We start from the raw sequence: 144,179 nt of genomic DNA on the forward strand, positions 1-144,179 counted from the left end.
AACCAGGTAACTTGCCCCGACCGGGATTCGAACCATCTGGTTTCGCGGCCAGACGCGCTGACCGTTACTCCACAGGTGTGGACTGTTTCTTGAGATGTTTGTAAGAGACGAGAAGGGTTGTTGTTGTTTGTTTGTTTACGTTTAATGTTCAATACCTTTTTCAGTCTAATCATCAATTGAGAATGGATGTCTACACTTTTCCCGAGTTAGCCGACATGGTAATGTGTTATGGGGAGACTCGCGGAAACGGAAGAAGAGCTCTCCACATGTACCAACAACAGTTTCAAAACAGAAATCACCCTCACCACACAATGTTTGCTCGACTTTATCAGCGCCCTCGAGACGATGGGTATCTTCGTCCCCGGAGCATTGGTGGAAGACCGCGCAGACATCCATTCTCAATTGATGATTACACTTAACTGAAAGGAAAAGGTATTGAACATTAAACGTAAACAAACAACACTTCACGTCTCTTACAAACATCTCAACAAACAAACAAACAAACAAACAAACAAACAAACAGGGTGTACACATTCGCATACATTGACGTACAGCCCGCGCAAAAACATTTTCAATGGTGACTTGGAAACGACGCGTCACAAGATATGAGTTGTTTAACAAAAAGGGTTCCTTATTGTTAGATCTATCACCCCTCAGAGTTTGTCGCAGAGGTTTTGAATCACGCTGTATAGGACAATAGTGGAAAAACAATAAAAATATATCGTAATACGAACAAAAAATGGACTGAATATAATAAATCGGCAAAAATACACTGAGACTTCAGAGTATTTTGCAAATAACGTTATAGTACAGTACAGAAAAAAATTGCAGTTGGACATGTCCCTTAACTATTCACAGAGTAAGAATTTTGTCTACAATAGCGGAATATTAAAAGGATATTAAATAGATCTAGGTTAATTTTATTGGAACAACATTATTGACCGTACTCAGTTCAGAAATCGCGAAGAATATAGGGTGACATTTCTACAACGACATCACATTCTCCAATATTGCGTTCAACTTTGAACTGAAAACAGAGTAGGCGTATATTCAGGTTATTTCGATATGAAAGAAAAATAAAAAATCGTTGCATTAGCTTCGCATTCCTTGCTTGCCACTGAAAGGTTTCAGCGGGATTTAGAGTCTGAAAGCTGTTCGTTTCTGTGAGCCGTAGCGGCTAGCACTCACTCCTCTACAAAAAATAGTTAATCTCTTTTGTATACTAGTTACGAATGCGAATTAGGGCGCTGTCCGCAGAGCGGAGGGGAAAGAGAAGTCAGAAACCTCTCCCTCACACCCGTAATACTGCATAACATATTTAAAAATCTATCTAGAGCAAAAGCGAAACAAAAAATCTTGCTGCTTTACCAATTACATTTTTTTCAATTCTATTTATTGTGATATTTTGCTATAATCCGGCATATGTAGAGCGTGAGGACATCTAAAACGTACATTTTTGTAACAGAAAATGAAGCATGTTGGCTTATTCAGGAAACATGGCTTTGAAGTAATCCTTGTAGGTCTCTTTCAAGTGTACACGACTATTCACTTTGTGATTGCGCACTGACATATTTCACGCGAACTCCACATGTTCGAGACCCGTGGACGGTTATAGACCAACTGGATTTGCATGAATTATTTGATTCGTGTACCTGTAGGATTCAGTTTGCCCCACTCGCATAACTTCTGTTTTCACATATGTTACAGGACGAGGCATTTTGGTGTGACTGAACTATTCTCAAAGATGAAATCACTGGTATCCCGTGTGGGTAAATCTTGTATTGTCACTTCAGACTGAAGAGTCCGAGAAAAAAGTTGAGAAATTAAGTCCGATATAAGTAATAATAATAATAATAATAATAATAATAATAATAATAATAATAATAATAATAATAATAATAATAATAATAATAATAAACTTCATGTTTCATAGAGCATCAGTTCATTTGAAACTCCACCTCCCCAGAGTTATTGTCCTTTGTGTTACTATAAACTAGGAACCAAAATGACTGGGTAACACCAATCATATTGACATTTCAATTAAATGCTCTGATAAGTACAAAAAGAATTTGCAATAAACCAGTTTACTTAAACTGAAGTGTTTCAAGTACTCTGAGGAATTTATAATTTTCCATATCTGATCCTATCTATTGCTGCGAACTCAGAGAATGACCCATACCATTCATTCATTGTTATGCCCAAAGACAGGTCTTTCACTGCAAACTCAGTATTTTCCAATCTTTCCTATTTTCTGCCTTCCTCTTTGTCTCCTCATATGAACCATATATCTTAATGTCGTCTATTATCTCATATCTTCTTCTGCCACTAACTATTCTCCCGTTCATCATTATATCCAGTGCAGTTTTCAATATGTAGTTTCTTCTCAGCCAGTGACCCAACCAATTCCTTTTCCTCTTCCTGATCAGTTTCTACATCATTGTTTCTTCACACACTCTTTCCAACACAGCTTCATTTCTTATTCTGTCTGTCCAATTCACACGTTCCAATCTTTTCCAAATCCACATTTCAAATCCTTCTATTCGCTTCTCTTCACTTCGTCGTAATGTTCATGTCTCTGCCTCATAAAATACCAAACTTCATACAAAGATTTCACTAGTCGCAAAACCTGTAGTGAGATTACTGCAGTCAAAAGAACATTCGCATACAATAAACGAAGTTCTTGCCGAGCTTATTTTCCGTAACTAGTGCAATAATTACAATACAGTATGGCACAGATAGAAACTGCTTATGTAGAAGTAACATCACAATTTCTGCATTTCGTGTTGAATAAATATTTACTGGAAATAGCACTATCCCAACTAACTTCATCCATATCTAATAGTTTTTCCTTACGAAATGTTTGGAACCGTGTTTTCTAAAATAAAGGACTGCTAGCCTGCACTGTACTTCTCATTGTATGTCGTTCTGCTTTGCATGCAACCATTCTTTCAGAAGAGAGGGCTAACTTCGATGAAATGGTCATTAGGATCAACTTTCGATACTCAAACAACGAAGATTTGACCGTATGAAATCGAATTTGATTCGACAATGCAGCAGTTAACGTCCCATTTATAGGTATGTTGGTGTTTTAACGGCAGTGACTTCTAGGAACTTGGGCACCGCTGCATAATAATACTACAGGGACATAATTTCATTTTTACTAACATTTCTAATATTAACCAGGCTATATCTTTGGATTTACGGCTGAGAACAGGAAACACTATGTTCTACCCCCTTCCACGACCAGAGTTTGATGATACTGGCGTAAAATACAAACAAATCACTTTACTAGGTATAGGAAGGAAGAAAAGTAGCTAATCCATTTACGTAAACTAGGAAATATCACGATTTTGAGTTTGATAATTTTCATTAGGTTTTTCTTTAATCAAAATGCAGTACATTATTAAAAAATAAGTGTTTTTACTCACGAACTGACCTATCCATGCGGACGTATTCATTATGCAGTGTACAATATACTGTCTACAGCACATTAGCGTACGATATAGAGAGTGAATTTAAATCGAAAAATAATCTTAATATGGATATTTAAACACATTTTTGAAAATGATGGCCGTTCATTTCGATACAGGCGTCAGTTCTTTTGTGCATATTATCGTAATGTAGACAAACACCTAAGATATTTGCTGCATACTATTGTACCTAATTCCAATTTCCAGTTTAGTCCTTTGTACGAGTAACTCGTGTTGAAATAAATTCTTTACCTACTCTATAACAGAGTACCTTACGTACTGTAAATTCAATCTTCACTTCTGCCCGATCCGAAAAGATAAAATTACTCAGACATGCTATCTACGGTCCGTGAAATTGGTTATGTCGCAGGATCGTAGAAAGGGGGGAAATCACATGACAGTTAATTACTTAACGAGGCCCTTTTATTTAAGTTATTTTGAACAGTTGTATAATATTATGTAGACGTCCAGTTCCTCACAGAAAATGTTTTCAGACAAAAGCTAAGAAAGCCCACCCCCTAGCCTTTACAGGGGGGGCGAGCAGAAGCAGGTGGGGGAAACTGGGATGTGACTTATGCAAACGCGAAAATATGACTCAATATTGAAAGCTCTTTCTTCACTGGAAAACGCGACCATATTTCTGGAACGTACTATACACTAAGGCAGCCGGGTAGCTCAGTTGGTAGAGCAGCTGGCTACGGACTGTGAGGTCCGGGGTTCGATCCCAGGTGGTCACAGGATTTTTTCTCGTTGCCAAACTTTCATAACGGCCCCGAGGTTCACTCAGCCTCCTATAAAATTGAGTACCGGGTCCTTTCCGGGGGTAAAAGGCGGTCAGAGCGTGGTGCCGACCACACCACCTCATTCTAGTGCCGAGGTCATGGAAAGCATGGGGCTCTACCTCCATGCCCCCCAAGTGCCTTCATGGCATGTTACGGGGATACCTTCAACTTTTACTATACTCACTAACTCATTACTGTTTACTATGACCGTAAGGCGACTTTGACTGCATATGTGGCCTTAGTTCTGTGTGGAGGATAGTTAAACTTCATTAGTAGAAGGTGTGAGAGTGAAGTACATTAAAAAACTCAGGTACAATAAAAATTGAAGTAAAAAGAAAATGATGCCTCTATATATCTATGAAGCTTTTATCTCCCGAATATACCTCACAATTTGTATTTCACTACCAGCATATCTGTTGAGTTTTGATCCAATAAACTGTATTATACCGTTATTAATGGAATCACACAAAATTTGTGTGATACTTATTCATTTTATTTAATTTTCGAGTATGTGACCAATCACATGCTGATTCAAGAGGACGTCCTGTATTCCATTTGTGAGCCGAGTCAAGCACATTTTAAGATACAGATTCACTTTAATTTTCACAATATTATCATATTTTTCCTTATACATACGAATAGATTACTTTAGTGTTCGTCTTTAATGTCTGGAACACTCCGATCAAAATAACTCTGGATATGCTGTGAATTATGACTCTGGAAAATTGTTCAGAATAACAAAGTTTATTTCCAAAGTCCTTATCTGTAAAATCCTTGGAAAATTTTAATTTTTTGAGGGCATGTTGCAATATAAATTTTACTTTCTTATGACAAGTTCCTTTGTTCAAATCCTCATAAATTGGTATAATGCTAAGAACAACAAAGCTTTTAATACGTTCTATTAAAAAAAAGTTAAACCCATGACAGGCCAGATCGGCCCAGAGGGTGGCGAGAAGTTAAGGCTCCCACCTTTACAGAATATCGGCATTTAATGGCAGTAGGGATGTCAATCCTACGAGTCCATCGCCTTAACCCCCAAAGAAATGCACTGGTATTCATTTCTGTACAGGTTGAGTATACCTCATGGCCATAGTGCGGCTAGAAGGAATAGATCAATGGGACAAATTCATGACCACATCGGGAATCGAACCAGCGACCTTCCGGCTTGCAGCTTTGAGCCTTAATCGAGGCGTTACCGTGCGTTCCGAATATGTTATAGTGCTAAAGATTGCAGAAGTTTTGTAGGTATTTAAAATAATCTAGAAACTCAAAATAGACCATTACACAGTACCGTTAGCTACACAATGATTCTTACTAGGCACATACTTTTTTATAATTGGTTTATTTTACGACGTTTCATCAACTGTTATGGTTATTAGCGCCTGAATTAGTTAAAGCTGATAATGCCAGCGAAATGAATCCAGAGTCCAGCGCTAAAGTTAACCAGCATTTGCTCTTTATGAGTCGAGGGAAAACCCCAGAAAAACCTCAACCAGGTAACTTGTTCCAACCAGGATCTGAACCGGGGTCCGTTCGTTTCACGGTCAGGCACACTAACCGTTACTCTACAGATGTGGACGTAGGCGCAAATTAGAAATAATTTACTACAATAATTTATTTGTTAGTGTGACGTTATCTGTCTATCTATACAAGTACAGTGAAAGTGCCATGGCGAAAACGGCCATGAAACAATGAATCACTTTTATTCACACACTCCAAGCCCAAGAAAACACAACACTGAATGTTGCCCTCAGTTTAGAGTTCGCATTGTGAGAGTTAACATTTCAAGAGACGGAAAATAAAAGGATATTACAGAACAAAATTCAAAATAATGAGTATGAAACACACATTATAAACACATGAAACTCATAGAGGGGTGCCGGATTAGCAAGAGTGCCGGATTACTGAGAGTGCTTAAAAATGTCATTAAATATGTTATAAGCTTCGCCAACCACTCTGCTTGCACTTCTAAATCGAAACTAGAACGTTCCACATGTGGCCGGCGCGTGTATACATACAGGCACGGACAGAAGTATAGGCCTAAGCACAGACGACCCCCAAACATTAACTTCATCTTAACGTTTATGTAGCTATACATAGGGTGGAGTCCCTTCGTTTTCCATAAATAAGGGGAATAAACTATTATCCAATCAAAGGTTATTTAATACGTTTATACGTACTGTGTACTACGTTACTGGTATGGTATGCAAAAGAACTTCTGCGGGACAAATTTCCGGCACACCGTGATGCTGATATAACTTTGGCAGTTCCGGTAGTCGTTAAATAAAACATTCTTTTTTCACACTAGAGGATCTATAAACTCAACTGCCTAACATATAAACTAAAAAGATGCTTTTAAGTAGGCCTATAATATGAGCAATGTGCAATGACCAGTCAGGTGAGGTTCCATAGCGAATAGCAGAATACAGTACTTAACAGTCTCAGAGACCGTAATGTTATCTAAATTCTAAGAAAAGGAGGACAGCAATGACAAAGGAAGCTTTTAATATAAAAAGGAGCATCTTCTGCGGACCTCTGGAAAAAGGAGTAAGGAAGATACTAGTGAAGTGCTTTGTGTGGAGTAAACTAGCGTGTGTGAACTGAAAGAATAAGAAATGAAGCTGTGTTGGAAAGAGTGGATGAAAAAGGAATGATGCTGAAGCTGATCAGAAAGAGAAAAAGGAGTTGGTTGAATCAGTGGCTGAGAAGAAACTGCCTACTGAAGGTTGTACAGGAACGAATGAGTTCGGGGCAGAAGAAGATATCAGGTGATAGACGACATTAAGATTTATGAATCGTATGTGGGGACTAAGAGGAAGGCAGAAAACAGGAACGATTGGAGAAAGCTGGGTTTGCAGTAAAAGATCTGACCTTGGGCAAAAACCTATGAGTAAATGAATGAACGAATGAACGAATGAACGAATGAACGAATGAACGAATGAATGAATGAATTAATTAATTTATTTATTTATTTTCATTAGTGAATTTATGGTAAATATCTGACGATTAAATTTTGAACACTCCCCTCTTTTCCTATTTTATTCCTATGTGGATAAGTTAGGAAACTCAATTCAAAATTCGTGGTAGGTCATGGTAGGTCATTTAAATGCGTCTGTCCAAGTTTTATAGTGCCTGTAAATGCTAATTTTAGGAATAACAGCCTATTTCAGGGAAAGGAGCGTCTTATTACCTATTTATAAAAACAATTTCTTTTGAAACATATTTCGCCATTTAGAATAATCTCTCAGTCATACATAGCTGATTTCAAGATAATTGGCGTTTATACTTAAATATTTACGATCTCAGGGTTCGACTGCTACGTTCTGATGTTCTATCTTTCGTCTCAGAACGCAGCACGAATGTGTGTAGCGCGGCGCAACGGAGGTAGCTCAAAGAGAAGACAGATATCATACTCCTGCACTGGGGGTGGTAGTTTATAAAGGGGGAGACAATGCATAGAGGCGAATTTTAGTACAGTTCATAATAGACAACACTTACATAGCGTGGGAAACAAAATACTTTCTTTTTCACGTGAATGCAGTGATCTTTAGCGTTGCCACCCTTGCCATAAATTATCGCGTTATGCGATATTTTAATCCTGATGCGATATGCGATAACACTTATTGGATAATACGATGATTTTTGTTAATTTTATAATTACTCTGAATTCATTCATTGTTATATTCTTTAAAATTTTGGCATACAAAGCTACTCTCCAATATGTTTTCTTTCTCTCGATTAAAATCCATCAGTACATAATAAAATTAACATAGATTAACAATATCTCTCAATACTTTCTATACTTTAAAGACGCGTTGCAAAGAGCAGCGTCGAACCCTTTAAAATAATAACATTGATTTACTTGTTTTTATTAACAATCTCGTTAGTTGTTAAGTGCCAACCCATTAATTTTCATAATTACATACAAAATCACGCTAATTGAGGAAACAATCTTTTTCCTCCTGTTTTCGTGCGAATTACGGCATCTGAAGGGACTTCCTGTGAAAACATACAGGGTTGCTGCTGAGTTGTTATATGCATATTATGGCTCTACCGTTTTAAATCTACGGATTTCACTGTCGACATGTTTCGGTTCGAAGATGTTGGCACTTTTTCTTGCGGACTGCTTGATTCTTATTTCTGACATCAGCCTGAATAAAAATGTACACTTGTACACTCCACGCGTATGTATTACTCTAAAAATTAAAATAAATGTCACAAACCGAGAAGTTTTAGTCCATAAAAATTGTCAAATTGAAACCTTTGTTACAGTACTAACAGAAGTGTTAGCTTAAAGGTAAAAGTTTGTTGCTTTTTTTTTTTTTTTTTTTTTAGAAAATAAATTCAACGTACACATACTCGTATCCTCTAGAAGGGAGATTTCGGAGGTTCCATAAATTTACTGTAAGCCTATTGCGCATTGTGCTGTGTGTGACAGACAGTCTACTGGTAAGATTTATAATGGTACCTGATTTATAAACACACTAATAATATTACGTATCTAATTTTGCTAACCTCATAAAAATAATTGTATTGTTTTTTACTGAATTCTGTTTCATAAACATTCTAGACAACTTGTAAAGTACACACATTAATATTATTAGCTCAGTCAGTTCACTCTATTTATGGAGTTCAATCACGGATGGTGATTCATGGTTAGCCTGGTTGCATTGTATTTGGGAACGTTAAGAAATTATTTGAGGTTAAGTCTGACAAGCGTATTGAAGTAGGCGGGATTTGTCCTCTACAGGTCTGTTGCCGAAGAACAAATATGTTTCTATGCCGGTTATTTTAAATCAATAATATAATTAAACAAATGCGATCGTCTTATTTTATTTCTTAGCAGTAACACCAATCTTATTCCACTACGGTTTTAACTTAACCGAGACTTTGTAATATGGTGCGTTGAGTTAAACTCTCGGTTACGTTTAACTTAGGTTTAACATAAGTTTTAGATTAACTCTATTTATAAAACCGGGCCTAAGTCATCTTCGGAAGACTTGATTCCGTGAGACCTTAGATTTTCACGTCAACGAATTTCTTATGCAAGAGTCCACCTTGTTTTTTCTTTGTTTTTATTTGTTGTTTTCTTTGTATGCTTTAAAGCTAAAATGTTATAAATAATATACAACACAGATATAGATATTTAAAGGGTACATTTTGTGCAAAATAATTTTTTTTTCCCTAGTCGCGTGAACCAGGCTTCGACAGAAGGTGGATTTAGACAAATTCATGCTACAGATCAGTCATTTTTTGTGTCTAAGGCTGTACATTGAATAGTCAAGTGAAGTTCCCTAGCGAAGAGCAGGGAACTTAAGATTTATTAAAGACGGTAATTTATTATGTAATAAACATTGGTCTTTTCCTTTGATTAATGAACTTCAGAAAAAAATATCTTATAATTGGATTGTATTTTGTAGCACTAGGCCCCGATTAATAATAAATAAACGAAAATTATATGGTGATTTATTCACATATGATTTACGAAATTTGACAATTACTTAAATAATTTTCTCTTGAGATTATTTTAAATATGAGTAAAATAATTAATTTGAGCACGAATTCTTCTCCCGGTAGTTGTGTGTTTTAAGAACTCTAAACTTAAGAAAATGAGTAGAGCTGGTACCACCATTTTTGACTCATAGAATTGTTTTGTTGAAAATATGATTGCGAATTTACCTACAAGTAAATTTCGCCGACATATCCAAGACCGAATGTCCCACCCGACATTATTGACAGGACCAAAGTCGTGGAAGTCTCTTCAAATTAAGCTTGGACAACATTCGCTTGTGATTTATTTTTCTTTCTTTATAAAATGTTGTGAAACACGTTCCTTTCCTTCATTTGCGTCTTTCTTTATGAAGCCATTTATATTAAGAAGTGTAAGGCAAGATAGTGATTTTTTTGCAAATAATAATTATCGATTCTTCATTAAATATTAAATTTCTTGATTCTGATCATATAACGTTTCAAAGCAACAGGGCGTATGGCTTTATAAATAACCAAATTCGCAATTAACCGATGCAGACACAGGTCTGTATGCGATTTTAACAAAGACAGTCCAGGCTTATTCGACAAATACAGTATTAAACTAAAACCAGACAGTTAGTTTGCTTCCTCAAAACTATGGAAGAGACTTTGAATGCGATATAAGGGCTAGCAAGGCTCGAACACTGCTCCAAGGTGAAAGTAAAACGTTAAAATTCGGTAGAACTCCCTGTACGCGGTAACATTCACTACAAAAGCAGGAAAGCGCCGCGCTTATGGAGAGAGACCTTAAAAAAGCTTGCGCTCCGAATTACTAGTAAGCATCGCATCCCTGCCCTACAGCCTGTAGAATTCATTTATCTTTCCACCTAGGCATCACCATGGTCTCTCAACCCGTCCCGCACCCACGAGAGAGCACACGATACATAGTACTGCCACCAGCAACCAATGACCACCTAGCACGTGGATCAAGTTCGGTGGCGGTCCGCAGCCGACTCTACATCAGTCTCAAGCCCGAAATGGGGAAGAGAAACGGGATGATGATGAATGAAGGGTAGTGTTGATAGAATGAAGATGGAAGTGGAAATACTCCAAGGAAACCCATCTACAACGCTTGCTTTGTCCACCACAAATTTCATCACGACCTGACCGGGGATCGACTCGGGCCGCCTGAATGAAAGACGAGCGGACTAGGACTTGAGACATAGATTCTCCAGCCGCATGTACTTCGCAAAGATAAAATAGCATGTAACCATCAAAGTCGGAGCCATATTCAAATAAACTTTTCATCGAAAATTCTTTAATTAGTCGGTATAATTGATAAGAGTCCTTACCATTTCACCTTTCACTATTCATATATGTTGTGATATTTTCTCGTTATTTTTATTCCTCCCCTTCAGTGATAATTCAGTCCGAAAAAGTTCAAGAGTATTAAAATAAAAAGAAAAATTTCATTCCACTCTCTTCACGTTAATCGCAGATTAACTCTTGTAATCGACAATGGAGGCACCAAAACTGTTTCTTACCAATATTTCACGAAAGAATAATCACTCTATGTAGTATATTATTATAATGGAAAATATACGCTCTTGATTAAAATGTATTATCAGTCCTGGAAAGTAATATTGCCATTGTAGCGAAGAATGATTACAAATGAGTAAACAACAGTAGGTACCGATAAATATGAATATATCACGCGTTAAATGCTAGTGTATCCACTGCACAAACCATGAAAACAATAGGCTAATCGTAACAAAAATGTCCTCAAAACTAATATTAGTAAATAATATAACTGATATATGTTGTATATATTTATTATAGTTCACAGACAAAAAAAAAAAGAAACATATCTATCTATACTAATAATAAATCTGTAGCCGAAAATTTTCTGGTAATTTTCGATTTTCCAAAAATAATTGGTCCTAACATATATAATTAACCACCCTGAAACCGAAAATCGCATTTTTGAAATTTTTGTTTGTATGTCTGTCTGTATGTTTGTTACCTTTTCACGCGATAATGGCTGAACCGATTTGTACGAAAATTGGAATAAAAATTAAGTTCGTTGTAAATTAGATTATAGGCTATATGGCATTCAAAATACTTTATTTAAAAGAGGGGTTATAAGGGGGCCTGAATTAAATAAATCGAAATATCTCGCTTATTATTGATTTTTGTGAAAAATGTTACATAACAAACGTTTCTTTCAAAATGATTTCCGATAAGTTTTATTCTTTACAAAATTTTGATAGGACTGATATTTAATGAGAAAAATGAGTTTTAAAATTAAAATAACGCCATCTAAGACGGTGCAATGAAATAACAAATGACTTCGTCTATATGGGGCCTTAGGCAACAGCAATCGAAAAAGGGGCCTTGGACAGCAACAGTCGAAAGGTATTAAACTATTCCTATGCACAGAAAATTTGATAGGCTTTTTTGTACATTCGTTTTCTGTATTTCTTAAAATAATATTTATGTACACACTCATTTTAATCTCAGAGAATTAATGAACAACGAGAGTGTATTGATTTAGTATGCAGTAATAGTACGTTAGCTTAGCAATCCATTATTTTATAATTCAAATTTTAACTATGCTCAATTGAATCGTGTTAAAATACATAAAATAGACTATATATGCAATAAATGCAATGCAAAAAAAAATTGGGTAATGAGCCAAGCAGATTATGTTGCGCTGTTGTAAAGGTTGTTGCTTCTGAGATTCAAGAGCCCCCACAACAAATTAAAAACTTTCTTATCGGAGTACATCCGTTATAAACGCACTTTTTATATAATATAATATAATATAATATAATATAATATAATATAATATAATATAATATAATATAATATAATATAATATAATATAATATAATATAATAATAAATATGTAGCCGAAAATTTTCTGGCAATTTTCCCTTTTCCAAAAATAATTGGTGTTAACATGTATAATTATTCATCCTGTGATCGAAAATCGCTTTTTTGAAATTTTTGTTTGTATGTCTGTCTGTCTGTTTGTTACCTTTTCACGCGATAATGGCTGAACGGATTTCGATGAAAATTGAAATATAAGTTAAGTTCGTTGTAATTTAGATTTTAGGCTATATGGCATTCAAAATACTTCATTTAACAGGGCCTGAATTAAATCGAAATATATCGCTTATTATTGTTTCTTTGTGAAAAATGTTACATAACAAGAGTTTCTTTAAAAATAATTTCCGATAAGTTTTATTCTGTGCAAAACTTGGTAGGTCTGATAGACTTTTAAAATAATAATAATACAATACGTTTTCACCGCCGCCTCAGATTGTAGCGTTTTGTTTCTGCAGTAATTCCCATGAGCAAAATATACAATTTTTGAGTAGGAAGAAAAAACACATTTATTCATTCCATGGCAATGGTACATAGGAGATCGTGAATTCTTACATTTTCGAAAGAAAGAAATATAATTACATATCACTGTTTATGCTGTATCACTATTTAAGTTATTTGAAGGTTTCAAAACCATAGTGGGCCAAGCGCCATTTACTGAAGACGTAGAAAACAAGGGTTAAAATTAAGTTATTATCATAATTCAATGGAACCATATAGCAAGTAATATAAAGTATACACAATAAAACTAAATGATATGTCAATCTTCATTAAACTATAGTTGCGTATAATAACAAATAAGAAACATGTTAAAGGAATTGTCATTGCACCAAATGAGTGGTCTCTGGACCAAAATGATCGCATTTTAATTATTTAAATACAATTTCAATTAAGTAACATATTAAACGATTTATCCTTCTAACAAACAGGAATGTTCCCTGGATCAAACGTCCTATTTTAATTACGTAATTACCTTATATTTATTTGTAACAGGTGCAGCGGAGCGCACGGGTACGGCTAGTACATACATATAATCATTGAAGCCTTACATTACATAATTTATAATTTACATATAGATGTACAATTGTTAATATAATTTCTAAACTTAACTATTTAATATAAGATGTTTTATCTTGTACTTGAGACTAGTTTCGTGCAAGACTCAACTCATTTTAATATGTTATTACAATTAGTTTTTGCTCACTTGGCTGAGATGTACTTCACGTTTCAATCTGCAATGTGCAGCTATCATATATAAGTCTTCCTTTATTCTAGTATATTTAAAACTTTTGAATATGTATGTTTTATTTTATTTATTGATAGTACTATTCAAAAAACTAAACCATTTTTTTTCTTATCCATTTTTTTCATTCAATTCTAGCCATTTCGTTTATTCTTTCCATTCTAATTTTTTCATTAAAAAAATATATAGATCTATTTGTCTTTGTAATTTTATGTTGTTATTATTATTATCCATGAGTTTTCTTATAGCTATTTCTTTATTCATTTGTAGGAACTTTTAATTTATGAATTTTATCCGTATTTCTTTTGTATATTGACATTCAAAAACAATATGAATGTCATCTTCCCTATGTCCACTTAATGGGCACATGCCTTGAGGTATATTACCTCTATTATTTCTTAATCTCCAAATCCCCAGTCTGAACTAGGCTAGTCCAAATCTTTCTTTCAATAATATATTATCTGTATATGTACTCCGACCCCGTATCATTTTATATTCATTAAAAATATTAGGGAGCGCATTTCATTGATACTACAAAAATCATTTTGTCTAGTAATATTTTTATATCTTGATTTAATTAAATTTAGGCTTACTGCGCAGTTTCTAATAGCCACGTTATCTCATAACCATCCTAGTCCTATATTAAAAATTTTGTTTTTAATTTTTATGATTGCCATATTTGTCGTATTTTCTATTTGATTTAATAAATGAGCCATTTAGAGCAGAAGTGATGTAGGTCAATTTTGACTTACACCACGTTTGCTCTGAATGGCTCATATAAACTAGGCTAATGATTCGGTCGTTATTACACAAATTTAAATGACATGAATATATATTTTGCTTGTAAATGTATATACGAAGAACAGAGAGATTGAGAGAGAGAAAAAACAGAGAGAAAGCAGGAATTGTATTTTGTATATTATTTATTTGAGCCGCTCAGAGCAAAAGTGGTGTAAGTCAAAATTGACTTACACCACTTCTGCTCTGAACGGCTCAAATATTGTTTAATAAACGTATTTTGGTCACTTTGAATTTTTTAAATTAAATATTTTGTGTTTCTAACTAGGATTGTGCTCATATTGTCCATTCACATTTCTATTCTAGCTGCAGTATTTGAAGAATTTAAAGTAATATTTAATACTTTTTTACAGTATGTGGCTCTTATTTCATTTATATTTATCAATGCTTTTTCTTCTAATCGCCATAACTCACATCCATATAATAATCTGGATTCAACAGTCGTCAAATAAATTTAGCATATTAACGTTGATATTGGGTAACTTATATATAAGAGTATCTATTATTTTTACTGTTTACCTACCTACATTATATATGTTATTTATCTGATTTATCCATTCTCCTTTGCAATTTATATTTATTCCGAGGTAATTTAAGTACGTCGTAGTTTTTAAGTTAAACTCGTTGATTAATACTTTTCTGACATTGATCTTTTACATCCTTCTATTTTTTTTTTACAAATTATCAGTTTTGTTATATCTTTATTTAATTTAAGGTCCCAATTTTTGCAATATTTTTCGAAAGCCTTTAACAATTGCCTCATAACCGTGACAGTTTTAGACATCAAAAAGTAAATAATATAAAGAAAGTTGTCCTTGGGCTTCACATAGTAATATATATAATACTGTTACTACTTACTTCTCCATGTTTTAACACAAATATAAGTTTTGTTATTATAATGTATCTTTTATGTAAGATGCCAGTTATGGTTGCAAAGCATAGGAAAACTAGAATGAAGAGCTAAACCATCCAGGACATTGCATAATAGGCCTAATAATATTATTACTACATGCAAATTATTTAGGTAGCCTATATTATAAAGAAATAAAATGGAATTAAACAAGTTATGATTCTATTTATGTTTCAAAGGAAATTTAAATACATTCAATGCAAAGTATCTAAAACATATTTGGTTACATCAAATTGATGTACAAATAAATTTGTGCCATTTACATCAACATAAATATCAAAGAGTATTAAAAATTAGACAGGAAAGCACAAGTTCTCTTGAAATTCCAAAATATCGTTTACACGGGGAACCGCCAATGATAATTACAACCATATTATTTTATTTCTCATATGAATTTAAAATAAATAATTTTGTGAAGTTAGGGACATTATCAATTCAGTTTTAAAACCTAATTTAGTACAGAAACATACCAGATTAAAGATGTACTGTACAACATTTTAACACGATCTGCTTTAGTCTATGGATCAGAAGACTGGACTTTGACAAAAAAGATGTTCAACGTACAACTACCAACGAAATAATATTCATGAGGAAAACGGTGTGGAACATAATTTGTGATAGAAAACGGAATACAGAAATTTTGGAAAAATTGAACGTTCAACCATAGTCACGAAGCTTGGGTTGTGAGGGTGCTAGGAACAATAGACTGTGCCGGTACTATTTCGCATTGTCTGTAATGAGGCGATATTAGCGATCCTAGTGGTTAGCAACTATCTATGGATGCATATTTGCTACGTATTGAGCTTCGTGACTGCATATACTAGACTGTGGTTCAACCTAAATTAAATGTTCTTCAAAACTACAGTCTTAATTGGAAACAGCATGTCGAGAGAATACCACAGTCAGTGCTACATTACCGCCCTTCTAGACAACGATCTGTTAGAAGACAATTGAAAACTTTAATTTCAGTCGGATTCTTCTATAATTTTATTAGTACACTTTCGCGAGAATCTTAAAAAAAAAAAAAAAAAAAAAGACGATTCCATAGATTTGACACATACTATTATTCTAATTCCTCTTTTTTGTAGTAGGAATATACTGTTACTATCTATAGAATTTCTCCAGATTATTATTTCAAAACTCATTACTGAGTATAAGTATGCAAAGTATATTGTTTTTTAAGATATTGATATTTCCTATCTCTTGCATACATCTAATAGCAAAACATGCTCATTTAGTTTGGGGGTTATTTCTTTAATGATTTTTTCCAAATTAACACATTATCGATTTGTAAGCCAAGAAATTTGGTTGTTGTTTCTATTAGGGACCTGTTGTTAATTATTGGGTTTGATATTTACGTGGTTGAATTTTGACAGGATTTAAATTGGATTATGCTAGTTTCGTTACAATTTAATACTAGTCTAGTTGCTGAGAACCAATTACATATTTTGAGGAAACATATCTCTGTTGGAGATTGGAATATGTTGGAGTTATTGGCTGTAATTACTATACTTGCGTCATCTGCATCTGCATCTGGTTTCCTTGTTCAAAAATAAGGTAACAGCTTTTCCTTCTTATATGGTAGGCTTAATGAAATTTGTGATACGCCTAGCCTTTTATGGTTCTAGCAATTTTGAATACCGTATTTAAATTGAGTCTGCCACGAACCATTGAAGCAATCAAACACAAATATAAACGTTAGACCAAATCTAAAAACTTTGCCATTGAAACATATTTCAAGTAATCTTCTTTCTTCTTCCTTCCTTCCTTTCTTTCTAATTTAAAGAATTTTATTACGATACCTCATTAAGTGCAATATTTAAGGTCCATTTCATCTAAATATCGTAACTAACGTTAAATATGCGTACAACATTTATATATTTTTCTTCTAGAAAAGCGTTCTTCTAGTATTTTCCCGCGACTTAGTTTTGACACCAAAAGCGCTTGCTACACCTGTTTAAAAACAACTCTTTCAGTATGAAAAATTGTCTGGTTTGGAGATTTATATTATATAAATATTATTATAAACAGAGAGGTAGTGGCCTCATATTAGTTATGACATGGTTAGACTTGAATATTTAATGTCCATTTAGCTCATAATGAAAGTTAAAAACAGCCATGTGCCGCATAACTTCAGTTACGAAACTAAACTAGTTTTTATAGATGTGTTAATAATACCAAATATCTCTTAAATTCTTCAATTATCTTAGTATTCATCCTTATCTTCAATCACACCTAAAATATGCATTGTTGGTATTACAGGGTTCTATTTGTAAATATGAAAATATGTAACGTGATGATAACGTAAATTCAAAGTTGACTTAATGTACTTCACGGAGATATGGAAGTTTTACACAAAATGATGTTGTTGTTATTGTTTAGTCAACTGTTTGAAGACAGGTTTGAACCTTACAAGTGATACCAAGATGGCACCACTTATAAGACAACTAGGCCAGGAGATAATGGGGTAGGATGGCCAGTTCCTTTCCCCCCTATATTGCGTACATTACCAACTAGCTACATATTACATTAGTCAGACTGCAGATGCATTCAAACAATATTGTTCTTCCTCTTACACATATCGTCAAGTGAGATGTACTGCCTGATAATAAATGTACATATCAGCAAGAATGATGGTTTTAAAATTCAGTGCTTTTATCCTTAATTTCGTGGAATGACTCAACTACTGAATGAGTGCCCAATTTTGCAATAATTGCAATTACGCTATATTTTGATCAAATTTCAGATTACATTATTAATAATAAATATTTAAAACCAATACAATCCCATTTTAGCTAGATATAGAATAGAATTCGTGGGAGTACAACAGGTTAGGTTAGATGGGAATGGCATATCACAAATAGGCGATTACTTGATGTATTATGGGGAAGGATACATTAATCATCAATTAGGAACAGGATTCTTTGTACATAAAAGAATAAAGTCAGCAGTAAAAAAGGTCTAATTTATCAGTGACAGGTTATCGTATTTAGTACTTAAGGGTAGATGGTACGATATCCTAGTTATAAATACTCACGCCCCTACAGAAGAGAAAGACGACCATATAAAGACTAGCTTCTAAGAGGAATTGGAACACACTTTTGATCAGTTACCTAGATATCACATGAAAGTTTTATTGGGGGATTTCAACGCTAAAGTAGGACGGGATGATATTTTTAAACCAACAATTGGAAAAGAGAGCCTACACATAAGTAGTAATGACAATGGAGTTAGATTAGTCAACTTTGCCACATCAAAAAATTTAATTGTCAAGAGTACATTATTTCCCCATAAGGATATACATAAATATACTTGGGCTTCTCCAGACGGAATGGCACACAACCAAATAGATCACATCTTGATAGATAAACGGAGACATACTAGTATAGTAGACATTCCAACTTCCAGGGGGGCAGGATGTAATTCTGACCATTATTTGGTAATTGGAGAATTAAGAGAAAGACTATCAGTAGCCAAGCGAGTACAGCAACAAGGTAATATTAGTGGATACAATATTCTGAAATTAAAGGACGAGGAAACTAAGCAACGTTATCAGGTTGAAATTTCAAATAGGTTTGCTGCTTTAACAACTTCCGACGAAGCTGAGGAAGAGTTAGATGTTAATAGCGTGTGGGACAATATCCGAGATAATATCAAAATTGCAGCTGAGCAGAGCATAGGTTATCATGGAACTAAGAAAAAGAAACCATGGTTTGATGAAGATTGTTCCATTGTAGTAAATAGAAGGAAACAGGCAAAATTGAAATTCTTACAGGATCCAGTTGAGGAGAATAGAGATAATTATTTGAATGAAAGACGGGAAGCAAGTCGTACACTTAGAAATAAAAAGAGAGATTACTTGAAGGAAAAACTGAATGAGGTAGAAACAAATAGTAAGAATAAAAACATTCGAGATTCATATAAGGGTATTAAGGAATTCAAAAATGGATATCAGGCAAGGGTAAACGTGACCAAGGATGAGAATGGTGACTTCTTTGCAGACTCTCATTCAATCCTGAACAGATAGAAAAACTATTTTGGGCAACTACTAAATATACATAGGCCAAATAGAAATGATCGGGACGAATTTCAAATACAAACTGCTGAGCCATTTATACCGGAAAACACACTTTCTGAAGTCGAAATTGCGATAGAAAATCTTAAAAAGTACAATTCTCCAGGTATTGATCAAATTCCAGCAGAATTAATACAAGAGGGGTGGAAGGGCATTATCTAGCGAAATTTATAAACTTGTACTTGCAGTTTGGGAAAAGGAAATTGTACCAGAACAATGGAAGGAGTCCATAATTGTACTTATTTTTAAGAAGGGGGATAAGAATAACAACTGTAGTAACTTGCGAGGAATAACATTTTGTTGACGTCGTACAAAATTTTGACGAATATCCTTTTGAGAAGATTAACTCCATATGTAGATGAAATTATTGGGGATCATCAGTGTGGTTTCAGGCGTAATAGATCGACTATTGATCAGATTTTTTGTATTCGACAGATATTGGAGAAAAGAATGGGAGTATAAGGGTACAGTACATCAGTTATTCAGAGATTTCAAAAAGGTGTATGCCTCGGTTAAGAGAGAAGTTTTATATAATATTCTCATTGAATTTGGTATCCCTAAGAAACTAGTTCGATTAATTAAAATGGGTCTTAGTGAAACTTACAGCAGAGTCCGTATAGGCCAGTTTCTATCTGATGCTTTTCCAATTCACTGCGGACAAAAGCAGGGACATGCACTATCACCTTTACTTTTTAACTTCGCTCTAGAATATGCCATTAGGAAAATTCAGGATAACACAGAGGGTTTGAAATTTAACGGGTTACATCAGCTTCTTGTCTACGCGGATGACGTGAATATGTTAGGAGAAAATCCACAAACGATTAGGGAAAACGCGGAAATTCTACTTGAAGCAAGTAAAGCGGTAGGGTTGGAAGTAAATCCGGAAAATAATAAGTATGTGAATATATGATTATGTCTCGTGATCAGAATATTGTACGGAATGGAACTATAAAAGTTGAATATTTATCCTTCGAAGAGGTGGAAACATTCTAATATCTTGGAGCAACAGTAACAAATATAAATGACACTCGGGAGGAAATTAAACGCAGAATAAATATGGGAAATGCCTGTTATTATTCGGTTGAGAAGCTTTTGTCATCTAGTCTACTGCCAAAAAATCAGAAAGTTCTAATTTATAAAACAGTTATATTACCGGTTGTTTTGTATGGCTGTGAAACTTGGACTCTCAGTTTGAGAGAGGAACAGAGATTGAGGGTGTTTGAGAATAAGGTTCTTAGGAAAATATTTGGGGCTAAGAGGGATGAAGTTACAGGAGAATGGAGAAAGTTACACAACGCAGAGGTGCACGCATTGTATCCTTCACCTGACATAATTACTTACTACTTACTTACTGGCTTTTAAGGAACCCGGAGGTTCATTGCCGCCCTCACATAAGCCCGCCATTGGTCCCTATCCTGAGCAAGATTAATCCAATCTCTATCATCATATCTCACCTCCCTCAAATCCATTTTAATATTATCTTCCCATCTACGTCTCGGCCTCCCTAAAGGTCTTCCCATGACAGTTTTAAACGTAAGTTAGCAATACAAACTAGTAAATATAAATCATTAGTGGCGTTTTACACAGTCAGAGATATCTGCAGATAACAAGTAAAGTAACACAAAATTTTAGTGGAGCTAAACAGAAAGGAAACTACGAAACTTCTAAATTATTCCTTTGAAATTAAATTCCCTGAGCTATGCAGCGCGTTGCTAAATATGAAATGTTTTAACGCTAATTTACCTGAAAACCTTTATTACTTGTTTAACGAGAATGTCGTATAGTTAAAGCCGTGTTTTAAAGGGGAAGGCATATTTTCAAGTCCCCTGCTTTTAATAACTTGTTGTTTGTTTCTTTAATATCGCACACTCTCCTTGCAACGTTACTGTCGAGAAAGAGCATGAAAAAAAAAAAAACTATGCTAGGAATCTGCAGGTTGAACAAAAAACAAGATTAATGGAAAAAACTTGCATCTACTCGTAAAAGCACTCAATTGCAGTCCTGGGCCAATCTTCCATATCGCCCAACACCACACACAGGGCTGACATCCGATTTAAATTTTTTATGGGTTAGATAGGTTAAATGAGGGTATATCTAAATGACATTTAGCTGAGGTATATGACAAGGTTAGTGAGTTAGTTGAGAGGTTTGTTTAAGCGACATGAGACCAGGAATTGTGCAGTGTGGGGAGATACCGAAGTTTCATTCAGTTCTGATCAGATTGACTACAACGAGATTATCAATACATTTAATCTCTAAAATATATCGAACTTATACGAGTTCTAAATACTGCAGAGTACCGCTGATTGAGGTTCTGACTGATATGTACATCTATTAACAGGCAGTACATCTCACTTGACGATATGCGTCAGAGAAAGAAAAATTGAAGGGCTCCCTGCAAAAAGGGAGTGGATCCACTTTCTGGTCAAATGAATGTTTAATTAGTTATTGTATTTTAATTATATCTTAAGAACTTCAAACCATGAACACTGTTGAATAGTGATCACATGCATAATTATTTCTCATAACTAGTCAGCGATATAGCTTTGGAGGGGGGAAAGGAACTGGCCACCCTACCCCATTATCTCTTGGTTAGTTGCCTGATTAGTAATGCCTTATTAGTGTCACTTGTGAGTAAGGTTCGGATAAAGTAGCTGAATTAGGATAGATTGGATACGCTGGATGCACTATCCATCTTAAGATTACTAGAATATTAAAGTATTTAGTCTAACGGTAGTAGTGTAGTGAATCGATTTAATGTACGTAAATAAGACAATTGATAGTAGATAAGTGGAGTAACGCCATCTTTTGGTTATTTATCATATTAGTTTACCGACTTGTATAATACAAGTTAATTAATTTGTAATTTATTTGCGAGGTTAAATGTAATTAAGTTAATAGCAGACTAACTTAATTCTGTTATATAATAATAATGAACATATATTTAATGCCTTTGGAGATAAAGCAGTTTGTAGAATGAAGTAGATAGAGGGTGGAATAGAGAAAAATATGCGAGGAAGAGTGAAGGAGTATAGAGTCCCCGATTTCATTCGTATTTTCAAGCATTATCGTGCGTGACGTCACATATTGCGTCATCGATCTCCAATTCGCCTGAAAGAACAGCAACTGAATCTTGGATTTTACCGATTTTTCCACACGGAAAAGTCTATAGCTCATAGCTGGATTTGACCCCACGAACTTCGGGTTCAGAGGCGAGCACGCTACCACTGTTTCACCACTGACAAGTTTAAATTGCATACCGAAATTTAAAACAAGCAGAGAAAGGACAAAAATATGCATGCAGTCAATATACTGTAAATGCAAGAAAATGACCCTTACTTGTTATTCGTATGCTTGAACCTGTAGAAAATTTCTTCTTGGCTGCAATCCACTCTCTCAGTAGAGCACTTCTTGAGAATTTATATCTAGGCATAATCCGTTTAATTAAGCAAACTGAAATATATTGTATGAACAACACACTGTTGACGTCTATATCACTAGTTCACTACTGATGTACTGAACGGTAAGGGACCAAACTTCTCACGCGTTGAGTGGAGAGACCACTGGCTATTTTTTGCCTATGCAGCGTTGCCAACCATTAAACACAGAATTATGAGATTAAGTCTAAACATTTCTTCAAAATTATCGCAAACATCAATAGTCATAATAATGTCGTACTATCAAAACTTTACACAATACTGGTAAATAAACTTTCAATCATTTTTCGTATAGACGAAGCACCAACGGCAGCTACGAACAGAATATTGTGATTAACTGATTAGAAAAGTATGATGCAAGCTTACTACTGGCTGGGGAAGAATCCGTGCTCTTTCTTGAGAATCTTCACGGAAAGCGGGACGGAATTAAAACGTTTCACCAGAGAGAATCAAAAGAACAGAATAAACTCGAATAATGTGTTTCATTAATGTGATAATTTCTTCCTACAGCAAGCAAACTGGAATGAATTCTGAGGAATGATACGATTAACGAAATAGTACATTATGTAACGAGCCTATAATGAAGGTAATTAAGAAGCGAGTATGGATATTTATGAAACGAGCGCAAGCGAGTTTCATAATTTTCATACGAGCTTCTTAATTACCATTATAGGCGAGTTTCATACGACTTTTTATGCTCGATCATATTTCTAACTTGATATTATTAATTTTCTTTGTGTCTGACCTTGACCAATGTCCCATATGTTGTGAGATGTGCGCAGACGCGAAAGTATTGATTTTTTCCGAGGAACAGATGTTCACATTGACCTTGCTAGGCCATAAGAACCTACAGAGATAACATTGAAATTAAATTAGACATTGAAAAACGAGATGACAAATTGAATTTATTTAAATATTATTTACAATTAACGCTAATTATTATAGTAACAGAACATAACCTTCTGCGACAGTATTGGATTTCCAGCCTCCGTGACTTTTCGCTAATTCTCTTTCGATTGCATATCCGAGAATAATCGATACTTGCGGTATTATAACGGTAGAAAGCTGACCTGTCATTGGCTGAACAGTTGTAACCTGAGTCGTCATTGGCTGAAAGACCTGACCTTTAATGAGTAGGTGTACTTTAATGACATGCATTAAAGGTTTGCTACCAGGTGTATAATTACTACATTTCGGCATGGTCGAGCATAAATTATATTATCGTACTATCCTATAAGCAGTGCTATCGTGGGGGTCATACGAGGCCATACGGCGTATGGGAACCTACAATTCATTTATGAATCGTGTAAGTAAATTGCGGATATCATCTCATAGTTCTCTGGCCAAGTGCAAGTCTTTCACTGCAAACCTAGCATTCTTCAATCTTTCCTATTTTCTGTCATCTTTTGCAGTTCTTCTTGGGAAATATAAAATGCTGTAGCTTCCCATTGTTTTGCCCACACTACTATCTCTTTCGCATCACAAAACTATTAATTTCTAAATATTTATTTTGTAAATAATGATGTAAACCTGCTCCAAAATATAGCCTATTTTTTTCATATTTTGGCAAAATGTTCTTCACATGCCGATCTCTAGTGATCACTCTATGACATAGGTACGTAGCCTATAAGCTATACTGATATGATAGTCAATTTTGCTTGTGTTCGATTACAGGGATAAATCAATATCCAACTTCGTTTGTTCAATATAGTTAGATTCATTGGCACGTTACTAAAATTATTGTCCGAATCTAATATAGTTCCTCCCCAACTAAGATTGTTTGTGGGCAGTTTACTTTGTTATTATTCCTATTCAATAATGTTAGATTAGTGAGCAAACCTCTGTTAACTCTAAACATTACACTAATTTTACAATTCAGGTGAATATTAAGGTTATCAAATGCTCGTTTTTCCCACTGTCAATATTGGAATATGCAATACAATACGGGTACTTCTTTATTTGTATGAATTTTAGACGGGCATTTTTTATTTTCGAAATTACGAAGTTATAGTAAACCTACACATATATATATATATATATATATATATATATATATATATAATATTTTATAATTGAAGTTCAACTGAAATAAGTCACTGAATTTTGAATATTTGATATTTTTCGTAACAAAGCTTTGTTGTATAAATTTCTCTCCAATAGCGTCTCAATTTCATTCGTATTACATTAGTAACTAGTTGTTCCTGCAATAACTCCTATGTGCAAAAATACAAAATCCTTCAGGAGGAAGGAAAAACACATTTATTCAACCTATGACGGTCGTACATAGGAGACTGTGAATTCTTACATTTTCGAAACAAAGATATGTAATTACATAGGAGATTTCATTATTTGTTGTATCACTATTTAAGTTATTTAATAGAGCAAAAATCTGAAAATCGATAAATATGTCACTAGGAGTTAATGCAGGAACAACGACGAAGTGCTATCACATGATCACTTCCCCTGTTGATCCTGTACGTACAGCAGGGGCGTATTTTGCGGACTACCCGGGCTACCGGCGGTAGCCCAAGGAAATTACAAAAGAAAAAGTTTATAATATAACATAATGTAATAATTTTGTATTATTAGTTTTACCATAGTAATTAAAATTAAAGTAATTGTTAGATATATTTTGTGTAATAATAGGGTCAGTGGTAGCCCAAACCCTTTAACCAGTATACGCCACTGACGTACAGTAGTACAGAAACAGCGTTATGCTATACACTTTTTCACCCAACAAGCGCCTAATAGTTTTGTGTATTTTGAACCGCTATAATACAAATAGCTATCTCGCGCCGTAGCGTCGTGGTCTAATCCATTATCTACGTAAAGATTAGGGCCTATTATTTCCTTGTTCCTACACAAAACATCTGTTACGGTAACAATTAATATTAGAGCATATTACTCAACTGAGTGCGCTCCTTGTATAATGGCAGTTGACTTAATATAAAATGTCAACATACATGCCCAACTGGGAGTCAGGCCACAAAGGAAAAAAACACTGGAGGACAGAGGTCCGATCCGGTGCTGGGATTAGACTTCGGCGTAGCTCAATGGTTAGAGCGCTTGGTACGTAGAACCAAGGACCCGGGTTCGATCCCCGGCGCCGGAGCGAATTTTTCTTCTCTAATATAAATTATTAATATTAACTAATCCATCATGCTTGGACTCGCGTTGCGGAATGCGCGCTGGTTCGACTCCTCATGGGGGATGAATTTTCTCGTGAAATTTCTGCCAATGTATAGGACCGGTACTCATCCAGCATCGTGATGAATTTGGGGAGGTACGATAGGTAGCGAAATTCGGTTACGAAAAGCAGCTATAACGGTTGGGGAGATCAGCGTACTAACATCACGATACTTCCGTTCTCGTTGGATGATCGTTCACATCAGCTGAGACATGTGGACATGAGGCTAGTAGCTGGCTGATAGGCCTTGGCCTTCATGGGCTCTCGTTCCACGGATTATTATAGCGAACTTACCTCCTCTTTGTTTCTCTTTGTCAATGTATGTCCAGTTTGCCTTATTTAAATTACAGAGAAATAATTGTATATACTCCTATAAATTCACCTGCTAATTTATTATGTGGCTCGTAAATATAACTTAGTATTGACATCCCACGTACTTTATGTCCGCATGTATATAATTGTATATTACATAGAAACTATTCTCATGTGACTGCCACAGTTCAGGCCACTTTATTGTGGAATTTGACAAGGTTGCAGGAAAATAAATGGATATACTCATTAAAATGGTTTTTAATACCAGAATCTGTATCACAGATTTTACAAATACGTAAATATTATTATTACTACTACTACTACTACTGTTATTATTATTATTATTATTATTATTATTATTATTATTAGTAGTAGTAGTAGTAGTAGTAGTAGTAGTAGTAGTAGTAGTAATAGTAGTAGTAGTATACGTTTATCAATTATAAAAATTTTACATCGATGACTGCAGGAATCCCGAAATATAGTAAAATGCTAAACAAACATGTCAAATAACATAATTAAATAATGGATTTCATATTCACCTTATCATTTTTTATTTTTATTTATTAAATCTCATTTAATTTTTATTGGGAAAAATGTAGGTGGTAAATCCCTAATTATGCCTAATGTAGCTTTATAAAAGTATGTCGAAAGAAAATGGTAATAAATAATTATTAAATGAAATATTAAACTTAAGCTCAGTTATTGAACACAGCAAGAAAAGTAATTTTGATGTGTATTTAACTATAATGAAACTTCGTTCGGTTATGGAAAACATGTATTTAGAACGCCCTGTATATGATCTACGAGGTCTCCGTGAGAACAAAATGATTAAATCAAACCTGGAATTGAATTATCAAATGACGTCAGCACAAAACGGTGGTGTTAGGCACGGCTGCTTCATCTGCCTTCTATGCAGTAAAGAAGAATTTATAATCTTCAACAGTGTATTCAGATGTTTATTTTCGATCTTTCTACATCAAGTTTATAATAATCGCATTTATCATGTGATAAAATGTTTTGAAATTTTGCGTAATGAATTGAAACCACCGTTTTTTGTATTACTGTGTGTTGCAGAAATTAAATTGATAATATAAAATATTTTACATATGCGCCCTTGGTTTCAGCCGATGTTGAACGCAGTTTTTCCGCATACAAGGTTATACTATCCGAAACTCGGCGGTCATTTTCATTGGAAACTTTGAAAATGAATATTGTTGTTTATTGCAGCAGGAACCGAAACTAAGCGAACAACATGCAAGAAAAGTAAGGTACGGAAGTGATGTGATAAATAAATTAATACAACAATTAAATACAGAAAAAGCTAAATTGTACGCCATATAATTACGTTTTCGGCATTCTAAAATTGTAATGCAGAACTCTAAATATATATATATATATATATATATATATATATATATATATATATATAAATCTTTACAGACTTATATTTTACCACATTTGTGACAATTTAATTTCTCAACCTCACCAGCATTTTAAACCTTTCCGATTTAACCCTTATTATACAATGACTGTATTGTCTTGATTTTATAATACGCAACAATCGTACACAAAACACGGATCGTGCTTGCTTAGGCGTGTGTCAAATTCGCTTCCGCTGCCTGTACTTGAAACAAGTCGACTACATTCTGACCGGCGTCGTATGTTCATCTCAGACTAATACAAATATACCGATGTCACGACTCTACTGATTAGTATACCGAGCAATGTCTTGATTCAAGCATAGCAGTGCTCTGTACAAGTCTCTATACCACCCGAGTTGATGTAAACTTGTATAACAAGCGACATAAGTAATTTCATAAGCCTACGTTCGGTGTACGAACTTCCATCCCTACCCATAACTAAATAAAACTGAATGATATGTATGTATATAAGTAATAAAGTACCACATTCAGTGTAAAAATAAATTATAAAAAGATCTTTTTCCTCATAGCGAAAAATTTAGTGCGATACTTAAAAAATAGTTCCTTTAGGCCAGCGGTGAGCAAAGTGGGTGTCGTAATTACATCGTGTAATCACAGACCTTCATACGGGTACGAGGAGTTTCCTATACATTGCTGTGTATTTCATCCACGTACTGAAGGCAAGCAGTGGCGGTATCATGTCGCTCTACAAACTCTGTCTCTACAAGCAGTAAGAGGTGGTTTCGTAAATAATGAGAAGGAGAACTTTTTTGTTGTTCTGTCGGGGAAAATGTAATATGTTTACTTTGCTCAACGGTTCAATTAGGAGTATCTAGAAACATTAATTGCCACGCTGAATAATGTATTATTATTATTATTATTATTATTATTATTATTATTATTATTATTATTATTACTGACCACTAAGTAACTTATGTGTTTCTATAATTCTTCTGTACGTGCATGAATATTAATATTTTTAGATCTTCTGCCTAGAAGGATAAAATTATTAGGTTTTATGTAAATGTTAATATTCTTAATCTTTAGACGAGGGTAACTATTTATTATTTATTCATTTAATAATAATATTGTAGGAAAACTGATTCAATATTATGTACCAACGAACTGTTAAACGCCAGAAATTGACATGTCTTAAATCATGGCCAGGAAGAGAAAGATAGCATAAATAAATGTAAGGAAGTCAGCTACCTAATGGGGTTTGAAATATCTCGTGCTCTAAAGCCTTCTAATAGAACAGAATTTCTCAAAGATTGATGATTAAAATAGCTTAAATAACTTGTCCATAAGAATTTTTTTAATTTTGAAAAACTACGAATTTCTCGACCAAGTATCGAGAGAATAATTTAGAAAATTCCTGATTATATTGAAGAGGAAAGTTAAAAAAATAATAAAACAAAGAAAAATCGTATATTATTCACTGGCTTTTGATGACAGCGTGACATTACTGATACAGCAAAGTTTGAGATTTTTATCCGCGGGATTGATCAAGATGTTAGTACAGGAACCACCACTGGTTGTAGTTTTCATACCAAGTACCATTCCTCCGTCTCCTTGCTTTATAGGCTGTCGCATGTAATCACTGAAGTTCGAGTTTTAGTCACCGCTGCTTTAGGCCTATATAGATTATTAGAAACTATAGATAATCCTTTACAAAAAATAACTTTTAGGTTGCAGCATGAATATTAACAGTCAACAGTTAAACTACAACAGAGCTGAGTATATGTCTTAAGTGCCATTGTTATTGTTTAAGTGAGGGAGAGTCTAGGATTTAAGGGCCAGAAGGAGGGTTGAAACACGCCTTGTCACTGCTTGTACGTACATTTACATACCAAAGCCGCGTAAATTAACTCGAAATTTATCCCGCCCAACAGTGTGTTAACAATTTTGTAGTTATTTTCTCGGACGATTTCTTTATTGCGACCGTCTGCCGTAATGCCCTGCGCCTAGCGTCCAAGTGCAAGGCTTCGTGCTTGGATTCGCGTTACGGAATGAGCTCTAGTTCGAGTATCCGTGGTGGAAGGAATTTTCACATGAAATTACGGCTGTATGAGAATCGTGATGATTTGTGGAGCTTCAGTAGATACAGAAATCTGGCTTCGCGATCCATCTAATGCGGCTGGTGTGATTGTCATGCTAACCACACGATACTCCGGTATTGCTCATATCTGCTGAGCATGTGAACACGAGTACAGCAGTCGACCTTGTTCCTCTATGGACTCTCTCGTCGAGGATTATACGAGCCATAATATTTACATACAAATGTAGGGATATTAAAAACTTCGCGGTGACCTACTGAAACTACGTTAGAAGTAGACGTTCGGAAAAATATATATATGTATTCTTTCAAATAACAACGAAGAACAAAACGCAATGCGTCCTCGTCATTGAAATTGCCTAAAAATAAATTAAACAGTTATAAAATAATTGCAACGTTAAAAGAAAAATATTTAAATTAAGCTTAGAACAAAATACGATTACAGAGCGTCCGCTTACACCAGTGATGTCAAAGCAAGCGCATTTTTCTGACCTTGACGTCGTGCGCGGACAGCAAGCGCTAAGAATGGAAAGAGGAAGGGTTGTGTATATGAATAAGCAACCTTTTGGATTAAGAAAACAGTGGTGCACAAACTTCAAACGGAACGTGAAATTTTATGTCGTTATTTTTATATGGCTTCTTTCTGATTTTGAAATTAAATCTATTGGTACAAACGACTCTATTCGCTATCTGGGAGTAAACTTCTCTGACTCAATAGTTTTCAATCCCCAGTCAACATTGAAAGATCTAAATAATAAACTTGAAACTCTTACCTCGTCACCTTTTCTTCATGCAGACCAGAAATATTGTGTTCTAAATACCTCCAGCTGTCCTTCCTTAATATATCAGTTTCAAACCATCCCTTCTGAACTTATACCAAAAAAAAGTTCTTGGATGACGCCGACAAATTAATAAAAAGTACACTGAAAGAGGTACTGAATTTGCCTACAGACATTCCTGATGCAATGATTTATAGTCCCAGGAAGTACAAAGGACTACGAATTTTTCGAACAAAATGGGACACACTACTACAACAAATTAATGCCCTCCGATGTTTACACAAATCTCAAAACCCATACATCATACAAACACGTCAGGTTCATGAGGAGAGCATTAGATGTGCCCAATCTCTAAACATTGTTCCAGAAGATGCCTTATTTAATAAGAATGAACATTTCTTAAATGTTACAAAGATTCGTAACCTTCTAAGGAACAGAGAATTTGATATTTGGTGTCGTCATCCACAGAAAGGGAAAGGCGTAGTTTTATTTAAACAATATCCTGTGCCAAAAAATGGATTTGTAAACACGAAGGACTCTCCAACAGCGAATGGCGCGATGGCATTAAAATGGTTGGAAATGTTGCTGCAGTACGTGCTGTGCCGGGAAAATCTCAGGACAACAGTTGTAGGCATTGCCACAACGAGGTTGAAACTCTTGCACACGTCCTGGGATCCTGCCCTCACGGCGAAGCTCTGCGAAACACTAGACACCACCAAGTACGATCAATTATAGCCACTGCCCTTAAAGATGCCGATTACAACACTTTTGAAGAAGTACATGGTCTCTCCGTCACTGGCAGTACACGGCGCATAGATATAATAGCTTTCAAAGAATCTACAAGCTCTTGATACATAATTGATCCCACTGTGCGTTTCGAAACGGATGAGGAACAGCCAGCAGAAGTGGACAATGAAAAAAAGAATATCTACAATCCTGCCATTCCCTATTACCTCAAAAAATACCAGCTAAAGAGCTTGAAGTAATCGGACTTCTGGTTGGAGCAAGAGGTGCCGCTACTCTCTTCATGAAAGATGTGTTTAAGAGGCTTGGAATAACTATATCTATTATTCCGATTGTAACCTTAGCTGCATTGAAAGGATCAATTGCTCTCCTGAAGAATCACCTATATTCGAAATCAAACTAAGTTCAGTAGCATTCTTTACTTTTTTGTAACACTTACCTTTCTAAAAATAGGTATATTTCCACTAATCTCTAAAAAAAATTATTTGCAGCTCTGTACTTGTAAGAATTTCATTGTTAAAACAAAATTATGGTTTTTCATGAACTTGTAAAAATTTCTATGGTTAAGTACTCTTTGTCCCTTGTGGAAGCTCACGAATGGTGAGAAGATATATATAAATATAAATTATCTATATTGTCTGTAAAACAAAAGTACTAACACTGATTTCTTAATATTACACTTGTGTTTTAAATTTTAATAACATAATAGAGATATGGTGTACCACCTCTTTCTTCTGTCTCTTTCCTTTCCGCTGTAAAGCGCTCAGGCTCTCCTGGGCTCTAAAGAGCGCGCTTGCTCCTGTGGGCATCAATTGAAATGCCTGGCTTACACCATACATAATGTGGGTTCACCTGGCGGCGCGCGACCGGCGCGAAGGCCATACAACACGCAGCAAATCATCTCCCACACACTCAGCAGTCCAGTTCAGTCTGTCTGTGTTGACATTAGATTGCGTGTTATTCTTCTGATTGTGTTAGTGAAGTGTTTGATTTAGGTGTGGTTGTGTTGACGTTAGATTGCGTGTTATTCTTCTGATTGTGTTAGATTTAGTAGTGGTTATGTTGACATTAGATTGCGTGTTATTCTTCTGATTGTGTTAGTGAAGTGTTTAGATTAGCCTGCTCATATGGTACCACAGAAGCTTATATTGAGCAAGGTGACAATGGCACAATGTCCAACGCACTATGTACAGAAGTGCATTAGTGACTAAGTGGCCGAGATCCGACGAGATGAGAGTCGTCTTGAATCACTAAATGATTACTTAAGCATATCATATTATTACTATGATGTACCGAAGTACATATGATATTTCCGGCACTGTCACATGTTCTGTGACACAGTACATGAGGATAGGCCACCAAAGGGAAAATTTAGAAGTAGAACTTAAACTGATGGGATTCGGTCCGGCATCGGAACTAGAATCCGGCATGGCTTAATGGATAAAACGTCAGCACATAAAGCTGAAAACCCGAGTTCGAGTGCAGGTGCCGGAGAGAATTTTTCTCTGGTCTATCCATCCTTAATTCTATTTTTATGAATTTCAATTAATTCTTTCTAAGATTATATAAAACTTCATACTGTGAGTACAGAAAACACTGCAACTAATATGCTTTTTATTTTTATTTTAGTAGGTTATTTTACGACGTTTTATCAACATCTTAGGTTATTTAACGTCCAAATGATATGAAGGTGATTAATGGCGGTGAAATGAGTCCGGGATCCAGTACCGAAAGTTACCCAGCATTTGCTCAAATTGGGTTGAGGGAAAACCCCGGATAAAACCTCAACCAGATAACTTGCCCCTACCGGGATTCGAACCCGGGCCACCTGGTTTCCCAGCCAGACGCGTAACCGTTACTCCACAGGTGTGGACCAATTAATATGCTTCTTCAAAATTTAATAGTTATTGTTTTATGAATTTCTCATTTGGTTACTAACTTTTAATTTATATGAAAGTCATACGTTCTTATTAAGATACAGAGTGCACACCTGTGGAGTAACGGTCAGCGCGTCTGGCCGTGAAACCAGGTGGTCCGGGTTTGAATCCCGGTCGGGGCAAGTTACCTGGTTGAGCTTTTTTCCGGGGTTTTCCCTCAACCCAATACGAGCAAATGCTGGGTAACTTTCGGTACTGGACCCCGGACTCATTTCACCGGCATTATCACCTTCATTTCATTCAGACGCTAAATAACCTAGATGTTGATAGAGCGTCGTGAAATAACCCAATAAAATAAATAAAAAAGATACAGAACCATAAATGGGTTTTCTGAGAGACTTGAAATCATTTTTGAAATGTTAGAAACCTTTAAAAATCCATTCTCGCATACCACACTGGAATATTACACTGGACGCATTCAATTTCCCCATGCTCTGGCAACTAGGCACCACTAGCCCTGGCTTATGTCTATTAAATGCAATTGTGTCATTTCAAACTGCTTAGGAAGTTAATTTACATAATATCGAGTGACTGGGCAAGTAAAATAAGCCATTTGCTTCGCTTCATTCTATATTATGCAGGTAGTAATCCCAAAATAATTCCAGTATGACTTGAAGGTAGAAAAGGAAGTTTGTTTAAACTGTCGAAAGTTGTAATAGACAGACATGTGATGTAACCATAGTAACGGTAGCACATTTTCCCCAACAGCGGACAAACACACACGCTTTTCGCGATATTCTCAACACGTACCATGTATTCCACTTCCGATGAAACTGTAATACATTTTAAGATATATAATTTTTATGGGGTGGAACAATTATAAGTCAGTTAATAATTTTATTGCTAACAAGCAAACATTCTCATGGGGGCAGATAAAAAGTTAATTTTTCCCTTCCGCCATGTTAATGATATTAAAACAAGTACTTATACAAATTTTGGCCACAAGAGCGCAATTACGAGGTCTCCGCCCAGAATGTAAGTTTCCTCGGGGCTGTTTACGGAAAGAAAACACAATGTCACGTAAAGATATATTGCAACAAATACAGCAAATGTTGAGCTATTTTTCAATGTATTGTCCACCGGAAATGAGATATGTCATATCGTGGGATCAAGTTTTGTATCTGTGTGTCGTAGAAGTGTGCCGCCTGGGCTCGGAACCAGTATGTGACAACCGTCTGCACCTCTCTGTTGACACCAAGGTATGATGTATGTCTCAATTCGAGTGGGGAAATGTTGGAAAATAGCGCAAAATTTGCCGACTCTGTTCCAATAAATCTGGTTCCAATCAAATATGTTACGTGATTGTTTATACATATACAGAGACATCATTTTATTTTTACTTCAATTTTTATTGCACCTGAGTTTTTGAATATACTTCACTCCCACCCCTTCTACTAATGAAGTTCATCCGTCTCCACACAGATCAAAGACCGCCTTACGGTCATAGTAAACAGTACGTTCAAAAAATATGTTCGCATTTTCCAGTGACGAAAGAGCTTTCAGTACTGAATCATTTTCGCACAGGTACTGTCGTCCATTTGCCTACGTCGTATTCCGGTTTCCCCACCAGCTTTTATTCGTCAGCTAGTGGCTGGGTTGTCGTCTTAGCTCTTTTGTGAGAACATTAATTTCTGTTAGGAATTGGACGTCTACGTAATATTATACAACTGTTTAAAATAACTTAAATAAAAGGGCCTCGTTAAGTAATTAACTGTCACGTGATTTCTTCCCTTTTTACGACCCTACGATATAACCAGTTGGATGGACAGTAAATAGTATGTCTGAATAATTTTATCTCTTCGGATCGGGCAGAAGTAAAGATTGAATTTACATTACGTAAGGTACTCTTTATAGAGCAGGTACATAGTTATTTCAACATGAGTTACTAGTTACGAAGGACGAAACTGGTAATTGGGATTAGGTACAATAGTCTATACTGCGATAATATGCACATTAGAATTGAAACCTGCATCGAAATGAACGGCCACCATTTTCAAAAATGTGTTTAAATATACATATTTATTTATTTTTCAATTTAACTGCATTCTCTATATTGTACGCTAATGTGCTGTAGACAGTATAATATACATTGCATAATGAATACCTCCACATGGACAGCTCAGTTCGTGATTAAAGACACTCACTGTTAATATTATACTCTATTTTGATTAAACAAAAACCTAATGAAAATTATCAAACTCAAAAGCGCGATATTTCCTAGTTTACGTAAATGGATGAACTACTTTCCTTCCCTCCTATACTTAGTAAAGTGATTTGTTTGTATATTACGCCAGTATCATCGAACTTCAGTCGTGGGAGGGGGTAGCAAACGGCGTTGATCCAAAGGTATAGCCAGGTTAATATTAAAAATGTTAGTAAAAATAAAATGATGTCCCTGTATAACAGTTGCCAAAACAGATAGAAGTTCAGTCTGGTATAAACAACTGTGGCGATTGAAGGCTGCTTGACTTTCGAGAGTTGACCACCCCCGATGTCTTGAAAGTTTGCTTAAGCAGTCAACGACGTAGATAATACTGTCGTGCGTGTTTTCGGTTTTGTGCTGTTACTCTTGCTTTCTCGATCTTTGTTCAGCTCTAATTTGCAATCACATGTGCAACAATTTTCATGTTAAGCTACATTTCTAATGCCAATAACTAGGATATGTATAAATCTCGACCACTTTTCACTAATGTTTTTATGATACTTTTGGCAACAAATCGTTTGACCATTTTGTCATTTATGAATTTAGAAAATAAATAAAAATAAAATTCCATAAACAAGTATCACAACAACAATTTTACATAGTTACGTAACCGTAAGTTTGTTTTTCCCATAATCTTAATCATGAGGAACACTGAAATGACGTCTTATAATACTTGTAATGCCGTATATAACAAAATTGAAAGGACCATAATAGGAAATTAGCTTTATTATATCCTTCAAAAACAAAATAACCGTATTCCCATTACTCACTGAAGCTCTATTTTGATACTGTCGACAGTGTCATTTCCAAACATTCTGTAAACTGCTCGCCAATGATTGTTTACGTTCTGCAGGTAACGACTGACTAAACAGAATGAAAACAGAGTCGCGGACAGGAGATGGAGGAATTAGGGATGGTAATGTTTGCGCTCTAGGGAACTCATGTTTTGCCTATACCTTGAAGTGAAAATTATGATAAAGATAGTTAATGGATTATAGGTAGGCCTAGTCAATATTCTGTAGTAATCTCTAGAATCGTTTTTATGCAAATTGTAAAGAGAAAATTATCTGATTTTGAAATTACAGGGTTGTTTCAGATCTCTGATAACGAATTTGAATAACATCATGTGCGTCAGGAGTCACACAACAGCTGAACTGTGGCGCGAGGTGACAGACCAGTAGTGAATGGTCTCATAGTCAGAGTGTACGGCGACTCACAGCAGAAATTCCCAAGAAAATCGAGCCTTTTCGGGAGGGGTACATAACAACCCGATGCCAAGTACAATTAAATGAAGATAAAAGAAGCCTGCAATAAACGCGGTTTCGTTATTTCCAAGAAAGGCATCTTCTGTGTACTCAATAAGATTGGTAAAGTTCGAATGGACTTAATTTGTATCATCTCGTGGGGTGCGGTGACTTGTGACGGGGGTGGATTTGCTTGCTTTTCCACTCTGGAATTAATCCCATCCGAGATTTTCCAGTCTTATTAGGTACACACAAGATGCCTATCTTGGAAATGACGAAACCAGGTTTTTTGCAGGTTCCTATGATTTTCACGTAACTGTACATGGCATCGGAAAGAGTTGTTATGTACCTCTACCAAAAAACTCGATTTTCTTGGCCATTGCTACTGTGATACACCGTGCACTCTAATTATGAAATCACTCACTACTGGTCTGTCACCTCTCGCAGCAATTCAACAATCGTTGTGATTCCTGACGCACATAATGTCATTCAAATTCGTTATCAGAGATCGAAAACAACCCTGTATATATGACTGAAGGAGTCCTATTTCCATTTGTGAGGAAGGAGTACTTGTAAGAGGCAATTCAATAATTTTCTCTTTTAAGGAAAGCTTCTTGTTTTGTGATGTTTGTCATCCTAAAACTTAATCTTTATCCAGCTGGTGTCAATTAGCAAGTCTCGGGTTTAAAGAGCAATCACGGTTACTACTCTAGCATCAAAGATGAAAACAAGTTCTAAAGGACGAAATAAAGTTCTTGTATGGTATTCATATTTTCAACTGATGGTTGTACTAGTCTGTGAAACACATGGTACACGCATTCTTGTTGACACAGGTATCAAACATATTCAGTATAATTTGTGAGTTTGTTTCGGTGCTAATGTTTTCAAATTTTAACATTTTTGCGTTGGGAACGAGGTGCTGAGTTGTTAATTTGAGTTACGTCATATTGAACGAGAGATAGAAAAAATTGTCATAGTAAAACACAATGAAAGTACCACGTATACCCCATCTGCGAAATTTAATTCTACGTAATGATAGGGAGGATTATGTACAATTACAGTTTGTTGTGCTCAACAGACTGAAACAAGTACCACGTCAATACTACATTTCATATTCTAACTCGCAATGACGAGAGCAATAGAAATATCTGTGTGCTGTGAAATCACGTCAAACATTGAGAGGTTTATTTTATAAAGTGATAAAATGGGCGAATCCCTACTATATCCAGTAATTCCGGAATTGAATTTTACTTAACGATTGCTAGGTTGTCATGTAGACAGAATATGGTTAAAAAAGGAGTCATGTCTAAAGGTCGGTTAAAATTAATTCATATGTCCCTTTAAAAATTTGCGTGAGAAAGACATTAATTGCATGCTACTATGTAGACCCTAGATCTTCAAACAATTTACGGACAAGCTCTACTTTTAGAATCTAAAATTGGGAGTGATCTACACTTTTTTGGATCTCTTATATTTTTTTAGATGCATTTCCTTTTTTTTCATATATCTAACACTAGGTATGTAAAATATTGAAAAACTTGTGTGTACTCGAGGAATTGTTCTTTTGAACTTAAAAGTGCCACCCCTAGACAAGTTGCAATCTGTCAGTGATTGAGGTGGGAAATCTCGGAAAAAGCCCCAAGCAGATAACTCGTCCCAACCAGAATTTGGACCGAGAACCCGCTGGTTTCATGGTCTCGTATACTAACAGTTATTCCACAGCGGTGGACCTGGAATAGAGATAAAGTTACTTTACTTTTAGTGAATAAAATCAAAGAAAATATTAATGGGCGCAAAGAAAATATTTCGCAATAATATTCTACTGCTTACTTTTTCCTAGTCGACGTTTTCGGATCATTCTTCCTACAGACAACGAAACACATCTTTCTCTGCTTACTGTGTCCTGAATATTTTATAGCCTTTAAAATAGATCGCTTATATTTGATATCCTTTCCTCTCTCAGAGATCACGTTGCATTAATTTTCTTGGCGTTCTTAAACCGAACGCAGTGTTTTCGTATTTTTCTGTATAAAATAAGCCCTAATTTAGAATATTTTCTCTATCTACAGTGGCCATCCTAAAGACAGCAGTTCAAGTTAAGAATGACTTCTGGATCCTATAGTACTGATTTCCATAGTCGCCACATATCTGTCTGGCCCAGACGGGGGACGAAATATTTGCATCATGTGCACTTTGGAAGTTGTTTCATTTTTCCCTTATAACTTGGCGCGATTCTTTGGCCCTTAAAGGAACAGTCAGCTATGTGTATTTTAATAACTGTCCTTAAAAGGAAGCTTTCCTGCAAAATTAGATACGTTTTCTGAAGTAAAAGGTTATAATGAATGGTATTCACTGTTTCGATGAAAACAAAATATTGGTCGTATAATGACAAAGGCTTATACTGCACACTGAGGATTTTAGCGGATAACGATGTTTCCATTATGATATGTAGGTGTTCACTGACCCAAACGTATATATTTCGCTTGTTGACATACCTATTCAAATGTATATGAGCCTCGTCATTGAAACACAGAATCTGAAATACCTCAAGTTTATTTTGGACAAACATCTTAAATCTATTGCAGAGATGAACTCTTCTAGTTTCATCGTCTGTATGAAGGACTTGGTGCATATGACTTCTGTATGGAAAAGGTCTCACATCGTCCCGAATCAGCCTGTATGTTTTGAATCTGACAAGTTGTGTCCTTGATCTACTCAATTTTTATGGTCTATTTGGGATTCTGTTTCAAGACTTGAGTAATACGCTAAATCAATGGCGAAGCGTGACTTTATCCTAAGTGTAAGCGGCTGGAATAGACCATAAATGCCGATTTAACATCCTTATCCTGACACTAATATTGTCCCGTTACGTATCATTATCATAACTTCTACTGCACGGATACATTCTACTCACGTTTTACTGTTTTGGAAGTGATTCCATCATTTTTCACAATTGCGTCCTCACGTTCAGAGGAAGTCAGTTAACCGCTTACGTAGGAAAATATTAAATTATATAAACCAAAAGGAACCCGAAACATAAGAAGACGATTTAGCCGGTGGACAGAACAATTTTTGTAGTCTCAGAACGGACATTGGTTACCCAGAAATGCAAAAGGAAGAAGAAGACGACAAATAATTTCCCACGGTACGTTTGACATGTTTCCAATAATTCCATAATTCTGTTATAATTCCGGTGATACTAGTCATTATAATAAAATGTATAGTGTGTAACATCACATAAATGCCATATAATAACACAATTAAATTGCGTCAAGATAAGACGATACACGTTTATATTTTGAGCTGCACAAAACATTTTCATAATCCTGTGAAGTTAGGTAATGAATTAATCTAATTTTTTAATATATTATGTCAACTATACTCTCATAGACAAACTCTTTGTAACAATTAATTCTGCAAAAATTCTTCCAAGCGTAACAGAAGAGTCTACGTAAAGATTAATTTTTTCGTCCTACAGAATACATCAATTGATACTAGAGAAGAAAAACTCACTTCGACGCCGGGAATCGAACCTGGATCCTTGGTTCTACGTACCAAGCGCTCTAACCATTGAGCTACACCGAAGTTCAATCAACAGCACCGGATCGAATCCCTCTCCTTCAGTGTCTTTCTCTTTGTGGCCTGACTCCAAGTTCGACATGTATATTGATATTAAAAATTAAGTCAACTGTCGTTCTATAAGGAGCGCACTAAGATGAGTGACTTGGTGGCCGGGAACTCTCCATTTGGAGTTAATACAATTGGGGCTGTGGTGATCAGCCGTAAGATGGCAACCCCATCATTCGTCTTACTCTGTGGAATGCCAGTAAAGTACCCAGAGGACAATTCATTATAAAAGTCTAATAAATGTCATATGATAACACAATTGATTTGCGTCAAAATAAGAAGATCCACTTTCTTATTTTGAAATGCACAAAGACATTTTTATAATTCAGTAAAGTTAGGTAATAAATTCATTTCATTTTTTAATAAATTATGTGAATTATACTCTCATAGACAAACCCTCTGTAACACTCAATTAATTCTGCAAAAGTCTATAGATTGGCAATCTTAAAAAAAAAAAACGTGACAGGAATTTGTGAAATCCCTTGGATTGCGTCAAATATCTTTACTTTTTAGATTTCAAGGCTTGGTAAGGAAGGAATTTAAGGATTAAATAAAACACTATCACATAATGAATACAATCTATCTAATAATTATATATGCTTAATGGAGTGAGACTGAACGGTTGGAAAATCATTCAATCAATCAGAGCCAGAGCGAATTGTAATGACAGACACAGAAATTTTATTATCTCATGTCTACATGTTAATTTTTAGAATCAGCGCACTCATTAGAACCAGGTAACCAGCTGCCGAAGCCGTGAACCCTGTGAAGTTGCAGTTTATTTATTTTCCCCCTATGTTTAAATTCACGTTTTTTTTTTTTTTTCAAGAGAGGCAAGTTATTTACTGGGTGCGGCTAAATTATATAAAGCAACTGCAGAGCAGTTCGCAGCCAATATCTAGAACAGTAGTTATTGTTAACTGAATCGTTGTGGTGTTTATAATTTTGAATACAGTTTGATTTTACAATGTGGACACTCACAGGAGCCTAGACACCGTAGGCCGCTCGGCAGACGTCAGTATCGATCTCTAGGCACATTAGAAATAGAGAATGGAACTAGATGAACTGCGTGGAATCCCACGAACCACGAAGTTCCTCGTACATTTCGCAGTACCACGAGTGACGTGAGAATTTACAGATAAACATACCATGTCGAAACATCAACTTTTGGTCTCCTTATAAAGTCAAATAGTAAACTTTTCAAGTCGAGATGAGAGAGGCATTATCTGTGAAGTCATTTGTCATAATGGGATGAGAGCTTAGACTAAAATATCAAGAGAAAGAGAAAACGTTCTGTGCGAAATTATAAAAAATATAACATGAAGATATCTATATCAAAAGCAAAAGTCATGGCATTCTAAGGAAAAATGCAAATACGGAATAAAATAATGGCAGATTATAAAACGATAGATAACTTTATAGTGTGGGACATAAAAGAGAATTTCTTCTTCCATTCCAAGGTTTAGGTCAGTGACACGTTCCGAGGCTAATGTGTATTTTAAAAGCTATTTGTCAGCTGTGTTGGTCTTTCCAACGTCTTCGAGGTTATCCCAAATCTCTTGTTCCCTTAGGTTTATAAAATAACTAGTGGCTTGTACAGCAAATGCTGCAAACTTATTTAATTAGAAGTCCAAATAAAAGTTTTTCTGATTTATTTTCCAGAAAAATTACCAGACGTTTTGAAAGTTATTTGCTTCCATAATAATGAAGATGTAACATTTAAAGCAACACAATAACTCCATGAAGTATAACCCTGTCAAAATATCTCGTTATACCAATATCTCCTTTAAAAAATTTCCCTCTTAATGATTTTTATGCCAAATACTTTTTCTTTAAGACATCCATCTTCAGTTCTTTGAGTTCTCCCTACAATAAAATTATATGTCTGGCAGCGATCACAGATCTAATCGATTAAACCAAAGGAATATGAAATTAATTTTGATGTAGTTTAAAGACCAACTAAAATAGATAGCAATAGATAGATTTTTCTTTACAAAGAATGTGTTTAATTTGTAATCTTAAGTCATTTTTTCTACTATTCCTTTACTGTACTGTTTACATTTGTTTTTAATTCTTTTGTATTGCCCCTACCATTGTATATTGCCCTTCAAGAATTTCGGTATTCGTTAGTTGTAAGTCATTTCTTGTGTTATATTTTAATTATTGTAATCATGTAACTTGTAACCGTAAATCATTGCTTCTAATATCCCTTTATTACTCTTAACTGTTTCAATGTTCATGAATTAAGTATTAATTTGAAAGTGAAAGTGAAACTTTGTTTTATTAATCTACTATTGATTATCTTTTTAAGATCGCGATTTACTCTGATTCGGTTAGACATTCTTGTATACCTTTTACATTGATTATTCCTCAAACATCTCATTAATCTTTAACAGGAGCCATTCTTTCACTAATGTGCATGCTTCTACATAATTCATGTAAATTGTAATTGTGACTACTATTTTATCTTATCACTTTACTACAGTTTATTGGTTATAAAATATGTATTTTGATGCCAACTATAATCCTAATATACCTCAGGGTGAAATAGGGTTTATTAATTTGGATAATAATAAAAAAAATTGATAGCATGACTCAATTACTAATGCCTCCTACATATTACTGCACTACATCCTAGGAAAATGAGAGAATCACACATATTAGTATCTGCACCACCCTGTCACTAAAGAGCTGAAAAAGACCCACACCACTTGATTAATAACTATAAAAATATATCAGTACAGGTACTTGTACAGTCGATCAGTCCTAGTGAAATGGAGGAGGACACTATAGCGGAATAAGCAGACCTGATTTTTTTTCGAATACGGATGAGCCAATGGGAACATTAGACAAACTCACAGATTGTATCCGGCAAGTATCCACGTAGGAGACATCCGGGCCATACCATTTTTCCACGACTGTTCCAAAAGTTAAGGGAAGGAGGGCACGTGGTGCTAAATTACAATTCCATTTCCACACAACTATTTTTGCTTATAACTTCCGACTCAGACATTTCCGGACCATGGTTCCTGACCTCAAATTGATACATGTGCCCTTCGCCATCATCTCTGAAAGTTTGTAACACCACTTCGGAAACACCCTGTATATATAGCCTATATTGTTTAACCGTTACTCAGTAAATTATAGAAATTAAGATCTAATTTAAGATATTCTCTACGTCTACTTGTAGACCTATAACCACAAAAGATTTCACTTTCATATCGTCAATAGCATTAATGTGTATCATTAATGACAAATACATCATGGCATAAACAGCAATAATATTTTAATTTTAACGGTAATAATGTTATCAAAACCTTCTCAAGTTTTGTAGTTTTTAAAATCCAATACACAGCTGCAGTCAGAAAATTACACACCAGAGAATCAGACCTGTAAATTATTTTTAGTAAGTCTTGAGATGTTCTAAAAAATTACATAAATGAATATCGATATATTGGCATTATGATGTCAGAGAATCCGAGTTCTAGGAATCCTACAGATCATGGCCTTCGTATAATATTGTTTGTTATAGAGTGTGTGTTTTGTTTTATTCTGAAAGTCCATCTTTGGGTGCCAAGCTTCAAAATGAGGGGTCTTTCATTAAAATCCGTTGAGCCGTTTTCCCGTAATTTCCATTACCATATCAAATTATATATAATAGATGCTGGCTTAGGTAATCTACAAGGCGGCATTATTATAACATAGTTTTTCCAGTGTTTCTCGTAGTTATGACTATATTTCATACATTCTACGTATTTACTTACCCAGCTGTGTTGGAATAACTTGATTTCTAATTCTGTCTCTTCTTGTCTTTCCAAATAAGAATCGCATAAAATGCATTTGTGCTGCCTCTAAACGTCGTTTATCTTGACTTCTTGAAGTCCATGATTCGCTTCCATACTTCATGGCTGGTTTGAATTTTACATTGTACAATCTTCGTTTTATTTCTATGCTCATATTCCTGCTAAACATATTTCTTAATACACCCGTTTTATTTATTATATAGTCTGATCCGTTTGTGTATGGCTAATATTAATTTATTATTATAATGCTATTATGATAGTAGGAAAAATTTCTTGCTAGTTATATTATAATTAAAAGATAGGAGTTTCCATATATGACAATCAACAATGTATAATCTGAAACGACAAATGAAAATCGTAGATGATTAAAATGGCTACTACAAATCAACAACGCGCACAATGTGTTCTTTGGTATACTAAATTTGAGAGTGTTAAAAAAGTTTAAAGGGAATTTCGAAGTGAGTATGCTCTGCGTAATGTACCTAAATACGATTCCATAATGTTGTGATATCGAACGTTTGTAGAAACAGGTTCTGTGTTAAAAAGAAAAAAAAACATGCGGAAGTCTAAGGCGAAACTCAGTACGAGAAGCAGCTGTCTTTTGGCTTGGTCCCCAAACTCCCTAAACCTAACTCCTTCTGACTTCTTCGTGTAGGATTTTGTTAAAGACATTGTCTATTCCCAGAAACCCAGGAACATTGATGATCTGAGAGTAAAAATTACTCAGGCTTTTCAACAAATCACCCCTCTTATATTACAACGGACATGGACTGAATTTTATCACCGTTATGAATTGTGCAAGGTGCTCAATGGAGGTCATGTTGAGCTCTGAGGGATCTTCCATCTTTCAGTGTTGTATGCACAGAGTTTCAACAAATAAAATTCAATAGTAAATGTTTTACGGTGTTTTTATTTTATCCATACCTAAACGGATCATCCTGTATATTTTCATATTTGTTTCCAGATAAATATTCACATGTTTTGTGCTAATCTTACATTCTAGGTAAATAAATTATGAGACCTGTTCAATTATTTTGTCATCTACTACTAGTTTCAGCCTTCTTTATATGAAAGAGAATTAGATAAAATAAAAGAAGAATAAGTAAATTTCAATTGTTCTGCGGAATGATAAAACGAAGAGTAATGGGGATATGATTGGAAAATTAACAATATTGAAGTTTTATAAAGTGGTGGCATGCCGATTCCAATTTATAGTTCAGAATATAGTTCATTAACATAAGGACAGGAGAGAAGACAGACACAGAGCGATGCGACTGTTGAGATCGCTAACTTGTTACAGACTGATGAACCAAAAACCGAAACGAATATCATAAAGGAAGTGCTACAAATAACAGAAATAAACGGATAAGTTCAAAAGCATCGAGAGAAATGATTTTAACACACACACAGAGAATAAAAATAACAGAGTTCCAAAACGGATATTGTACTAAAAGTCGAAGAATAAATAAAGAGAAATGTACCCCTTAAAACTATGGAGTGAGCAATACTTCGACCAATCTTGTAGCCGAAACAGGGTGTTAAAATATAAGTAGATGATTAATGATACCGTTTAATATTAATTACTTTTACGTAATAAATGATTACGTAGAAGATCGCTTTATTTCATTTGTAGTAATCGTTCTTATGTGTTACCGATTTAAAATAAAGACACATTAATCTTTTGATTGACTGACTGATTGATTGATTGCTTGATTGAGTAATTGATTGATTGACTTCACGAGGGCTGGTTCAGGGATGGAACCTTGCACTTAAGTCATCTTTGTGAGTCCTATATGCGACGATTATCCAAGTCGGGCGGATGCGCGAATCCGACACTGGTAGGTGGGTCATCCTTCCTGGGCCCTGTAGGTTAGTTCCCATCATCTCCTGACGAGCCTGAACCCAGAGACCGAAACCCCACACCATTAGAACCTATATCGGCATTGAAAAACCATACTAAAAATTTTAAATTACGGTTTATTTAACGACGCTCGCAACTGCAGAGGTTATATCAGCGTCGCCGATGTGCCGGAATTTTGTCCCCTCTAGAGTTCTTTTACATGTCAGTAAATATACTGACATGATCCTGTCGCATTTAAACACACTTAAATGCCATCGACCTGGGCCGGGATCAAACCCACAACCTCGAGTACAGAAAGCCAGAGCTATACCAGCTACGCTACCGAAGCCGACAAGTCGTACTATCCCCAGACATCACCCCAGCCTATTTTTACTAGTACAGATTATGAAATGAGATGGAAGTGGAGAGTGTTGGTGGTACGGAAGATGGAAACGGGGGTACCCCGATAAAAATCCTCTCCAATACCTATTTTTTTTCCGTTCACACCTGTGGAGTAACGGTCAGCGCTTCTGGCCGCGAAACCAGGTGCCCCGGGTTCGAATCCCGGTCGGGGCAAGTTATCTGGTTGAGGTTTTTCCGGGGTTTTCCCTCAACCCAATACGAGCAAATGCTGGATAACTTTCGGTGCTGGACCCCGGACTCATTTCACCGGCATTATCACCTTCATTTCATTCAGACGCTAAATAACCTAGATGTTGATACAGCGTCGTAAAATAATCCAATAAAATAAAATAAATCTATTTTTTCCATCAATTCCACTCAGACCTGACCGGCGATCGAACCAGGGGCCGCGTGGAAGGAGACCAGCGCGCTATTTTACTAAAATACTAATATGTCATATGAATTATTTCCGAATGAATTGTCTCATACATACAGGATACGAACAAAACAAAATCATGTCTAATAGGACTAGTTTAGAAGAAATCGCTCTACACTGATGTGAAGGAAGAGTGGAAGTCCTAAATTATTTTGAGGTATCAAGGATGAAAATAATGGTTATTTCCTTGAATATAACGAGACCGATTTTATGGAACACTACAATATTCGAATCTCCCTTTTCTTTATGTTTCGTATAATGAAGAAGAGAGAGAAAGAAGCACGAACGTCCTGCGGATGATTCTTTGATGCTGCTGTCCGCACCGAGCTGTACAGATCATTTTTTGTGTCATTAAGCTCTAACGGCTACTCGTAATGAGACACTCATTTTTGTGTACTTGCCAATCAGTTCACACCTAGCTAACACGCTGTGCGGTGCATATTTCAAGCCGCGGTGAGTGTGGCATGTTCATGCACGCTTATTGATTACACCATTAATCCAAACTGTCGTTCGAGTGATCACAAAAAACCAACGCGCAATTAATTCATTATGTCAGATTATTAGGCACTCGGTCCACGCAATGTGTTATGAAATTTCCTTATGCCCATATTCTGTTCATATGTCTGCTGTCAACTTATTATTTTGAAGTTAAATTTTATACGTTGTCCGGCAGTTACTTCTCACGAAATTCATCAAGATGTTCTGAAGTGAATATAAGGTTTAGAAATGTCAGATTAACATCGAAAATAGCTTGAACAATGTATTGTATTGGCTTGTTATTACTTTTTGAAAATAACACATTTCAAGTGATTCTCTCGGTATCTTACGGTTTGTTGCAATTTTATCCGGAAACTGATCATTACATGTTGGCTCTGACGAGTTTGGCACAACAGAAAAATGAAATGTTAGCAACAATAACACTGGGTAACAATGACATTGTTTCTCTCGATATTTTAATTGTTTCTGGTTCAGTTTTCCGCACTGATTTCAAATCTGCCATTACTTTGTCTGAAATGATAACGGTTCCGGAAGTATAACGATATTTGTAATTATGTTTGTGTTACGTTGAAGCATGATTTCCAGAGGTGATTGCAGGAATTCACTAGACTCTTTGTGTTACGTTTGCGGATATTACGTCAGTTCAAAGCAGAAGAAGCATAACTTAACACCGGGCACCAAATATTATACAACTTACAATGCTTAGTTTGGAGAGCCAATGGGAGACCAGGGCAAATCATGGGCACCATATGTGTGCTGTGGTTGCAGTAAGTAAACATTGGAAGGATGGCTACTAGAATATCGAAAATGCGAGTCATTTGCTGTTTACAGTGTTTGGAGGGAACCAACCAACCACCATGACAATTTCTACTTTTGTACGGTCGATTTGTCAGCTTTGAAAATTTAAAACGAGGGAGATTACAGTATCCGGATATCTCATCTTCCATTGCCCCTGTCCCACATGATCCAGGTTTACCAGTTCTTGAACCAGCAGCCGTTGACTCAAACGAATTTTTATCGACAATCCTGCATGTACCCGTAACCGAAAGTGACTCAGACTACAGCGACAGTAACAGTTCCAGCCAGAATCATCATTTCCTAAATCAGCAGGAACTAGATGACCTAGCATGTGAACTTGAACTAGCTGAAATCGAAAGCAGAGCTCCTAGCACCCCGTCTACAAGAATGGAATTTGCTGGATGGAAGCTGCAGGATCACAAAATATAGGAAGCGGCATCACACATTCGCTGAATACTACAGTAATGATGGTCATCTCTGTTACTGTAGTGACATCATTGGTCTCTTTGGTGAAAATGGAGTAGCGCACAATTCCACTCAATGACGTCTCTTCGTAGACAGCTCACATGCTAGTTTGAAGGCTCTGTTGCTGCACATTTCGTGTGCACGGCTTCCTCGGCAATAAGAAGAGTCCAAATTACCGAGAGTTGATTGAGAACTTGCTACATATAAATAAAAACTTAGGTTGCAAAATGTCAACAAAGTTGCATTATCTGCACACCCGTTTCGATTTCTTTAGACATAATCTAGATTCTAGGCGATATGTCCGAAGAACATGGAGAACGATTCCACCAAGACATATAGACTATGGAATTAAGGTATCAAGGTAAACGGGATACATCCATAATGGGAGAGTACGTGTGGACTTTAGTCAGAAATAGTACCTATCCAGCAACACAAAAGGAAAGCACGATCACATCTGCATTTCTAACATACAGTATTTAATTCAAGACTGTTATTGTATAAATATGTATTGTCCACTGTAAATAATGTATTATATAGTCATTATTCTTTGTGTAGGCCTAATAAATATGCATATTACTTAAACGTATAAGGTAAATTTCCCAAAGAACTATTGATGTTATATTGAAAATACTGACATTTCTGAACTCAGCGTGTGTGATTTATCGATATGAAACTAAAAAACCAGGAGAAACAAAAGGTTGCCCAAAATTTGTTACCCAGTGTAATCAATCGTTGTCAAGGCACTGCATGAACGGCCAATATACGGTGAAATGTGACCGTATAGCGTACTGTTCTGCTAGAGTCACCAAATCTGGCTTTCAGGTAAAGTTCCCTGTGAAGCAGACTTGAATAATTTCAAGGGAAAAATTGTTCCGGGGCCGGGTATCGGTCCCGGGCCCGCTCGCTTAGCGCACGAACTACACCTTTACCTGAAAGCCAGATTTGCTTAATATATACATTACTGTAGGTACGTTAACAGAAAACCACAATTGAAGTCACACACAATTTGTGTGCACTCAAAGTTGGATTTATGACGTCTTGTCAGCCCACTAGATTTGTTTGGATATAAAAGGAAAAACTGGGACAGTATCGGGTGTAGTTCATGGGTAGCTCAGTCGGTAGAGCATTCGTGCGCAAAGCGAAGGGATCGATACCCGGCCCCGGAACAATTTTTCTCTTGAAATTATTAAGATAAGTATTAAAAAGAGAAAGTTAGTACAGTGAAAATTGAATGCTATCCGCAAATGTTACAGGCATTATTCAGTGACGTACTAAACAGTAAATGCCCACAAGACGAAGACTATGGTCATAGAAAGAAAAGTAAAGAAGGTAAACTTGCGAATTCTAAATGAGTCAGTAGAGCAAGTGGATAGCTTCAAATACTTTGAGTGTACTATAAGCAGTAACATGAGCTACTGTAGTGCTGCTCATCGGAGTGACTACTACCGCGGAGGAATCGGAGATTACGAATAAAGCTCTCCACCGGTGATCTCCGGTACAATCGTAGGTGGAACAGGGGACATACGGAGGGATGCGGTGGTTCGGAGCGAAGCGAAGTTGGAGAACGTAGAACTCAAGGACGACCGGCGCGTACGGGCTGACGGAAGTTGGAATGGAATAAAATGGCACCAAATCGGATATCCGTCGCATGGAAATTCTTTGATTTAGTTGAAGATAATAATAAAGTCGCACGCTGTGAACTTTGTGGGCGAATTTACTCTAATGGTGGTGGTACTTCGAATTTGTTAGACCATTTGAAGCGATCGAACAATCGCGAACTTGAAGAAAGCGCCGACAATTATGTTGGACAGCAGCTCGAACACTGAGCACAACTATCGAACAATGCTGAAAAAGTTAAATTGGATAAACTTTTAATTCAGTTTATGTCCAATGATATGCAACCACTCAGCGTCGTCGAAGATGCCGGATTTAAATATCTCGTCAAGGGTTTAAACCCAAGATATTCACTGCAGTGTTGTAACACTTTTTCTCATGTAAGTAAATAGAGCACGTGGTTTACATGATAAAAACGTTGTGATAGTGTGTAGAATTGACTAACATGAAAAACTATTCATTATAATTTAACTAACCAGGGTTCTTAGTTGCTTTTTTTTTAAATTGGTATCTACTTTTACGTGAATATTGCAGGTTCTTTTAGGTGACTTATACGACAGCGTTCAGAATAAACTGCGAACGGAATTAAAGGACTTAAAAAACTGTTGGTCCTCCAACAGGTAAGATGGATACGTAACAGTAACAGGTCACTACGTGACAGGTGACCAATTAACTTCTGTTCTTTGGACTTATCTATCATCAAGGGAAGTCATACAGTCGACAAAATTGCTGGTTGAATTCAAGTCATTAATTCATGGGGACTAAACAACAGAGTTTCTGCCACTGTCACAGACAATGCCCCAAATATGGTTGCTGCCGTTAAAAAATTAAATTTTTGCCATCTAGGCTGTGGTCCCCACATCTTGAACCTTACCGTGAAAGTATGAATTTATAAGATCCCAGATGTGGGTGAATTTCTCTCTCACTTTTCGGCAATCGTCACTTTTTTCAATTAAGTAAATTTAATTGTTCAAAACACTTTTGAAGTCTTTTAAAAAGCGTGTTTACTTTGATTTATATATAAAACTTCTAATAAATAATTTAATGGTTTTGTGTGCAGACAGAGTAACACTGCGAATGAAAAACTGAAAAGCAGAAGAATTTCAGCAAAAAAGGACCCTCTAAGATTGATCCAGCATATTATTACGAGATGAAACTCCAAACTTCAATGATGAGCCGCTTACTTCAAATGAAAGATGAGTTGGTGATTGTGTTGCCAGAAAAGCCAAACGCTCCTAGGACGCTAACAGGTCCGTATTTGGAAATCTCTATGGCGTGGACCAGGTCAGATAGATTCTCTGAGTAGATCTAAATTTTTAAATGTAAGTATGTAAGTATTTAGGCTAACATAAAGGGTCGCGCGGTTGTGGTACTCGTACTTGCTGTCAAAAATAAATTATTATCATTCAGATACACATTGACGGTTAATTAGTGATATCATCGTTTTCGTAATTTTAAAATTACGCAAAACATTTGATACGATTTTTTAAAACTGCTTTAGTGCTATTGTTCCAAAGGTCCACAGTCTAGAAAAAAAGTCTTGAAATTTCTATAAAACGTAACTTTCGAGCCAATAAAAAACATACATAACTTATATGGAATATTTAAAAGGCAACTTGAATTATATTTTAATGTTTAGATTAAAATATTGAGTTTCATTCTGTAACTAAAGAAACGTGTGGCAATAATATAATTACAATTATCCTTAAGTTGATATCAGCTTATATTTTTTATTACAGAGGAAGAGTGACGCGTTTTAGAAGAGACAGTTCAAATACCGGCACCCTTTAACACAATGATCACAATCCTGTCCGGTGAAGAATCTGAATAAATTATTTTGGACAGTAAACTTTAATCCATTAATACCACACGTTTCTTTTGTTCCATTCTGAAATTCCTTTAGTATATTTTACGTTAAACTAAACCGATTAGAATAATAATTGACAAAAACTGTTTGTGAATAAAGAAGTGCTTCCAGGAAAATTATAAATTTTTACATTAGCTACTGAAAAGCTTTACTTCTGCGTTAGTTTTCAGTTAATTTTAATGTTATCAATTTGATCATTGATTTAAACTAATACGCTTTTCCACATATACTATGAATTTCAAAACTAGAAAAAAAATCTGTCAGCTAACTTAGTGCTTCAAGCAAAACAAGAAAAAAAGAAGAGCCGAAGAAAAAGAGAGAGAGAGAGGTAAATAAAAAAGAAAATAAATAACAAAAAATTACAAATTATTATAAAAGATACGCGGACGTCAGCTGACTCGAATCACTACCTGATCCGATTAAAGGAATGCTCAGCGGAAAATGTATGTCTGCGCCGCAGCACATATACAACCTGCGCGGCATCAATCGGAGGTAACCGGAGGTCTCCGATTGAAAAAGCACAAACAACCGCTCCGGAGAAAACCTAATCATAAGCAGCACTAAGCTACTGCCAAGAAGTCAAAAGGAGAATAGCAATGGCAAAGGAAGCTTTTAATAGAAAAAGGAACATCTTCTGCGGATCTCTGGTGAAATAACTAAGGAAGAGACTAGTGACGTACTTTGTGTGGAGTGTAGCATTGTATGGAGCAGAAACATAGACAATAAGACGAAGTCAAAAGAAACGACTAAAAGCATTTGAAATGTGAATATGGAGGAGGATGGAGCGTGTGAAATGGATAAACAGAATAAGAAACGAAGTTGTGTTGGAAAGAGTGAATGAAGAAAAAATGATGCTGAAACTGATCAGGAAAGGGAAATGGAATTGACTAGGTCACTGGTTGAGAAGAAACTGCCTTCTGAAGGATGCACTGGAGGGAATGGTGAACGTGAGAAGAGTTCGGGGTAGAAGAAGATATCACATTATAGACACATCAAAATATATGGATCATATGCAGAGACTAAGAGGAAGTCAGAAAATAGAAAAGAATGGAGAATGCTGGGTTTGTAGTCTGCCCTTGGGCAGAACACCATGAATGACTGAATGTACTATACAGGGACGCCATTTGCCTGGGGGCTTAGTTTATCGCTTTGGCAATAGTAACTGGCCAGCTCGATCCCCAGATCTTGCAACTGCTGATTGTTTTCTGTGGGGATATTCCAAAGAAAGGGTATTTCAAAGCGGGCCACACTGTGTCTAGGACCTGAAATTCCAGTGTATTGCAGGGTGCCATGAACATTTGAATAACTTTCTTCCAAAGCGAGTTAAGACCACAAAAAATGAAAAAAAAAAAAAAACTTTTTGCTGTATTCCTAGTATTCTTTGCAATCGGCAGAGATCTGCTGCATATTTTCTCTCGAAACGCACTTTCATGAAGTAAATATTGAGGCAGAAATATGACGATTTCATGCAAAACAAGTTAAATCCATAGCTCTATTTCCATTGAAACACGTTAAGTTCATTCCGCTTTAGTGCAGGAAACAGAAGTATTTAGCATCTTTAAATTTGTTCAGGAGACAAAAGTCTTTCGTGCATGCACATTTTATATGGAAACAGCTGAGTACGAACATGATCGCTGCCAGCCAAGACATGAAGAACGATAGAGGATTCGATAGTGACAAGTTGGGGGTTATAAATAGGGCCTGGAAGTTGATGACCTAAAAATCACAGAATGACAATTAAAATAATCGTACGAGTATAATTCCATATGTGGGAAATGCATTCTCACCAAACTCAGTTACTATTTATCGAAAAAACTTCCTCTGCTTTATTTTTCTTTCTGCATGTTTATATATTCACTTGTGTGATACAATGTGCTGACTGCGGGCACTGCGGCTGCAGTATTTGTTCTGTTGCGTTGAATCGGGAGAAGCATGTAACACAAGTTATCAGGAGTCAAAGTAGATGCAAAGGGAAATAATTATTGTAAGGCGAAATCGAATTGCGTAAGCAATCTGCAGTAGGTTTTCAAATATAGACTACGAGTACATAGTAAAAAATGTCCGTTCATAAGCAGAAAAGGAAAAAAAATGGAACAAAAAGTAGAAAATTTCCAAACAAATGCCCAGCAGACAATAAAAGACAGAAAAATGAAACAAAATGCAAAATAAAATTAGTTCGCGTTGAAGTGAAATTAGTTTGTATTGCATCCTGCACTGTCTGTGATGTCTAAGAAAGAAAAAAAATATATTTCTTCAATTTCCGAGCCCTAGTTAGAAGTAATATAGACACTGGCGATTCCAGTTCTCAGCCAGAAGATTTGCAGAATATAGCAAGCTAGTATGTGGTGAGTCAAAATATATCTACTTGGTTCCACGTAGCTTTAGGAGCTTTCGCTCTGTTATTGTCAGACAGCTGTTGACTCTAGGACAGTAGCTAGCATCTTGTTGCATGCATGTCGACGTGTATGATGAGAATTTTGTATACATATAAGATATAAGTTTACAAACACAAACATATTTTGTTCTGTTCCTGGGATTTTGGTCAATAAAAACAATACACAAAATCTGTATTAATTTACATATTTCTTTAATTTAAACTGAGGATGTATTATTTTACCTATTCTGAAAACACATATTTGTGTACAACAATGAGAAACCATAAGGAAAGATCGAGCATCAATCGAAACAGCATCCACAGCTTTTTGTCCTTTCTGAAAATTGACTTAACTTGTTTTGGGAGAAAGCTCTTAAATTAGTTTATTGAGGAATTACTGTACAATAAATTTATTATGCACAATATACTTAACTTTATTTCAATCGGTAATTATTGTGGAATTATAGGATGGGATATTTAAAACCAATTTTAATCCACTTTATTCATTACAGAAGAAAATAATTAAAATATGCCTTAAATTGATTTTCCATCTCAAAAACTGTTTTTAGCCTTTAATGTTCTTAAAATAACACAAATTTATTATATTGTGTTAATAAAATTCCTATATAAAAATCGAAATAATTTTGACTTGTATTCTCATACTTATGAAACAAAAGGTATGAATTCCTTGCGATTGTTTGAACCAAAATGCAACACTGCTACAGTATTTAATCATAGTAGTAATTTAGGCCTAAGAATATATAACAAATTTATATTTAAATAGCCTAGTTTTGTCAATTCTAATAATTCTAGTTTTAAATTAAAAAGTTATGTATGGATTTTATAAATAATGTAAAATGATAAATTTAGATTTATATATTCTTATTGTGTAGTAGACATAAGACAAATTGTATTATATACTTCTTAATTTAAATTCAGGAATTCACCCCTGAGCGCAGTTCTACTCTTTTAGGGGTGAGCTAAAGTTTTATCTGTTTATATTATATTTTTGTTACAATTATTAGCAAAATAAATACAAATGCTAATAAATACAAATACAAATTGAAGACCTCTTCGGAATATGGATGAAGCCAACAAAACTAATATTTATTTTTCAGGTGAAACGAAAATAATTTCAGGAGGGTATATTTTTGTATGCCTGTATTTACTATCAAGACCATTATGTTGAGTAAACAAGAATACAAGTTTATTCAGCCTTTGGACGCATTAATTTAATATTATAAATAAATGCTTTAAAATTACTTTTTCAGCCACATGACACATTTCAAGAATTTGATGTTACATCCTTTTACAGGGGAGATCTTTAATTATTTTCGTGTAAAATTGCAAGAAAACATAAAAAGGTATGGAATTACTAATATCATGCCAGTAAATTACAGTACATTGTTCAAGCGATATTGTGTTATTAACTTTACAGTCACCACCAACTGCCGGAATGTTGTGGTACGAAAGCTTTTGGCATTAAACTACGTTGTCTTTTGTTGGAAAATAAATGCAATTCAGTTTTCAACGTGCTGTTATATCCACTTTGAATAAGACTACTTACATACGTCAGTGCAGCCACTCAGAGTGCAGGCTATGATAACAACAGAGGTCTCGATATCAGGCTAGAAACTTGACACCACAAAACAAATCACGATCTAGAATCCCCAGACAGGAAGCGAAATCTCGTTTCCGATATGGAGAGTGTCGATAGATAGTGATCCTCGGAGAAAGGTATTGAATGTACACATAAGAAAGAGAAACGTCATTTTGTCAAATATAGTAGACTGAAATGTGATCAGGTTTCGTATCCCGTGTGCACAAATACAACTGATATATAGTGAAAAATCTGCTATGGTTTCTTTACAAGAAACTCACCTGCGGCCTCAATGTTAATTAAAGAATTTTCGGTGTTGTAAGATACACAGTTTCGGCCCCGTTATCAGTATTAAAGTCGCTTAAATATGTGCTATATTGTACATATTCATTCATCTGTCATCAAAATCAATATCACTCTTCAATTTGTGACCTCTGAAATAAATTTGTCTCTCATTCGATTTGCAAAGGGACGTGGGGTTAATGAATTTTGCTACAAGCTAGAAAATCGCGGGTTTGATTCCTGATGGAGTCATAGGTTTTCTCCATTTACCTAATACTTCTGGCCACACTATATCCCTGGGTTTTACTCAGCATTTAACAGAAATGAGTACCAGGAATAATTCCTTGGAAGTAAAGGCGACAATTACGTAAGATTAACATCGCTACTGCTACTAATGCCGATTTCTGCAAAGATGATAACCTTGACCTCCTCTACTCTGTAGGCCAGCCGTCGGAAGAAATGTCATCGCGATGCCTGTTACTAAGTGACGTTGCAGGGGCAGGCAAGGAATACACATCCCCCCTCCCAATTAACCCTTTGCAGGTACATTATACAAGCAGCTACCAGTGGCGTAACATGTAGCTAGTTAAGCATGACTCTGTCCAAAGGTAGGAAACGTGTATTTAGAGAAGAATGTGAGGAGACGTATTTTTCTTGTGCTTATAGAAGCAATAGTATAGGTTTATTGTGCTCGAAAGTCTTAAAGAGCATTTATCAACACAATATTAAATATCATTATAATGTAGCCTATGTCATAAAGAGCATCAGAAGATGACAGGTATTTATGAACATTTTAAATCCAAATTGCAGTACTAAGGGCAATAGCAAAACGTAGTAGACACGTACGATATGGTGTGATCATAGATATCTGGAAATCAAGTATTAGAGAAAAATAGTTCCATCATTTCCCATGCTTGCAGTCTCTTTCTGAAATTTCCGAATCAAATTTAAATAATTATGCTCATATAAATCTAAAAATATAATTTCAGCAACGGAGATTCGGTGATTTAAAAATATTGCAAATGATTTCTTACTTTTTGCGAATCCTTTGACCATAGACCAGGGACCGTCAAGTGACTACACTCTCGTGCGTACGTACAAACCCTCAAGCCCTGATGTACGGCTGCGGGCAAGGGTAGCTGCTTCCACAGTGGCGGAGCTAAGAACTTGTATGTAAACCAAATTTGTGATAAGAATGTAAATTAATTTCAGCTTTTAATTGAAGCACGCTTTCACTGTTAATTGCACTATACTGAAAAACAGTACTCTATACAATTTTGTACAGTTTATCTATATACGAAACAAATTTTTGCATGTTTGCACAATAATGAAACAAAACAAAATATACACTTTTATACAGATTAATATATCGTTTGTCTTCTTCTCATTGCTATACAATTCAATTAACAAAATAAAACAACAGTACAAACGTTATTATTCACATACAATTCTCTAATAATAGTACTTTTTCTTAAACATCAGAGATCCGCTGCGATTTTCGCAGTTTTCTGTTAGTAAGCAGCTATTTAATTCTCGGAGCTATTGTTTTAGTACCAGCCAATCGCAAACATGCTTTCAATTGTTCATCACTTAGTTGTTTCTGTGACGTGACTTTGTAAACTTCATTAAACAAAACAGTGTTTCGCATACGTAGGTTGTCCCGAACATTTACAACGTTCTTGCAGCAAGATTGTACTGTTTAGGAAACCTTTCTCGTGGAAAACAAGTATAGAAGTGGTTAATACTTTTTCTGTTCTGATATTTATCCTTTAGCTCAATATCGCTTTGTAAATCAAGTATTTCTAATTGTAGTTCAGCAGGAATATCCAGGACACTCACTAAAAAAAGATATTGCAAATATCTTAAATTGTTGTTGAAGATCTCTAATATCCTCAAATCTACGTTCGAAACTTCGCACAATTGTTGCATTATTCTTATATATTCTTTCATGTCCAAGGCTTCTAACAGGTTTCCCATGTACATCCATAAATAAGGCAGTTTCATTTCTGAGTGCGAGAAAACGTTCCAGAATTTTTCGACTTCACCACCTTACCTCGGTATGGTAGAGTAAATCCCCATACTGTTAATACCATCAAGCAGTGCCCTGAAGTCCCTGTGATTGAGTCCTTTAGACCTTATGAAATTAATTGTTCGCATAACAACATCCATTACATTGCTAAGGTTCATGTTTTAGCACATAAATATTCCTGGTGCAAAATGCAGTACACCGGTGCCCCCAAGCGACCTCGATAGGCTCCACCACTGATAGACTGCAGTGTACAAGTGTACTGCCCGCAGTGGAAGCCGTAAGCAGGCCTGTACGCCCTCTCGCGATCTTGACTCGACTTGGCGGAGCCTGCCATAGACGTAAACAAGTTTAAGCCGGAAATGCAGCAAGTAGTAGCTGATTTACAGAGTGATACATATTTACAAACGCAGTGCAAAGACATGTGTGGTTTAAATTTCTTTAAAATTCTGTCTACTGAAAAAAATATGCTTCCCTTATGTTATTTGCTGCCAGTATAGCTGTTATGTATGGTTCCATTTACAGTTGCGAACATTTTTTTTAATTGAAAATTGCAAAATCAAAACAAAGATCGCGGTTGAAAGAAGAAACTTTATTCGCTATCTTGAGAAGCTACTTGTGACATAAACTTAGAATTCTGTGGCATCTTGAAAGTTACGGTACAGTAAATATGAAGTTTGTAATGGCTGCACGCTACTGATGTCTGAGCGGGCCCTCAACCCTGCCCACAACCATGCGACGTCATGTGTATTGCTGGTTGCATTGCCTGATGTCATCGTGAGTACAATTCTGCCGATTACTACTATAGACCCTTATGACCTATAATGAGGATAATTTTCCCTTTACATTTCGATTCGCAATACATATTTATAAAATGACCCTTAAATATCAACGTGAAGGCAGAAGAAATTCTGACAAACCGCGGAAGAGATGGGTCGATCAACGAATTAAATAGTCCGAACCGTGGAGTAGTAGGAGAAGAAGAAGAAAAAATTATGTATACCTACGAGTGGCCTGCATTGTTCGAACATGAGAGGCAACCAACACATTACAAACTTCGACTTATTTCATACGAAAAAGTAATCGCAAGATATGTACTAAAATCTTTAAGCGGTTGAAACATGAAGGGTTGGGAGTGGAGAACGGTGAATATTTGTAGAATAAAATGGAACAAACACAACAGGCCTCCTTCTGCAGAGGGAACATCGAATTTCGCCAGACTCGACAAACTTGAACCGAACATAGCACCTGCAATGCATGACGCTAATACCTACTACATGATGTACTTTTCATGGGATATGAAATTCAATATATTGAAAGGTAGATACTAGAGATGAACAAAACTAACTGCCGCTCTCGCTCGCTGTGTTCGTTGCATTTGTCATTCGAGTCTCGTCTCGTCACTCCCGCTCTCCTCGAGTAGCGCTTATCACTCCCGAAACAGCACCCATTGGGCGTGGAAAGACTTCGGAACCCCGAACAACATATATCATTGAAACAATCAACATTATAAATATTTAAAAGAGATAAAAATACAGAACAGAACAGTATCTTAGTTATCAAAATGTTCTGGTTCTATTATATGATATTACCTACGGTTATATAAATAGAAAAAGCAATTGTAAAATAAATTTGCATTTCTAAGAAACACAAAACATAACGTTAATATTTTTTTACTTGAGATTGCACATTTGATTCCAAACATATGAGAAGAAAATTCCCAGCTTTTCAACAAGGGTCCAGTAACTAAACAAAGACTGGGAACGGACCATTATACACCGAAAGTCAGACATGATGCTTCAAATAGGTCACTTGACTGTTCACACACAAATAACAGTTGCCAGAGCAGGTAAAAGTTCAGGCAGGTACAATCAACTGTAGCCATTCAAGACTGACGTTCGGGACTTCGGGAGTGACCAATCTCGTTGTCTCGAAACACTCACAACCAGTCCCCTCGTCAACGACGCGACGAACACAACACTTAAGTGTAGGTCCTAGGACTTGCGGGCGCCGTCAGTCCTGCCCTCTCGATCGTTGTTCATCTCTATTAGGTACCTACCATCCCTTACAATTACTTCAATAGGGAAGTTAATGAAACACACCACAATGGGGTTTAAATATCGACGACGAAAGGCATAAAATGTCAGAGGTGTGTACTCATTCCATCCAGATAGGACATACACCTTAAAAATCTCGCTTGTAAAACTCTTTTGACTATTTATGCAGTTGCAATAGCATGTTCACTGCGATCTTTAATCTGCATCCACATGGTTCAATTTTCCATGCAATCTGAGAAGAATATTGAAAAAATCAAGTTTAAAACGCGCGTACAATTAAGATGCATGAAGATTTTGTGTCTACATGGTGCGTTGTTTTGAACGTTATCTTCACTACGTATATAATTAATCAATATTAAATATCAATCTTGCATGCATTGCTTGAATGTGTGAAGTTGAAAGAAATGTTGAACCGTATAGATGCACATTTAGGCCTATAGCAGTGATAATTACCCACTTCTAATTCCAATTTAAATACGTTACTGTGTTACAGAACTTACGAAGTCTTGGTGTTATAACACCTTCATCATAATCATCATCATCAAATTTACGGAAGCTTTAAAGGTTTGATTCGGCTGAAAGAATATTTCCCCCATCTGGTTTAAGGACGGCCATAAGACTATGTACAGCCTTAGACACATAAAATAACCGCTCTCCTATAGCGTGAATTTGTCTAAATCCACTTCGGGCAGTACCTGGTTCACACCGACTAGGAAAAGATTGTTTATTTTGCATCTAATTTATTCCCTTGAATATATCATCGTTATAGATTATTCATAACACTTGACCTATAAACAGACAGAAAATACAACAAAACGAAGGGAAAAAAAAGCGGAGTTGCGCATAAGAAATTCCTTCACGTGTAAATTTAAGCTCTCATGGACTAGGATGACCAGATTTACATCGTTAGAAAAGAGGACACAAAGCTTCAAAAAGGAGGACATTGTTCGAAAAAAGAGGACAGAGGATATGTACTTAGATTAGGGCTATATTATAGGCTACTATAAATTACGTCAATATCTCTTTTCTTACAAAATATTTACAGTACAGATTTAGGCTTATATCATACTTAAAAGTATGTTAATATTACAAAAATAATTATGATAAAACTTAATAATAATAATACAGTTAGCTAGATATGAAAGTCAGGAAACTATAATTTTATTATTAAAGAGGTCAGAAAATATCTACCCTATATAGATTTAGGCTTAGGCCTAAATTATACTTAAAATTATGCCAATATCTATTTTATTACAGTATACTTATGATAATACTTAATAATATAAAATGGTTTTACAGTTAACTACATATGAAAGCCAAAGAAACTATAATTATTATCAAAATATATAAAAAGACCGCACAAAATGTGACTTTAACATTACTTTGAATGCAAAGAGAGTTATGCTCTTTGGCAAAGAGTATATTCTGTCAATGCTGCTGCCACCTACAGGAAAATTACTTTAAAAAGGTGTCAAATTATATAATTTCAAAATATCAGGCATACAAGTTACGAAAAGAAGGACATTTCTTGATTTTTTTTTAAATCCGCCCGGACCCCGAACAAAGCCCTAAAAAGGAGGACATGTCCGGAAAAAGAGGACGTCTGGTCACCCTATCATGGAGTCAACCGAAGTTTTCCAAATGGGGCTTAGCGAATGGCAGCCGGTCATTTTTTGTCTAAGACTGTACATCTCTATGGTGTGTAATTTAAGATCTATTTCGCTACTCTATTAGGATTCATTCGTAATATGTGATCGTGTTATTTTCTTACATTTATACTAATTTTTCATTTTTATTAAATATTATTATGTCTCTAATTTCTTTCATATTCACTTGATCGAAGAGAGCAAGACCACTTGTTTCAGTGTCCATTCTACCTGTATCAGATCTACTTAAGTCCCAATTATCTGAACCACACATCAGCACAGCTAACTTAATTATTAAAAGAGATCTTTTTTGGCTTTTAAGATGACGAATGCGACCACGTGGACTTTATGGTTAATCAATTTTCATAAGTAAGCAGAATGTAACAACCTTCTGTAATCTTCAGTTAAGGCACATCATGAAGTATCATGCGATCGCGAAAACCAACAATACCAACCACAGTTCGCAAACTACATTAAATATTTCGCACTAGAGTTACCCGCTTTATTTCAGATGCTAAGAAAACATCTCGATCGAGGTATTTATCATTAAACAAGAATGTCGCACCTAAAACCTTCTTAGAAAAATTCTGCCGAAAAAGCCTATTAAGCAATCTTGAATTGGAAAGTAAAATTATTGCTTCTTCAGGGACTAAAACATCTTAATCTTCATAAAATTATATTCAGTTCCTTTTATATTAATATGATTTATAAATTTCAGAGGACGATATTTTGCATTTTTTTAAGTTACATGAGCAAACTTTCAGCAATTTGACAATAATTGCAAAAGCAAAATATTTATTTATTACTTTTCTAAAAAAAATATCTCACCTGCAATTTTCTTGATAAGCCATATCTTCTCCTTCTATTCCTCTAAATTTATAAATTTCCTTTTAGGGATCTGGTTTCGATTTTATTTTCATCTTACCGTCGCTATTCGTTACCCAAACCATGAATCGTCCATATTAATTAATATCATTTGTTATTTGTAAGGCAATGTAATTACTTCGACATTTCGAATACCCTGTCAGGTAGGAAGGAACTGCTCCCTCTCAAAGAGAATAATGCTTTGTTTTAGTGAATGGTTTTCATGGCTCACAAAACCGCAAACGTATACCCATTACTACTGAATTGTTGTTTTATGATTCACTGAATCACAAACGTAGATTGTAACAGTTTATTTCCTGAGTTTTAATATGATCCATTACAGCAGAAGAGATGAAATCTCTTAAACTAGAATGGGTGTATCTTCGAGTCCCGAAACACAGTTGCATAGGGATGAATTCAGTTAAATTCAGTTGTCAGAAACACTAGGCCTATGTTAAGGATTCCATCCTTTAAAAAGAATATCATATTATGAATGTTGCGTATACCTATTTGAATGTATATACAAACATAGCATAATTGTGAATTAACTACAATATATTTATGTAGAATAGCTGTTTTTATTGCAAATACATAGTTTCTATTTACTACTACAAATTCTTAAGGGGTTAGGTACTGTTTACAGCAGTAAAATTTTGGAAATATTCAACATTTTTTTCGTCCATTACTGTATCTTGTACAATAATGAAAATTAGCATGTGCAAAACACATATATATGATGAAAACATTTTTATGGTTAAAAAAAATATATATTTTTTTTTCAAAATTCAGTTTCCCACATAACTCAAAAACTATCCAACATTCTGTGTTTAAATTTTTTTGTGTACTTATGCATGTCATATCTACAATATGTTGCAAGCTCAATTCTCTACCTTTGATAGATTGATAAAAAAATAAATTCGGGTGCTGGTTCGATTCCCGTTTGGTCTGATTACCTGGTTGGGTGTTTTTTCGAGATTTTCCTCAAACCGTAAGGTGAATGTCAGTTAATCTATGGCGAGTCCTCGGCCTCATCTCGCCAAATACCATCCCGCAATCACCAATCCCATCGAAGCTAAATAATCTAGTAGTTGATACAGCGTCGTTAAATAACCAAGTAAAAATAAAAATGTTCGATATCGTTATGATTCTCTGGCCGTGAGCGATGCAAAACTTTTAGTGGTGTTGGTACTACCTTTTTTCATGTTTGACAGTTTTACCCTCCATTTTCGACTTTCTCGATATTTGGAAATGTGAGTGGAAGAGGCCACCTTTTCCGTAGACCCTTCTTTTATAAATAAGTACGGTATTTTCGAAATTCATACTTCCTTCATTATTTAAGATTATATTAGGCCTACATGTCAACATCTTATTAAATAAAAATGCATTAATGTATATTAGACGGCAAATAGTAAATCCTTTCAGGTTTAGTTCATATACATGAGTTGCAAAAACATGTTGAGAACAGCAGAATTGTTCGCACCACCGCAGGCGAGAACAGAATTCGTGTTAACACTGAACATTTCATTCCCTTTCCACCCTAAACAGCCTGAGCCCGCCGCCCATTTCTAACCCTCCCAGCTACTTTTCATTCTTGCAACCCACCCCCTTTAGGCAATCCCTCTACTTCCCCTCGCTGGAAAATGGTGAACTGCGTGATTGGATTCCAGTTTTTTTTTGGTGTGCAGGAACGTGTAGGGGCGTGTGAGATGGTGGATGCTCTTCTGACCTCACTGACATTAATTCCCCAATCTGGCTTCTCCTTCTCCTTTAACTCCCTCCCCTCCCCAGCTCCAAATCTTCCTCTACCTCCGCCTGACAGATTGGCTACTCCGTATATTCGCTCAACTTCGACTGTAGGATACAGTATTATAGTGCCGTTACATTACTCTTCAGCCTGACATTCTTCAAAAGATGTTCTCGAGGCTCTTTTAGATAACGCTTATTTGCTTTTAAGGTTAAAAGCATTAATTCGAATTTTCCCTTAAATCTACCTCACTTTGAATACGAGAACAGAAGTAATGTTTCGAGGAAACAGTAAAAACCGGGAAGGTACGCTAACCACAGATGATAAGAGAAATGAGGCTCTTTTCGAACTCTGGAATGTAAAATCTGTCGAGTTTGAATATTAATCAGAAAACAGCACGAAGACATCTAAGCAAGTAGGCATAAATAGCAACGTGTTGGATTTGAAGTCATGAAAGTAAGATTTAAGATAATAATTCTCCTATATATATTTTTTTTTTATTTAAGAAGGAATCCTTACAGATTAGACCATTATTAAGACAACATACACATTCGATAAGATTAAAAAAGGGCTCTTTGTCGCAATAATTTACAATTTATTAAAATGGGACACACGGACAGAAGAACACGAGTTCGATTGTGCGCAAAGAGATAAATAAAGACTAGGTTTTAGCAGCCAAGTTACTCTTTAAGGAAATATCATTCATATAAAATACTGAGGGAAAGGGAATAGAAAACGACACTTGAAAACTTTCTAATGCAAAATTTTAATATGCTTTGCTTCCGTAAAGCAGTATCATTTTTAAAGAAATTTATCCCTGTGTGATTTTCGAAACGGGATAAGAGACTCCCAGTTTCTAATAATCGTTGAGAAATTGCTACAAAAGTTCGTCGATTAGGTAACCTTCTTTGCTGAAAACATTGGCAGTACTTCCTTCTTGCCGCACTTTAATTACGACGATTTTCTCGATAAATTAATAACATGATATTCCTGAACTGTGAATGGCATTGTAAGGTGTTTATCGAATACATGTACTGAACTACCATCCGCTAGGCAGGAGACATGCATCTTGAACTCAGCTGATCTGACGTCTGTGCAGAGTACTGTCAGCTGCATGAACCTTGTTGAACATGTTGCCACGTCTCTCACGACAGAATATTAACAAATTTGAGCATGAATTATTATTTAATTTGACGAAAACGTAATAGAACACACAAATATTTATTTAAACTAATATTAAATCTTTGCTAGATATATCTACGGATGTAATTATTTTCGTACTTTTACTGACGATATAAGCAGGATAACGAAAATAAAATAATGAAATAAATGGAAATAAGGTAACCCATTGCACTTAGTTGATGAAGGAACATGACCATTAACAGTTGCTATTGGAGCTTTGTGGGAAATCTATCAAGTTTTGACCCTTGTTGTATGAACATTTTTGATGCTGTAGACCGTCCCCGAAGACTGTGAAAAGGACGGTATTTATACTCCTTACACACTGTATAATGAAAACAGAGGGCCAAATCCTCTTTGTTTTCTTGGGATTTTTTGGCCTTCCTGTAATGCATTACAGAACTTATTGGCACGCCGTTTGAGCCCTCTTGACTGCATCAGTTAAGGTCTTAGATTTTATCTTCAAATTTAACTGTTAACACAAGAATCATCTGTCAATCTGCGGACTTCCAATTCTACAGCTATAATTTTCTTTGACTATTTTATTGTAATATTCGTATTTGATCATGGATGTAAGGTATTTTGCGTTTAATAAGTTGTACTTTTATCGAACATTAAGTTCATGGTGTAATGTAAGTAATGCACAGTATAACTCACATAAAAATTATCACCGCCATAATACATAATCATTACAATAGAAATAAATCCAGACTACGATGCACGCAGTGGTACAAGAAACACACTAACTTGAAATAAGTTGAGTATCTTGCTTAACCGCAAACTATCCCGAACTTTTGGGTGTTTTTGATCACAGCACACGTGTCTACCTCTATAAAATAAGAATACCGAAAAAAACGAAATATAAAAAACGGCGTAGAGATTGTTTTTGAAATCAGCGATTCAAATACAAACCTAATGAAAGAACAAACCTAAGAAACTTGCATTTAAGAATCGAGTGAAATGGTGAAAATCCAACTGGCTTGATACATAACAGACGGTGATTATGATGATGATGCTCTCATTTGTAGTAAGTAATGCCATTAAGGATAAGTTACTTAAATTTTTAAAATTGCCTAGGGCCTACATGAAGTATTATTCACAGGACACCGAAAAACAAGAATATAACAATTATGGAAGATATTAATTAAAATACTATTCACGACAGAGTATGAGAGCACAGTAGCGATTAGATCATATATTTAAATGAAATTATTAATGTGAAAGATAGAAAAGGCAGAGCTTTTATTAAGGCCAAAATAAAAAAAAATACCAGCGAAATATGTGGAAAAATACGGAGCGTTTTAAGCTGGAACAGACTGCAGACTTTAAAACTTGAAGCGAATAAGAAGACTTCGGTAAAAGAAAAAATAATCCTCACCAATGGAAGTGATGTTCGGAGGCGGTATGTACTAATACACATTTTCTTAGAAAGCGCATAACGATAATAAAATATTTCACATCTGGTACAGTAAAACGTCAGTAGGCGAACACGTGAAACAGTGAGATCGCGATGGAAATAATGGACATGTCGGTGAGGTCACCGTGATAATGGTAGTGATTATAAGGTGTCGAAAGAATGCATGTGTTCATTATTCGTGTACAAATAACTCATAACATTGATTTCGTAACACTTTAAGTTAAACATTTACTAGTATTTATATTACAAATGTATTTAGCCGATTATTTAATGCGAAAGATTAAACAAATTCGAAAAATGTTTCGAGAGTTAATTACATAAGAGTAAACAGTTTTATGTTGATCTGTAGTCATGTATATGCGAAACACATAGATAGTTAATTAGTCTCTTTGCGTTAGAAATATATACTTGTTAATTTGAGTAAATTATATAGAGTGTTAAAAAAGTATCCAATATTTTAGGAGGTGCTAGTATGCAACAAAACAAAAAAATGTCGAATAAACATGGGCCCTTCAATACATACTTTCTGAGATCTGAACACTTGCTCGTAGAAGGTGCTCAATGTGACGTCCATTCATGGCAGTTCCACTGCCTTTCGACGTAAGGGATCACGCACTCTTTGAAATTGTTCTTGATAACCATACGTCTAGGGGATTTAGGTTTGAGGAAAGAGCAGGCCAAGGTGTGGGGCCTCCCCAATCAATTCAGCGGTCCTGAAGTGTCAACGTCAGGTGTTCACGCTCATTACTGAAAAAATTTGCTAGTGTGCCATCATACATGAACCACATCTTTGCTGACATGGCACATACACCAGCAAGGTAGGCAATACGATAATAAGAAAGTCCTGATAACGAGCCCTAGTTAATCTCTTTCGTAGCATGTATGACCCTATTAATCTATCACCAAGAACGCCTGCCCATACGTTGATTGAGAATCGGTGTTGATGCCTTATTTCTTCAACTGGATGGGAATTTTCATCAGCCTAAACATCGTGATTACGAAAATTCACAACAACAACTCTGCTGAACCCCGCTCATATCCGCAATCAAACTTTTGTTTTCAGTATTCCTTGCGACGTATCGTTATTCCATGCCAGGGGGTCAACTACGGTATGATTATCTGGTAGTCTGCTGTATTGTTGGGCACAAAAATGCATTGCCATGAATGGACGTCACATTGAGCACCTCTTGTGAACAAGTGTTCAGATCCCAGAAAATATGTGTTGTAGGACCCATGTTTATTGGACTTTTTTTCCTTGTTTTGATGCATACTACCACCTTCGAAAATATTGGATACTTTTTTCTACACCATGTATTTTGTGGAACCACAAGGAGTAACATAAAGAGACTACTAGTTTCTGTTGGAAAAAACAAATGTATTAATCATAGTTTTTGACAGTGCTCAGTACTATCTACTCTTATTTAAGCATGACACTTCTGTGCTGAACTACTAAAATCATGTGGCTCTATTAGGAGTCTACAAGTGAGTTTTGAAACAAAAATTTGATTTCTGACTTTATTAAGAAAAATGTAATAAAAACACTATTCAATCCCAAATAATCTTCAGCTGACTGTATAAGCAATTCATTTCAGTGTCAAGAATTTCAGAAAGTCAAAACATAGGCTTCTTCAGAGGAGAATCAACTTGCGAAATTATGACATGTTTTGTCCCGAAAATTATTTTCAAGCAGAATAGCCTTTCTGACTTTTCAATGTCCGTTACTTCCCATCTATATATATATACAAAAATATTTTTTCTAGCTTTGTTTATATGAAAAATAAGTATCAAAATCGATTGGATGTTGAACCAGATATACGCATACATATTTTAAACATGGAGCTAGGTATTGCAGATCTAGTGACACCATTTATAGAGGAAATCCTCTCTTCTATAAGGACCAACAATTCAACAAAAATCATCTTATTAACAACTCTAATAAGACATTCAATTTAATTTGATCTAATTCATAATTAGGGATATGAATTGGTTTAGAAATTAGTTTATATTTTTGAAGCCTGACTAGTAATAATATTAATAACAAATTAAACATATAAAAGAGATATACAAGTTAATTTGATTTATATACAGTGATTAATCTGATTGTTACAGCTCCTGCGATAATTTTCTTCCAAATCACATTTGGACTTTTATGAAAAATGTTATAATTTCAGTTTAAATGTGTGTAAATACAAAATTTCATTGCGACTCCCGATTTTTTCTTTGTAATACAAATATGTTAGGAAAAGAAAACTGCAATCACATCAGACATTCAAATAAAGAAAATTTCATCCAGAGAAGTGGCGTTTGGAAAGATTCCCAAAATGCTGGCTGCGTTTCTACGTTGGATGGCTATTCCTATTCGTTGCCGTGGATGATTGGTGCAGTGAGGGTCTCCAGTAACAGTCACCGAACTTCTACCAATTTCGGAAACCAGGTCTTCTACTTCTTTACACGAGGAGCCTAGTGTTTCAACAGAAAAGGCGATAAAGATGTAATTGTCTACTAGATGTACGTATTTACGACGTTTACTGCGTACGGTAGATTCTGCTGCAGAGCTTGCGATTTTAAAAGTTGACGGCAAGTGCGATGGAACTAAGGTATCCACGCATGTTGTATCCCACATTAGCGATTTTCCTCTGCTCCACGGGATCAAGGTTAGTCTGTCGTCCCTTACTCTTGACACAACTCTGAGCGTGATGACCGTGTCGACAACTTTCCCACATACACATTTATGTGCTTGGCAGATTTTGCATCCAAGACGCAGAGCGACTGCAGTCTTAAAAGATTTGTTATCCATCAGCGTTCCAATATTTGGGGAAGGTAGAGCTTGAAGCCAGGAACGCGCTTCTTTTTCTTGTAGAGCCAAAAGTCGAGCTTGGTCTGTTTCTGATGTATAAGATGTTACAAAAGATTCTATATATATCATCCCAACAATTCTGACGTCTGGATGAGCTGGCGGATTAGAGTTCCTGGATATATCATTTCACCTATCCAAAGCCTCCTGCAAATAGCAGATTTCGACCTCATCACTGAAATATCTGACCCGCTGAGAATCGAACCCGAGCTGGCTAGTCTGGAGGCAGACACGCTTCCACAGATATAACTCGGCGACAAGTTTATAAAGTAAACTTGGGTCTGTAATAATGTATATAATGAAAAATAACCAGCTCTTATAACTGTGTTGAAATACTTTCTTACTTTGTATTAGATAAGACTATAAATTATAATTTATTCCCCTAATATCAACTAACAAAGATAAACAGGGTGTTTCCGAGGTGGTGTTACAAACTTTCAGGGACGATGGCGAAGGGCACATGTATCAATTTGAAATAAGGAACCCTGGTTCGGAAATTACCGAGTCGAAAGTTACAAGCAAAATTAGTTGTGTGGAAATGAAATAATTTTATTCCTCTGTACACATTATTTATGTGTATTTATCTGTACATCTTACACATACTGTATTCATCTTACGTTGTTTACGTTGTCTACTTACAGTATTCCATTCAGTGCTCTGTCTGAGGGATGGGGACAGGAAACTACACTAAAGCAATGCAGTTAGCGTAATGTGTAACAGACATGGTCGGTCCTGATATACACGGGTATAGACAGCAGTGTATGTGTACAAGCTGCAGTGTCCAGTCGATCAGTCCTAGTGAAATGGAGGAGTAGGCCTACACGAGAGCGGAATAAGCAGACCTGATTTTCGAACGCGGATGAACCAATGGGAACAGTAGACAAGCTCACAGATTGTATCGGCCGAGTACCCACGTAGGAGACATCCGGCCCATACCATTTTTCCACGAGTGTTCCAAAAGTTAAGGGAAGGAGGGCACGTGGTGCCAAATTACAATTCCATTTCCACACAAATATTTTTGCTTATAACTTTCGACTCAGTCATTTCCGGACCATGGTTCCTTATCTCAAATTGATACATGTGCCCTTCGCCATCATCCCTGAAAGCTTGTAACACCACCTCGGAAACACTCTGTATATACAACAAAAGTCTCAATGAAGTACACCGATGAAACAGCACCATCCTTCCATAAGGGCTCTTAATTTTTATAAAAATACTGTTATTACTCGTAAAGAGGCTAATTTGTGCAAAGTTCATGAAGTGTGTGTGTGTGCGCGCGTATCCAATGTCTAACCACTTCACTTGCGTGATTCGGGTTCCGTATATTGCGGATAGCTGGCAGAACTGTGACCCATTTTCAAGTTGCACACCACTTCGGCAGGCCATACTATGCATGATGTGTATCTATGGAAAGTTATGTTGTGTTCTAGGGTGAGTGTATGTGTAAGTATAATGTAGACAATGGGTGGTGATGACTAAGATAAGGAAGGGAGAAAGAGAAACCCGGTGCCGGCACGTAGCCTACTTCTGTCAAATAGCACCAAGGGGGTCGCCAGGCTTAAATTCTCCACCCGACGGAAGAATCACTATCAACAGTGACATATGCCTTCTCTTCATAAGCACTGCGGAGAGATTTAGGATTTAACCCAGGCATACTGGTGCACAATAAAGTGATTAGAAGTTGTGCACCGCCACCTCTCCTAGTCTCGAGATAGAAACTGTATACGAAAATTTCTGACACCGCTGAGAATTGAACCCGGGCTGGCTAGTCTTGAGGCAGACACGCTTTCACAGAGCTAACTCGGAGACAAGTTTATGAAGTAAACTTGGCTTTGTGATAATGTGTATAATGAAAGATAATCATCTCTTATAAATATGTGGAAATAATTTCTTACTTTGTATTAGATAAGACTATAAAGCTAACATGTTAGGGGTCCAAAAAATGCACTTCATATGAAAGGGGTCCTCGAACTCGAAGTGTAAGAACCACTGGTGCAAGGATAACAACAGTTAAATAATCCCCTTATGCAGTAAATGAGTATTTTCCCATTCGTGTAATCTATATTCCGCCGACTTAACAAGGTTTGGAATAGAGTGTTAGTTCCCATAAGCAGGCAAGTATATAGGGTTTAACCACAAACAGTGATACTTTCCACTAACTACTCCGTTTGTGGACTTCACAAGTCCAGTTATTAAGTTGTATAAAACAGCTCGCTTTTAATATAGTTTTTACTGGGTTTAAACGTCCATTTTGAGGGCACAATGATACTGAAGTAAGGACACTTTGTATAACAATTAAGAAATATATGTTACGCAAGAAATTATGAGATTAAAAACTCCAATATCACAATGTGGTTTTTCGATGTATATATATTTACATAATTTCCCTATTGGGTTTAAGTGATCAATGATAGCTCACAAAATTCGAAAACAGACTACAGTTGAGATAATGTTTCTGCTTGTTTTGTAGACGATAGTGAGTAGAGACATCCATGAGTATGGCTATTATATTCCGCCTTGTCTCTTGTTCTGCAGTGTTAGTTCTAGTGATTGATATTAGGTATACTGCCCTCCAAAGCCGAAAGCGCGTAGGCTATCTCAAGAATTTTCTGAAAATCAGTTTTTGAAATAATTGGAGAGTTCAGATGCTAATATATTTATTTCCTAAAGGAAATAGCCGTTTCTCAATAAATTGTGCCTTCAAAATGTGATTTAATGAAAGTAGTACCTCAAAATTAATATAAATTCCTAACCGAATTTAGCGGAAGTTCATTTTTCTAAGCAAAAAGGCCGTTTCTCAGAGATAAGTTCTTTTCTCTCAGTATTTTCTACTTGCCATTTTAGTCAAATTAGACGTAACTGCATTAGTAACAAATCCTTCGTTTTTTAATCCGTTTTCAACAATGTAATCGCTACTACCCGAATGCTTATTTCCCATTGTTTAAACATAGTTCTTGTAATTAATTCATTGTTTATCATGAAAATTAATATACAAGGAGTGTACCGATTAATTTTTCTAGCTTCTTATTGAAAACGTGTCACAATTTTCATTTCATTGTTGGTTGTATGTAGTCAAGACGTTTTGGGAGAATCTTCCAGTAAATAATGACTAAAATTGTGTTCAAGTATCAATTATTTGGTATTAACCAACTTTTCAGTGTTTTATTATTTTTTAGTTAATTTATTTACCTCAGTAATTTATGTAGAAGTGTTATGTGAACTGTGTACCTTAGTATATATAACCAAACATTTATTTTCAACTTCATTGTTATACCTTTGTATCATTAATACATTTACAGAATGATTATTAAATAAATTGCTGTCTCTTCACTAAATTTATAGATAATATTTGTCTTGGATTCCAGTATTTTTGCAATACTGCTATTTAACATGTGTTGGAATTTAATAAAATAATAAAAATAATTAATAAAATAAACCAGAATTAATTTCACTTACTGGCTTTTTATGTAAAACTTTAGATACACCTAATTTGCTAAGCACATCAATATGTTAAACAATTAATATTAATACTTAGCAAATTAGTCGTATCTCAAATTGTACATAAAAATGTAAGCTTATAATTCGTTTAAAAATTGAATTCTATATATTTTAAAGATATTTCAGTAATGAATATGTTGAAAATTCCAATAAATTACTTCAAAAGTAGGCGCGCTTTGATCATTCACAAAATCCTCAATACTGAAAAATATTCAAGTTTTCAGATACGCCCTTTTGGTTTAGAAGGCAGTATAGCCTATAACTATCTTATAGAGCCGGCCTTCGTGTGGACGTTCGGTGGAATAGTGCCAGCTGTGCATCTCAAGACTTTCACCATGTGTCCGTCTAGTGATAGATAGAAAAATGTCTAGATAAGAGTTTAGACTGTAGAGCAGAGGAAGGAGGAGGTAACTTCGGAAGTTGCGCATGTGGTGGAGATAATCTGATAGTCTGACAATTAAAGTGACTTGGTTGAAACAGAAATACCTCGAGAAGACGTACTCTAAAATACATAATATAGTACAGTACATTGGGGCATGCCCGTATTTAATTAATTAATTTATTTATTTGGTTGCAGTGCGTTACAATGTTGAATGACAAAATTGACCTCCGGTCATATAGCTGTCACTCACTTATAAGCATACAAGTTGTATGTATACATAGGTAGACCTTCTTATATTATATGCAAAAATTCATTTTAAAAATGACTTTAAATTTTTTTTAACTTACTTATTTCCCTCCTTCGTTTTTTCCCTTACTTTCAAAAAGTATGTTCCTAAGGATTTTACTCTCTGTTTATTTGTAATTCTTGATATTTTGGCTAAAACAATTTAATTACTATAATTTAGCCATTCCCTTTTCATAAAACTGCGTTCACTCCAATCTATCTTCACACATGTTAACAATATATGTTTTCATTCATTCATAGTGTTCTGCCCAAGGGCAGGTCTTTCACTGTAAACCCATCATTCTCCAGTCTTTCCTATTTTCTGCCTTCCTCTTTGTTTCCGCATAGATATAAGCTTTATAGTTTCTATTTCGACACATAGTATACATGTCATTTTCTATATTACCTCTAAAACATTTCAATTTCCAGACTTCCAACCTAATCCATGCAAAACCAATTCTAGCATTTCTATCACATATCGTTATATACGGTTCTTGACTCCATACAGTTATAACTTTCCTGTAATTTTGTAGTGCTGTTTTGTCATTCATGTAACCAAATATTTGTTGGTTTTCTATATCGTTACAGCGTTGTCTTATAATATTCAAAACATTATTTCCACTTTCATCATTTTCTCTCAACAGTTGTCCCAGACCAATCTTGTCAAGTTCATTTTTGGAAATGCTAACCCTATGTATTTTATTGATATTTGTTACCAAATATCTGTAACAAATCTTAAAAATCTCGTTTTCTGCCACTGTTTAAATTCTAAACCAAAATTCTACTATGCTTGCCATAATTTCTTCCCTACTGCTACACCTACCACATTCCAACATTGCTGTTCTCCTGGGCGCCGAATTGGGAAGTTGTAAAACTTGTTTACAATATTTATCTTGTACTACCTCATCAATTTTCTCTCAAATACCCGTATTTGATTTTGTATCCATTGCTACACTCCTGATGAGATGATGATGATGATGATGATGATGATGCTGATGATGATGATGATGATGATGATGATGATGATGATGATGATGATGATGATGATGATGATGATGATGATGATGATAGAGATTTGTTGGTTTGCCACAGGGGAACTGAAGCATTCGGATAAAACCCCTGTTATTTGGACCATGGGCTTTTGCAACACAATCGGGAGTTCGAACCTGAAGAATTTGAAGTCCAGCGTTCTAGCCACTAGGCCACCGCGGCGAATAATGAAATATTTGCGTAATCTTCTGTATATAGACAATGTTTAGATTAATTGGGAATGTCCATCGTGCTTCATAACGCTTACAAAACTTCGGACGAAATGCTTCAATTACTTAATCACTGAAGGGAGGCTGCTAATAATTGTATGACTGATAATGATGTTGATATTATTGATATTGATTTGAGATGTTGGCAATGTTGATTTTGATTGAGCTCCTGGTATATTTCTTACTGTAATTGAGACAGATATTCTGTAGTATTGATGAAATAAATAAATAAATAAATAAATAAATAAATAAATAAATAAATACGACTACATAATAGTTCTAAATGTAATTGAAGTTCACGAAGAAAGTATTATACTGTAAAATTAAATAATTTATTAGAAAATAACATGGTATGTAATCCTACTTTAAAATTCAGGCCAAATATTGTTGTACTTAAATAATGGAGAGTTTCTTTAAAAAGTAATCATTATTCCATATGCCTTAAATATAATTTGATCGTTTGAAGTTTAGAAATGTAAAAGTACTGTTGAAATCAATTTTGAACGAAAATCTCAAAATCAGTAATTTTGAAATATTGTTAAAATGATTATTTCTTCTTTACTGTCAAGTATTTGAATAGTTTAGAAAATGCAGTGATGATTCCCCTTTTACGGTATTAAATGGAATTTATTTGCGACCTGTGGCACTTTTAACGATGCCATAAATTGCTCCATTAAACGTTACAACGAAGCTTTAAGTTAACCCAAATTGAAACATTCTATAATAATTACAAAATCATTATGCATGTTAGAGAAGGAGTAGCCGAAGTTAATTTAAGCTCTGAGAAGAGCTCAAAGATTGAGTAGGTTGTAATAGCACTATACTGAAAGGTAAGTGGAGTCAGGCTTAGGGGCTTATTATTTTCTTCATTATTTAATAGAGTTCAGGGAGGTAATCCTACCCTCTATTATTACGGAAGGGATTTAGTTTGGTTGGTCCAGTTTTGAAGTCTTTACATAATGAGCCTTAGTGATTTTAGACTTAAGAATACCTCTTTGATACAAGGCATAATATATTTGTTACTTGCCAGCTACATCTGAGTACATTTAAGAATTCTGGTAATATAAAGAGCCTAGACTTCTATGTTTATAAGAACTTCAGAAGAAAGTGAAGAAAAAATGTATTATTTAACGCAATGACTCCAAATTTGTTATATTCATTCCTATATTCATGAAAATTTGAGATGAACAAAACTATGCAACTGCCGCTCTCACTCGCTGTGTTCGTTGTATTTGTCTTTCGAATCTCGTCTCGTCATTCTCGTGCGCTTTAAGTCTCGCTCATCATTCTCGAAATAGCATTTGGTCGGCGTGGAAAGATTTCGTAACTCTGAATAACATACGTCATTGAAATAAGTAATATTATAAATATTTAAATGAGACAAAAAGACGAAACAGAACAGTATCTGAGTTATCAAAATGTTCTAGTTCCATTATATGTTACCTATGATTTTATAGATAAAAAAAAACAGTTCTCAAATAAATTTGCATTTCCAAGAAACATAAACCATAACGTTAATATATATTTTAGTTGAGATTTCACACTTGATCTCAAACATATGAAAAGAAAATTACTAGCCTTTTAATAAGGGCCTAGTAATTAAATAAAGACTGGAGATCGGATTATTATACATGATGTAGAGATGATGTTTCAAATAGGCTACTTGATTGTTTATACATGTGCGGGTTTTCGGCTTTGCAGTCGCCGTTAGTCTTGCTTTCTCGATCGTTGTTCATCTCTAATGAACATATTTAGTCAATTTCTTGCAATCATTATGTACCTAAACAAGGATAATGGCTCGTGATTAAAGTTATACAAAAAAGGCATTTAGAATATTAAAAGCACCTTAGAGAAATACACTTTTACGCTAAGGCTGGGTAACGAGAAATTCGGCTGACTATGGTACACAAAAGTAGCACACATAGAATACATATTTAATTTCTGTCCAACAAAGCTAAGTGAAAGTGAATTTCGTCGAGGTCACTTTCAACTCTTATTGCACCTTTCTTTAATACGTCAAATCAAACAGATTCAGAAAGTCGTACTCATATTGTAATATCGGTTTTATAACACCAGGAAACTTTTCAGATCCTGTCTGTAGACCACTACTATAGAAACATGTATATGACAACCTTACAAGTCTTTAATTATGTAATTATAGTTTTAACTCGTTGGTAGATAATGGGACCTTACATGGAAGGATGGCCCGCCTGTCAACGTTGGATTCAAGAATGTCACCCCGAGCTATCCTTCGGACTTAAGACAATTATCGCATATAGGGCGTAAAATATACTTAAACGTCCTCAGTGCAAGGATCCATCTCAGATCTAGCCCTCGTGAAATAAATAAATCAATCAATACAGTGAGTGGACTGTTGAGTGACGTGTGTACAGATTCTCTGCTTGCATACAGCAAGATTAACTTTAAACAATACTTCTTATAACCCAAATTGTAAACAATTGATCTGTAGGAACTGAACTCTAGAAAAGCGCATAAGATGGAAGTGAAATAACCTTGCAGCTTGAAAGAGACGATAGGGTACACATAAATGAAGAGAAAATCTACATTACGTTTTATGATTAAATGCATAGTTAATTAGAAAATTAAGTTTGAAGTTTGACCAGTCCGGCAACATCGTCGCTAATACACTCTACTCATGGTACAGATGTAAGAGGTCAACGAACTCCGTGAGTTCTGTACTTAAGCTGCATTCTGCCGAGACGTTGTCCCTCGCTCGCTTGTTGCAATGGGTTGAATTTAAGCGTTTTTTAAATTAAAATTACACTAAAACCGTTCACGCTATTGAAATATGCTAGAGGGATAAATTATTTTTTATTTTCCTATCGCTATGGACAAAAATCACGATCCTACTCGCAATAGTTACCGGATAAGAGATTGTTAAACATTTGGTAAAAAAAACATTTATTTTTCTCAAAAACTATGAACTTTCCACCAATATGACATTATAGTTTTCGTTACATACGAGTATAACATGAGCTAGGCCTATTCGCTCTGGAAATCTGCAAGGTTATTTCACTTCCACCCTGTAATGAGTAATATGCGTCATTTTTATTGCAGTGATTTTACTTTCTCATTAAAGAATGTGTTTCGAGTATGGAATTGCGCGAATGTATCCCTATAAAGCCTTGGTTTTTCTGAACTGACGCATGCGAGGTGCGAGTCCCGCCTCGCACAAATCCGGACTACACGAGAGATAGTGAGTGGTTTCTATAACTGCTAGATGCGAGGTCGCAACTTGTATGCGTCGGTTCAGAAAAACCAAAGTTATACCGATATAGTCGTTCTTGTCTCTCGGTCCGTCAGCCTTGTGTGTAGTGATTTCTTCTAGCTAAGCTTTACGAAATCGATACTAGCGAGTTTTCAATATTAGTCTATTTCTTGCATAGTATGAACACAAATGAAATGTGCTATCCAGTATGTGCCTAGAGCGACATGGCCCGGAAAAATTAATTATTAATTTGTATATACATATTTACGTCCACATCCAATCTTCGTTGCTAATATTGCAAAAGTCCAGTACATCTGACCAAGACATGTAATTACCATCATAAATGAGGAGCGTTTCACTATTATATAGGATTACAATTCCTTGTCATAAAACTTTTGTTACTCGTGATTAAAACGAACGTAAAGTCTAGTAATGTATTTTAAAACTGAAGCCACATTTAAATTACAATTTTCGTAAATATATAAATACTGGCATTGATTACAATATAAATATAGGTATTTCATGTGAAAAATTAATTAAACGAGTCTACTCAAACATCTGTCAGAGTTTTTAAGAGCTTTTAAAGGGACACTGTTATTTTAATATCCATTGACATTGACGAAGCCACCAATTCAATAACATCAAATGTTTAAGACACAGTTGCCGCCCGTCGCTCACTTTGTTTAATCTATATTTACTCTTAGATGACCTACTTTATGTGGAAAAAAAACACCGATACAAGTCCCTCAATAGTTTGTGTCTGTTGGCAATCAGTAAAGTTTAAACAACAGAGCAAGCACTTTTCCACTAAAATAATAAAACATCGTATTTTTGGATGAAATCCTCTGAAAATTAGTTGCAAAGAGAGGCTCATCCGACTTATCTACTTCATTCGTACTGTCAAAAAATCTGTGAAATTTCTAAAGCAAAAATAAGCCAAAAGGGCAGCTTTTTTAAGGAAGAAATGTTATGAGACAAAAAATATAATTAAAAAATGCCCTATCGACAAATAACACATTTCAAATTCGTAGGACGCGTCATCACTTCCTAATATAGTAAAAACATCGAAAAGCAATAATCTCCTTCTCTGCAATAACTAAATGAACTGTAGAAGGTCATTAGAAAAGGATCCATAGATGAAACTCTAAAGAACGATGACCATACCAGTTTTTATGACAATGAAATATGGCATGCATCCTGAGAACCAAGAAGAAAAATGAAATTTAGACAACTGAAATTAAATTTTCTAGAGCAGTTAAAGAAAGCACAAGATCATAATCTGTAAGAAATTATACCCTATATTATGACATCGAAAAACATGGGCATAGAAACATGTTCTAAAAATGGAAGACTGCCAGCAAAGTTAGTCTTTCAGTTTCTATCAAATGGAGGAAGAAGCGTAGAATGACAGAGTAAATGGTGGACGCGATGGACAGAAACAGGCAAGAATTTCTAATCCGTGGAGTAGATGATAGTGATGACAATTACGTAGATCTGCTTAAACCGTACAGTTCTTAATTTACGTGGAATGCCTATGGTATGAGCTGAAATGTATGAATGTTAACCAAAAGTCCGAGCAAAGCACAAGTTGGAAAATCATGAGTGATACCAATAAGACATCACTTATGAGGTAACTTTTCGTTCTGCAAAGTAATTTTACTATATACCATATAGCTTATGATACTAACACAGTAATTATAGGATATCCAATTTTATTGCAAAAAGGGGTTAGCTCCTAAATTGCTGATTATAATATATGATTGAGTCATAAAATGAAACTCCTACATCCTAGGTCATACTCTGAAAAAAGAAAGAATCTCAGTTAAAATTTTGATTTTTTTAAATGTTTTTTATTTTTTGTAGTTTTCCACAACTTTGTAAAAGTGAAGCTACCTCGTTTTTGCAGGGAGCCCTTCAACTCTTCCTTTGCAGCATACTACTATTGCGAGGCAAGATTTTCACATCTGACGTAATAAAATCCCCAACTTCGATGTTTTGTGTGACGAGTAAAAATCTCACAAATCTCATTAAGACACAAACACCTTTGTTAGTTTCTAAAATTACAGTGAAATGTGCAAGCCAAATGTAGAGTGTTAAAATAATAATTGTCAAAAACATTCATGTATTTTGTGTTCTTTACACGACAGGCATCACGTTCTATATATTTGTTATTCCAGAACAGTTTGCATGTACGAATACGTCTCATTTATAAATATGTTAGTGAAAAAAGTGGAACAAACCATAAACAACAGAACAAGAAGTTTCGCCACTGTAAATATAGTGTACACACATTAAGTCAAGAACCTACAATAAAAATATACCTAAGTTATCAAAAATTTGTTTTTGTTCAGGTCTATGGTATTACCTATTATAATTTTGTATTTTTACATTTAAAAACACGAGGTAGTAATGTAAATTATTACTTTTTTAAATACAACCAAATCAAATTTAGGCGAGTAGCACGGAAAATATGACTTGTGAGGGCCGCGCGATTTTGAAAAGTTTGAGAACCCCTGTATTAGATACTCAAGACCTTGTAACATAAAAAAGTTAAAATAATTTCGTAGCAGCTTGAGAAAATAACGGAAGAAAGAGACTGTAGAGTTGAAGCCTAACAACAGGATTCTTAACCCGAGCAGGAACAGACAACCGCCCTCAGCGAATTTCGTTTCCAGTAAGATGTGCAGCAGAAGCACAAGACATTCGAGCTTGAAATCATTATTTTACAGAAAGTGGCACGCCTCAGTATTCTGGGAACACGCGACTATCTGATCGCTTACAGTTTGTGTAGGCTACATACATACATACATACATACATACATACATACATACATACATACATACATACATACATACATACATACATACAGTCCACATCTGTGTAGTAACGGTCAGCGCGTTTGGCAGGGAAATCAGGTGGCCCGGGTTCGAATCCCGATCGGGGTAAGTTAGCTGGTTGAGGTTTTTTCCGGGTTATCCCACAACCCAATACGAGCAAATGCTGGGTAACTTTCGGTGCTGGAACCTGGACTCATTTCACCGGCATTATCACCTTCATTTCATTCAGACGCTAAATAACCTCAGATGTTGATACAGCGTCGTAAAATAACCCAATAAAATACATACATTTGTATCAGCTCCTTTTGTTTCTGGCTGAGTGGACAGAAGGCCTGGTGGCCTTAACTTCGCCGGAATAAATAAATAAATAAGTAAATAAATAAATAAATAAATATTATTGTTATTATTATTGTTATTAAATAATTTATTATTACTGTTATTAAATAATTTATTATTATTATTATATTATTATTATTATTATTATTATTATTATTATTATTATTATTATTATTATTATTATTATTATTAGGAAGAGAGGTACGACAAGAATGTCCTTTATCACCTATCATGTTCAAAATCTACTTGGAGGATGTAGTGAACAACTGTATTCAGAACATGGGAGGAGTGAAAGTAGGAGGAAGAAGAATAAAGTTCATAAGATTTGCTGATGATATGACGTTGTTAGCAGATGAGGAGATGATACTAAGGGATATGTTATTTGAGCTAAATGACAGCTGTGAGCAATATGGAATGAAGATAATTACCAACAAGACGAAGACCATGGTCATAGGGAGAAAAGTAAAGAAGATAAACTTGCGAATTCTAAATGAGGCAGTAGAGCAAGTGGACAGCTTCAGATACTTGGGGTGTACTATAAGCAGTAATATGAACTGCTGCCAAGAAGTCAAAAGGAGAATAGGAATGGCAAAAGAAGCTTTTAATATAAAAAGGAGCATCTTCTGCGGACCTCTGGAGAAAGAACTAAGGAAGAGACTAGTAGAGTGCTTTGTGTAACATTGTATGGATTAGGAACATGGACATTACGACAAAGTAAAAGAAGCTACTAGAAGCATTTGAAATGTGAATATGGAGAAGGATGGAACATGTGAAGTGGACAGACAGAATAAGAAACGTAGCTGTGTTGGAAAGAGTGGATGAAGGAAGAATAATGGTGAAACTGATCAGAAACAGAAAAAGGAATTGGCTGGGTTACTGGTTGAGAAGGAACTGCCTTCTGAAGGATTCATTGGAAGAAATGGTGAACGAGAGAAGAGTTCGGAGCAGAAGAAGATATCAAATCATAGACGATATTAAGATATATGGATCATATGAGGAGGCAAATAGGAAGGCAGAAAATAGGAAGGACTGGAGAATGCTGGGTTTGCAGTGAAAGACCTACCCTTGGGCAGAACACTATGAATGAATGAATGAATGAATGAAGGAATGAATTACATACACACATATATCACCATCTTAATGCAAGGGTGAGATATCTTACAAAAATTGAAAATTGAGATAGGCCTAAATATACCATTTTGTTCAGAAAAAGAAATCCTCTTCAATGCAATAGAGGATTATGTGATATTTCCATTGACGATAGTAACACATATTCCATTAAGGAAATATCCTAAACATGACATTTATGCGAATGCAATAAAGCGGTAAGTTGTATGTCTCACAAGGGAACCGTCCCAGGTCGTGTAGCTTGAATTTAATGAAAATGCATATTTAAGTTAATTTTCGTTCGTTAAGAAACGTGGTGATAGTCGTTCGTTTCGCTTTTCCTTGTTTACGAAATATAATGATTTCAAAATTGTTGCTACTTATACCGCTTCTTGCGCACACTCGAATCCTCATAGCTCCGCGACATCGTTATCACAGCTCTCGTATTAATGCTCTAGTCAACGCTTGTATGCGAAAAGGTTTCCGGTACAATAGTATCTAGTGCAGAGATATTCATCGCTGTCTGCTATAAGGTCCGTGACATAGGCATCGTAATTCCAATATTTCGCAATCGGAATCGAGAAAGATCTGAAAAAAAAAAAAATTGACAGGGAAGAGAGAATTTTAAATTTGGTCAAGAAAAACACGGGTCAAACAGTCACTGGATTGTGCATTACATAATAATCTTTTGTTTATATCCGAAATCGGATGAGTTCAATACCTCAGTGTGGTGAAATCTTGGGCATTGCGACGTTGCCAGCGAGTTTAAAATTTCGATGCAATTATTTATTTAACCATGCACTTCATGACAAAACGTAAATAGATTTTTTTTTATTTTCATGTAATCTATTCCTCCTTTCAATGTGCAGAGATATATCGCTTCCGTCCTCTCTAATCGAACTTGGTTTTGAGACTCACATATTTAACAATTGTATATGTTAGCTTTATCTCGCTGAGAAACTACATTAAGCAGCAATTGATCATCTTGTTAGATACGTTTAAGAATGTTAACGACAAATTGATTAAACTTATGTAAAGTCCTTTTATATCTTCCTTGATTTATTGAAAAAAGTTCGTAAATTTTGAGGGTGTGGCTTCCATTTTTTTTGTAACTATTCCTTTATGTATTGTTCATCTTGTCATAATCAATTTCATATTTGATATTCGAACTGATACAGTATTTTTGGACTACTGGTAAATGCTTCTTTACTACTGTGAACAGTTTGTACTGAAACACCAGGTATTTTCCCTCTTCCTGACGAAACATACTAAATGTTAAAATACTCTTTCATCCATCATCTAAGCGATGTTTAAGTGTTTGGTAAACCGTGTAAAGTTTATGAAGTCACTGTATTTTAGTTCCTGTAATGGTGAAATGCATGATGAAACTATTCCGATCAATAAAATTAAAATTTCCTTGAACTAGTTGTCAGATTTAGTTTTTATCAATAGTTATGGGTTAATTTAACCGGAAATGATGTAGACTGAGTATAATTATTTCAAATAAATAATAACATTTTTTGAGAAGCTGTACTAAATGAGGTAAAGAGCTTTCTGATATTATTTCAAATAAAATGTGTATTACATTTCATACTTAGACTACGTGAATAATTTGTAGATACGGTGTAAGCTTATATGAAATCATATATCACATTTCAAACATATAGTCTTTATTATTTATGTTTATGGTGTAGCTTTTGGGGTTTCAGCAATGTTTTATTTGTGAAACAGTTTTCAATTTTTTGTATCTTATTGATTCCATGCATCAGGTGAACAAGTTATCTTCCGTCTTTCAAGTGGCATCTTTGAATATTGGCGTGCGTTCTCCCACATGTTGATTACAGAATCTTCTTTCTTATTAATTATATTAAGAAAATGACGTTTAAACTACTTATATTTAATATTAGTTGACGTGAGGCTCGTTTCAGTTAATTTCCTCTCTTTTACAGCATAAAAAAACATTAATTTTTTATGATCCACTTTTAAAAAAATTACAGCAGTATTTAGGAAACTACATATCTAAAGTACAAAATTGCTCCAGAAAAGACAGATCTTGCTGATGAAACATTCAGTTTATATTATTAATAGACAAGAGAGGGAAAAATAATTAGGAACGCAAGTTGATTTTAGACTTCGGAAAGTCTTCCATAACCTTTAGGCCACGCCTCCGTTTTTGGCATGTGAAACAAGTAATGGGAACCTTAAGTGCGAGTGTCTTACCTTTGTAGAAGTCTATGGGAAATAAAGCTGACAACTGTAATTGGCAGATTGTTGTTGTGACATGTATTTAAGAGGAGGTACCGTTCTCAGCTCGCTGGCTGGACACTGTACTCAAGGACATACCGCAGGGACGCTAGCGTAGGGAAAGTTAAGTGCGAGTAACTTACTTTTGCCGCAGTCTGGTCAGTAACTGTAGTTGGCAGATTGCTGACGTGATGTGTATAGGAGGTGGTACCGTTCTCAGTTACACTCTCAACAGATGCTCGCAGACTGTGCATTGTACTCAAGGACATGCGCCAGAAACGCAGTCGTCAGCAATACTAGATACGCAAAAGCTGTTTGGGATCCTAAGTTATGAAATATTCCAGAAAAATTAAAGCATGATACATATGGGAAGACATAAAATAAAAAATGTGTAGCATTAGAGCTGTTGTTATTTATTTTTCAGTACTCTGTAAGCACAATCGAGAATAATAGGAATATTGACCACATTGGATCTCAACGTGCTCATCATTTCGTACACAACATAATTCATTTCGTGTAGCTAATTCTTTCTATGTGTGATCTAATATTTTAGGTTTTATTTTCTTTAATGAGGCAATATTTACTTTGCGATCATCAATGTACCCATGTCGCTGTGCACAGATATCATTCTTCACAAAACCCCAAACAGAAGCTCAGATGGCGACAGGTTTCGAAAATTGGACATCAGATAACTGGCCTACCACGACCACCATTTGATATTAAGTTCCGAACTAATTCTAGAAGATATTAATGATAAAAGATCACTCTGACGAACTTGTTCGAATTTTGAATTAATCGCTTTTTATAAATATTGGGCTGATGCAAAAGTTCATAGCGTTTTTTAATTGTGACAAAAGTTTTTATTTTGATGAATAGAAGACAACAATTAATCGATATATATTCTCCTACTACTTACCTATGGCTCTATGTCAACACTAGTGTAGTTTTTTGAGTCCGTGTCCGAGGATACCTGCCGGTTTGGAGTTAAAAAAGTCGTCAAGCCAAGTTTGTGAGGCATCTTCGTACACGAAGGAGTTCCCTTGAAGATTGTTGGATAGAGAATGAAAAAGGTGGAAATCTGAGGGAGCAAGATCGGAAGAAAATGAGGACGTAGAATCACTTTCTAACCAAGGTTCTGAAGAACTGCTTTCGTCATGTTAGCGAAGTGCTGGCGTGCATTATCGTGTTACAGCAGCACTTGATGCAGTGTTCCCGGTCATTTTTTTTTCAATTGCGGCCGCAAGGCGTCTGAGTTGTTGGCAATAAACGTCAGTAGTTATGGTTACATTCCTGGGAAGCAATTCGTAGTACATGGAGCCTTCTTTATCCCACAAGACATTTTCTCTGGATGGACTTTAGCTATTTTACGGGGTGTTATGTGTTGAAACGACAAAACAGAAACATTTTCTTGCAGTGCTTTTTCCTATAGTGTTCTCTCCGTGCACGGTAGAAATATTTAGAGTCGTCTACGCTGGCTTTGCTCCTATATTAAACTCAATAAGAAGAATATGTCCGAAATGTCCATTTTTTTCATTTGACATTCCATCTTCTTTAATCCAATAAAATAGCACAAGTTTTCCTTTTTTATTTTATTATTTAACGACGCTGTAGTAACTGCGCTGTTATTTAGCGTCGAAGGGAATGGTGATAGCCAGATGGTATTTGGCGAGATGAGGCCGAGGATTCGCCATAATTATTGACATTCGCCTTAAAGTTGGGGGAAAACCTCGTGAAACCCAACCAGGTAATCAGTCCATGTGGAAATCGAACCCACGCCCGAGAGAGAATTCTAGATCAGCAGGCAAGCGCATCAGCCGACAGAGGTACCCCGGCGGTTACAATTTTTTTCTTCAAAATTTTCTTCATATTCACAAAATTCAAGCGTATTTACAAGCACAACACTCCAAATAACAAACAAATTACAAACGATAAACAATCTCGCAACAACGCTGTATTGTTATGAACAAAAACGCATCAACCTAATAAAATTAGTTTTTATTTAAGAATGTACTTGAATTTTTTATATAAACTTTATTTCCACAAATTATTATCGATTTAGAGTATGTTATAAATTTTTAGTAATCCCATATGTATTTGTTTAGTTTTATCTGTAACAGTTCTTCTCCAAGAACGTTTTTGTATCTCAACTTCACATTTAAGCAAATGTGAAGTTCATAGCATTGAAACTTCGGAAAGTGGAGTTGACACTACATTAGACGTCCACTTAGACGACGTAGGAAGTTAATTGAGTATGGATATGCGACTCATGCCGTAGATGTGACAGAAACTAACAATTATATAGCTAGGTAGCGTCAAAATGAAGTGTTGTCATTATGAATATCTGCAAAGGAAGTAGGCTAACTGGTCCATATTGTCAGTGCATTCATTGTTATTATCTTCTGTTATACTAAGAGCATAATTAAGTTCCACTTGTTTTCATCATTGAGGCACTGGCAACGTAATGCCTTGAAATTAAAAAAAAAGTAATGTGACTTGTATACCAAATTGGTAAATCTCACAATGACGACATTCAGTAACAGAAACAATAAACGACGATGCCTCTATGAAACGATATACTGAAAATTTAAATCTTGTAGAACCACTTCCGCGGATCATATGAATATGTTAGGAGAAAATCCACAAACGATTAGGGAAAACACGGAAATTTTACTTGAAGCAAGTAAAGCGATAGTTTGGAAGTAAATCCCGAAAAGACAAAGTATATGATTATGTCTCGTGACCAGAATATTGTACGAAATAGAAATATAAAAATTGGAGTTTTATCCTTCGAAGAGGTGGAAAAATTCATCTTGGAGCAACAGTAACAAATATAAATGACACTCGGGATGAAATTAAACTCAGAATAAATATGAGATATGCCTGTTATTATTCGGTTGAAAAGTTTTGTCATCTAGTCTGCTGTCAAAATATCTTAAAGTTAGAAATTATAAAACAGCTATATTACCAGTTGTTCTGTATGGTTGTGAAACTCGGACTCTCACTTTGTGAGAGCAATAGATTTTAAGAGTGTTTGAGAATAAGGTTCTTTGAAAAATATTTGGGGCTAAGAGGGATGAAGTTACAGGAGAATGGAGAAAGTTACACATCGCAGAACTGCACGCATTGTATTCTTACCTAACATAATTAGGAAGATTAAATCCAGACGTTTGAGATGGGAAGGGTATGTAGCACTATGGGCGAATCCAGAAATGCATATAGAGACCGGAGGGAAAAAGACGTTTGGTGAGACCAAGACGTAGATGGGAGGATAATATTAAAATTGATTTGAGGGAGGTGGGATATGATGATAGAGACTGGATTAATCTTGCATAGGATAGGGACCAATGGCGGGCTTATGTGAGGACGGCAATGAACCTCCGAGTTCCTTAAAAGCCAATAAGTAAGTAAGTAAATAAGTAAGAACCACTTTCACTTGTTAAATAGCCACATAACATGCGACAGATAAACAGATACGGAATATCTAGAAAGATACAATAACTAGCAGGAACGAAGCGTAACGAAATTTTTCTAGTTCTTGTGTTTGGTATTGTTGTGGTAACCTTCAAATCTCTGTCTGCTTCACGAGGTCATATAAAGAGAAATTTATTTCCCTTCTTTGAGCGAGCGTTTTTGTTCCGGGGAAGAGACTATTTCAATGACCTAATGGTCCATAAAAAGCTGAGAGGAAAGGAATAATAGAACCATGTCTCAAAGTTGAACAGCTCACGACTCTGCATGGTAAAGGACGCATATTTTTTTAATGCTTGTGCTATATTCCACTTCATATTTTGTATAAGAGAGATGAAATGTTGTGGTGAACAATGTCCTGTTGTTAAACACTTTGGAAAAGTCACATCAAGAGTGATAGTTACGAAACACTTTTACATTTCCTGGCTTATCCCAATTTTAATAATAACAAAGATAATAAATAATTGATTAGTGTCTCAAAGTTGACATAATAACAGTTCCTCATTATACGAGTACGTTTAAATCATTAGAGAACAATTCCCTTGCCACGTTGCGCATGCTGACAATGTTTATAATTCATTAGTCTTCAAAGTAATGTAATGAACTGAAGGCCAACGAATCCATTCAACCATTTGCATTTGAAAATTATAAACTAAGATATGTGAATTAATTTACAGACAACGATGTTGAGTATCGATGTTATCAAATATATCTTAATTCAGACATGTAACAATAAATATCTTTCAATAAGGAATGAATGCTGATAGGTAAAGGCCTCTAAGAGTATATTAGTAGTTCGAGATTTTAACAGATTTCTCCTTTCTAATTACAGACATTAGATGTTCCACCTCTGATTGAGGTTCTGGTTCATATGTACATCTATTATCAGGCAGTACATCTCACTTGGCGATATGTGTCGGAGGAAAAACAATTGTTTGTATGCATCTGAAGTCTGATTAGTGTAATATGTAGCTAGTCGGTGATGTATGCATTGGAGGGGGGAAGGAACTGCCCATCCTACCCCACTATCTCCTGGTCTAGTTGCCTCGTGAGTGATTCCTTATTGGTATTACTTATGAGGTTCAAACCTGTCTTCGGACAGTTGATTAAACAACAACAAAAACACAGATGTTGTTCTGAAGCTCACACACGCTAAACACATTTCCTTACATCAGAGCAGTACTTTCCAAGATCAGGGCGTAGGCCTACATCATGTTAACATTGGCAGCTATGATATTTACAGCAGAAAGATTTGATTCCTAAAAAAATTTGTTTATTCTCTTACAGTCTCACACTCTCAATTTGTCCATAAAAACATGATTCCACCTATATTCGGCTAAGGTTATCAAAAATATTCATGATTAAACATTTTTGACTAAAATAAAGAAGAGAATGGCAATTGGTTTAAAGTTCTAATCACAATCACTGCCACTTTACCTATATAATCCTTACTACAGCCTGAATTTATATGCGTTTATGAAGCTTGAAATATGCATGCAAATATGTTCTATAAAATCTTAAATTATGTACTACAATATGCAATATAAATTTAGAAAAACAAAACAACCTAAATGTTTCAATTTTAAATTTAGTAAAAATACGCTAGTATTTTAATCTCAATACATGCACAAAACATTGTACATGCAATAAAACATAATTAAACAACTAATTTCATTTTCACTAATATTACTTAAGTGCTTATATTTACAAATGCCTTTTAAGGAACTCGAAGATCCATTGCTGCCCTCACATAAGCCCCCCATCGGTCCCTATCCTGAGTAAGATTAATCCAGTCTCTACTATCATTCCCACCGCCCTCAAAACCATTTTCATATTATCCTCACATTTACGTCTCGGCCTCCCCAAAGGTCTTCTTCCCTCCGGCCTTCCAACAAACGCTCTATATGCCTTTCTGTATTCGCCCATACATGCAACATGCCCCGCCCATCTCAAACGTCTAGATTTAATATTCATAATTATATCAGGTGATGAATACAGTGCGTGTAGTTCTACGTTGTGTAACTTTCTCCATTCTCGTGTAAATTCATCCTTCTTATCCCCAAATATTTTTCTAAGCACATTATTCTCACACACCCTTAGCCTCTATTCCTCTCTCAAAGTGGGAGTCCAAGTTTCACAACCATAAAAAATAAAATAACTGGTAATATAACTGCTTTGTAAATTCTAACTTGCAGGTTTTTTGAGAGCAGACTGGATGACAGAAGCTTCTCAACCGAATAATAACAGGCATTAACCATATTTATTAATATTACTTAAGTATCTGTAACATTTTTATCTTTTACCCATATTAAAGCTGAGAATTGCAGGAAACGATTAATTTCATCTTCATGGTTTTCATGGTGAAGTTCCTATGATTATCAAGAAACAGATTTTTGTGCATTGAAAATGACTTGTCCATATCACAAGAGGTCATAGATGTATGGAACAATTCCATAATTCTTCTTATGTCATCTCTTCTTCTAATTCTGCTGCTTCATCATGTAACAATTTTGCTATCGTACAAACAGAATGTTATCCACAATTTTTTTATTGAAGATTTTAAGATACGTATTTTTGCAGTTCCATGGTTTCAGGAATTAAAGCATAAATTACATTTTGAACTAAACGCAAGAACTCTTGCAGTGAGGAATGCTGTGCTTCCATTTTTGTTATTGTTTCAGATGCATTGAGTCAAGTGGTACTAAAACAAATAAATCACCCCTTATTCATTAAGCTTCGGAGAGTCTCTGAATATGTAATTCTTTGTATTACAAAAGAAAATGTTCATCAAAATGTTTCCAGAATATGTTATTTTTATATTGAATTAGATATACATGCAAGCAATATACAGAATAATCCGTTTGGGTATGGATAAAATAAAGACCCGTGAAACATTTACTACTGAACTTTATTTGTTGAAACTCTGCATACAACACTGAAAGATAGGAGATTCCTCAGAGCTCAACATGACCCCCATTGTGCACCCTGCACAACTCATAACGGTGATGCAATTGAGCCTATGTCCTTTGTTGAAAAGCTTGAGTAATTTTTACTCTTAGATCATCAATGTTCCTGGGTTTCTGTGAATAGACAATGTCTTTAACAAAACCTTACACGAAGAAGTCAGAAGGGTTTAGATCTTGGGAGTTTGGGGACGATGCCAATGGACAGCTGCTTCTCGTTCTGGATTTAGCCTGCGATCTCCTGCATAGTTTTTTTAACACGGGACCTGTTTCTACAAATGTTCGATACCACAAAATTATGAAATCTTCGGTACATTACGCACACCATACGACGAAATTCCCTTTGAGCTCTTTTGATACTCTCAAATTTAGCATACCAAAGAACACATTGTACCCGCTGTTGATTTGTAGTAGCCACTTTAATCATCTACTATTTCCATCTGTCCTTTGAAATTATGCAGTGTTGATTGTCATATATGGAAACTCCAAGAACAAATGTTTCCTACTATCATAATAGCTTTGTAATAATAAATTAATATTATCTATACCCAAACGGATCAGACTGTAAATAAATCTTAAAATATACAATCGTATATACTAAAAAATATGTGTTAAGTGATTACTATTGTCATAATAATGGAAGCGATTATGTTAAATTCATTTGTATAAATATGAATTTTGCACATAAATCCGAACTCTATTTGTTATATCCAATTTCTTTCTTATTAAATTTGCTACAGTCTTCTCTCCAACTTGATTACGATTATCTTGTTCAAATCAATAAATACATGCACTTTGCTTCGATTAACGCTCGTAGGACAAATGGTGTTATGGAAAAGAATAGTAATCCTAAAACTCTAGAAGTAAGTAAAATGAGTGTTTAGCCTGGAAGGTTCTTGAACTTGAAAAATTCTGAAAGAAAAATAGAAATAGCAATTAACTTATCGGGAACATAGAAATTGAGTACATACTGGACTGCTTTAGTTCTTCCAGTTACCACAATTTATTGTTATTACACGTCGTGATCACAATGATAGAGTAAAATTCATTTATACGTAGGGGGGTCTGAAACCGAGCGAGGTGGCACAAGTGTTCCGCACCAGACTTGCATTCGGGAGGTCCGCGGTTCAAATCCTCGGGACGACCAATCTGACTGTGGTTTTTTCGTGGTTTGCCAGAATTACTTACTCATATGCAGCGTTGGAATTTTCATTGCCACTGTCCATTTCCCTTCCTTTTCCCTATAGATGAATTTAGATTTCATATTTTCATATCATATTATTCATCTTCATCATCTCATTCCACAGGCATATTCAGGTCATGACGCACGTCTTCGTCCGCTTGCAGAAGGGGCGTCCTCTCCGAAACCGTCTCTGAGTTCCAAGTCTTTCACAATATCTTTGCCAGGATTCATTCCTTAAGAGCACTTCCGAGGGCGCTTTGACAAATTAAAAGAGCTGTCTGGATGGATCCCGTGCTTCTTGGTCACCTTGGTGGTATGACCGTAAGGCGGGGTAGTGTAGGGGCCCATTGGGTGAGCGGATGAGGGGTCTCATGTAGCCGGTGGGCTGGTACATCTCATTCTCATTCATCCCATAATTCGAAGTGCTCAATAGGCCACTGTCGAGCCGATGTGCTGAAGGATCATCCCTAACCCGTCCTTAGACACTCAACACTACTACTACTACATGGGGTCTGAAGAAAAAAACGAGAAAGTGAAAAATGTATAACTGATATGGAATTTAATAACATTATATGAAACAGATTATCTCTAATTGCGATTCCGGCTTATGAATCTATTATCAGGCAGTACACCTCATTTGATACGTGTCAGAGGAACAATTGTTTCATAAATTTCAAGTTTGATTTGTATAATATCTATGTTACTATTGAGCGATGTACTATACAATGAAGGGGGAAATGAACTGGCTACATTATTCCAATATCTCCTGTCTTAATTGTCTCATTAGTGATGTCTTATTGGTGTCACTTAAGAGTTTCCAATCACTTTTCTGACTGTTGAGTATACATACATTTCTATGAAATAACATTTGAAGATTGAACGGGAAGAAGGAATTAAGGCAAAAATGTAGTAAAATTTTCACAAGAGAAATTTAGAACTTCATAGTTTAGCCAGCTTTGAGCCTATAATACAGTACTCAAATATATAACATATATTCTTGAAGAATTTATGATTATTAGTAGGAAATCTTACCTACTTAGAGTCAAAGACTGTTGATATATTAAATTTCAAACTGTAATTCAGAAAGTTTCACGAAATTGACTTAGCGCAAAGTACCGTATTACCTCTTCTCACCGGCTTAAAATAATAATAATAATAATAATAATAATAATAATAATAATAATAATAATAATAATAATAATAATAATAATAATAATAATATTAATATCTAAATAAATAAATAAAAACACAGGTGAACAATCAGTTTCGAAAAAATAATTCGATAAGCATAATTATTTCACGTTTTCCTGATATGTTAAAGAAATATGTCTCATATCAAAGATTATATATTATATTCATTAATTAGAACATAATCATGAATTTAAACCTCTCATTAATTACGTTTCCATTATTCAGTGAAATGACATTAGAGGCGAACATTACTGAGAACATGTTATGTCGAGTGATGTAGAGGATGAGATGCTATATTAACTTGTTAACTCGTTAGAATCATTTAATCCTCTATTTGCATTCTCGAAAAATGCAATCAATTTCTAGATGATATGCAAAATTCTTTGTCTTGTTAGGAAGTAATCATCCTGCCATTATTGATTAATCTAATAGAATATCTAAACCGTTCGGTCATGTTGTATCAAGTGAAACCAATATCGGTTCTGTTCATGTTGTCATTGCGTTTGTGCAGCTTCTAATAGAATAATAATTATATTTTACTCTTTTCGAATCCGAATTTGTCGCTCAACGTAATTGTTTTAGTTTTGTCCCTTAAATGTTCTGAAATTAGATCCGAACAAATGTAACATTGTAAAATTACTTTGCAGACCAAAAAGTTATATTTTTTTGGATCAATCTTCTGCACATTTGAAGAACAGAACTAAAATTCTTTCAATCATTTATTATTACTCGTATAATACACTGCTATCTTAAAAGTGACCGAGGGCAATTAAGTCAATGGTTTTCCAAAAGCACGCTATGAAGTATTTAATATAAAATAATTTTTAGCTCGAAAAAGAACCAAAAACGAACAAAATTTTATTAAACTTTTTGTTTGAAATATCTCAAAGAATAACCACCTGAAATTAAAAACATTATTCACGGTTCATTCTACATAATAAAAATTATCATTCGCCAATTTTATTTTAACAGGTTATGTACAGTAGTCATAGTTGATCAAGAATGTCCACAGCCGCGTTAATTGCATTATAATATAATAATACGTTGTGTTGTTACACCTGCTGCTGTGTGTTTCGTCATGATAGAAGGTAAGTACTCATAGAAAAATATTCGACACTCTCTTTCTTCTTTGAAATACTGTTGTGAAAACCATGTTGGATCCGATAAGCTGTGCAATAATATTCAAATTTATTGTTACATCCGTCAAACTTATCAGTACGTAAATGTGATGGAACACACAGAAGTTATTTACACATTATTAAAAGATAAATGATAAACGTTTGTTCGCATTATATAATGTACTCTGTAGAAGTAAATCCATGGTGCTACAGTCCTTTACAGAGCCAAGACCTATCATCCGGCTGCTGGCCTCACGTCCACATGCCGAAGCAGAGGTGTACGATCATCCAACCAGAATGGAGGTATCGTGTGGTTAGCACGATGATCCCCCCAGCCGTTATAGCTGGTTTGCGAAACCGAACTTTCGCTACATATCGTAGCTCCCCAAGTGCATCACGATGCTGGGTGGGCACCGGTCCCATACACTGGCCGAAAGGAAATTTCTTCCCCCATGAGAACTCGAACCAGCGCGCATTCCGTAACGCGAGTCTAAAGCCTTGGTTTTTCTGAACCGACGCTTGCGACGTGCGAGGCGACAAATCTGGACTACATGAGCGATAGAGAGTGGTTTCTATGGCTGCGAAGTGCGCAATCTGCGGAGGTTCGCAGAGAAGCCTCGCAGCGTCGTCTCGGACCGAATCGCGCGGCCGGATTTGTGCGAAGCGCGCACTGCGAGGCCTCAGCAAATAGCTTTGCATCTAGAGGGAAGAAACAATGGTGGGTTGTATAGGAGAGATGTAGATTGGATTATTTTTACATTGCTTAATTGTAAATGAATTCACAACGTTTCGTAGATTGGTTTTAACCTCGTCATAGGCGAAAAAAGGGAAGTGAGAAGTTGAAGATCAATATGAGAGTTCACATAAACAGATAAATAAAGAAAATAATGAAGTATATGGGAAAATAAAATTATTATAATTTAGATATGTTGAGTAGGGAAAACCTCCATTCACGTCCACGTCGTGGTCCCCGGGGCAGTGTAATCTGTGATTACACTGAACAAATTTTTATATTTTATCTTGCTCCGAAACAAAAATAGGTGAATATTACTAATAATTATGTGTGCCCTAAATCTGAATTTAAAATCCAAATTGCCCCATTACGTACCATTTTCCACGGAAAATGAATTTAATTTTTAATGAAAAACTTGTTTTTAATTTTTCACTGCTTCTGGTAAAATGACAACACACTTAGGATTCAAAACGCCTCATAATATTTGAAAAATGTTTACTGGATACAAACATGATGTTATATAGTTTAAAACAGAACAACAATAAAAATAGTTCATGCATATAATGAGAAATTTTTTTAAACCTGAACTTACATTAAACGAATTTTCTGGATCACTTCTGTTTATAACTAGACCCGATACTTTCTTTTACAACGAACGAACAATAGTTTCCAAGCATCCTGGATGATGATCTTCCTTTATATCGTCTTTCCATTTCAGATATTTCTTGATGAACTCTTTTCCCATGCTCCTCGCTTACCGCTCCAAGGTTGGGAGAAAAGAAATTCAGATGAGAATGTAATAAGGGTATTTTGAGAGACATATTACACCCCATTTTCTCATATGCACGTAACATGGCTTCCACAACAACTTCTATGTAGTTGTCTGCCATAGAATTTCCAAGGAAATTTCAGCATACATCTTTGAAAGCACGTCATGCTATTTTTCTATAATGGAAAGTTTTTCCTCAAACAAAGAGTCAGCCATAACTTTGTGAATTTGTGAACCGATGAAAATGCCTTCTTTTAATTTACATTCACTCAAACTGGTAAACTTTTCTTTTAAATACTGAAAACCACACCCTTGTTTATTCATTGCGTATACTTCACGTTGAACTGTTCTGAACTTTACTGAATAGAAGGGACCAATATCTGTTAATTTATTACGAGTACAAAATAAAATGCCAACAACCATAAGAAACCGGAAATAAGTTATAAACTCATAAAATGCATTAGCTTTAGGTGCACTTTCAGATTCAGCGCACACAAAACCATAAGGAACACATTGTTTTAAGTCGGAGCAAAATTCTTATTGTTCAATGTTATAGAAAACGGGAGAAAATTAGAGCGTGGGTGCGTTCCGTACAAACCGGAATCATCTGGCTATGGGGTCATAACTAGATAGAAAAGCAGACAGGTTTAGAGGTTTTAAGGTAACAGTCCCACCACGAAACTCACTCATTGAGGGACTAATGCCCTAGTCTGAGGATATTTTCAAATACTCGAAATTTTCAGGAAGCGGTGGAGAGACCAGCTTTTAATCAGCGCTCAGTCTGAAGCGGAACAGACGAGAAGGCCTAATCCAAGATAATCAATGATGAGGATAGTGATGATAATGACGATGATGATGGAGTAGGGAGATAGTGTCTACTGGATGCAAATAACCGTGAATCTAGTTGTAGAATAGCATAGGGAAGCGTAAATCTGTAGAAAATGTGTAAAAAAAACCGGCAATCATACCTCAGGAAGGTTTAAACTAGATCGAAGTTTTCAGATGTCCCCATCAAGCAACCGAGTTTAAACCTCCCTGACGTGTGCTGAGCTATCATACAGCAATATTAAAGCTAAATAGAAAATATTACAACGCCCTTTCACATGATTCGTTTCGCAGCCGGAAGATGTAGGTTAGTTAATTTTATGGCTCTTTATCAATATATTATGGTTATTTAGCGTCTGAATGAAGATGATAATGCCGGTGAAATGAGTCCGGGGTCCAGCACCGACAGTTACCCACCATTTGCTCATATTTGGTTTAGGGAAAACCCCGGAAAAACCTTAACCAGGTAACTTGCCCCGACCGGGAATAGAATCTGGGCCACCTGGTTTCGCTGCCAGACGCGCTAACCTTTACTCCACAGGTGTGGACCACAGATCATAGAGAACTCTAGTAAGTACATGGGTTGATTGGAGCATGATAACTGGTTAGCAGGCAAATATGCCACTTCAATCCGTGGGAAAGAGTGGTCAGAAAGTTGGTTATGGATATAGTAAATGGTTGGATTATCTACAGAGAAATACATGGACGAGACTCCCTGGACCTACTTAGAATCCGATGATACTTGGCTGTTCAATATCTCAAGATGTTTTCGAATTGCGAGAGAATGGGGCGCCCTATTTCATCACCTCGAGGAGTGAAATTTGATATGAGGTTTGATAATAGAGGTCATTTCATGGCAAATCGACCCTCTCAGAAACACTGCCGGATGGAATGGTGTAAATGGAGACCAGTAACATTTCGCAAGAAGTGTGATGTAACACTCTGTCAAAGATGCCTTGAGCCTTACCACACTTGGTATAGACAGATATTACTAAAATAAGTGTGTTTCATTATTGCTACAGCATTGTATTGTTGCATTAATTACTAAAACCGTCATAAATAAATTTATTTATATTGGTGTAAATATTTCTGGTTATAATACATTAAATATACAAAAAATATTTACTTTATTGCATATGAATACGCAGATATCATAGGTGCCCAGCGGTTTATTTATAGACAGGGTGATATTCAACTACTTGGTGCGCGGCAGAAGGAACAAAATATATTCTTGACATCTTCTGGATTAAATTTTTGAAATAGATACATTGTTCTAGTTTTTTAAATAAAAATAATTTGGGCTTTAATGGGTTAATTAAATACAAAATTCTATAGAAGAGATCCCTTGAGACTCCAAAATAACTTTTAAATTTTGTTTCACTATCAATCAGATGGCGGTTTACAAGAATATTGTAAACACCCTCGCTTTTCCTATTCTTGAAGATATCACTGTCTTCACCAAAAAGAATACAGGATCATTTCCTCTTCATCATTATCTTCCTCTTTCATCATTAGCAAACAGATGACGAGATCCACCATGCGCTCAGCGACTGATCCACGCGATCTCGCAGCCTGAGAAACCACAAGCCTCGCAGCGTCATTGCGAAGATGGTTCGCAGCGGCGGCCTCGCATCTCGCACGTCGCATGCGTCGGTTCAGAGAAACCAAGGCTTTAGGCGGGATGCCTTAGACCGCGACGCCGCGGCGCGGGACAATGTACTCTGCAGGTTCAATTAATTGATCTGAAGATGGTTCTTTCGAACCGAAAACGTTTATCATTTATCTTCTAATGTGTGTAAATAGTATCTGTGTATTCAATCACATTTGTATACTGATAAGTTTGATGAATGTAATAATAAATTTGAATTTACTGCTGTGTTCTCAGTAAAATAAGCTGAAATGCGAATTGCCTAGTAAGTCATTTGAAGAGGAACTTCAAGTTTCCTTTTTCGGTGCTCTTAATTAGAGTTATTATGAATTTCAGCAATAGTTGTCCACAAATTCAAAACCTCCTCCGAATAAGGCTGTAATCAACAAAACTGTAATTCAGATTTCAGGAGAAAGGAAGATATTTCAGGGGCGTATTCCATTAGGCCTATATATTGTATATTCTAGCAGAACCATTTGACTCATCAAAGATGCAAGTTTATTCTGCTATTAAATGCAATAATTTATTGTTGTAAGTAAATGTTTCAAAATTACTTTTTCCATCTAAGCCACATATATCATTAAATTGATATTACAACCTTTCTCCGGGGAGGTCTTCAATTATTGCAAAAAAATAAATAAGGTATCGGAACTCCTAGTTCTTTTTCGATATAAATCCGACACAGATCTCACATTTTTATTCTAACTGATTTATTGGGTATATATTGCTTGAAAGCTCTTTGGTCAAGAAACCCAACTAGCTGTTCGTGTATTTTAATATTTCTGACAGAGTAGTATAATAATAATTATTATATAATAGGAGAATCTCTGCCCACTTTTTCCAGATTTTGTACATAGGAGGAAATTTGTTTGTACAGAACGTCTTTTTCCTTGACGGACAACTCTGGATATGACAAAAAAAAGGTCTCAAAAACATAGTTGTGCAAAATATGTCACAGCCAGTGTTCTTATCCCACAAACATTTCATTCAGTGCCCACATTATGACTTTAGATCCTCTCACTAATAAAAGTGGCTCAACGTAAGCCTGAAGATTCAAAATCTCAACTTTTTCATTTTTCGCCAAGTACTTTCTGCTTTTTTTAATGCTTATTTGTGATTCGAGAACAGAGTGCTATGTACTTAAAAAAATGTCTCCACACCATTAATTTATTTCTATTAATGCATACCTTTTGACATCTGGGACAGTCTTCGTGATATCAGAGTCAGCAAATTCTAACTTTTCCTACTGTCATAAAATACTATGCGTTGCAGCAACAGAATCCACAAAGTCGTGCAGTCCTCTTCTGAAGTTTCACTTCCTTTGCACTATTTATATCATTTTCATACTCTGATACAATCTTCTGCGCTATCAAATCATTCTATCACAGCATGCAATTCGTGTTTCTCAAAACACTACTGTCTGCCAATTAGAAGGTACTCTGTTGTAAATGTGCTCACGCTGAAGTGTGTGCAGAGCATAAGCTCTTTATAAACATAGAATTCTGCGTGAACAAACCCATCGAAAGCACGGTGATAGGATGCGATTGCGTTTCAACGATGTAACAATAAGCTGCAAACGTTTTAACAATGTAAAATGAGGTACAAGTGTGTTTTAATTATTGCTTCAAACATGTTGCAATTATTAGTTCCGTAACATATCGTACTGACTCGAATGTTTAATTAGGTATCTACAAACTGTATTAATTACATCGCAAATAAAAGAAGGTTTTTCTTTCAAGAGTCACTTAACATACTACTGAAAAATACAGCCATTCAAATCCATTACAATATTTCAAACAATACACTTCTTCGGAAAACGTATTATGTGTCTTTCTCGTGTTAAATTTTACATTACCTGGTTAACATGTTTCAGCATGTTATCGGCCATCTTCAGAACTGGTTGTTGCTGGTCTTGCCACCTTTTGTTTGTTTTTCCTGTGAGGGTGTGTTTGTGTAGTGTAATGTGGAGTCAAAGAGTGTATTGAGAATTTCATTTGGATGTGTTTTTGTGTATGTACCTATATATTTCGTATTGTTATAATGTGTTTAGTTTCTGGATTTTTGGTTGAATATGTAGAATTTCCATATTTGTGTTAATGTCTCTGTAGGTGTGGTTAGAATTTGTGATGTGTTCTGCATAAAGTGGAAGTGTTTTGTAGTTTTGTTATGGCTGTGATGTGTTCTTTATCACGTGTTTGAATTGATCTGCCTATCTGCCAGCTCATAGTTAGCTTGTTAGATACTCGACATAATTTTTCCCGCAGGGAATCATCTCTACAAGGTTCGGATCTCCTTCATTCACTCTAATGAGGCATATGTCTGTTCCATATTCGATTGGTCACTCCTAAATTTCTAAGGAAACCAGTCATTTCCTTCTCGAACGTCCCAAGCTTCTTCCCACAGATAATATAATTCAGATGGTATGATGATTGACAGGGAGGAAGCTTTGAGTTTCGCGGATGAAGGCCGACAGAACTTTCAGTTCTCCAGCGCCAATCACATAGTTTTCTAACGGTCATAGCTAAAGAATTTCTCAAAAGTCTGGTATTTTCTTCAAATCCTCCAAATTTCCCTCTTCTTTACAGAATTTCCCTAATTTGAGGAAATTTCCTATGTGATTGGCGCGGTGTAAGCCATCCTGGCAGAACTTTACAATGTACACCACGGATCTGATCTATAATTGCTGAAAATAAGCATAAACGCACTGTAACTGTTATGATTACTGTTACGAGAAATTGACGTTATGAATAACAGCATTTCCATATCTCACGGAAAATTTTCGGGTATTATGTTCATAAGACCTTTCTTGTTTCTTATCCTGTCGGTACTTTCCTCCTAAAGTATGTCCCAAATTTTAAATTCACTCTGTATAGACAAAAAAAAAAAAAAAAAACAAACGCACCCACGCACGCACACACTCAAATTGCCTAGTATATAGAGTTTGTCCTAAAATTCGCGCACACGGGCTACATCGTTTAAAGCCTGAATGAAAATGGATACGAAAATATTACTGACAAAATTTTGTGCTAAGAATTTTTAATTGAACATAGTTGAAACACTGTAGTTTGCAAATAAATGTTATTTCTATGATTCTAGCCCAAGCTGTCAGTACGGTGCTTTAAAACTGAACGTTCATGGAGCAAACACCTCTCCTGATTTTTATTTATGTTTTTTTTTATTTATTTTAATTACCAATTTCAAATGTTCAAATTATTTCTGTGTTAGTTATGTTCACATATCCTTCATAAATTATTGTTTACCAATTTTTTTATAAATGTATTGCTTCTTAGCTACAATGATAAATACAGTAAAAATCATATAACAATAAACTACTAACAAGCAAACATTCTGATGGGGGCAGATAAAAAAGTTATTTTTTTTCTTTTACCATGTTAATGATGTCAAAAAAAAGTGCTTATACAAATTTTGGCCACTCGACCGCAATTACAAGGGCCGTAAAAATTAGTTCGCCAAGGCCTGTTTAACAGAAAGAGAACACAATTTCATTAGAAAAATTTATTTGAACAGACACAGCAATTGTTGAGCTATTTTTCAACATATTCCCCACCGGAATTGAGACATTTGTCATATCATAGGATCAACAGAGAGGTGCAGACGGCTGTCAAACGCTGGTTCCGATCCCTAGAGGCCGACTTCTACGATACAAGGATACAAAAATTGATACAATGTTATGACAAATATCTCAGTTTCAGTGAGTTGATAAATAGCGCAACAATTCTTGTATCTGTTTCAATAAATCTTTCCATTCAATTGTGCTTTTTTCTGTAAATGGCCCCAGGGAAAATCACTTTCTGGACGGCCTCGTAATTGCGGTGGCCAAAATTTATATAAGTACTTGTTTTGACGTTATCAACATGGTGGAAGAAAAAAAATTAACTTTTTTTATTTGTCCCCATCAAAATGTTTGCTTGTAAGACATTCTTGTTTTGCAGTGATACCCAATTCTGTAATTAAATATTTTTCACACGAAATTTTGTCACTGAAATTTTCGTCTTCATTTTCATCCAGGATTCTCTATGCGTAAATTTCGTGTCATTCTGTATACGTGCATAGTGGACAGTGTTCATTGAGTGTAACACTACCGATAAAATCTTTAAGATAAATGAACAGTTTATTCCTTCCCATTTTGAGTTATTTCTTTGTACTTAATAAGAAATTAACTTTGTAAAATTATTACAACATCGCGGTAAATTCAGTAGCACTAGCCGACAAATGAGAAGACTTCTTCTGCGTACAAATGAAAAGGGAACTGGCAGCTGCATGCGTCACTCTGCAAAACGCTCTACGTCCAGCTTTGAAGCAGGCGGCCGACTCTACATCGGAGAAAGCCCGAAACCTAGGAAAGAAACTTAGATGATGATGAAAGAAGCGAAGTGTAATTATGATGGTGAAATGAATCCGAGGTCCAACGCCGAAAGTTACCAGGAATTGTTGAGGGAAGACTTCGTAAAAGTATCTCAACCAGATAACTTGCCGAACCAGGTTTTGAACCCGGGCCCGCTCTTTTCTCGGTGAGACGGGCTAACTGTTACCGTAAAGGTCAAAGGTGTTAAAGTTTATATGATATTGAATATACTTAAAAATACAATTCCAATGATATATATTAATATAGATGTTTGAATTTAACCTAATTGCATTGAATTTTAGGTTCCTATCATGAAGTTCCTATCATTGCTGGATTTGCAGTGAAAGACCTGTACTTGAGCAGAACACTGAATGAAAAAATTAATCATTAGTGTTGCAATACAATTTTAATCTAATTTTTATAGCAAATATAAAAAAAAACTTCAGTTTCAATTATTTTTACCTCCACCTATGAATAAATATCACTTAGTAATACATAATATAATAATATTAATATAATAATACTTACTACCACAGAAATAAAATAAAACATAAATCTATTCGACATGAATATCGTACTCGAAGACAAAAGTCTACTTTCCTATTAAGTGAGCCTAAATGTCATGCAAGTGCAGCTCTTAAACATTGTGCTAGTTTCGGCCCAAGACTTTATAATAAAATTACAAACCATTTTCCAAATTTGAAATATATTAAACTTGAAACTTTTTAAAAAAGAAATTTATAAAATTATTCATGATATATAATATTAACAAATGTGTGTATTTCTGTCGACTTTATTCATGTTTTTACTGAATACCACTGGCTTCTGTCTGATTGTCAATTTATATTAAATGTGTTTTTTCTCTCTCTCTCTCTCTCTTTTTTTTTGCTCTTGTGGTTATTTATTCGTTTGAATTAAGTTACTTACTGTATTTAGTAAACTGTCCTTTTAAATTTTATGTTATATTATTGGCTAAGACCACACCGTACACGATCCTGACTCTTACGGTAGTGGTTAGAAACATTTTTGTTTTATAATTTTAATTTGTACTCGCTAGCTAGCTAGTTAAATAAATAAAATTAAATAAATTTCTTGTATAGAAAGGGAACCATGTTCTATCTCAAATGCAAGATATTTGTATCACAGTCTGTATATATACAGCCACGAAGCTCAATACGTAGTAAATATGCATCCATAGATAGTTGCTAACCACTAGGATCGCTAATATCGCCTCATTACAGACAATGTGAAATAGTATCGGCACAGTCTATTGTTCCTAGCATTCTCACAACTCAAGCTTCGTGACTGTATATACTAGACTTTGTTTGTATCTTGTACTCGTATTTGTGGCGACTTTGTTTGTATCTTGTACTCGTATTTGTGGCGATCTTAGAGGCCACATAAGTAATGTATCTGGATGCAAGGAGTTATGCTTCATAACCCTTACACGATTAGAGCTTACTTAGGAGGAATGCCTTTGAGGCATTGATAAGGATATTTTACTCTCATGCAAAGTTACTAACACTGTGATAGATCATGTCAGAGAAGGCGTATTTTGTATCACTTTATTTTCAAAATTAAAACATTGGATCAACACCTCTCCCAAGACATTCTAAGTCGGCTGGCATTCATATATCACCTGCGCTATCACCAAGTGCGTATCTCTGAACGGAGGACATCGAATGCCGGGATGTTCCCTGTCTCCGAAGACTGGAAGGCATGAACTATATGCCACCGGCACACGAGCATCTAGATAATCCCGCACACTGCAAGGCATGACCCACTCCAATCCCCACGTTCAACCCCCTCACTCGATGTATCAACGCTAACTAAAGTGTCTGCTATGTGAAAACAAAAGGACCGAAAACGCAATGCATATCAAGTAGCTAAGGCTACGTTAGGTCTGTAGGACGAGCAAGAAACGGCTCTTCCCTCTCTCTGCGAACATTATAACGCTGTGTTCCAGCCCCTGGTGATGAATTAACGAGACTCAAGCAGCATTGTGGGTCCCACAAGAGTAGTTTGTATTTCAGGCCGGTCAAGACGACATAATCACAATGTGCTAGAGTTTCCAACTTATTAGTGTGACAATTCCCACCTACTGGTAACTGTAAGGGGATAAGTGTACATACACATGACGCGCTTAACGAGATGGATATTCTTAGCATCGCCCTCGAATGTGGGCTGCAAGGTGATTCAGGGAAAGGAAAGTGAGTAAATAACGACAGAAAAGTACTTCAGCATATGAAAAAGACTCGTGATAATTCCATCACCATCTTGAACACAGTCAACATACTTAAAAAGATCATAATTATCATCCTCACCTTCACAATTGCTACCATTATTATTATTATTATTATTATTATTATTATTATTATTATTATTATTATTATTATTATCATTATTATTATTATTATTACCATATTACGCAATTATTCCTAAAACAGGCCCACACCTGTGAAGTAAGAGCTAGCGCGTCTGGCCCCGAAACCAGGTGGCTCGGGTTCGATTTCCGGTAGGGGGCAAGTTACCTGGTTGAGGTTTTTTACGGGGGTTTCCCTCAACCCAATATGAGCAAATGCTGGGTAACTATCGGTGTTGGACCCCGGACTCATTTCACTGTCATTATCACCTTCATCTCATTCAGACGTTAAATAACGTAAGATGTTGATAAAGCGTGGTAAAATAACCTACTAGAAATCCTAAAACAAGTACCGCCTCCAACTGCTCAATATCAGAAGAGTTTAGGTATTGCCAAATTTTCTTTAAATTAGCAAAGGATTGCACAGGCTTGCGATGAAAAACCTTTTTAAAAACTTGTAGCTCTCCTATATGGTTTTTTTAAGCCAGAAATGACATAAAAACACTAGTCAACAAAATTAAACATATATTTTGTTAAAAATTAAATTATAGTTGATGCTTATACTATGTTTCGTGCGGATTTCAAATCTGGTTTCAAAATGTTTCTATCACTCACGGTTTTTGAGTAATTATCTATACTAATAATAAATTTGTAGCCGAAATCTTTCTGGTAATTTTCGATTTTCCAAAAATAATTGGTCCTAAAATATATAATTAACCACCCTGAAACCGAAAATCGCTTTTTTTTTATTTTTGTTTGTATGTCTGTCTGTCTGTCTGTCTGTATGTTTGTTACCTTTTCACGCGATAATGGCTGAACGGATGTCGATGAAAATTGGAATATAAATTAAGTTCCTTGTAACTTAGATTTTAGGCTATATGGCATTCAAAATACATTATTTAAAAGGGGGGGTTATAAGGGGCCTGAATTAAATAAATCAAAATATCTCGCTTATTGATTTTTGTGAAAAATGTTACATAACAAACGTTTCTTTAAAAATGATTTCTGATAAGTTTTATTCTCTGAAAAATTTTGATAGGACTGATATTTAATGAGATAAATGAGTTTTAAAATTAAAATAACTGCCATCTAAGGCGGTGTATTGAAATAAAAAACAAATGACTTCGTCTATAAGGGGCCTTGGACACAACAATCGAAAGCTATGAAAGATAGCCTACAGAGAATGTTTCTGTGTTTGTATGAAGTAATGTCGGAAGCTAAATTAACCGATTTGTATAATTAATTATTATTTCATCATTGGAAAGTATAGTTTCTCTGGATGGACATAATGCTATAATGTTATTACAGTAACTTGTGAGTGAATTGAGGACAGGTAAGATTAAAATAGCTTCTTATGCACAGAAACCTTGATAGGTTATTCTGTATATTCATTTCCTGTATTTCTTAAAATAATATTTATGAAAATATTCATTTTCATCTCAGAGAATTAACGAACAACGAGAGTGTATTGATTTAGTATGCAGTAATAGTACGTTAGCTTAGCAATCCATTATTTTATAATTCAAATTTTAACTATGCACAATTGAATAGTGTTAAAATACATAAAATATATATGCAATAAATGCAATGCAAAAAAATTGGGTAATGAGCCAAGCAGATTATGTTGCGCTGTTGTAAAAGCTGTTCCTCCTGAGATTCAAGAGCTCCTACAACAAATTAAAAACTTTCTAATTAGAGTACATCCGTTATCAACACACTTTTTACATAATATAATATAATATAATATAATATAATATAATATAATATAATATAATATAATATAATATAATATAAACATAATAATCAGGGAAAGGATTTATATGTAAATACATATTTACTTATAAAGCTAATATAATTTATATTTTGCATTATCTTTATGTTTCACAATGTGTAGGGTTGAAAAATCCTACTTTTATTTTCCATATTTTTCCATATTTTAGAGTTTAGTACATATTTTCGTTAATTTCCATATATTTTCCATATTTCATATAAAACAGTCCATATTATATTAGGTTTAACAATAAAACAAAACAAAATTCCATTAACTTTTAAAAATACATTTCAACAATAGAGATTTAAACACATGTTCAGTAATCCCTTTAACATCAGAGTTATTTGAAAATTAGCAGTCCTATCAACAATGGGAAAGTAAGTTACAAAACTGTATTAATTTAATTTAAAATTTTTAACAGACTTCAGTTGTGCAGCTCAACAGTTAAATGCCAGTCAGAGTACACATAGGTTCAGTTTTGTAAATCATACTATAAAGACGGTAAATATGCCAAAAGTACGTCATTCAGTCAATTTAAAATCAAAACTAACAAGTTACATTTCAGAATTTAAAGAAGATGGTTTATCAACTGACAATAAATTATTATTTTGTAATTTGTGTCAGTGTGCAGTATCATCTACACAAAAGTTCCTGGTGCAACAACACATTACAACTAGTAAACATCAGGCCAACAAACAACTAAATTCCAAGCAGAGACAATTGTTTTTAACACAACCAACAACATCGAATGTAAGATCTGAGTTTAACATCGACCTGTGCCGTTCTCTCATCTCTGCTGATATTCCTCTCTACAAACTAAAGAATAAGGTCTTCAGGGAATTCCTTGAAAAATATACTCAACATACAATCCCGGATGAGTCAACACTTAGGAAGACGTATGCTCCATCCATCTACGATGAGACAATACAGAAGATAAGAGATGAAATTAAAGATAGTTCAATTTGGGTTTCCATTGATGAGACTCCCGACAAAGAAGGTAGACTTGTTGGTAATGTAGTTATCGGTTTGTTAAGTGAACAATATTCTGAACGAATTCTTTTACATTGTGATGTTCTAGAAAAGTGCAATAACAAAACTATAGTTAAACTGTTCAACGAAGCTATGGGTATCCTGTGGCCAAAGGGTATTATGTACGATAATGTGTTATTCTTTATTAGCGATGCTGCCCCTTATATGGTCAAAGCTGGACAAGCATTATCTGTTGTATATCCTAAATTGACTCATTTTACTTGTGTGGCGCATGCATTTCATCGTGTGGCAGAAGTGGTCAGAGACAATTTCCCTAAAGTAGATTTGTTGATTTCATCAGTGAAAAAAGTATTTCTCAAAGCTCCCAGTAGAGTTAACGTGTTGAAAGAAATGTACCCTGAAATTCCATTGCCACCAAAGCCAATTTTAACTAGATGGGGTACATGGCTAGAAGCAGTTGAATATTATGCCGAACATATAGACTCTATTAACAATGTTCTCCTTGCATTGGACTCTGAAGATGCAGTCTCAATTGATACTGCGAAAACAGTTACCTGTGACATAAGTGTGAAGAATGACTTAGCTCACATTCAGCATACATTTTCATGCATCATAAAAACGCTCAAAAGTCTCCAAAATAGGCACCTTTCACTATCTGAAAGTTTTGAAATTATAAATAGTACTGTGGAACAACTGAATCGTGGTAGAGGTAAAGTTGCAGATGCAGTAAGAGCTAAGGTGGACACTGTACTTTCAAAAAACCCTGGATATGAAGAACTACAAAAGGTTGTTGCTGTGATGAGTGGTGAATCAACAGTGAAGATTAACTTGGACTTATCCCCAGCAGACATTGTGAAATTGAATTATGTACCAGTTACTTCTTGTGACGTCGAACGCTCTTTTAGTCAGTATAAATCTATCCTCAGAGACAATAGAAGAAGATTCACTTTTCAGCACTTGAAAGAAATGTTTGTAACCTATTGTTATGGTAACAGACAATAAAAATTGTGTTTTGTTGAAACTACATTGGAAGATAAGGTACGTCCATTATATTTTTTGTTTAGTTTGATTAAAATGTACCAATATTTAACGTACATAGTCATTTTTTTATAATTTTAAGTCCATATTTAATTCCATATTTTGGTAAAAATCCATATTTAATTCCATATTTTGGTAAAAATAACTACATATATATTTACATATTTCATATATTTTTAGTCCATATAAATCCGTTCCCTGATAATAATAAATCTGTAGCCAAAATTTTTCTGTTAATTTTCGCTTTTCCAAAAATAATTGGTAATGACAATAACATGTTAAAGGAATTGTCATTGCACCAAATGAGTGGTCTCTGGATCAAAATGATCGCATTTTAATATTTTAAATACAATTTAAATTAAATAACATATTAAATGATTTATTCTTCTATCAAACACGAATGTTCCCTGGATCAAAGTCCTATTTTAATTATGTAATTACTTTATATTTATTTCTAACGGGTGCAGCGGAGCGCACGGGTACGGCTAGTATAAAATAAAATTTAAACTTTTCTAGTACTGATACCTTATAACATATTATCTAAAATCATATTTTCTTACCTAAAATGTGTGTGAAATAGATTTTAGGCTATACTTGGCTTGAGAAACATCTCTTTTGAGTGTCATTCAATAGTCTGCCATAATATTTATTCTAGGCTTCATTTTTTGTGGTGTCGCCTTTCTATTTCAGAAAAATTCTGATGAAAATGCTTCCTACGTTCATCGTCCACTACTCGATGGTTTTGAGGAAAGAAAACTTAAATGAGAATCCAAGAAGTTATTTTGAGAGATATATTACAGTCCATCACGTTATAGTTCTGAATCACCTCTGTGGTTCCTAGAATGTAAGATTCCGTTGAATGGTCCTTAGATTCCTGACATATCATTGAAACTAGAAAAGGCATAATATGACGGGGTGCTTCTAGCGAACCAGTTAATAGAACTACATGGAGCACAAAAGATTTCAGGGACTCAAGTTCCTGTCCTTATCTATTTTGCAATCAAAATAGCACTTGTAAGCTCTTTTAACTAGTGCAGTAAAATTCGCCTGTGTGCTTTTAAAATTTAACTAACCAAAAACGTGACAAAATTTTTTTATATGTTTTACACATTATGTCGAGGTATGTTTCACTTTATAAGATACTTTTACCACTCTCAAAATTAGGACAAAGAAAACACAGGTTATGAAACTTATTTCAGAATCCTAGATAGAGAATACCATATATACAATTACTATTATTATTATTATTATTATTATTATTATTATTATTATTATTACTACTATTATTATTATTATTATTATTATTATTATTATTATTATTATTATTACGGCTTAATTTTGGTCGCACTGAGTTGCTTCTCTTGCATCTTGATTATAATAATAATTATATCCATGATCAGGCTTAAGATAAGATGTAATTCCTAAGTTATTGATTGTTGTCAGCTTGCTGGTGATGATAATACATCAATATAATTTTCTTTGCTTACTTTGGTAGGCTCCAACTCTAAGTTCCTACCTCTCACAGTCTTATCAGGAATAAAATTCACTGTTATGGATTCTGACTTCACATGTAACTATGATCTAAAAGTATAGGTCAAAAATTATTAAAGCAATAAAATGAAATATTTGCAATATTTTCTTTCCATTAACATGTTAAGGACTGCATTTAGCATTAAAATGAATCAGTTTTTCTAAAATTACAATAAAATGGTAAGTGGTAGAAAAATTCTGACTTCATTTTTGGAATCAGCAGATGAAATTGGATAAGGAACAGCAGAAAATAGTATAAATTTTACATTTAACAAAATCGCTGTTGACCAGTGAAACTGCGATCACGCATCATTTTGACACAAAACTATATTTTATGTTTTAAACGTGGTATTAATATATTAGCGATTTTGCTGTATTCACAACACAAAACTCTAATTTAAAATTTCGTATTAACCTGTTGATGAGCATTAGAAACTTAATCTAAAAGGCTGTATGATGTAGAAAGTGAAAGTCCTTAACAGTTTACCAGTTAGAACTAAATGAATTAATAAGAGATACAGGATTGCCCAAGGAAAAAGCTGAGCTCTTACGCTCCAGATTAAAATAAATTAATTTGCTGACACCAGAAACATCTCTTCATTGGTACAGGAGTAGAGAAGAGGAATTTACTCTCTACTTTCCATAGGAGGGTGCCTTAGTATACTGCAGTGATATTCCTTGTTTGATACAAAAGTTTAATGTTCAGTACGAAGTTGATGAATGAATACGTTTATCGATTCATTCAAAACAAGTCCTGAAGACATGATCAGTGCTTTTGCACAATGGCCACAAATATGCTTCTTTACCTGTTGGTTATTCGGTACACTTTAAAGAAACTTACGATAATCTTGAACTGCTTCTTACAAAGATAAAATATGAAGATCATAAGTCTGTGTTAAGATTTCAAGGCCACCGGCGTGGCTCAGTCGGTTAAGTCGTTTGCCTGTCGGTCTGAAGTTGCGCTCGGGCGCGGGCTCGATTTCCGCTTGGACTGTTACATGATTGGGTTCTTTCCTAGGTTTTCCCCAACCATAAGGTGAATGAAAGGTAATCTATGGCGAATCCTAGGCCTCATCTCGCCAAACATCATCTCGCTATCACCAATCTCATCGACGCTAAATAACCTAGTAGTTGATACAGCGTCATTAAATAATCAACTGAAAAGAAAGATCTCAAGGGGAATCGTTTCAATAGTTATCATTGAATTCTACAGCAGTTACAGCGATAAAATAATAACCTATGACAGTGATGTCAAAGCAAGCGCATTTTTCTGACCTTGACGTCGTGCACGGTTATCAAGCGCTAGGTATGGAAGGAGAAATAAGCAACCTGTTGGATTAAGAAAACAGTGGTGCACAAACTTCAAACGAAACGTCAAATTGTATGTCGTTATTTTTATATGGATTCTTTACGTAAAACACAACTATTAACACCAATTTCTTAATATTGCAGTTGTGTTTTAAACGTTAATAACATGATAAATAGTTAAGAAGGAATATTAACATAATTCCAGAGCAAATTGTCCGCTGCGTGCTATACCAGGAAGGTCCCGAGACGGAAACCACTGTCGTCGTTGCGTCAGTGAGATTGAAACTCTTGGCCACGTTTTGGGTGCCTGTCCTTTCAGCAAGACACTGCGAAACTCTAGATATCACAGAACCAGGTCCATGATTGCCGAAGCCTTGAGGAAGAAAGGTCTCACTGTGCACGAAGAAGACCATGGCATCTCTCAAGAGGGATCCTGTCGGCGAATTGACATGCTTGCCATTCCACCAGGCTCTACATCCGCCTAAATTATCGACCCGACAGTCAGGTTCGAGGCACAGGAACAACAGCCCGCTGACGTCCACGCAGAAAAATGCAGAATTTATGGGCCCACAGTTCCCTTCTATTTGAAGAAATATCACCTCACCTCCATTGAAGTAGTTGGGCTAATGGTTGGCGCTAGGGGCACAATACCTCACCTCTTTGCCAGTTTCTGCAAGAAGTTCCAGCTGAACAACGACTTCATTCGTGATGTTTCCCTTGCCGCTATCAGAGGATCACTTGCCATTTTAAAATACCATCTGCACTTTGTTTCCTAAAAAGGGATACTTTTCCTCGAATGTCTAATCTGTTTGTTTACTACGTTTAGGGCTGTTATATGCATGCTATTATCTTTCCTGTACTTAATTTTACCTTTTATTCGTTCCCCTCATTTCTCTTTTGTGGTCTGTTTTTGTTTTCACTCAATATGTTTATTATGCTTTGTCCCATGAGGCAGTCCCATCATTGGGAAAGCTGAAAGAGTGTCTTTCAAACACATATACTGTACTATGTGGATGGGACACATCTTTCGTAAAGAAAGTGATATCGCAAAAAAGAGAGAGAGAGAGAGAGAGAGAGAGAGAGAGAGAGAGAGAGAGCTTGAGTATGACAAGATAAGTTGGAATTGATATTGATGGTATCTTTAGCCTCATAAAAGTAATCAATGAAGTAACCAAAACAATATTATAATACAAAGCAAAGTTACCTACGAATCTACTGTATATGTTTTAAATGTAACTAATATTTCATTACAAAACACTAATCGCATTATGTTTTTATCTCATATTGGTGAACAATTTCCTATCATCAGAATATTAAATTATTTTCTCGAAACCTGCTGAAGCTATAGAGCTGACATTTTTATAACACATGAGCACATATCTTTTGCTTATGATGTAACAGTAGTTGCTTTGTTAATTAATTTCCTTACAAACATTTTCCATGTGAAGATTTTCAAAATTTGTAATACACTATCTTCAGTAATACGTATTTACGGTATATTAGATTTATGAAAACATTGTTTCAGTACCTGTAAAGCTACTAAATAAATTTCACTTTTCTATAAAAAAAAAGTTGAGAAAATATTCCTTTTGAATTAAAAAAAGACTTGTAAAAAATGAGCATTAAAATTAACGATGAAAGGCTAATGGAACAGAGAAAAATTCTCTCCAGCACCGGGATTTGAACCCGGGTTTTCAGCTCTACGTGCTGATGCTTTATCCACTAAGCCACACCCGATACCCATCCCGGTGGAACTTAAACTGAGACGGTTCTGTCCGATGCCGGGATGGGTATCCGGTGTGGCTTAGTGGATAAAGCATCAGCACGTAGAGCTGAAAACCCGGGTTCAAATCTCGGTACCGGAGAGAATTTTTCTGTTCCATTACTCTTTCATCGTATGATGACGCAGAATATCTGCATGGGAATATCATATGTACTTCGGTACATGAAATTAATAAATTAAAATTAAAACTTACATTCTTATAATGTACTTATACTTCTCAGACAAATCTAAAAATTAATAAAGATACAGTTTTAATAAGTTCTCTTCCCTTTATCCATTGAATCAGTCCTGGTCATCCCTGTATATAGTTCGACCAAGCGGCATATACTGCCTCTTTCGTCTGTCTCTTTCCTTTTCGCAGTAAAGCGCTCAGGCTCTCCTGAGCTCTAAAGCGCGTGCTTGCGCCTATGGGTATCAAATGACATGACTGGTCTATGGCGTCATTTGAGGTGAATTAAAACTTTTCAGTATTAAGGTATTGCATTTAAAGATAACAGAAAGGATAATTTTAATGATTTTATTGTAATGGAAGATATTCACAATAATTATGACAAGGCAGCACAAAAAAAGATACATTTGCCCATGACAAGATTGTCTAAAACAAAACAGAACTTTTTAATGATGATAATGAAAGTGTCAAATAAATTTCCTTATTTTATCTTGGGTCTTAACAGATACTTGTTTAAAAAAATGGTGTTTGAATGGTTGCTAAGTAGGTCTTATTATATAATCTTAATTGTGATATTATAAGTATTTAATGTTAATATAATATATTTTTTGTCATGTAATTTTAAGACAATGTTTTTTGCGCTTTATGTTTTCATAAGCTGTAAATTGCAATAAATTAATATAAGAACTCTGGCAGCTCATTTCGTTTACACCCTACATACCGGTACCTTAGTAGACCACAAGTTCTTCAGCCTATCTCAAGTAATGATTATGAGCTATTCATACAAACACAGACTTCACCCTAGCATATGGTAGTTGCCCTACGTGGAGTAACTGCGATTTCGAATCTTATTCCAAAACAACACATAACACGCCACTGCGAATGGACCAACTTCAATGCTTATGCAGGAAGCTCCATTAGACAATTTCCAGTGGCGCAAAATCTGCAAGTTTTTCATTATTCTACGAATGCTTGCATATATCTTCCGTCCCTTATTATTTTCATTCTACTTATTATCATACTTCTCCCCAGTCTTCTGTATTCATTTTATTCTTCTTTCCGTGTTGATACAAATGTTTGTTACCCAGTTTCAAATTTACTTTCTTCCCTCTTAATTTACCTTCACGAGATTGCGATTGTCAATTGGAAATTATTCCTCTATGTAACAAATTTCCAGTATACCAAAATATTTATATGCTCATTTCACTATAATATTCTGTCTTTATCCAGTCGTGGAAGAGTTAGATATTTCACATTAATGATTTCTGCGTGATTCTGCATTAAACTTTCGCTTTTACGGTTTCATCAATTTGTCTCGTTTATCTGAGCTCTTCTCTCTCATCCGTATTTTAATATGCCACTCATTGATTTATACACAGGGGGAAGGTAAATATTTTGGAGTGTGGTAGTATGGACTAATTGAGGACCTGAATTCTAAAACATGCTAACTACTGGTGCTTTCTACATTCTATATGTACTAATTATATGAACATAGAATTGATTAGAATTCAGGTGGTTTCTAATGAGACGAATAACTTGACAGAGAACAAGTATTATACTGTTTTTAACATACGATATTATAAGTGGAGACATAGCAATGTCATATAGTATGTGCTTAACTCAATTTTCCATTTTTTGGAGTTTGCGTGTTTTATAATTCAGGTCTTCAATTTCAGTAAAAAAAAGTTCAATATAAACATGTGTCCAATTCACAATGAACATGGTGATACAACTGTTTGAACGTTAGGCATAACAAGCCTTACAAATGACATGGCGGAACGACAAATTACTATGCACTCTTGAGTACGTACAAAGAAATAGTACGTGTCGCTCTTCTGAGATTGTCTGAGGGCAGCACTGTTCAGAATGGGTGTAGCGAAAAAGTAGTCTGTACTTCCATTGGCTACAAGAAGGGTATGTTCTTCCAGCACGACGGAGCTCCTGTACATTTTAGCCGAAAGGTGATACATCATGTAAATCTCACATTCGCCAAACGGTGGATCGGCCGCAGTGGTCACATGCACCAAGATCCCTCCCCCTCAGATCTTAGTCCTGTCGATTTTTGTGTGTGGGGGTGTATGAAAGGCGAAGTGTACAAAAATGAAGTTAACACTGTGGACGAGTTAGTCGCTCGCATTGTGAATAGTTCTGTTCTCACAAAATAACGACAAGAGCAATACTTAATGATTGTATTTATTGCTTATTTAAATGGTATCAATACATTTCAAGAGTGCGATGCATTTTACAGTTGTGTTGACTAAAGTAAATAATTTGCCTCCCCTTCTTGCCAGTTGTAATGCGTAACATTAAAACAGATTTTTGTCTCCATATCCACTGAAAATTGGACACATGTTTATATGAATTTTTCTATTCAGAATGGTCCACATTACCACCCCCTAAAGTAGCCCATATACTATTCCTCCACAATTACCCTGTATGCCACAACTCCATGACATCTGTCATCTTTAAAGAACATTCCATATCTTTTTAATAATAATAATAATAATAATAATAATAATAATAATAATAATAATAATAATAATAACAATAATAATGTTTATTGCTATAAAAAATACAATATAGAGGGAATGCAAATTTACTCCCCTGAAAGAGATTGTTCTTGTCCTCAGGGGAGGACTCGATACATAATAAATTTACATGCATAAATTACAATAAAATAGCATCTAAAATAAAGAATTACTCATAACAAATTGCTTAAATACATTCTCAAATGTCAAACTGTTGCAGATAAATAGATATGGATATTTCTTTATTAATTTGTTACAAATTATAGGGCTGATATTAGTATTATGGTTGAAAGCAGGGCTCGTTAAACACTTGAGTTCAAACACACGTATTGCATCCATGCCTTTGGTTTTGTGTTTGTGAGTATATGACCTGAAATATGTGTGATTTTTATGTATAAATATAATAATGCATTGATATCAATTTGATATATTTTTAAGACTTCCAATTCTAAAAACTATTTCTCGGTAGGATAATCAATAGGTTTTCTAGACATATTTTAATTATTCTCCTCTGTAATAAATGTAGTGGATTAAGGTTAGTTTTATAAGTACCACCCCATTCTAATATTCCATATTGGGTTATAGACTGAAATAAGGCAAGGTAAACTGTATGTAGTATATCTGTTTTTAAGTAATTTCGTAACAGAGCTAAATAATGTATAATTCTACGTAATTTGTTACAAAGGTAGTTCATTTGTTTGTCCCATTCCAGACGTTTATCAATAATTATCCTAAACATTTAGCCTATGAATATTCATTTATAATTGGTCAATTACAGCAAATTGCGGAACAACCAAAATTGCGTTGTTTAATTTTAAGGGGAGAATTAAGCAATTTATTAAATTTACTAGTTAATGAAAAAAGTATAACTGTAGTTTTAGCAGTGTTAAGAGAAACAATATTCGAACCAAGCAATGCTTTTATTAACTTTAAACCATTATTTGCGATCAAATATGTGATGTGCTATGTTTTTCCCACAAGCAATAATACTGTATCATGTGCATAAGAATACAATACAACTCTGTGGGTTTGAAAATCAAAATTTTTTATAAATGATTTATATCGAAAACAAAATAGGACTAACAACTGTACCCTGAGGGACACCAATATTAATATTTCAAGGTTCACTAATAAAATCATCATTTTTTGTCATATTAATTCTATCGTGCTATCCATCTGGTTTTATGAACCCGATATTAAATCAACACGCGCTTAAAATCCCAGTAAAAAGTGTTAAAACTTTTCTTCTCCTGTTCAGAGGACAAAACTAGGCATAACCTTTGTTGTTAACAAATATATTCCATGCTCCATGGAACTTAAAACTCAAAACAGTCGCTTCATCAAGGCGTTTAAACTTTCCCAATGGTTAAGTGCACCTATAGTGTGTATCATATTTAAAATTGGCGATGGATTTTGCAACATTACGTTTTTAACTACAGAAAAATATCAAGATTTGATTAATTTACTTCTTTGTAATCTAACAATTGTGAAATAATCAGCCGCCTGCGTACCTGAGATGTTTTGCACATTTAGCTGCTCCTCCGAAAATGCGCTCTGGCATGGGTTCGAATCCCGCTTGGGTTGATCATCTGAATGAGTTTCTTTCCGACGTTTACTTCAATTCTAAGACAAATGTCGGGTAATCGCTTGGCGAATCCTCGGCCTCATGTCGCCACATACAATCTCGCTACTACAAATTCCAAGATTATAAAATTATTTAATCGTTCATACAGCATCGTTAAATAACGGATTACAATTAATAACCGTGTATACCGAAATGTTCCGAGAAAGCTAATATGATAACCACATAGGGTAAAGTTGCCTAATTCCGTGATACATCTTTTTTCTCTGAATGTTACGGGATTCGGTATCTTGCTAGGAAGTTCACCGATGTCTCAAAAGTAGGCGAAAGATGCACTATTTCGAGAAAGATATTGTCTGGCGCTATGATCGAACGGTAAAACTTTGACTGACATTCAATTTAAAAGAGGTATCACGGGATTAGGAGTATCACGGAATTAGGCAACTTTACCCTACTCTTCGTCTGAATCCGAGGTTCGATATCTTGAAAAGAAGCCTTTTGAACCCAGATTGATCCCTCCCTGTCCACTTGATCAATTTATAAATCACTACATGGTGGACTAGGGTTGTACGTGACATACAAATTATATGAAAGAAGTGAAATCAATTATTCGTTGTTATTTTTGAAAAAATAACACTGATGTCCATACCGGCGAATTCATTTGAAAGTCTATTAATTTGCTGCAGCTCACTAATGTGACAGAGCAGCGGGCGTGACACCCACCCGCGGAGGGCAAACAAATACACGAACAAATGTACAAACAATAATTTTAAAAGGTGCACATCTGTATGACGGTTAAATCTGTATGGAAAACAAACAAAACATAAGCCTTTTTACATGAATACATTAGCAAATTATACGTATACAAAACTGTATTGCCTCATTCACTTTCATAATTTAGACATCAATTTAAATAAATGTATCTCTAATGTAGTATAACAAATTTTCCTTTCTTTGCAAGTAATCGATTTGTAGTAGATATATATATATATATATATATATATATATATATATATTGGCTACTATACTTTATCATAATTTATACAAAAAAAAGACATTATGGATGAAGTTTTCTGTTCCAGACATAAATTAATTTATAAGAGTTTATGCTATTGATAAAAAAGGGAAAGAAAACAAGATATAATATGAAAATTAAAAGGAAGAGAAAAATCAAAACTAGACCTAAGGGGAAAAAAGGAAGAAAGATAAAAAATTTGAAGAAAAGATAATACTGACTGTACGAAGTAATGTAGCGACAAAGAGAAAATTGATTCCATACGAACAACAAATGTTTGTAGGCAACTGAAGTCTCATTAATGTAATATGTAGCTAATCGGTGATGTATGCAATGGAGGGGAAAGGAAACTGGCCACCATACCCCATTATTTCCTGACTTAGTAGCCTCATAATTAATGCCTTGTTAATAACTCTTGTGAGGTTCAGACCTGTCTTCGGACAGTTGACTAAACAACAACTCTGAATTCTGTGGTACTTGTCATGTCACAGCCTTCTCGCAGAAAAATGTAACAATTAGTGTAAATAAGGAGAAAAGACAGATATTATCGAAAGAGAAATAAACTATGAAGTAAATATAATGTTAAGCAAAAAGAAATAGGAAATGATAGAAGAAAGGAAAGAAGAAATAATATAGAATAGAGAGATAAAAAGAAAAAGGAAGAAAGAAAGAAAAACAGAGAAAAATAAGTGCAAAAGGGACAAACGAGAGAACACGAGGCCAGAAGAAAAGGAAGAGGATGAAAACAGAAATCAAATATGTGAAAAAGTTACAGATTTTAGGAACGTACTGTTTCACGAAAGATATAGTTATATGATATGATATGATATGATATGATATGATATGATATGATATGATATGATATGATATGATATGATATGATATGATATGATATGATATGATATGATATGATATGATATGATATGATATGATATGATATATGATATGATATGATATGATATGATATATGTCTCTATATTAACGATATCGCCAAGTCATTTAAATATTGCAGATATCATATTTATGCAGATGACGTTCAATTATGCATTTCCGCCAGTCCTGATAGACTAAGTGACTGTATTAATAGTCTCAATAAAGATCTCGAATCCGTTTCATCTTGGTCTCAACAATTCGGACTTAACTTAAATACAGATAAATCACAGGCCATCTTATTTTCCAATAAAAGATTAATCCCCGATATTAATAAGCTCAACCTTCCTCCTGTGACTCTGAATAAAGCGATCATTCCATTCAGTATCAACTGTAAAAAAACCTGGGAGTTCATTTTGAATGTAACCTTACCTGGGACACGCATATCAAACACACATGCAAGAAAGTATTTTCCACTCTTCACTCATTAAACACATTGTACCACTATCCAATTAATTAAAGCAGACGCTTGTACAGACTCTTATTATGCCTCATTGCGATTATTGTGACGCTTTATTCAGTGATCTCAGGGTGGATTTATCCCAGAAACTGCAACGTGTTCATAATGCGTGTGTTCGTTTCATTTGTAATGTCCGCTACTACGACCACATTTCGCCTTCTTTCGATAAATTATTGTGGCTCAGGTTAAATGAGAGGAGAAAGTTACATTCCTTTTTGTCTCTTATACCGAATTTTGCACACCTCTACTCCCTCTTACTTATCTGTCCTATTCCACAGTCTTTCTCGGTATAATAACTTAAATACTCGGTCATAATATGATAACACGCTAGAAATACCACTGCACACATCATCTCTTTATTCTTCGTCTTTCACTGTTGCTACTTCTCGTCACTGGAATTCTCTGCCGCCTGAAGTCAAGGGCTGCCGAACTTTTTCCCTTTAAATGTAAATTAGAAAAATATCTTATGATGAGTTGCCAGACCTAACGTGTTGCAAATGTGTTCCACTGTATTTATTTTTATTTATTTTTTTTTTGTTTCTTATTTCTATTGTCTAAATCGTGTTTATTTATCACTTAATGCCAATATGCATTCCACTGTGTTGTTGTTTTTTATTATTAATCTATTTTTGGTGTACATTTTATTCAATTGTCGGTTTCTGGTTTAATTATGTAAATCCTACTTAATTGTAATCTAATACTAATATGTATACTAATGTGTTTATTTTTATTTTTACTGTGTAGGCCTACATTTTTCTTTTTTATTGAATTATCGGCTTCTGTTTTTATTTGATTCCTATTTGATTCTAACAAATTAATATGTATTTCACTATGTTTATTTTTATTTTATAAGGCAAATTTTATGTAACTACCTCTTTTGATCTCATTATGTATCAGTATGTAATTACTTACTTCTGATCCACTTTTACGTTCAACTATGTAAGCAAGTTTTAATCCTGGTTGAGTGTAAGAGAAGGCCTTACGGCCTTAACTCTGCCAGGTTAAATAAGCCATTATTATTATTATTATTATTATTATTATTATTATTATTATTATTATTATTATTATTATTATTATTATTATATACACTAATCTATCAAAAGATAATTGAACACTGTTTTTGCCCTTTTAGAACATCGTGGTACCAATTCTTGTTGCTATAACAGCAGCCACCCTGTCAGGCATGCTCTCCACTAGTTTGTGTAGGATATCCACTGGAATGCGTCGCCATTCCTCTTGCAACATGGCAGTCAGTTGGACAATGGAAGTTGGCCCCACGTTTCGGCGGCTACTATGCAGTGGTATACAGACAATAATGTTTACCTGTTGGACTGGCCTGCACAGAGTCCTGACCTCAATCCTATTGAGCACCTTTCAGCGTATTCCGAATCTTACCGGTCCGGTGGCATCAATGACGTCATGTTGCAGCGAAATAAGGAACAAAACTGCTGGAAGGATCGATGGCTGTCATGGCGACTGTACAAGTTGTTGTCCGTGCTACGCTAACAAAATTTTGCGAAATTTTCGCACTCCCATCTCGTTCAAAGTAAAGATAGCATAAACAATTTATTTCTTGAACCGGTAGTAATAACGGGTCCGTTGACATGTTCGCTCATAAGCCATTAACATATTGTTTTTACGTTGTGCTCATTACAAACAATACAGCAGAACTAAAGCAGAACACACCGCCATGACACAACAGTGCACGATGTCATTCGTCTGCTAATTCCCGCCCTATACAAGAACCAATCAGATTCACTGATGGCGGCTGATGGAGACTGCCACCACCTCTGCAAGTTGATGGCACCGGTGCGACACCGGTGGAACATCAATGACGTCATCGGTGGAATTCGGAACACCGTGATGCCATCGGATCGCTCACCGGTGAGATTCGGAATACGCTCATTGGGACAAATTGGACCGGCGATTGAGGTCTCGGGAGATGCGGCCAACTTCCATTGTCCAACTGAGTGCCATGTTGCAAGAGGAATGGCGACGCATTCCAGTGGATGTCCTACACAAACTAGTGGAGAGAATACCTGACAGGGGGGCTGCTCTTATAGCAACAAGAGGTGCTACCACGAGGTTCTTAAGGGGCAAAAACGGGGCCAAATTGGTTTTTGGTAGCTAGTGTAATATAATATAACGTAACGTAACGTAACGTAACGTAACGTAACATTTTATAACATAACATAATATATAATATGATTATTATTATGTCATAATTACTAGGAAAGATTCTATTAGAGACCTTGGTATCTTACTTGATTCTAAATTATATTTCCATGATCATTGTGCAATATATTTATACCCATTCATTGAAAATGCTTGGTCTAATTAGGTCTATGACTAATTCTTTACCTGCTCCTATGTGTCTATTAATTTTATACTATACATTCGTGAGATCCAAGCTTGAATATGCATCTATTGTATGGAACTCTATTACTTCTACTGATTCGAATAAATTAGAGAATATTCAAAGAAAATTTATTTCCTTGTGTTCTTATACATTTTTATATAATTTCGATAATTATAAATACGAGATCAAGTGCAAATATTTTAATTGCTGTAGTTTGTTTGCCAGATGTCAAGATTATGATTATTTATTTTTTTGTAAAGTCATTAAGGGTGATATTGATTGTGAGTCCTTCTTAAGAAATATCAGTTTTCGTATTCCTGCTAAGGGTTTAAGATTTCATAAATTTTAAAAAATAGAAATTCTAATCTCTCTCTCTCTCTCTCCGATCTGCAGATGTATAAAATATGCAGATTTGCATGGATTTAACTTGGATCCATTTAATGTGTAGTATATACTTTTTGGAGTTTTATATCAGTTATTAATTTATGTATTTTGTTTAAATATGTACTGTATTATAATATTAATCATCTTCTATTTATTTATTTATTTATTCTGGTGTAGTTAAGGCCATCAGGCCTTCTCTTCCACAACACCAGGAATACAAATACAATAACAGAAATAAAAAGGAAAAAAAAACACTATAAACGAAGTAAAGTCACACAAAAATATACACAGGTTGCAGTCACACAAACTTTAAATGAGTGATTAAGTATAATTAATTGTATCCTAATTAACTAACATAAACAAGAAACTTGCGATTTTAATCTGGAGTAAAAAAAAACACAAATCAACACTTCTAGCAATATCTAAAAAGCATTAAACAAGACAAGATTTTCCAATTTAATTTTGAATTGTGATAAAGTCCGGCAGTCCCTGACATCATTAGGTAACGAATTCCAGAGACGAGGTATTTCTACAGTGTAGGAGGATGAGTATAGAGACCTTCTATGATGAGGGATAGAAAGAAGTGCTTGATGTCGGTTTCGAAGAGTTGTAAGAAATTGAAAGCGCGATAAGAGATAATTCGGAGTAGAAGTATGCATGATTCTAAATAGAAGAGACAGTGAATGTATTGTTCTTCGTTCCTTCAGATGCACCCATGAAAGTAACTGGAGGGAAGGTGTTATATGGTCAAATTTACGAGTATTGCAGATGAATCGTATGCACACATTATGAACACGTTGTAGTCTCTCAGCTAAGAGTGAACTTACATTAGTTAGTAAGGAATCGCAATAATCAAAATGGGGCATTACAAGCGCCTGAATAAGATTCCTTTTTAGACTAAGTGGTAGAAATTCTTTCATATGAAGCAAAGAGTGAAGTTGAGAAAATATTTTTTTGCAAGTGTGTGTTACTTGGGTGTTCCAATTTAGATCGCTATCCATAAAAATGCCAAGATTTTTAACTGTTTCACTGTATTTAACAATAATCCCATTCAATGTTATATGTGGTATAGTACCACTATCAAGAGTACTTCGTAGACGATTATGTCCCATTACGATTGCTTGCGATTTCTCTGGATTTAACCTTAATCCAAATTTGTGTGACCACAGTGAAATCGAATTTAAGTCTTCGTTTATTTTATTTACTGCGTCACTAGTCTCATCGGGGTGGAAATGCAAATAAATTTGCAAGTCGTCAGCATACATATGGTATCTGCAGTGTTTTATCATTTTAGTCACGTCATTAATATAAATCATGAAGAGTAAAGGTCCGAGAACTCATCCTTGTTGAATTCCAGATTTCACGACACACCATCTTGAAGAATAATCGCATGCAATGACACATTGTTGACGTTCGCGAAGGTAGGATTCAAACCAAGTAACAGAACTTTCAGAAAGATTCAGAAGTCTTAATTTACATAATAGAAGGTCCGTGTCAACTGTATCAAATGCCTTACTGAAGTCAATTAATGTCAGTAATGTTAATTTACGTTCATCTGTGGCTTCACGTACATCCTCATTCACTTTTAGTAGTGCTGTAGTCGTACTATGTCCATTTCTGAACCCGGATTGGTATTCGTCCAGTAAGGCATGTTTGGTTAGATAGTTCATTAGTTGTTTGTGAACAATACGTTCCAGAGCTTTTTATAGAGCAGGTAGGATACTAATTGGACGGAAATCATTTACACATAATGGGGTTTTAATTTTAGGGATCGGACGGATAAAGGCTTTCTTCCAGAGGTTCGGGTAGGTAGAAGTTATACTAATATTATCCACACCTTCAGCTTTAGAAGTAATACGTTTTATTGCCGCTCTCACTTCAGTTTCTGTGACATAAGTGAAGAAAAATATTTCTCTATCCGGAATTGGAGTCATTTGTAATTCGTTAACTGTCTGCTGTTTATCGACCGTATCCAAGTTTATTGACTGTACAGTTGCAAAATGGTCATTTAGTTCGTCAAGAGAAACTGGCACACTGTCTACCTGAGTCCTGGGATTTCCTAAGCCAATTGTCCGTAAGTTTCTCGACAGTTTGGAAGGGTCAGCTCCCCCCTTCAAGATGTTATGAAAATGTCTCAGTTTTGCGTTTCTAATGGCTTGAGTAGTTCTGTTACGTAAGAGTTTATAATAATTATAAGAGATTTCTGTCTTGTCATGTTTAATCGTTTTGTATGCAGCGTTTCTGTCCGTAATCATACTACGTATGTCAGCAGTCATCCATGGTGCTGGTGTCCTTTTTACGCGTTTAGATTTGATAGGAGCATGCTTGTCATATAAATTTATAATATACTCATTTAGTTTAACAAGTTTCTCGTCAACAGTATGTAAGGTCCATATTGAGTCCCAGGGAATCTTTATTGCGTCTTCAAGTAGTTGGGTTTCATCAATACGTTTCAAGTCACGATACTTTATGAGTTTAGGTGTGGGCTTGGGACACTTCAAAGAATATACTAGATAAATAATATCGTGGTACGAAATTCCCGAAGCCGCACATTGTCCATGTTTTTGTACTTTGTCTGCATTCTTCGTAATAATTAAGTCTAATAGGGATTCGGAAGATTGGGTATGGTGGGTTGGTTCAAGGGGAAGGACTGCTAGATCAAGAGCCTGGAACATGGTCAATAGATGTCTAGTGTAGTTCGAATCAGAGGCTAACAAATTCGTGTTAAGATCACCCATTATTAAGACGTGTTCATAATCTGTGATGAATTCCAACAACGATCTCTCGATCTCTGCAATATCGTTAATCTTCGGGGGTTGGTAAATTACACAAATAAGGCATTTCTGAAAGCTTGTCAAGACTTCTACAAATAGCATTTCAGGTTTTCCGGCATACTCGCCAGGAGATGTGTGTATTATTCTGGGATTGAGATCTGATCTGACATATGCAGCAACGCCGCCTCCTTGTTTATTTAAACGATCATTTCTTAATAGCGTATAACCATCTATGTGTAATGTCGCTGAGGATAATGTAGGTTTGAGCCAAGATTCAGAGATGAGAAGAGCATGCAAATTCTGATTCGAGAATATGGATTGAATTTCGTCAAAGTGTGCAACCAAACTCTGAGCGTTAATATGGGCTACGTGAAGGGATGAAGAGTTCTTGGAAAATGCTGTTGTTAAAATGTTGAATGCTTCAGGGTGAGAGAGAGGGTTCTGGTCAGCAGGTATGGGGGAATGGTGTGAGTGAAGGTCATTGTACAATGTTCTGTCAGAGACAACCGGATTATTGCTGTCAAAAATCAGGGTATCCAACTTAAAAGAAAAAAAATGTTATATAAAAATATGAGGTTGCTACAAGTAAAGATTTCCTATTAATTAATAACTTAGCTAAATATAAACCCAGTTGAAAAGCTAGTAGATCTAACCTAGACTAAGAATTAAAAGGTATAATTAAACAACAACAATAATAATAATAATAATAATAATAATAATAATAATAATAATATAGTCTTGGGAAACTAACACTAAAGAAAATTAAAAAGTAGGAAGAATAAAAGTAACATTGCACAACAGCTCACAGTTCAGAAGTTCAAATCTGCAGCACAAGTTATCCGGTGCTTTACATTACCTACTTTAACGAATATTACACCGTCTATAGTCCAGACACTAGACACACCAAATTTGCCTATCACTTCCCTTAACAGGCCATGCCTTACCTTGGTCAGATCTTCCCTCGGGGTCATTCCGGAGCCCTTCAGCCTCTTTTTGTTAAAGAAAACTTCACTTCTCTTCCTGTAACTACAGAATTTGACAATAATAGGCCTCGGTCTACCGTCGCTAGTCGTGCGGCCTACCCGGTGGCTTCTGTCGATATCTTCTACCTTCAGTTCCACTCCTATGTTCGTTGCCAGTTCCACCACGAGCTTGTCGGTATTCTCGCCAACCTCCTCCTCGATCCCGAAGATCCTGACACATTGTCTTCTCTGATATTGTTCGAGATCGTCCACTTTTCTTTCCAGTTCACCAATTTTACGGTCCCGTTGCTCAATACTCTGCTTCAGGTCCTGGATAACTTCGGAGTTGAAGTCTATGCTACGCTGCAGCTCCGACACTACCGCATCTTTTATAAGGTTGGCTAACGTTTGCAGCGCGCCAGACTCCTGCATCATGGCTAGAAACGTTTCTTTAACCACTCGCTGCACTGTAGCCTCGATTTCTTCAGACTTTAACATTTTCGGAGGCATGATTGCAAAGTATATAAGCACAAATAATTCTGTAACACTTTATAAACTGGATGAGCACTATTCTAACACTTAACACTAGATATTCACCTTCTTAACAACGTCTAAACTAGGAGCGGTTTGTATGCTGTTACTGACTATCCGCCATATTGGTGGAAAAAAAATCTATATCATGTGCATTATATTCATTTATATAATTCCATCCTTTCATTTTCAATTATAATTGATATAATTATCATTATACAGTATATATTTCGTCATTATTTAAAATAATTATTCCAATGTATTTTTATTGTAATTTATATCATTGTTAATGTTTTTGTAATGAACTGTCTTGTGTTGAACTGTTATTAGCCCCTGGCTGCTGTACAGCACATTAAATATTAGTAAATAAATAAGTAAATTATTATCATTATTATTATTATTATTATTATTAATATTATTATCACCATCATCATCATCGATCATCATCTCCGTTGCACATAGACTAATTTGTGTGTTTCAAAATATGTCCTTCTGTTGTTATTTCGCTTGTACAATATGAAGAATTCTTTCTCATTTACTTGACTTATGGAACTCCTGATATACATCTTTTATGACAAGAAGAACACTCCTAATAGGAGGATATTTGCTGCGTGCGCTTGTGAAAGCTAGGGACAAAATGTGGCTTCTAGAATGCAAATGGATACCGTATTTCTCTTTGTATCCTTTCTGACAAGCTATGTCCAACTTGTGCAGTGTTGCTTGAAAAATTGAGGTTTTAGACTAGCATGATTCTATAGTATTACAGAGTAAGTGTTTTTCAATAATGACATATAAAGCAACATATTATAAAACAAATGGGATGTTTCGTAATAATTAACTGTCATTATTCGTTATGTCTATGACAATAATAGTAGAATGAAAGAAAAGCTTTTATCCATAGTTGAATTGAAAAATGCATACGCCGTAACAATCACGGAAACTGTTTTTCAGAAATTGTCGGAAAGGACAATTGATTTACCTAAGCTGTTTTTTTTATTTGATAGGGTAGCAACTTTTTCAGGCTAAATTGCAGAAGTTGGAGAGCGCTTCTCAGACAGGTTTCAAAGAGAAATACCCTATGTGCATTACAGAGCTGAAGTTTTGTCCCAAACTTCGACTAGCACTAGACATTTTCTGCTTGTAACATAGTGTGTGTCAACAGTTTCATAAATCAAGTAAACGAGAAAAAATTCTCTACGAAATACATGCGATACTAGAAGGGGCTATTTTGAAAACTCCCGAAGTCAGGTAGCTTAGTAATTATAAATTAATTCATACTGTGAAATTGTGTTACGTAGTAATAATGATAGCTTGTGGTCACATATATTTTGATTAGGTTAGGTTAGGTTAGGTTGGGTTAGGTTGGAAAATCAAGCTTTCTGTTAACAGTAATAATTTTGGATATGTTACTGTGGGTACAATATTTAAGCAAAGTAACAAAAAGGACACATTTTATGAAAATTTTCTACTTTCATATCAGCAACTTAGAATCATCTAGAGCAGCGTTGTCAGACACAGCCTAAACGGAGCGGAGCGCTTCACTATAACTCGTTGCGTGCTTCGGTGCTTCCACAGACATAAGCAAGTTCACGCTCCGACTGGACGTCTCTAGCACCACGACCGGTTTCGGAGCTTACAACTCTGACACTACTGATCTACGTAAAATGTAATGCTTAAAGAAAGTGTACACCGAATTTTTACAAACAAATGAAATTTTGGTTTTTATCATTTTATATGTGTAAAATGATAATATGATTTTAGTTTTGTTCCAATTGTTAGCTTTTAGCCCTATCTTCAGCAAAAATATTGTAGTAATTCTTAATGCAAAAAACTTATCGATGAAAAATGCTTTCTTGCCAACCGCTCAGTGAAATTTTAAATTTATTTAGCCGGTTGTGTACATAAAAGTAGATATTTTATAATTTTAATCTATAACCATCTGTTTTATTGTTTCAATATTCAAGGGTAGTACATTAACAAAATGTTACCATTGTTTTAATATGTTTCTTCAAATAATTGTTTGATTTGATTCTTAATTATTCATATGTATTTGCTACACATTATTGTAATCACATATTCAATATGTACAAAAATTAGATATTGTACATATGACTGAAGATTCCAATTGGTGAAAAACGTTCGGATATTATGATATAAAATACAATTTCAAGTTATTATAATTTATAATATTTGTTTTGTAAAAATTGCATGTCATTAGACAGAAATACATATTTAAATGATTAAATATTACAGTAGATTTGTAGATTTGTCGGAAAATAAGAATATAATGAATTTTAAGATGAATATCAAGTTCTTTTGGAATAGGTTGCAACATCATTAGTGACTTCGCCCAAGTGAAACTGTGGAGAATGATGTTTAATGTTAATTGCATATACTTCGTAGTTTGTTATTATTGTATCATAAAATCTCAGAATCCCCTTGTAGACACGTGCATACGGAAACATATATTTTATGGATAATACATTATCAAGGTAAACTTGCGAATTCTAAATGAGACAATAGAGCAAGAGAATAGCTTCATATACTTAGGGTGTGCTACAAGCAGTAACATGAGCTGCACCCATGAAGTCAAAAGGAGGATAGCAATGGTAAAGGAAGCTTTTCATAGAAAAATGGGCATTTTCTGCTGATCCCTGGAAAGAGAATTAAATAAGAGACTAGTGAAGTGCTTTGTGTGGAGTGTGGCATTGTATGGGACAGAAACGTGGACATTACGACGAAGTGAAGAGAAATGAATAGAAGCATTTGAAATGTGGATATGGAGAAGAATGCTGAACGAGAGAAGAGTTTCTGTTCACTATCTTCAGGAATAAAAACACATATAGGCCTACCATATTATAGCAAGAATTCTCAAACTTTTAAATACCGCTCCGAACTTCACATGTGCTATTTTCCATGTCACGTCTCTGTACCAAAAATTAAAAAAGAAATCGCAAATTCTATTTGACGATATTTTGAAAAGAAAACAGCCATGTAGATTACCAGCTTTTAATTATTATTCTTTTAAATATAAAAATACAAAATTAGATTAAAATTAAACAGCTGAAGGAACAAGAAGAAAGTATGCGGGAGGCAAAATTTTATGATCCGTGAGCTCATGCACAGTTGTTCATATTGGTTAAATATCTCCCTCTGCATTTTATGATTTCAGTTTCACTTTTTCCACTAACATTTAAAAATGAGACAAATTCGTACGTGAAACCTAGTACAAATAAAAAAAAAACAATTAATGTGATATGTGACTATATAAACAATAACAAATATATAAAATGTCTTTTAGATTGGCCACACTCCTCATTTGGATTTTATATCTGACAGTATAAAAAAACTATAAACTCAGAGATATAGAAGTCATCGGATTAAAGGTGGGCGCTAGAGGGACCATAACAAAACAATTCGTCTCATTCTGTCAAAAAATTTGGAGACACAACAACAACAACAATGAAGGAAATTTCTATGATAGCTTTGAAGGGTTCTCTGCAGATTTCACGGCGAAACTTGTACTTCAATTGAAGTTACAGTTGAATTTTCTCATTCTATTTTTTATCTGTTTTTTATTTTACTGCAAATTGTAATTATTGTAAAACATTATCTACTGTAAATTTCAGTTTATTGTAAACAAACTTCTTGTAAGACACTTTTAATGTCACATCTTAAACGTTACTGTTTAACGTTCTTTGTCTTTGGCAACCTCACCAAGTTGAGGAAGATTAAAAATTATTAATATTGACCCTACATAACAGAGGTATTTGCGTTTTAATGGGATGGGTGAAATCTTTCTTTACATAAAACATTGAATCTGGAGATAATGTTCCAAGCAGCTTTGTGGATCACCTCAAAGTTAACTTTTTTCTATATCTGTTTTTTTTTTACCGCCCGAACTTTAAATCCTGCCTCGCAAAGGTAGGACGTGACAAAAGAAACAATTACTCTCACGGTTTGTTGCTCAATTCTGTGCACTCTTTTGCCACATTGTTCCAAAACTGCGGAAGAGTCCCGAAAGGGAATGTAATTTTCAGTGTTGAGTTTCATGAAATGTCAATTAACTGTTCCAGCTCAGCAACAATAAAGATTTTTTATCGATCTATTGTAAATGGGTTTGTAGTCCACTTTTCTTCTTCCGTTTCTGGAAAAAAATGTTGTATAATTAATACGTATACATATTTAAAATTTGCATGTTGTGTTGCAAGGTACATAGTAGCTTTTGTTCTGGAACATCGTGAAGGTGGGTTGGTTATTGTGGCCCCACGTTGGAGACCATTTGTGGGTGGGTGCGTCTCGATGTTGCGTGAGATTCACTCAGGGTAGCCGAGGTACTGTTGTGGTATAGGATGATGTCGGGAATAAAACCAAGCCGGCTACTTATATAAAAGGCAGTGTAAATTCCAAAACTATAAGTTTATTGTCGTATTCACTTGGTAAACCCTAGAGTATGTATTTCCGGCTGACTTATAATTCAATCGTTGGTCGCACTTCTGTATCGACTCTATGGCAGCTCTGAATAAACTCTATCCGATACTATAAATTCAATACTCTGCCCAGTACACTACGATCGAAGCTCCTAAACGTTGACGAGTAGTCTCACCGATGACAAAGTTCTATCTATCGAGTCTTCGCCGGAAGAAAGACTATTAAGTTGGGCCGCCGACACGAAAAACAGATGTCGCGCCTACACGAAGAAAGGTAGTTATCCTGTCGACACGAAACGAAGTAGTTATTCTGCCCTGTATGTAGGGCCGTCGACACGAAAAGGAGTAGTGATTGTGCCCTGTATGTAGGGCCGCCGACACGATGAGATGTTGTTTTTATCTCCGCTCCCCGTCACCCTTATTTATAAAAACCTACCCTACGCTAAAACTTAACTATCCTATTGGTTAAAAACGTCACTTAACCGGCCTAAAATCTATTCTCTATTGGTCCAAAGTGACCTCATAAGTTGAACCACGATCTCTTCTTATTGGGCGCGAAATACGGCATCTCTAAATTTAAACTTTGGATTTCCCATGACATCAAATTAGTTAGTAGATCTTTAGAGAACCCCCGTTTTTTGGAAAACCCAAGCTTGGCAGTATCTTTCCCACGGGTCCAGTCCAATTTTAGGATTCTATGCTTCATCGAGTCTCTATACGAAACCCCGCTCAAGGTGGCCATAAATCTGTCCGATGCTGACAAGTGACAAGGGGAATGCGAAACATCTGCGTGTGAAACTTATTCTAACCACGTCGCCAGAACATCCCCGCGATTACATGTCACAAAAATATGGAGATATCACTTCGCTATTAAATCGGTCTCTCCCTCTCCTAATTACTGCTTCAATCGCGACGTACGGTTTCGGAATCCCTGCCATATACAATAATTCTTCAAGGAACAATTTATGCTTATTGCTTTGTATAATATTCCGTAAAGAAGTGAAATGTTTACCTTCTACAGTATTTTCTTGTCACAAAGCCTCTGATAGTGAAATCTAAAAAAAAGAATCCAGTCTTGTATCGCACAATTCACAATAAAAGCAGTATGGTATACATAAGTTATTCAAAATAATTACTTACTACTTACTTACTGGCTTTTAAGGAACCCGAAGGTTCATTGCCGCCCTCATATAAGCCCGCTATTGGTCCCTATCCTGAGCAAAATTAATCCAGTCTCTATCATCATATCCCACCCCCCTCAAATCCATTTTAATATTATCTTCCCATCTACGTCTCGGCCTCCCCAAAGATAAGTTCTTCAAAATAAGTGTCATATTTCAATTATAATGAAGGTATAGAAACATATGAGACCTATGCTTTCAATGTCATTGTTAAAATATTCGTCAGTATTAATTTTGTACTCGTAATCAGATAGTTAATGTTGAACTCATTTAATTCTGTCATTCCATAAAACTGAATAAAGAATTAGTCTATTATTGATGCGGCTTTGGCCCACGGCAATATAACAAAATTACTGTCCACATTTCATGAGATGATCCGAGCAAGGAATGCAAGGTTTTACCCCACTCTCAAACCAAACATCGAGACAGAACCGGGTTTGTGTGCTCTAAACTTTCGCTATCAACTACAGTGAAAACATTATCCCTCAGTAAAACATTAACTTTGTATCCGGATTATTAATTCATACAGGCTACATATTATACATTTAATATCTATAATTAAGTTAATTACGGAAAGCAATTATTCAGTGACAGTGTTATACTACACCAGTCAATGTAAATATTATATTTTTGGTTTACAATATAGTAATTAATACTACCACCACCACCACCACCACCACCACCACCACCACCACCACCACCACCACCACCACCACCACCACCACCACCACCACCACCACCACCACCACCACCACCACCACCACCACTACTACTACTACTACTACTACTACTACTTCTACTACTACTACTACTAATAATAATAATAATAATTTAATTTATTAATTTAATTATTCAATTTATTAAGATTTTTTTAATATATGTAAATTAAAATTTTTACGATATAATGCTGCATGTTATTTAAATGAAATATTAGAGCTTCATGTATACTTCTGAGCTACCTAAAGTTTTAAATTTGTTCCCCTCTCGAAGTCACGCCCGTGGTTAACTGAAGTTATTGTAAGTTTCAATAATATGATGTTGACATTATGAGAATATTATTAAGTCAGTCAGTGTAAATGAAATTAGTATTAGTATTAAATTACAAAAAATAAATAAATACCTGCGTATTTAGCAGCCCATTCTGTAGCATTCATCAAAGGACACAATAATCTCTTCTGCCTTGCTTCTTCATCACACATCTTTATTACATTCGCTATACGTTGTCGTGCTTCACTATGTATAGTTTTTCCATTTTTACGCTTTGACAACATGATAACTGATATGTGACACTATTGAAATCAAACAGAATTCTACTTCGCTTTAAAACTACTTAACTAAATATTTCACTGACTAAACAACTTCGTAACTCATTGTGTAACTAAATTATTAATTTAAGATAATTGCCTAATTAAAGCCAATCTGGCACGATCTTTAAGTTAACTTAAGAAATTAAAATCTGATTTAAGAATGTTTTAATATAAACTACACTTATTATCCACAGTATTCACAACATCATCATACAATAAAATCTCAACAGTAACTAAAATGCTTGCACAGTTTGCAACACCAACGTTTTCAGGTCGAGTGTCACTGAACTTTGTCCCAGCCAGTCAATGGCACCACCCTCATCTACCTGCTCTTTCAGACGCGCTAAGTTATTGTACATTTCCTTACCCTCGTCTCTTACCCAGCAAGGACCATTCCCCCTCGCAGAGATCATTTCGTGAAGTGTGGACAGAAAAACGTTTAGATATACTAACATGATATGTAATATATTGTACTGGTAGGCCTACTTATAGTAACGCCAAGAGTTTTTAGTAGGTTATTTTACGACGCTGTATCAACATCTTATGCTATTTAACGTCTGAATGAGATGAAGTTGATAATGACGGTGAAATGAGTCCGAGGTCCAGCACCGATAGTTAACCAACATATTGGGTTGAGAGATATCCTAGGAAAAACCTCAATCAGGTAACTTGTTCGAAGCCGGACCACCTGGTTTCGCGGCCAAACACACTAACCGTTACTCCACACATGTGGACACTCAAAGAGATACGAAATATTTCGGCTATAGATTTTTAAGTTGATTATTGTTGACTAATTCTAAATGAGGCAGTAGAGCAAGTAGACAGCTTCAAATACTCAGGGTGTACTAAAAGCAGTAATATGAGCTACTGCCAAGAAGTCAAAAGGAGAATAGCAATGGCAAAGGAAGCTTTTAATAGAAAAATGAGCATCTGGAGAATAACTAAGGAAACTACTAGTGAAGTGCTTTGTGTGGAGTGTGATATTCTATGGGGCAGAAACATGGATATTAGGACGAAGTGAAGAGAAATTGCTAGAAGCATTTGAAATGTGGATATGGAGAAGGATGAAACATGTGAAATGGACAGACAGAATAAGAATCGAAGTTGTGTTGGAAAGAGAGGGTGAAGAAAGAATATGTTGAAACTGATGAGAAAGAGGAAAAGGAATTGGCTGAGTCACTGATTAAGAAGAAACTGTCTTCTGAAGGATGCACTGGAAGGGATGGTGAATGGGAGAAGAGTTCGGGGCAGAAGAAGATATCAGATAATAGACAACATTAAGATATATGGATCATATGAGGAGACAAAGAGGAAGGCAGAAAATTGGAAAGACTGGAGAATGCTGGGTTTACAGTGAAAGCCTGCCCTTGGGCAGAAAACTATGAATGAATTGAATGAATGAATATTGATGACGCCGAATCAACTACGAAAATGAAATTGGTGAGAGCGAGATGAGGCCGTGGATTCGCCATGGGAATGCCTGGCATTCAACTCACAGTTGGAGAAAACTGGGCAAAACTCAAGCAGGTTGTCAGCTCAAGTGGGATTCAAATCCACGCCAGACCACAGTTCCAATCAGCTACACAGATGGCTTTTTTTTGTTATATAAGCAGATACATTTATCAATAAATGCAAAGTATATGATAATATTATTGGACCTATCTACCCATATAAGCATAAGTAGTAACTTAAGGAAGAAGTTATTGTTGAACTCAAACAGATACAACTACAGTATTTAACAGAAAATATAAATTTTAAAGTGTACCAAAAGACTATGCGATGATCTAGGCCCTATTAAATGCGCTCGTCTCTTTGAAGACAGAAATATCATCCGCTATTCGTGCTAAATTAAAAGAAAAATACATTTTGAAGGAATTCACCACTGGTCAGTGTATTCACCGGCTTTACTAAGTACATAAATTGTTCTAATATAATACATAAACATTCACTTACTTACTTACTAGCTTTTAAGGAACCTGGAGGTTCATTGCCGCCCTCACATCAGCCCGCCATTGGTCCCTATCCTGAGCAAGATTAATCCAGTCTCTGTCATCATATCCCACCTCCCTCAAATCCATTTTAATATTATCTTCCCATCTACGTCTCGGCCTCCTCAAAGGTCTTTTTCCCTCCGGCCTCCCAACTAACACTCTATATGCATTTCTGGATTCGCCCATAGATGCTATATGCCCTGCCCATCTCAAACGACATAAACGTTCATGGATAATAATAATAATAACAATAATAATAATAATAATAATAATAATAATAATAATGTGATATATAATCATGAATAAGGTACAGAAAAGTGACAGTTTCCGTTCAAACTGTTATGTCGATATAATTGACTTCATAAAGTTTGGAATTTTATTGAATGAAGATATTCTTCGCTCCTGTGCTTAATAAACGGCAATTGAAATTGGGTGAATCACAATGTAATTTATTATAATCGGCATTGACATAAATTATTTGAGATACTCCTATTTCTCCCGCTATAGTTGACAATAATCACCGGAAGAAAATGTAACGGAAATGTAATTCATTATCTTTATTTTCTGCGAGCGTTTCATGCGGAAAATAACAGATGTCAGAGATACAAATTCTAGAATTTGAATTCACTGTAATGTAGCAATGATACGGTTTTTTCAAATTTTATATCTTTCAGCTGCTAGGCTAAATGAGTAATTTGAGTAATTTCTTTCGTGTACATTTCACTGTTGTTATTCACTATAGGCCTAAGAAAGCTTAATAAAACTCGTGGTACGTTTTCTTTATGAAATTTAAGATCATTGTAATACAAATCATCATCATCATCATCACCATCATCATCATTATCATCAACGACAACATTTCACTGTTGGATTAATAGATTATCTGGTTCGTTCCATCTGCTATAGTTGGTCTTTCCAGCCCCTTCTGAATTGACCCAAGTGTTTTCAGCCAACATACACGTCTGTAGTGGAATTCGGTGTGATTCCATTCCCAGTACATGGTTATGCCATTTGTGTCTATATGTGCCCAGTATTCAAGGTACACTCCGCACTTATAACTCGGAGGGGATATATGAATTCCTTCCATAATCCTTTAAATTCTAGGCTGTCAGTTATTTTAATGATTTAATTAAGTCTGCTTCCACACTGTTGCTCTGTTTTGACAGTGTCCATATTCCTGAGCCAAATAGTAGTTTTGCGGATAGCATTTATTTCTTAGAATTTCAGTGTTGACGCTTTTCTTATCCTCTTCAGTACGTAAGCATCGCGGCAATGTAAGTAATTAAAACAAAAACATTTTGTAGCACGGTATTATTAATTACAAATCATTCGTCACTTCACTAGTTTCTTCCTCAGTTTTATTTTCCAGAGGTCCACAGAAGATGCTTATTTTTCTATATTTCCTTCTTTACACAAGCTTAGATCGACGTTTCACTATAAGCTGTACTATTTCTGAGATATTGTAACTAGTTATGCTGTCAAAAGTAAAAGTGACCGCTCTCTAGAAGCTAAGTTCCCTTCGGTTATTTCCGCTACAATTCGGTGATAGGCGAAGTTACTTGTTGTTGGACCACGTGGCCTGATATCTACAGTTATAATTGAAGTATTCTGCATGTTACTATTGTAACGTAGTGGTAGCGTTCCGGGCTGGTATTCGTGAGGTCGTTTCGGCCTAGTTGGCGCAGTTGGTCTAGCTCTGGCCTTCTATGCCCGAGGTTGCGGGTTCGATCCCGGGCCAGGTCGATGACATTTAAGTGTGTTTAAATGCGACAGGCTCTTTTCCGTATATTTACTGGAATGTAAAAAAACCCCTGAGAGACAACATTCCGGCACACCGGCGACGCAGATACAACCTCGGAAGTTGCGAGCATCGTTAAATAAAACATAACATTTTTTTCATGAGGTCATGCGTTCGAACACAACGTAATGATTTTTTTAAGAGAGAGAGAAAATGTAATTGTTCCTGTCTCTTTTATGACTTATAGTAATTAACATCAGGTTAATGAATGTCTCATACGATGACTTTAGCATTATTTATTATGACATTATGGTTGCAAATGAAAAGAAAGACAGATTTTATTCTCAATAAAAATATCTTTCGTGACATAAACAAAACAAACGTACTGGCGTCTGTCTTAGAAAATTCAAACAGTTGAAAATTAAAAAAAAAAAAAAACAAAAACAAAACAAAAAACCACAATTCAATATTAGTCCATCTTCCTCCCATCTCGATAACATCTTGCAGTTGAGTCGGGATGGAATCTACTAGTCTTTTAAAATAGCAACTGTTCTCAGTCATGGCATCCCAGGCATCCTGGACGAACTTCTACAGATCATCAGGACGTCTTGGAGGGAGATTGAACCAATTTTTCCGCACAATATTTTTCACGTCTTGTGCTCCCGTAGCTCAGTTGGAAGAATGTCGGAATTTAGATGTCATCATCACAGGTTCAAATCCTCGTCACTCCTTTTTATTTTGTTGTATTACAGGATAGTATAATGCAATAATATAAGAAGAAAAAAGTGACCCTTGTATTAATGTCCACCGTTGTGGCTGAGGGGTTAGCGAGTCTAACTCCGAACCCGGCGAGCCCGGGTTCGATTTCCGATCGGGACGAGTTGCCTGGGTGCGGTTTTCTCGGGGGTTTTCTCCTCTCGACCGGTCTACGTGGATTGTATTCATGTGATGACGGATAGCTTGTGCAACGGAACCCGGGACAGACCTTCTCGGGAGACGATTTCCGCCTCGGACCGTTAAGAGAGCTTTGCCGAAACAGGAGTGGTACATGGACTCTGTTGGCTGTAGGGACCGGTCGTTAAAGGGATCAAGTGGTTAAGTGAGTGCGCGTAGAGGATCGGTGGGCACTCAACTCATTCCAAATAGGGGGTGGACAATAGACCTCAGGTCGTAATGCGTGGAATGTTCGCTCACTCCTAACAAGAAAAAAAATATGTATTATGCAGCTGTAGGCCTATTGTTCAAAATATAGCATTAAATTTGTATTTATTAGTATCGCTAAAGAACGATAACAGAATATAAATGATAACTTAAATAGGTATTATTTTTATCGCTAAAGAATGATAAGAGAATATAAATGATAACTGGAATATTATTTACATAGCTAAAGGATGATAAAAATATAAATTATAACTTGAATATATATTATTTATATCGCTAAAGAACGATAACAGAATATAAATGATAACTGAAATATTATTATTTAAAGCTAAAGAATGATAAAAGAATATAAATTATAACTTGAATACGTATTATTTATATCGTTAAAGAACGATAATAGAATATAAATCATAACTTGAATATTACTTATATCGCTAAAAACGATAACTGGATATAAATGATAACATGAATATTATTTATATCGCTAACAAACGACAATAAAATGAAATAACTTGAACAAGGCTCGAACTCACAACCTTCAAACTATTAAGCGAACACTCTACCGCTGTTCTACGAGGCAGATAAACATCACACTTCCGAAACTGCTTCTATAAGCGCATGCATCGTGTAACATCACCGTAATCCGAAGCAGACTTGGAAAATATTCTCTCTTCAAAAGTAAGGCCACCTTTTTATTGACTCTGTGTTCTTCGTTGTTAGTTTCGATCAGAGAGGACATTGTATCTTTTAGCTGTTATCTGTCATGTTTTCTTTGCTCAGTCTATGTACCTTTGGTCTCGGTTCTTGGAATGATTCAGCGTTTGAATTTGTCGGTTAAATTTGGTGACGTAAGAGACTCACCGCTACATGCAGGTTGGACGAGGAGTTTCATTCGAGCTGGCTTTAAGGGAGAGCTCTCTCGGAGCTGCATGGTCACACATACCATGTGGCGGAGATCGAGAAGCTACGAGACTCGAGGTTGACGGAAACCCAGTCGGCACTTATATATGCAAATTCAGTCGATGCTTTCAAGTCTGCAGACTACGTATTGAACCGCAATGCTATTTATTCTGCTACGAATTTTCAAAACCTACTTATTTGCTACTTTATTTATGTTGCGAACCTTTAATACTGTTCAATATTTTGATAGGAGATCTACGTAATTGCTCAATTCATAGACCCAGCAATTAACTGACGGCCATTTTGTCAAGTTGCATTCGGATTGTCTTGTGATTTTCATTTATTTTATTTCGGTCACTCCTTAGAAAATTGTTGTATAATAACTTCATTTATTGTTACTGTATATTGTTGTACTGTTATTCCCCCAAAGATTTAACGCTTAATATTATGCTTCTTCGTACGCTCGATTTTTTATTAATTTGTTTTTTTGTGGTTGTTCTTTGTTAAATATATACTAGGACGTCAACAGTGACATAGTCATTCAAATTACTATTTGCTGTTCATATACAAACTTTCCTACCATCTCCAATGCTGTCCAACATTAAGATCTTAAATATCCTGTTCGGAGGATTAACTCGTATCACACTGCTCAAAAAACAGATTAGGTTTGCTTTGTTCAGATTTCTGATATGGCTTACATATACGCTTTTTGATAGTAGGTAGTTAGAGACAAAGAGAGTTTTCGTAAGATCGAGGATCAGTGACATGCTAGGATTGGTATTTTCAAAATTTATTTTCGGAATTTTCGGAATGCCTAGCATATACGATTTTTCGTATAAGCTTATAGGTAGTAGATAGAAAGCGAGTTTTCATAAAATCGAGGATCAGTGACAGGCTAGGATGGCATTTTCAGGCTTTTGGAATGCCTTGCATAGGCTATACTACGTTTTTTACATAAAGATTAATTTTTTTGTTCCTACAGAATATATCTGTTATAGTAACAATTGTTATTAGAGGAGAAACAAAATTGCTACTGCGCCGGGGATCGAACCTGGATCTTTGGTTCTACGTACCAAGCGTTCTAACCACTGAGCTACGCCGAAGTTCAACCCATAGCATCGGATCGAATCCCTCTCCTCCAGTGTTTTTCCCTTTGTGGCCTGACTCCAAGTTCGACATATATGTTGACATTTATATTAAGTCACTTGTCATTACCTATACAAGAAGCGCACTCAATTGAGTGACTTGGTGGCCGGGATTCCACAGTAATATACACAGTTGGGCGAATAATCTAAGTAAAGATTAATTTTTTTGGTCCTACAGAATATATCTGTTATAGTAATAATTGTTCGATCCCCGGCGCGCCGGAGCGAATTTTTCTCCTCTAATAAAAATTTGTACTATAACAGATACATTCTGTAAGACCAAAAAATTAATCTTTACGTACATTCTTCGCTCAAAAGTGCACCTATACACATTGGACATTGTGCCACTGTCACACAACTGTGACACAGTGCATGAGGATTGGCCACTAAAGGGAAACTAAGAGGTGGAACTTAAACTGAGAGGATTCAATCCGGCATCGGAACTGGAATCCGGTGTGGCTTAGTGGATAAAGCGTCAGCACGTAGAGCTGAAAACCCGGGTCTGAGTCCCGGCGCCGGAGAGAATGTTTCTCCGTTCTACCCATTCTTCATAATAATATGATAACGCAGATTGCCTGTACGGAAATATCACATGTACTTCGGTACATCATAATAATATTATATGCGTAAAACAATCACTTAGTGATTTAAGACGGCTCTCATTAGGCCTACGTCGGATCCCGGCCACTTAGTCACTCGTAATGAGTGCACCTCTGCACATTAGTGTGTTGGACATTGTACCACTGTCACACATCTGTGACACAGTGCATGAGGGTTGGCCACTAAAGGAAACTGAGAGGTGGAACTTAAACTGAGAGGATTCAATCCGGCATCGGAATAGGAATCCGGTGTGGCTTAGTAGAGCACGTAGAGCTGAAAACCCAGGTTCGAGTCCCGCTGCCGGAGAGAATTTTTCTCCGCTCCCCCCATCCTTCATGAAAACCGGATTAAACTTTTTTGTTTGAAAAGAATAACCCCTTGAAATTAATGATATTACTTACTGTTCACTCTGTACATGATGATAGCAATGTTTCAGGAATTAAGAAATACTCCTTTATTGACTGTTATTATATAATGTATGAAGAGAAGAAATTAGAAGAAAAAGACATTGTGCATGTCGTAATCATTTAACTATGTAGAAGATTTCTGTAATTTTCTGGTGAAATTACATTTACAATGTCCTTTAATATACATATATTTCGTTATAGCAGGATCAGTGATGGATCTACAATTTACAGAGTCACTACGCTAAATAACAGCCTGGGCCTTTACTTTACTTCGATTATCTGAGTACGGGTACATTTTCCGTTCTACCTCATGATGTAGGCCTAATATTAATTTGAGTATGAATGAAAACACAAGTTCAGCTGCGCAAGTAGAAATAAAGTGATCAATAATTACAATAAAATTATAGTATCCTTCGGTCATAACTAAGATAATAATTCTTGATGCGAAACAAATGGTTTCCTTTTTGCTTCCGAAAATAAAAGTATTATACCAATACATGAACAACAGTTTTCAACTTTCCAAGTATTTATTGTGTCTGAAGTCAAATCAGATTACATTTCTTACCCTATAGCATTCCTAATAAAGTCAATTTGAAAATATTCTTTTAGCTTAACTCATAGAAACAGGCAAACTAGAAAGAATATATCAAGAAGTGATTATATCTGAAAAGTTAAAGGTTAAAAGTGATATTTTTCTAATATTATTTAGGCCTAGTATCCCTGTAAAATCACACACAGATTCCTGAACACTTATTTCTAATTTTATCTGCTTTAATGCAGACTGTTTGTGAGGGAAATGAGAACCCAGTACACAACTGTAACTTTTTCAAACAGTTCTGTCTCAATCTCATTTAATCGAACGGAATTTCTTGCAAACAAAAATAAAACCGGTAATATATCACGCATAGCAATAAATCGTCCATCCAGCTCAACATTCGTTTTGTCGAACAACTTGATAAAATCATTAATCCTGAAATTTTATTTACTATCACAGAGACGGCTATATTCACAACTTATCAAATGGTGTTCTGAGTTTTCTGTTTGTTTCGTGT

The sequence above is a fragment of the Periplaneta americana genome, chromosome 5 (assembly GCF_040183065.1).
Source record: "Periplaneta americana isolate PAMFEO1 chromosome 5, P.americana_PAMFEO1_priV1, whole genome shotgun sequence".
Classification (NCBI taxonomy): Eukaryota; Metazoa; Arthropoda; class Insecta; order Blattodea; family Blattidae; genus Periplaneta; species Periplaneta americana.